Source organism: Diplotaxodon limnothrissa, linkage group LG23 (genome assembly GCF_057381915.1).
Source record: "Diplotaxodon limnothrissa isolate DT_005_m linkage group LG23, D_limnothrissa_male_GT1.1, whole genome shotgun sequence".
NCBI lineage: Eukaryota > Metazoa > Chordata > Actinopteri > Cichliformes > Cichlidae > Diplotaxodon > Diplotaxodon limnothrissa.
Genome location: NC_140617.1, coordinates 25,054,632 through 25,176,527, shown reverse-complemented (window position 1 = coordinate 25,176,527; position 121,896 = coordinate 25,054,632). Strand labels below are relative to the sequence as shown.

General features: G+C 41.6%; 4 protein-coding genes and 1 non-coding gene across 7 annotated transcripts; all 5 read right to left on the bottom strand.

The window, feature by feature from the left end:
• Positions 1-7,069: 7,069 nt before the first annotated feature.
• Positions 7,070-15,918, bottom strand: fam171b (family with sequence similarity 171 member B). The gene is made up of 8 exons (XM_085348573.1): positions 15,681-15,918; positions 14,797-15,030; positions 13,738-13,830; positions 12,440-12,598; positions 10,081-10,251; positions 9,873-9,989; positions 9,660-9,783; positions 7,070-8,390 (listed from the first exon to the last, which is right to left on the bottom strand). The coding sequence occupies exons 1-8, from the start codon at positions 15,877-15,879 to the stop codon at positions 7,070-7,072; spliced, it is 2,418 nt and encodes an 805-aa protein (XP_085204699.1). The 5' UTR covers positions 15,880-15,918.
• Positions 15,919-20,677: 4,759 nt separating this feature from the next.
• LOC146608127 (SLAIN motif-containing protein 1-like) lies at positions 20,678-37,634 on the bottom strand. 3 transcript variants are annotated; one of them, XM_085348346.1, is made up of 10 exons: positions 37,234-37,634; positions 35,608-35,750; positions 26,917-27,060; positions 26,630-26,749; positions 23,779-23,928; positions 22,956-23,339; positions 22,251-22,262; positions 21,617-21,766; positions 21,176-21,497; positions 20,678-20,753 (listed from the first exon to the last, which is right to left on the bottom strand). In XM_085348346.1, exons 1-10 carry the CDS (start codon positions 37,632-37,634, stop codon positions 20,678-20,680), a joined length of 1,902 nt encoding a protein of 633 aa, XP_085204472.1. The 3 variants fall into 3 exon arrangements, with proteins under 3 accessions (XP_085204472.1, XP_085204471.1, XP_085204470.1); XM_085348345.1 differs by lacking the exon at positions 22,251-22,262; XM_085348344.1 differs by lacking the exon at positions 22,251-22,262 and having other exon boundaries at positions 26,630-26,757; positions 26,919-27,060.
• A 1,328-nt stretch (positions 37,635-38,962) lies between these two features.
• mrps9 (mitochondrial ribosomal protein S9) lies at positions 38,963-63,568 on the bottom strand. Its single transcript, XM_085348097.1, has 11 exons — positions 63,482-63,568; positions 62,975-63,160; positions 55,919-55,981; positions 54,558-54,588; positions 54,391-54,470; positions 47,748-47,833; positions 47,582-47,657; positions 47,328-47,496; positions 41,900-42,008; positions 41,000-41,169; positions 38,963-39,286 (listed from the first exon to the last, which is right to left on the bottom strand). The coding sequence occupies exons 1-11, from the start codon at positions 63,566-63,568 to the stop codon at positions 39,195-39,197; spliced, it is 1,149 nt and encodes a 382-aa protein (XP_085204223.1). The 3' UTR covers positions 38,963-39,194.
• Positions 63,569-75,449: 11,881 nt separating this feature from the next.
• On the bottom strand, positions 75,450-75,522 carry trnar-ucu (transfer RNA arginine (anticodon UCU)). Its single transcript has one exon. It is a non-coding gene; the product is annotated as a tRNA-Arg (tRNA).
• Positions 75,523-95,575: 20,053 nt separating this feature from the next.
• On the bottom strand, positions 95,576-97,299 carry LOC146608124 (POU domain, class 3, transcription factor 3-B). Its single transcript, XM_085347540.1, has 2 exons — positions 96,073-97,299; positions 95,576-95,677 (listed from the first exon to the last, which is right to left on the bottom strand). The coding sequence occupies exons 1-2, from the start codon at positions 97,297-97,299 to the stop codon at positions 95,576-95,578; spliced, it is 1,329 nt and encodes a 442-aa protein (XP_085203666.1).
• Positions 97,300-121,896: the final 24,597 nt, after the last annotated feature.

Here is a 121,896-nt window from a genome sequence, read left to right as displayed (position 1 = left end):
GCTCCAGAGAGGCTGTTTGTGATAGTAGCACTAACCGAGTAACGAACGTAGAGACGGACGTCACGTCAGCTGTGCTTTAACCTGGGAAATAAAAACAGGCTGTATACACGTGAATTTTACTTTATTTCAAACACACAAGTGGTAACAATCGAAGAATTAAGGTGTATGTGGAAGGTGATGGTGAAAAAGAATAAAATGAATGGCTGGAGGACCAATCCTGAGGAAACAAACAAACAAGTTTTTAAATTAAAGTATCAAATTCATTTTAAAAACTATGAGCATGTTTGTCTTTCTCATAAATTCACATTTTCTCCTTGTAAGTAGATCAGTTTTTCCTCCAACTTACACTTTGTTTCTCACAAATTTCCAAATTACAATTTCTTGTCTTGTAAATTTGTAAAAACAATTTTTTTGTAAATGTATTATTTTGTCCTCATAATTTACTTTTTTTTAATGTATCATTTTTACTCATAAATTTGCATGTTATTCATAAGTTTGTCATTTTCCATTTTTGTAAATTTATCATTCTCATAAATTAACAAATTTTAACTTGCTAACCAACATTTTCTTTTTAACCAATTTAACGGGTTTTGTTTTGTTTTGTTTTTTTAATGTCATTTTCCCCCATAAAATTTTCTAAAAGCCTTTTTTCCTATGAGTGTAAATTTTTTTAGTTCATAATTTTCTCGTTGTTTCCCCACAAATTTGCCATTTCTTCTTAAACTGTGCCATGAATGACAACATATACCAAATAAGTTGATCTATTCAAATGAAATTCAGCTCGTGGTTCTCCAAAGATTTATCTCTCTGTAGTTCTGCAGTTATAATAAACATAAGACTTTTTTTGAAATTGCCACATGGGGGTTAAAAGATGGCGTCTTTGTAGCACAGGGGGTGTTAACATCTTAGACATTCCTGTCATTTAGCTGTGTTAATCCTAACGTATTTCTAGAAGGTGTAGATGACAGTGTCCCAAACGTCATACTTGTACTCATGCTGCCAAGCCTAACCCTGAATGCCAGCACAACCATCAGTCCTGACTTGTCACATAGAAATAAATCATTAATTGTAAAGAGCTTCTGTACTCATATGAGAATTTTGTGCTGCTAACAGGAAACTCCAGGGTGGGAAGGCTAAATGAGCATGACTCTTAAATCAACCTTTTTAATCTTTATCATTTCAGGGTTTTACTGTGGAAAGTCAGACTACCCAGAGAACATGAATGTGAGTTACTTTCAGACTTTTGGTCGGTCAAAGATTGTAAAAACCTTTGAAACGTTTACTCACCCATGGGCATGAATCTCATGGTATTTGGGGGCTTTTAATGATTTCTTTGAACTGTTCTTTTTTTAGTGGTGGAAAAAGTTAATGTATGTTATATAATTCTATCTATAAAAGCTTTAAAAAACAAGAACTGTGTGCACAACTTTAATTTTATACATATACACTCCCATTAATTTGTGGCTTAATGTCTCTTAGCATGTTGGACCTCAACCAGACACTTTTGGTAGCCACCAACAAGCTTCTGGAATAATCCTGGCTCAGATCTAACAGCTCTTCTTGGCAGAATAGGAAGAATTCATTTAAATTGGGTGGTTTCTTGGCACAATCTAGGCTTTTAAGCTCAGTTCAAACATTTTCAACAGGGTTGAGGTCGGAGCTTTGGGAAGGCCATTCTAGAAGCTCAGTGTTAGCCTGCTTTATCTGTTCTGTAACCAGTTTTTATGTTTTTGGGATCATTGTCATGTTGGAACACCCAACTGTGTCCAAGTTTCAACCATCTAGCTGCTAATTTGAAGTGAAGAATTTGGAGTCCTCCCCCTTCATTATTCCAACCATTTTGTATAATGTATCATTACCACTGGCAGCAAAACGGCCTCCGATTCTACCACCACCATGCTTGACAGCTGGTACAGTGTTCTCAGGTTTGAAAGCCTCACCTTTACCAGTCATGATACTTTACAGTTTGGGTCTTCTTCCAGACCTTTAAAACATGGTGATAGATCTTAATAACAGCTGTACTTGCATACAGTGAGTTAAATGGATGATCTTGGAATCTGCAGTTGGCTCCAAAAAATATTCCCAACTTGGGTAAATCAACAATTCTCTTTCTTGGATCGTCACTTGGAGTTCCTTGAACTTTCCCATTGTTCTGAGTATTGGTCAATTCAATGAGTGCTGTCAAACAATCACTTTAATGCTGCAAAGAGCAATGACGAGTTACATTAAAGATTTAAGCTGTACAATCATTCCACCATAGAAAAAGAACAGTTGAAAGAAATCATTAAAAATTAGCATCACACGGCCTTTCAGGTGAAACTTTTCTGTGTAAAGTTTTACATATTAAAATCGAACATTAACCAAACTGTTATTTCATATTCTAAATTTTCACCTTAGTCAACTTCACATGCGCACACACATTTCAGCTCCACGTGGACTGTGTGGACCCGATCCTTTGGTAGTCCAACTCCTGCCCCTTGGATGTTGTTTACAACCCCCTGACTTTTAGAACCAGTGACAGGAAGACCTCCGCAAAGTCAGACTTCACTTCGAGGTGCTATCAGGCACTTCAGTTTCTTTAAACATCAGGAGATGAATCCTTAATCAAAATCAAGTAAAAAAAAGAAAAAGAAAAAAAAGACTTGAATCTGCAAGTATGAGATTTATTTTTGCTTGCAAAGTTGTATTTTTTCTGTATTTTACAACACAGCATTAATTAAAAAGCCATAAATTCTCACTGGTATCAACTAAGTTTATTAATTTGGTGCACAAAAAAGGCAAGACTAACAGCACTACCATCATTACAGAGGTAAAAACACAAGAGGTGTCCATTGGGGAAGAATCAGACGATTCGATAGTGAGATACACAAGGGGAACACTATACATGGAAATCAATACAAATCACGTTCAAAAACAGGAAGTGGCAGTGATTGGAGTTGTTGCGCTTGTCAAGAAGTACCAGCACAACGTGTTGACATACGACTCCTCGAGTGGCCGCTGAGGCTGGGGTGTACCGTGTTTTTTAAAGCTGATGACAAGCAGGAGAAAAATATTTTCAGCTGTAAGCGTACTGAATGATCAAGTGCTCAGTTTGTTGCTACATTTAAAATTACAAAGCTCAGGCTTTTTGTACAATCCTGTGGGGGGAAAACACTCAAAATCTGTTTCATTCAATCGGTGCATATCTCCACTTCTGGATGGTAGAAAAAAACAGCACAAATGATTTAAATCACTGTCACATCGTACATAAAATCTTTACTATATACATACAAAAGAGCACACGTGAATGTACAGAATGAAATCCAAAGAGTCGTAAAATGATGGAAGACTAATTATGGTAAAAGCTTTGCTGCACTGTTCTCTTTAAAAAGTGAATTTACTTGAAAATATTGCTATTTGAACCATTGTTTTTCACACTGTATCATGGTTCAACAGTTTTAAATGTTTTATTGTGGATATTTTTACCCACTTTTAGTGGGTTTTTACCCGACCTTCAGTGGGTACCCATATTTACCCACTGAAGATTTCTTGGAAACATGGATAAACCTGCCTTGTCCTGCCAGGTAGGAAAGGCATGAAAGAGTATGGTTGGCCTTTTTGTTCAATATTTCACTAAAATACTTCTTTGTATAAATATTAAGAGCGTAAGTACTCAGATTTATGCTACCAGTTGTCCTCTGAGCTCAATGGTAGCATGCTAATATGGTCACAATAGTTAAGCTTAACATGCTAAGCGAGTATATGTATATGCCTTGTAGGGCCGCAGACCAGTCAGCACGCCCCTTATAAAATGTGTATTCCCTGACTGGTTGGTGAGTGGTTGCTGGCTGTCGTTGTGTAAAATAGTTTGCAAAACAGGGTACTGCCTCAAAAACCTTGTTGCAATTGCTTTGGTCGCTAGCAGATTACTGCGGTCGTCCACAGTTTGCATGGAATTTGTCTGCAAACACTCACCAGTCAACCAATGAGTGGTAATGAAACATGAACAAGTGTAGCACCACCTAGAACATTTGCGTTCAAAGTAAAAGCTGCTGAACCAACATATTTCAAAAGGCAACACTTTTACTGTAAAGGCAGTCTGTGCTCTATTCTTCACAGTTTTACTATCGCTTCGTGAGTAGTTGACAAGACATGAAGTGTTTGCAAACCAGGTGGAGACTTCCGTGCAAACTCTGTGCCAAATCGGCCCTCTATTTTGTTACAGCCAGCTTCACCTAGCAACAGTAACCTCCAACAACCTTTTGCTAATCTGGGAAAACACATTTTTCCATAGTGAACGGCAGTTACAAGGGGGTCACTGGTCTTAGCAATGGATTCCACAGCGACTGCCCACAACAAGCAAAAGATCCCCCAGTTCAAGACCAGGAGGAAATACCTTGTGGGTTGCATCAGGATGAGTATCCTGCCCAATCAAATGTGCAGCACTGCCCACTGTGGAAACCCTTAGTGAATAATGGGAGAGCTTAATGTAGTTTTCTTTTGGTTGGAGAATTTTTTTTTTCCTAGCAGCCTTCCAGTGCCAGGCAGTCGCCATCAGCTCTCTACGTCTTGTGTAAATGAGGCCTTAGTCATCTTATTTCAGCTAATATTTCTCATATTTGCTGGTTAGACACAAAGTACAACAGACATTATTATTAGTCTTGCAGGAACTGAACCGTTGAAAATTTGACCATGGACTGTTTAAAGGATGGACAAAGTCAAGCTAATGCAGGAGCGCCTTAAAGGTGCATTCTGATATCCAGCAGGGGGCGAGTCCTCTGACTGCAAAAAGACTTTGGGTCATATAAACCTTTACAGAAAACCGCCCACAGTTCCTAGTTGACAAGTTACAGACAAAGTTGCCAGTTTCAGAACATAGTCGTTCCAACCTCGTTTTAAAAATCTTAATACTGAGCAAGCAGTTTCTCAGTCAAATCCACACCTTACACATCATAGCTGGTTTCAAACATCACAGTGTTTGAAACCAGCTGTGATGTTTGAAACCAGCTGGGGAAAACACTCATCCACTGAAGCACTTAACAGGCCAATGGATGATGCTCTGGTGGCTAGGTCCATCTTTTATACAGTCTATGACTTTGACTTTAAGATGATGCAGCGTGGAAATTTAAGGGTCAGCAAAGTTCTTACAAATCATCCTGAGAGGAACATTAATATACATGGCTATCCATCCAACCAAATGTCAGCCTTATAGTGAACCGGAGAGAAAAATACGTTTGTGATTGAAATAACTGTGATACAGTATCAGGAAACAATGAGCCTCTGTACACATTCTAACAGTAAACCACCAACAGTTGTTGAAATGGTTTACCAACGGACCAACGAGCTCACAGACCGCTACAATGGCATTGCCTTCTGTTGAGCTGCACTATATCAGTGTAGCAAAGAAGCGCTCTCTGGACCAAAAGAGGAGAACCATTATTATAAACTGAAGCGTTCATTCAAACCCAGATTTTTTTCCCTCCCTCTAGAAAATATAAACCTATGTTGATGCCTACTGTGTGAGTATATATATATATATATATAAATAGATTTGGGCATGCAGGTACAGCTAAAAGCAGATCTCCAAGGCACCAATTGCACAATGCTGTCAAGAAATTAGTTTCAAAGGGTAATGCTGTACCCGAAAAGATGTTCAGGTATTAAGAAAAAAGTAAATCAAATCATAATTTATTGTCAAGCAACAGATTCTTTCAGTTACAGAGGACTTGCTATGCTTGTTACCATCTCCATGTTGTTATTCTTGGACTCTACTGCAGTAGCTTTGCATTATTCAAGGATCAAAATAATAAATATTCCTTATACTGAGCCCTGGAGTAGCCTATCTTAGACTATTTGTCTTCTAAATGGCTTCCACTAACAAACAGAGGATTTGAACAACAAGTGGGTGGGGCAAAGACAGCCCCACTCTCTGACATCATCCAGAGCCAACAGCAGAAAAAACTGTCTGAAAGCAAGTATTTAAAGTAGACTGAAGCCGGCACTTTTCCTTGCAGAGGTTACTTAGACATACACTGACCTCATCAATTAAAACCTAATAGGTAGCACAATAAGTCCACTTTGTCCACTGTGTGACAACAGCATATTTATAACAGTATCCCTCAAAGAAAAGTAGCAACTGTACCACTGATTGTTTCCAATAGTTAATCTAATTCTTTGGGCTCTTACGAATCCCGTTAAACAAGTCTTGACACGTTTTGTCATACAAATAAATGTGGACAACTGTAAATGGAAATAAATGGGAAAACAATTCAGTCTAAGTAATCTATGATGAATTGCTGTTAACGGTAAAATGCAAATATATTCATACGCACGGTGAAAACATTCATTTTCATGCATTCAAAAACAGATGTAGGCTAAAAACCTTAAACTTCAGACATGAACTTCAAAATGGCAGCTTTGCTTTGCTTTACAATGTACATCAAAATTTCAATCCAAAGGTTCTGGAGTCAGTCAAAAGTTGGAAAGCTGAAGCTCGTTTTCCTTTTACTTACACTCAGTTTAGTTAACAAATCCCAGAGCGTCATTTATGGTGGAATGAGGCAGTAGGATACAAAGCGAGATGCGAGTGCTGCGGACTGGGAAAGCTTCTTCGTCTTATTTAATATACAGCAGGCATTTATGGTGAGGATAAGTGCACTACACATTGACCTGTATCTGTGTCCATCCTGCAAACTCACCAGATTTTTTTTATACTAAATATCGAAACACACCACCTTTGCGTAACCCTATTTAACGATTACAGGCAGTAAGAAGGCACCCTCTATAATGCCAGAACCGGATACTGTGGGACATCGTGTTCACATGGACATCTGCTGTGAGGAATCTCGCTGGTGATCGTCAGATTTGGGAGAATGAGAGAACACGGTGCACAAACTCGTCTTAACAGCAGCTACATAACGTGACACAGATGCTGATTCATTTCTTGAGCTAGCTTATGCATTCTTTGGCAAAGTTGTACAATCACAGAACTCAACAACAACAATGCCTGTGTGAACACAAACTCATATGAATTACTTAATTTGGATTTTAACTGAAGCACTGATGGGTGGGGAAATGAGCCTGAGAAGCTTTAGCTTCTCTTGGTCAGAGGTCTGCCCTCCCGGATGTGCTTGGCGCTCCTCTTTTCCGTCTTCCCCTTCTCCCTAACCTTCCTCAGGCGCCGGGGAGGTGGTGTACCTCTTGATTCACTGTCCTCCTGAGCGCTGGATGTATCCATCCCATCACGCTCTTCAGGAATATTCGGAATGGCCCCACTGCTCCCATCTAAAATGTTCCTCAGGGACGGGTCCTCTGGTGTGCAGGTAGCAGTGGTGCCGCTCTCACTGCTGCTCAGGTCCTGCTCTTCGCCGTACCGCCCGCCACGGCTGTGGTGCGGCAGGGAAGAAGCCCTGATAGAAGGTCGGTCACGCTCCGTCTCGCGGATGCTTTGCTGAGGCTCGTTCATGTCCACCCCTGAGTCCAGGCTGGTGTCGTTGCTGCTTGGCGGGCGGTGGTGGCTCTGGAGCTCAATGATGGAGTGGCGGACCTGCGCTGCTGGCTTCCCGTCTAAGGAGACAAACCAGGCTCTGGGGTGAGACGACAAGGACTTGCCACGTGTCAGCTCCAGCAAGGTGCGCTCTGAAATCCCCTGCAACTCACTGGGCACGCCGTGCCCGGTGTTGAAGCCCTCCATGCCAGCTGCCTCATTAAGAGTCCCAGGCACAGAGACGGAGGATTCAAGGAGGTTACTGTAGCGTCCCCACACACTGTTAGGGCCTTGCCCCTGAGGGGGCGTCTCCAGAGGCTGGGTATCATCTTGGCTACTCTGCTGTGGGCTGCTCCCACCTTGTGAGTGGTGGTGAGGAATTTTGGGTAGTGTCTGGGTGTAGCTGTCTTTACTTGCAGGCTCTGAGTGAGCATCATACTCACTTCCGTTGCGGGGGAAGGTGGCGGACTTGCAGCCTGGTAGCTGCTGCTCCTGAGCACTGAAGAGCTCGGGAGCGGGAATAATGGCCACTGGCTGGTTGTAGATATGGACCAGCTTATCCTGAAAGAAGTTGTCGCAGTTGATGTTGGCCCGGTTCTGCTCCGACTTCTCCCTTAATCGAGACACCTCCTCACTGTTGATGTAGTGAGGTGGCGGCTGAGGACCCTTCATCCGATCTGGAGTGATGTTCTCATAAAGCGGTGCCGTGGCACGAGTCCCTGGATCCTCCACATAGATGTTATAGTTGGCTTTGTGCCTTGGAGTAGATGACGGTTCGCACTGGATGCTGCAGGTGGCGAGGCTGTTGTCGCCAGATCGGAACAACAAGCCCTCTTCCATGTGGGTGGAGGTGGTTTGGTCTTTCTTTACAACCGTCAATTTGGAAAAACGTGCTCTCCTCCTCCTGGGCTCTCGATAAGAACCTCTGTACATGGGAGAAGCAAAAGTTAAGCAGGACAAGCTTTGGTCTACAGGCTTTTCAGACTCACTCAAAGAACCTTTAAAGTAGGAACTGTTTCACTATTTCATTACTAACAGCCTATCAAAGCTGAACACAGAGTACCACATTTACTTGTTAAGCAGCTCTTGAGAGTTAGCATAACTCTGGCAGAAGATATTGCTAAAGTTGCAACAAGCATTGTAATCTGTCTTTTTAGGTTTTCAGTCATCCAGGTCATACTAGTCTTAAGAGCTTGGTAGAAGGTGAGGGGTCCAGTTTGTTTAGTCACTCTTAAGACTAGCATTGCAATCCTTTCTGCTAATTGTGCACCTGCACTCTTCTACTTTTATCACGTATATTTTCCCAGTTTGACTGTGCCCTTGCAGCAACTTGATTCTTTTCTTTTTCAGCCATTCTGTTGCAGATTTGCTGCTGTGCTTCAGATCATTGTCCTGCTGCATGACCCAGTTTGGACCTTGTTAAGTCTTTTATAATTGTACTTTAACATGCTGATACAGTGCTATGGTGCAGAGTTAAGATAACTGATATGGTGGAGTTGCAACAAGCATGGCAATCATTTCTCCTAGTGCTGCAGCTGCACAGTCTTCTGATCCACTTTACTGATAAAAAGCATGCATAGTTTACCATTTTTACTAAAAATGCTTGAATAATCTAGCAATTTTTTGCAGCGATATATAGGGAAGGCTAAGCTAAGGCTACAGCTAGCAGCTTTAGCCTAGCCTTCTCTGTATGAAAGGTGTCAGAACAGAAGCTAACAAAGTTCTGTTTTAATTAGAAATTTTTGAGCCCAAAAATTGTCTTTAGTTTATATAGCAAATTTATATCTGTTCCAAACAACTGTTAACTGTTTCCTTGATTACTAAAAACTGCCATATTGAGCCATATTGTTTGAGCCCTAATTTAAAGTGACATTGTAACCAGTTAGGCCAAAGAGAAATTTACTGATACTGTTAAAGGCCTGTGAAAATCTAAGCACAACCCATAGCAGAAATAACTTGAAGTAATTATTTCTGTATGGCTTTATCATTTTCTGAGATTGTTAGGAATTTTCTGTATGCAAAGTCGCAGGCAAATCTGAAGAATAAAACTGCTATGATGATTTCTTTAGAGATGCATTAGAAGGCAATCTTGAAGCTATGGATGCACTCTTAGATCACACCTTTTTAATCTGCCTCTTGTTGATCAGCATTGCATATATTGTCAATTGAAAACATTTCTAGAAGGGTTTCTTACCCACAGTGGCACAAGAGCAGGGACAGAAATCCGATCACTATGGCCAGAGTTCCACCCAGTATTCCTACCAACAGGTAGGTATGGTAAGATAGGAAATCCAAAGAGTTTGCATGTCCCAGATAATCTAAAAGGATAAATGTATAAGAAGGTGTGAAACAGGTCTAAACAAAAATAGCATTCACATGTGTTAATGAAGGTCAATGAGGTATCTACCTCTTGATGAAGGCAGAGGGGCGGCGATCCAGTAGCCCAGATGGGAAGCGGTGTAGGTCCAAACCAGCTCATTTCCAACCGTTTTAACTATTCCCAGACCATGATTCTCCCAGCCACCTTCAAACAGCAAGGAAAATAGCATGAGAGGAAATTTCTTTTAAGTCTTTTTCTTGTAATTCAGCTGCTCTGCTGCTATTTGCATTGCTACCTGTCTTCTGGTTGAAGGCCCAGGCTGGCACAGTATCAGAGGCCCTGAGGTGTGTGTGGTGGCCCAGCGGCAGACTGATCTGGATGGGTCCTCGAACCTGTATCTCCTCGCCACCGGAGTACAGCAGGACGCTGATGGCTGCCACGGCTTTCAGATCAATACTTCTGAAAACTGCAAAACAGTCCATGCCAGGAATGTAAATGGTAAAGCATATTGTTACCTCAATAAAAAAGTCATCCATCCATCTCCAAAGCCACACTTTCCAGTTCCTACTGGGGAATGCTGAAACAATCCCAGGCCAGACGAGATATATAATCTCTCCAGCAGGTTCTGGGTCTACCCCAGGATCTCCTTCTAGTTGGGTGTTCCTGGAAAACCTCCAAAGACAGGCACCCAAGAAGCATCCTAACCAGATACCCAAACCACCTAAAGTTCCTCACCCTATCCCTGAGGCTGAGCCAAACCACCCTACTGAGGAAGCTTACCTCAGCCCCTTGCACTTTGAATCACCTTGTTGTTGAATTGTGCTATACAAATAAATTTGCCTTGCCTTGCCTTGTATTCACGACTAATGTTCCCTCTAAGCTGCGCACGTGTGCAATTGCCCACTGCTGGCACGGTCTCTGCGCACAGAAAATCTGCGTTGTGCACAAAAAAAAATCTAACCTTAATTGAAATTGAAATTAAAATTTCAACAATTCTGTTTTGCAGTGTTAGTCAGTACGTGACTGGCTGCTCCAGTATGGGATTAGAACGATGCCACCTTATCCCATAGTCCAGCCAATAATGCGATTCACATTCGTATATACGCAGCTAATCAACGTCGTTGACAGGCTACGACAGCGTCCTTATGTGCCGACACCGGTGTTTTAGCTAGCGAAGCAGCGTGGCTGATGTGGAGTGAAGCCACGTTAATGACAACGTGTACAACCATTGGAGATGTGAGCAGGACTGACGGAAGAATTGACGGGAAAAGTGTTGACTTTATACCAGTTTTTAAATTGTGTTGATAGGCCACGTAAAACCAGAGTTATGATAAAAAAATATATGCAATGTTTGTTTTCTTCCTGAATACTATCGTTGTTTATATTTACTGCGGGAAGAAACGTTCTATAAGAAAAAACGCTCGAAGTACGGAAGCACTCTCCGCCTGTGAGCAAAAACAAAACCAAAAACACCCCACCTTTTCCTATTGGTCGAAAAAAGTACCATGTCGACCAATCAAAAAATGATATGGCAAGTTGTTAAGAAACGGATGGAAGTTTTAGGAGTGACGGCGGTGTTTTGAGATGTGAGAGATTTGCGACATAGCGCAAATCTTATGTCGTTAGTGTGTAGTGTAGTCAATAGTTTTGTTGTGTGTCAGAACAATGAGGCGACTGCTGAATGTTACAGGTGTTACAGGAGTGATACATCTCCTGTTGTCAGGCCTGCAGGTATCAGGCTGTTGTTCTCCTTGATGCGGACAGAAATTATTTTTGGAGTGGCACAAATAATTTGTATGGCATCAAATTTGATGCCAAACAGCTGATTATGCTGTAAATAGTTTGAAATGTTTATTTAAAAAAAAAACACCTTGGCTGCATTTTTAAAAAAATAGCTGCCAAAAAACTTCGTTGTTTGCAAAACTCAGTTACTTTTTTGAAGAAGTAACTATATAATTAATTGCGCAACATTGGTCATTATATATTGTATTTTGCAGACAGAGTTACAGGACTCTCTCCCAGACCACAGACTCATACTCATAATACAACTCAGAGCTTTATAAAATAAAAAAAAGAAGAAATTTGTGTTTTCAAAATTTGAGTTCAAGTTAGTTTTACTTCCAATAGTGTTAACATCCTACACAGGTCAATGACTACATTTTTGTTTTACATTTTCATTGTAAGTGGGCTAAAGCAGTTAATTAAAAGTAGTCTAACATAAATGTAAATGCTGTAATTTAATAAACCATGTAACTTGGATGGATTCAATGCTGGCATGACCACAGTCGTCTGCTGTTGCTCACAGTGGTCCAAGTGTCCGCTCAGGGAGTGTGTGTGTTCGCTCAGACACATGGAAAATTAGAGGGAACATTGTTCACGACCTTACTTTTTCATTCTTTACCTAGATTTCATGACCAGAGGTAAAGGTTGGGATGTAGATGGAGCAGTAGATCAAAACCTGAACCACCCTAACCCACTACTGACAAGGAGTGTGAGCTGGGTGTGTGGACCCTTCAGCACCACAGACTGGTTTCTGGGACGTGGAACATCATTTTTCAAAGGCATGATTGATCTCTTTCATTCTGTACCTCTTTAACTGGACCAAATGTCATTGTGACGTTTAAAAAATCTGATCAGGAAATGTTTTTCTTTACCTGATTTGTTGCTGATGAAGCCCGGCGTGCAGTTGGTGCAGTCCTTCGCCAGGTGGGGATGTGGTACAGTCAGGTACGCCATCACCGAAGAGATGTTGGTCTTATCCGGGATCGTGAGAATGTTCTTTGGGAACTTCACCATCGGCTGGGATGAGCTGTCTGTGAAAACAAAATGGCAGGTTATCAGTAGGAATTTGGGCACATGTGCTTTTTAAGTCGATTCAGCCTTCTGCACATTTGTTACACATCTGCAAGCCGCTTTGCAAACCACTTCCACAACAGCTCCTCCTTTTAAAGGTGTAATTGAATCTTCTCTTTACTCAAATAATCTTTACAAGTGACTTTAGTTGAACTAAAGTCACTTGTAAAGTAGCCACATACAGCTCAGTTTGGTCTGCTGTTTCAATCTATCGATTTAACTGTGAAGCAAACTAGCTAAAATGAACCCTCACTGGGTAGTTGATCTTACAGTCAGTATGTTCACTTTACTAATGAAAGTCTTTTCAATGTAAAGAAGAGGGGCCCTGCCATCTACCCACTGGGTTGCTGTACACAGTGACAGAACACAAGTACATTAAAAACTGACTAAACTAAGAGCAGCCTGTGTGCAGAAAAGCAGTTTGTTTAGTTTTCTGCAGTCTGAAATCTGGAATTTGTCTTTGCTGAAGGTTGACAGCAGTGATACCTGCAGGAGTTAGCCTTAAGCAGCTTCACTACATTCATTTTAGAGAGGGAGGCATGTGTCACAGAGTTTAAATACCTGGAGTCAACCATCCCAAAGTAACAGATGGTGAACAAGAGAGTACAGGCAGGGTGGAGCGGTTGGAGACGAGTGACAGAGGGCAGCAAGAATGGAAAGGAAAGTTAAGAATATGGTTAATGGTTTGGACACAGTGGTGCTGACAAAAAGACAGGACACTGGGAGTAACCAAGGGAGACAAAAGTAGAAATGAGTACATCAGAGGGACGGTTTACTCTGGATATATTTTTACTGCTGTGCAGTAAGGCTGATGCACCAAACCAGGAACAGCAGCGCAGTGTTTGCAAACTATCCAGAGGGCTGAATCGTACCTCTGGGCAGACCGATTCCAGCCTCTGAAGCCACATGTTTAGACACCTCTGGTTTCGTCTCAGTGTCTCTGCCAAGTGTGTCCACTTTACACTGTCAAACACACTCAAAAGCCTACTTAAAGCAGTGTAAATTGAATACTAAAAGCCTAAACACAGTGTGTGTGTGTGTGTGTGTGTGTGTGTGTGTGTGTGTGTGTGTGTGTGTGTGTGTGAGAGAAGGAACTCACCAGGTACCTTCCCGGTGATGAGCACGGAGTCTTCATACAGCCAGATGTTCCCCTGACTGTGAGGCAGCAGCAGCAACGTGACAGAGGAGAAAACTGCCAGAGAACAAAGAGAAAGATCAGGAGCCAATCACAAGTACAGAAGAACAACAACGATCTGTCAGGTTTTCATGACCTATAACATCTGCTGGTGTGTTTGTTTGTTGGTTTGGTAGCTTGTAGAGCTACAAATCCAACAGCAGAGGGCGTCCAAACATTGGAGCACAGCAGAGTTCAGCTGTCTGGCTCAGCACCACAAAAGGGAGGCGTCTCTGCTAATGCAACTGTTCCCCCCACCCTTCCTGCATTTTCTCCTCCATAACACCTGCTCCCCACTTCCCTTTGAATCACCACCTGCTCCCTTGCCCCTTCTCCACACTAAGGCCAGCAGAATAAAAACATCCCCACCACCCCCCTGCTCTGGCAGGACAAAGACACTTTGCTGAGACAAGCATAGGTCTCATGCCGGCCTGAGGCAGACACCTCGACTCCAAGAGCGATCGATGAGGCGAGCACAGGACGCCACGCTCAGTTACACTCGACTGGGAACATAAATCGCCTCATCGTGGACAAACCTCAGAGACAAGTTGTGTGTTGTCGCTGACACTTCATTAATCTATAATGACAATGAATAATGGAGGCGAGTGTGTTTGTGTGTGTCTGAGTGTGTGGGAACTGTGCTAGCAATACTGTAAGCTCCACAGTCTTGTTTTTGGGTTTTTTACGTCACCTTTTAAAAGATTATTTACTGGTTTGGTCATTTTTAGGTTGGCAGTGAGCCCACTTTCTGAATTCTGTCTCTAAAGCACTTTAGACCAATAACAATACTCACCAATACCAGTACCGATATACCAGTATTGGTATTGGTAATATCTGCCCTGTATTTACTTGGTAATTGAAAATTAAAATTATTTAATAAAATTCAGTGGGCTACATACTGAACTTTGAGGATAGAAATAAAGTATTGATCCAGTACTGATATCAGTAATTGTTTCGATCTGCCCACCTCTGCTGGTTACTCACTTGGTCTCTTATTGGTGCTCCAGGGGAGCAGGCTGGGCACGTAGCCTCCCATGCTGCCCAGCAGGGTCAGACCGAGGCCCGGGCTGTACGGCACCCAGAGCAGAACCTCCCCCATCTCCCCGGTCTGGGCAGAAGTCCTCAAGGTGTGGTTGACGTAGACGTCCACCGAAGCCCCCGACAGGGGCTGGCGGGTCACCAGATCTCTCACCAGGACCTTCAGGGCAAACTGAGGCTCTGCAAAGAAGATGCCAGAGGAAAAAGAGGAGATCTGGGTTGCACGTGTCCCTCCTGCGTGCTCCGTAACCTTTCTCTCGCCATGAAAAAGTGATGAGGCGAGCACTTCTGCGGGGAGGGTGGAAAAATACATCCAGGAACCGAACGACAGCACAGAAGAGATGCAGTCTGACTTTTAAATACGAGCTTCCAGATAAATGCACTGTTTGCTGTTATTGACGGACACACACACACAGCCTCAGCTGTCCTTTGTGTGTTCACTAGGGACAGGATGTAAACACAGACTTTACTTACTGTATCAGCAGAGCAGCACAGGATTACCACACTCCCCTCCCTCCCTGTCTCCCATTAAGACATCACCTGCTCAGGCCAAAAAGATAAAAGCCTAATCCTCCACACCTCCATATTCCTCCTATTAATCCTATTACACTGGACTGTCTGATTCCAGTCCAGCAGTGTATCAGTGCGCTCCTGATTTCCTAATTTATTGCAGAAAGCCCCCTTTATTAACGCACCTGCACCATCAGTCATGCCCCACTGTTTCCTCTGCAGCTGATTTCCATTTTCAGTAACAATGACATCCCCCTCCTCCATCCTCCACCCCCCTCCATCCTCCAGCAAACACCCCCTTCCTCTTTGTTTATGTTTACCTGCTGATAGAGCCGAGAGGGTGGCGGCTCGGCTCGAGGCGGCGGTGTAGGTGCCGGACGGGTCTCCGGCCCCGGCCGTGAGGCCGCCGCCCTCCTCCAGTGCCGCTGCTGCCCTCGCCACCCCATCCAGGCAGGAGATCAGCAGCAGCGACGGCAAGAAGAGGAGCAGCGGCGGTGGGTGGCGTTCAGCGGCGGGCATGGCGAGAGGGGGAGCAGGCTCAAAGACATAACGGACCGCGAGGAATCGAGCTCTGGAGCGGGGAGCGCGATCACCGAGGCCTCGTCCCTCCCTCCCTCCGTCTGTGTGTCTGTCAGGGTTCCTGTGATGCTGGTGCCGAAAGAAGGAGGAGGCACCCCGCGGAGAGGAGATGCACTGGTGCTGAGGCTGGGCGTGTGGGGCCGAAGATCGTCTATATAAACCGCGATGTCTCACTCTGTTAGAGGAATGCGTGCGGTAATCGAGATTAAGCAAAATGAGGGCGTGTATCAGTAAACATACCCGGAGCAGAAGCACTGCCGCTGTTTTCTAACGTTTCATGGATGTTACTGTTTGACAAGAGCAGGGGTGCCCAATCCCAGTCCTCGAGAGCTACCGTCCTGCAGCTTTTAGACGCAGCTTTTTAGACGCTGACACACCTGAATCAACTGAATGGCTTGTTATCAGGCCTTTGCCAAACTTGATGGCATGCTGAAGAGGTAATCAAACCATTTGATTCAGCTGTGTTGGAGTAGGGATGCATCTAAAAGCTGCAGGATAGTAGATCTCGAGGACTGGGATTGGGCACCCCTGGACAAGAGTCTCTGCTGTCCGCGGGAAAAGTGTCAGAGTGAGCGCTCCTCTCTCTGCGTCATCTCTGATGAGACCCAACATGCTGTTACATCATCGGGGTCTGCGCGGCCCTCTGTCGGTAAACTGGGGACTCAACACTTCGGATCATACAGGGAATTCTTTATACTTTGCTATGTACATCTTTAAATAAATCACGTTTTTAAACATACATGTAAATACAGTAAATAAGGCAAACTCTCTTAGGCAGCTTTCTTGTCATGTCTTTAAGTAGTCTTCAGGAATAGTTCTCCAGGCTTCTTGAAGGACATTCAAAGCTCTTCTTTGGGTGTTTCTACCTTTAGATGATTTTCATAATTTTCATACCTCAGCCTTTTCTCTCCGTTTCCCTTCCTTAAGAATGGCTTGTTGACAGCCACTGAGACCATTTCTGATGAGGAACAATAGATGATCAGCTGAAGGTCCAGATGAATCTATCAGGTCCTGTGTCAGATTCTTTACTCTTTCTATAAGGACATGACTTGTGTTCTTTTTTGTATTTTTCATAGATTCAAAGAAATTGGAACAAATGATGTGTTTTTGTTACAGGCTGCTTAAAAAAGTGCCTAAAGATGTGTAGAAACAACACTGGCTCATCCCGTGACTTAGGAGCCTTTTTATGCTTGAGTGATAAGTGGCATAACAAAAACAACTGAAAATGAGTGAAAAAGCAGCAAATGCACAAATAAACACAGTAAAAGATCTTCAGAAAGCTGGAGAACTACTGCTCAAGAGCACTTTGAAAACTGACCAGAAAGTTGAACTCCTTGAAAGCAAAATATAAAGAAATGAGGGGCGGCTGATGAAATCAAAAGTTGAATTCAAATATAAGTGAAAATCTGAACCTGTGAAAACCTGGGTGATGAATTTCCATGACTTTCTTGAAATATCATCAACAGTTCAATAATTTCTGTATTTCTCTTGTTATATTTGGGTCGTTTTTTTTTGTGCTTTTTTGCTTTTTAAATAAATTAAAGGCTGTTGCCTGTTTTTAATTCAAGTGTTTGCCGTGTTCCTTAGTGTTGGTAAGTCCTTCAACTGGGTGTAAGATCATAAAAATTATTATAGGAGTGAACCCACTGTCAGTATCACCCTGCACTGTAGTGGTCTTGATTCATTACTCCATGGCATCAGCCTCAGAAATCTGATGAGAAGCTCTCTCTGAAAGCTTGTCAGACTTTTCCTCAGAATGATGGGTTTCAAAAATGTAGGAGACACCTCAAAAATTCTAAACTTGTTAGATCCTTCCATCCAAAGTGAGACTTTTAAATAAACCCAGAGGTTAAGAGTTATTTTGCTGCCATACCTTCAATTTTTTTTTCTTTCAAAGTTTTAGACTCTGAATCTTTGAGAAAACCCGAACCTTCTAAAAACATTGGGCGCTTTTTTAATGCTCTCCTTTGGGGTTTATGGTCAGCGCTGAAGTGTTTCAGGATCTTTATGGACTGGGTTTAGTGTATTTCTTTGAAAAAAAAAGTCAGTGAACACAGGTGATCCTTTTAAATCATATCAAAATACAGAGAATTATTTAAGTAATTGTTCTGGTGACTTCTGTTGATCACACTGCTGCCCTGTTACAAGATAACTGCCCTCTAGTGGTCACTATCAGGAACTACAACTCTGCATGTACATGATCATTTAAAAAACTTCAGGCTTTATATGCAAATACTGACATCAACAGTGAAACTGAGTGGAGCCTATCGCTGCTGACCCAAAGTCTGACTAATTAATGATAATTCTACAAGCTGTAACGGACGTACTCTCTCTGGTTATTTTATTAGGTACACCTACTACTGTGTGTGTGTTTAAGTGATGCTCAGCTCAGTCCAAAGAAAATGTCCTCTAGATCATTACACCACCAGCAGCTTGAAGCAGTCTGGCCATTATCTGACATCAACAGGGATCTGCTGCTCACTGGACATTTTCTCTTTTTCAGACCAGTCTCTTCAAACTCTAGAGACAGCAGATCCAGCAGATCTTCACGCAGACAAACAACCATGTCACATTCAAAGTCACTAAAACTAAAATGAGAAAACAGTCAGGTGTCACAATAAGATGCCCCACAAATTATTTGTGTCAGTAAAAGATTTTACTGACACAAAATCCACCACAAGACAGAGGAGAACACCACAGGGATAAACCCTGCAGGCCTGACAGCAGGTGTATCACTGCTCCTGTTTTCCACCTGGACAGTGCAATCTGCCTTTGTGACAGTCATTAGCACCCTCACTAACACACAAAACAACGACTACATAACACACTAAATGTCACAAATCTCTCATCTCTCGCTCTCTCTACCTTTCTCTCCAATTCGCTCGCTCCGTCTCGCTGCTGTCACTCTCAAACCTTCCCCTCTTCCTAAACAACCAAATCCCACATGCTGCCTTTTTTTTTTTCCTCTTCAAAGTTGGTTGACAGGGTACATTTTTCCACCAACAGGAAAGAGTTGGCTTTTTTTTGTCTTTACAGTTTTCGGACTGTCCTTAGAAAATGCTTTCTTCTTCTTTTTTCATTTCTTCTTTCTAGTATATAGAAAAAGGCATCGCTTATATATATTTTTTCATATCTCTGGACTTAGTGGCCTTTAATGAAAATTTCAAAACTGGTGTATACTTTGAAGTCCAAACTTTCAACACGAGCTGAAATAGAGACTCAGCGTGGCTGCAGCTTGTTTTTATGTCAGCTTAAATCAGTCATGTGATTTGGAGGTGCGCACACAGAGGGTTAATAACACTCACCTTCATTCCATTTCCAGACTGTAACAACCAAGCACCTGTGTGAAATCTTAAATGCCCATTGTGCTCTGGCACAATCATAGGCATCGGTTGCTACTGAAAACAAGAAATAACACCATGAGCTGAACCTGTTAATGGTGGTGGTGTGAAGCAGTGGGCAGCCACCAATGCAGCGCCCGGGGAGCAGCGTGTAGGGACGGTACCTTACTCAGGGGTACCTCAATGTAGCCGTTCAGTGGAGTCAAACCCCCGCCGGGGCCATTAAAATATTATACCACTAGGTGGCAGCGTTGACCATTTCCACAATTTAAGTGATGCTGAAGAAGTCTGCTCCACTTTGTTACAGTGTTTCACTCATGCAAACATAAAAACAGCTTTAATTTAGAATATTTTATTAAAATGCTCACTCATTCGGTCTATCACAGTAACAAAAGTGTCAGGGTTTTGTGAAATGTGCCGTGGTCAAATATTACAAACAGACGGTGCTACATTAGGCTGCGTGTTAACTGTGAAACATCCCCAGAACGTTTTACTAACAGCCGTTTACTCACTTTAAATCCATAAAATCAAATACAGATATATTAAAAAAAGAAGTGCAAGTGTTAGTAAACAGAACAAAAAAGAAACAAAGTTGAGAGATTTTATACAAAAGTGCAACAAGAACCGTTTCCTCTTATCGGTCAGACAGTTTTAAAGTGTTAATATGCACAAAACTTGTGTAAACATTCAGATATTTTGGTCAAGCGTCACGTTTAAAATCAAATATCGGATCAATTAATATATATGTATGCACACTTAATAGTTAGATTTGTACACGAATACGTCATTTATTACGTTTATTGTAAAAACTGGAGTAATTGTACCCAAATGCACAGGGACTGATTAAACTTTAGCAGCATTGTGGGCGCTCGTTGCCACAGGGAAAAATCTCCTGATTAGTCAAAATTATTTATTTATTCAAAATAAATGTGATATAAACAAACACACACAGCATCACGAGGCTCATTAAAAAAACCCAAACAAACTGGCAGCCCTCTTCAGCGGGTTAGTATTACTGGTACCCATCAGCCAGCGGTTTATTGCACAAGAGCAGCAGGGAACAGCGCCCCCTTGGCACAGACCACACTCGTCGATTGTGAAGCAGTCAGTGAATTCAAGGGCTGACGTGCAAACGCAGATTAAGAAAACCCGACTTCCCCGAAGAAATTCTGCATAGACTCTGAGAGATCGGTTCACAAAGACCCTCGGCCGACCTTTCTATGCAGGATCTCAGATTTAAGGTCATCAACAGTCACTTTTTTTGGTCAGAAACCTTTCAGCATCTCCACGGGCAAAAAACAAAAAAACAAAAAAACCCTTGATGCTGAAGTGCAGCGAGTCGCCCCAACCAGCGGGGTGTTGCTGCCACTACTGCGCCGCCGCAAACGTCACGTCCATCAGTAGCAGCCGTCTCGCCAGGTGCTGTCGCGGAGGGCACTGAAGGTGGACAAGCTCTTTGGAGGAGTCAGTAAACTGAGGGAACAGGAGGACGACTAAAGTCAGAGGACAGACAAAGACATGATGTTCCACAACAGGTAAATCTAACAGACATTCGCTGGAGCCACATGTCTCAGGAACCCCACCAGTGCGGTGTGGATGACGAGTAACACTCGGTGCTTTGCCTCATTTCAAACTTTTAGTGTGAGTCCAAATGAATCTAATACCATGTGCTCCAGGGAGAGTGCAGCAACATCAGTGTTTGATGAGAGTTGTTGCTTCAAATGAACAAATTACACAGTACTCTTTATTTTTAAAAAGTAATCCATTATTTTACACATTTACTGACTATAGTCCAATGAGGTAGGTTTGTGTTACTTCAGATTGCGCAAGCAAACACACACACACACACACACACACACACACACACACACACACACCTTCTTTTTAAAGTTTACCTTCGTGCTGGTTGGGCCACCTTGCTGCGGGGGGTGGAGCTTGTGGTACCAACAAAGGAGGCAGGGCGGGGCAGGCTGCTGCGTGCAGTGTTTGAGGTGGTGGGTGTCCCTGCAGGTTTACTAAGCAAAGGGATCCCGCTGTTGGCCCCACCCCCCCCACTGCTGTTCAGATTAAGAGACTGGAGACTGATGGAGGTGGGCATGGAGGCGGAGCCCTTGATAGTGGGACTGACGTAGGCAGTGGCCTTCAGAGGTGGCCGTGACAATGAGGTGAAGTTCCCGACACTCTGGACTCTGTTTTGGAGTTGGCCTGGAGAGGGGACTGAAGACGAGAGGAGACAAACTGAAGTTAGTAAACTTACTTGGCTGGCGGCGCCTTCAAGGCGAATGAATTTTTGGGTGAGCTGTCCCTTTAATTAGAGAAGACAAGCAGCATCTTACTGGAGGACTGCAGTCGAGCCAGTCCGCTGGACGAATCAAAGCTCTGGCTGTTACGAAGCAAAGAAGGGGAAGCACTGGGATTGGCTGGTATGGGCACACTGGGCATGCTGGGAGCTCTGACAAGGTTAGGCATGCTTCTCCGCAGCTTATCTAACACAGACAAAAACAGCCAACAGATTTAAGGCGTCCAGAGCTGCGCCAGGCCAGATTAATAAAGTTATCTGCAGAGTCTGCAAACAGAGAAGCTTCCAAACAAAAACACAGAGACAAATAGAAACCTTCAGATGCTGAACTATTTTTAAAGATGCCTCAAAGCAGCCTCTGATCTTCTTTATACTGCTAACAGTTTCCAGCCCCCCACAGTCAGATATACACTCCTAACTTGTAATCCCATCAAACTCTCGGAGTCTCCGCCTCAAAATGGAAACACATGCCAGCCCGAGAGCTTTAAGAGCAGTTGTACAAGAGGATTAGAAAGAGTTTATGAAGCAGGTAGAGCGTCAGCGAGGTCAGGACCGAGACACCGTCACAGTGTTAAAGGGGCGAGGTTCACAATTAGAAGAAAAAAATAATCAAATTAATGTTCAGAGATGATGTATGAGGTTAGATATACTGAACCATGTTATTGACTTACTCTCATATTCGGCTGGAGGCCATGATGAAGTTTTCCCCCCAAAACAACATGTCCAACGTCATACACGTACACAGCAATACACACAAATATCACACGCACAAAACATAAACACAGAGATAATTTATATTAGTACTCTTCAAAGCATTAATAGGTGCTGATTCTATCAAAAGATCATCAGTAGTTTTAATCCATGTCTGCTGATGGATGGAAATACCTTCTAGTGCCAGATTCTTAAAATCAGGCTTTGGTTCATCCTCATTAAAGGACTACACTCTGAGATTAAAGGTACAGTCAGGCTTTCAGCTTATTTAATAGACAAAAGAAAAGAAAAGAAAAGAAAAAGAGGTGATATACTCATAAATTTGGAGTAGCGTGTGTGTGTGTGTGTGTGTGTGTGAGAGAGATTTGTACATGTATATTCTCATAGACATTCATTTTTGATATTGTTATAAGCTAATGTTAGGCTCGAGTGTCCTTAAAAGTCACTTACAATTTGATTACATTCTCACAACGTATTAGAGTTTAAGTGTCTGAGATCAAAAGTGTTAGATCCACTTTCATGAAAGTTTCACTAACACCAGCTATTATTCTGGTCTCTCAGGAAGCAGAAGACCAGAAGAATGAGCTGAAAGGGAATCTGTTCCTTGATAATTCCGCACAACAGCCTTGTTTCTTTATTTAGATCGAGTTTCCCCTTTTCCTCACCTGAACCTGGTCTGAAGCACTGTTGCTCGGCTGCGCAGGTGCTGCCCACTCCCAGCCCCAGCCCAAGACCCTGAGACTGGGCTTGGAGCGCAGGTTGAACGGCGAACCCAGCGGAAGGGTACGGGGGGGTGGAGGGGGTGGAAGGAGGGGTGCACAGGGAACTGGTGCTTCTTCGCCAGTCTCGGATGCTGGAGAAAGTGTGGGAGTGGGGCAGGCGGGTGAGGCGTGGCTGTGGTGGCGGCAGGAGACCGTAGTCTTCGTCGTCCTCCTCGTCTTCCTCCTCCAGGTCGGGACCGGCGCTGAGCTGGCTGAGCTGGAAGGTCAAGCTCTGGCTGCGGCGGTTGGCCAGGACGGATGAGGTGCTGGCGAGGTCCTGCCTTAGACCTGGGGGAGCGAGATATGAGGACCAGCGTGCAAAACACCCACCACACACGCACACGCACACGCACACACACAGTCATCACCTCCTGGGGTTAATGAAGCTGAAGTAGCGATGGGCTCTGAGATCTGGTGCCATATGTTAAATTATTAGGACGGGGGGGGGGGGGGGGGGGGGGGGGACAGTAGGGATAGACAGACGGACAGCAGGAGAAGTGAGTTGGCTCAAATGACACAGATAACCATAAAAAAGTGACCAAACAGCCAGAATGATTTCTACTGTCCTGAAATCATTTCAGAAACATCTCTCTCTGTATAAAGATTCAGATTTATAGTGCATTTTAAGCACTCTGGCAGGCGGAGCAAACAACTAACCAACAGTCTACAACTCAAATCAAAAATCAGGAAGTGCAGTCAGGGTGCAGACGGAGGTCCTGCTACTTACTCTCCTCCTGCAGCCGGGCCATAACCTGGACATCAGTGAGGTCCTGCAGCTTGTATCCCAGAGCAATGGAGTCATCCTCTGCCTCAGATGCTCCCAGGTCGCTGTCCATGGACGACTGCGGGCTGAGGGTGGAGCGCCGCAGGCTGCGACCTTCAAGTAAAAACAAGACCCAAGAAGTCAGACTTTCCTCTCCGATGTCTCACTTCATGCTGCACAGTTAAACAAATGAGGCAGGACTGCTCCGATGAGAGAAGTACCCTTCACTCTTCAGAGTGTCCTCCACATAAAGATGAGGGGTCCGGACTAATGGAGGGCGATGCTCGGCTCACAGAATTAGAGCCCATTAGGCAGCAGTGAGGCAGAAATATTAAGCCCGAGGTTACAAAAACCTCTTCACAGTTAACGATCTGCCTGATATCTGCTCCCTGCGACTGCTCTATAAAGTAATCCCTTCCATCAGTGCCATTATTCTAATTACTTTAGTCTTATTTGACTCACACAGGCCAGGATTTCTGCACCTTTACGAGCTTCTTTAACGCGGGCCGTCTCTGAATCTTTGAAATTAACTCCTACCAATCAAGAAAGGAACATTAAAAATGTCTGTGGGTTGTGCTGAGTGACACAGGTTTCTCTGGATAGACAAGTGAGACTTTTGAGATCAGCACAAATGACATTTCCTTCACTTCCACTTTGGGCACAAGCTCAGGTAGGTCAACGGTCAGCTTCTTCAGGTAAAACAAATCCCATAATAGGTTTTTTTTCCCTCCTTCAGGTCGATGAGTTTGTCATATTTTCTTGTGTGAAGTAATTTGTAACATGCCTTCAGGGAAGCACTCTATAAATAAAGCCTCATTAAAACTATCGCAGTGAAGTTTTAGAATATTGTTGCTGTGCAGTTTAGATCAGAGGTGCTTTTAATAAAAGGCCAGGGCTAAGTGGTTGTTCCTTCAGTGGGTAGAGTACACACCAAACGGGCTGCACCACCTACAGGAGCTGTTTGGTCATAGAAATGAGGCCATGAAGCTCCTGTCACACAGCTTTAGTGCTGATGTTAATGCCAGAGGAGGTTTGGAGCTCCGCGGTTACAAGTCAGCAATCAGTTCCCCGATCTGCAACTTTATGTGGTTCTGCTGTGGTTTCTAAAAGCTTCCTCTTAGCAATACCAAAACTTACAGCTGATGGTGGAATTTCTCCATGAAACTGTACAATGAGGAGAACACACCTGTTGAGAATAAGACACATTTCTGTTCTAAGGCCTTTAAAATTATTTTTCAGACTCATCTACTTTTAAACAGTCGTTCACACCGATCACAAAATTTCGTAGGAGGAATTTTTTGGCATTCATTTTTTGAATCAATCTCGATTTTTGAGACTTTTCACATGCGAATAAACAGATATGATCAATCGGATCACTGCATTTGTGGTCGTAGCTCCAAAACGTGCACCGGTACCAACTACACAATGAGATGGAAACAGCAGACGTTGCTCCGGGGTTAATCGGCTCTCTCAAATCGTTTCCCCAACATCTAGACCCAACTCTCCCAACAACAGTTCAAAATGCCTCACTGACATCCTGAAACAAGTACTAAAGCAGCTGTGATACAACTTCAGCTCCCGGATCAAACCATTAAAGTGTCCCTGCTGTCGCCTGCTCATGAGAACCGGATGAACCCACAATCTCAGTTTCTTCCTTTTCTTGTTTAGAAACATCAGGACCAGCTCAATCTCACTTCACCATGACTCATGCAATGCAGAGCTTTTGGTGCATTTAAACGTTATGAGACACTTGCATATGAAAAATTGGGAATTTCGCATCGTTTTTCTAAATGCTTTCAGTGTGTAAAAGCCTTCACACATTCTTGGAGCCGTTTTAGATTTATAGTGTACATATTATGTATTAATACAATCTGTGCTACTCTCTTACACATCAGTCTTTTCATTTCCCTTGTTTTCACTGTTTATGTAAAACTGCTGCAGTCTCACAATATAAGGTTCTCACTACGCAACTGTGGCACTTTATCCATCTTGATTATTTGTTGTTGACTATTTTTATTCCTTATCCTGCTGCTGTAATATTAATAATTTCCCTTGTGGGACCAATAAAGCATCTAACTATCACATTTAGTGCTTCAGCTGCCATAGTGTGTTTAACCTTTTCATATTTTTCCAGTATTGTAGCTTTATCCAAGCTTTCATCGGTAAGACGCTGCCAATCGTGCCTCTTTCTTGAAAGCGTGCTTATAGATAAATGAACAAACCCTGGGTTGACTGAGCCCAGCACAGAGCCCATTTGACAGCCCCGAACACATTGGTGGCACAGAGGAGGGCAGGGAGGTTCCCGTTTAGGAGAGCACGAGAAAAAGGCTCATTAAAGCCAGTGTCATGGAAATAAGCTTTGGGCAAACACCCACCACCACTACTTAGACCCCCCAGCAGTTATTTCTGAGCTACATTGCTCAGGATGTGAGCTCGCTCCCTTCAGGGCTGAGCAGTTTTATTCCCTGCAGCTTCGCCCTCTCCTGTGTCTGGAACGTCGTTTTTTCCATTGCTAATAATGCATTTGAATCCACTTTGCCTTCAAACAGGATTCACGTGCAGCAGTGAAATGTAGTCTTATAACGAGCAACAAGCAGGGCAGAGGAAAAAAAAAAAAGGCTGCGATGAAAATATATTCTTCAATTTCAACTTCCTACAGGAGGGAATGTTTGGAATAATGTATAAAAAGCTTGAGCATGACCCAGTTTTTTCCTCCCCCGGCACATTCGTATTCTGGTTACAATACGTATTAAATTTTTAATGTTTGTAAGGAATCAACATGTTCTTTTAAGAAGAGCAGCAAAGGAAGGCTTACTTCGGGTGAGCGGGTGAGGGAGGAAGGTGGGAGTCCTCTCAGCTACGGGGGAGAGCTCCTTCCCGATGGGACTGAGAGTCCGATGGAGGAGAGGGTGGAGCGGGGAGGAGAGGGAAGGAACTGAGGCACAGAGGGAGGGGAAGCCAGTTTTGGGAGAAAAAGATGTGACAGACAGCTGATTCATGAGTGAAAGTTGCACTGATGTTCAATTCTGGACAGTACTCGAGGAAATTTAAGTCCCAGGCCAGCTGATTATGATGCTTTGAAAAAAGATAAAACATTGGTACCGTGTCTTTCAGACGGCTGAGGAGTGGAGCAGGGCTTGGTTGGAGGGGAAGCACTGATAGGAGACACTCCAGCAACTCGACTCAGAGGAGGACCGGGAGAGGAGGAAGGAGAGGGGCTGGACAGGGAGCTACGCCACCTGGAGACTGAAGGAGGGAGAAAACAAGCACAGAGTTAGCATATGTTTAATACAAACTGTTACGTTTCCCTGTCAGACATGACACACCAACTAAAAGCTGTGGGCGGATAAAGAAACAAAAGAAAGTCCCACCCACACACACACACACACACACACACACACCCACACACACACAGGACAGTGTGTTTATAAGATTTCTGCTCTTTTCAGCATAATTATTGGAATTTGTGAATATTCAGGAGTGCACAACAGAGCAAGTGTGCTTATCTAGAAGTCTAAGGGGAAAGTGGCCCAACTGCTCACTTTATTTACTTAGTAAATTTACATTTATAATCTTAAACATTGGTTTCAAGTCTAATTTAATACAAGATCAGGTTTACTTTATAAATGTTAGTCCAATATAGAGAAATTAATGATAAAAAGCAGAGTATTTAGTAGTGGATACTCTGGTAATAATGACTTAAGGAGTGACTACCTCTTGATAAACAAGCCACCTCCATGTGAGTACATTGACCCATCTAACAAAAACTACCCCCCCCCCCACCCCAAAAAGAAAAAAAATTATATTTTTATTTATTATACTTTTATATAAACTATGGTTTCACATTAAGTGTGCATTATCCCAAAGGATGAAGTAGTTTTTAGTACATGCACCATTCATGCTTTCAGTGCAGGGGTGTCAAGTCAAACATCTGGTCCAGGGGACAGAACTGGGCCACCAAACTGACCCAGTGGACAGCTTTAGAAAATGTGACACTTGGAAAGTAGAAGGATACTTGCACAAAATATTGTACTTGTCAAAAGTACAATATGTCAAAAGACTTCACCCAAGGAATGGCATACCACACCAAAGTAGGTAGAAATGTAGGCGTTCTTTACCATTAGTATTCCAACACCCAACTTTGGAGACAAAGTTAGAGAGGCAAGGCTGGAATTTATTGGACAAAGGGTGTTAAATATGGAAGAAGGGAAAGAGTTTTCATGCTATGAGGGAAACAACTGGCAGGTAGACATGTTTATCGATGAGGCAATGCTGTAACTTCATTGGTCCAGCGCACATAAAATCAAATTGGGCTGGATGGTGCCCACAATGTAAAATTAGTCTGACACCACTGATCAGTGGAAGTTACTGAGCTGACACACTCATTTATTTAAATAAAAACATTCCCATATTACATGAATGATGGGAAGATCAAACATGTTGCTAGACTGTTCAGGACCATGTAGCAAAGGCCAATACTGAGAATATGCAGCAGCTTGTTAGAATTAATACACATTAACATTTGATTTCACTCACTTCCGTCGATAGTTCATATTTTGGTTCTGTCTCTATATAAAAGTGAAGTTCCATCATACAGCTCCAACTGCCCAATAATATTTTAGTAAAAATCTTTTGGAGAATCTCTTTGACTAATTTCAGATAAACACATTTGCTTTTATTTGCAGTGCAAATTTTACATCAATCTTGTATAAAATGAAAAAGATTTCCTAACATACAAAAACATTTTTATTTTGAACAGATCATATTTCATTAATATAGGGATATACACATCCGTTATTTGGAACAGATATCTGAACTTTTCTGCCAATAAGTGCTGATTTAATCATTTTTGCCAGTGTTAGCTGCCGTAAGCCTCTTTTAGCCGGCGTTAACCTCCGTTAGCGAAACCTTGAGGGTAGCTCTAGCATTGTTAGACTTACCACACATCTGTCAGACTATGATGTGAGAATGAAGTCAGACTCTTTGTCAGATAAAAAGTTTTCAGGTCACTTGACCTTATCATTAGCTGGTGACTCTTTGAGACACTTTTTCGCTGCTTTTGCAAATAAGGAACTCTTCTCAGATGACAGTACTTTATCATATCTCAACTCTGAAGCTGCAGAAATGAATTAAAATTTGTCTATGACTTCTCTTCTCGTATGTGGCTGGTCTCTAGCTACATACATAAAACAAGACTGAACAGTGTGTTCAAGGTGGCGGGCCAATATGACAAACCTGCACCTACGTATTTTTAACAGATTAATTCTAAGTTTGAGAACACAGTTTGTCGGAATACATAATTATGCACTTATAAATATATATTTATGAGCATAATATTATTGTTTTTCTGTTAAAAACGACTGACTGTAACATTTTAAGCTCAGAGTCAGGTAGACGTAGAAACTAGAAGGACATCACTGAGAAGCTTTTATTTCACTTACAGTAACGACTTGTTGCCAACTCGATTAATGTCCTTTTACTCCACCTGTGCCTCGATAGCGCTACATCAATGAGTGCAGGAGTGGGAATAAAGGACAAACTAGAGTGTAAATGAGCCGTAGTCCTCATTTCCTCACAATGAATTGGTACTTCACACCAGCAAGCATCCAAAATGAAACATGTTAACATTTTTGGGTGTAATGTCTCTTTAAATGCCATCAGTGAATATTCTATGGGACTTAAAAAAAAGGGAAAAAAAAAATCACCATCAGTTCGACTCTTTTGTTCTTTACAGCTCAAAATCAGAGATAAAAAGACAATAACCACACAAAGCCAGACATCACAGACGTCTTTGTGCACGAGGGCAGCGCCGTGCAGCCGCTACCTCACCAGCGGTGTCTGTCACCGACTGTTCTATTCAGCAGCTCAGCGCCGAGGACAAAGCAGGATTCAACACAACAGAGACGCTCACACAATGCAGCTGTACCTGGTGCTGTGCGCCTCTCACACAAATACTATTCATAGAAAGAAGAAACATGACAGCTTTGACACACACACACACACACTTTTGGAATCAGAGGTGAATAAAAGAAAATACTGCTTGTATTATTTAAAAGGTGTGCGAGTAAGGCTGGTGTCTGCACAGAGATGCGAGGGAAATCTTTCTCTCCTTTACCTGTCAATGTGAATATAAAAGCATTTAGCTACGAACCTTTCATGTACACCGTTGCTATGGCAACAGCTCTTCATTTCATCACGGCAAACCTCGGGTGGGGGAGAGAGAGCTAGTGGGCCAAGTTGGTGGGAGGATTCCTCTGCAGAGGATGGTTAGTGTGTCGAGTGGAGGTTTAACTGCTTCTGATGCAACAAGGTGCACAGCCGAGGCAACTTCAGAGGATGCAGCCGAGTCAGGGAGTCGAACTCTGTGACCCAAATACTGAGACTGCAACGGAGGCTAGTTTAAAGCACATGGAAGGTTAGCATGTGATCAGCAATGCAGAGGTGACACTCCAGCACAGTGATCACAGCAGCTGCAATATTCCTTAAGATTTGTTTGTCAGCACTCGCACTCAGCCCATCTAAAACAAGCCTGAGTTACCGTAGAAATGTGTCTAACTGGCAACATGGCTCTCAGGAAGTAACTTGCTACAAACCAAGTGTGGCCGAAAAGATATGCTGTAATGAAATTCACAAGTATCGAGTTCTGGCTGCTACACCAAGACTTGAACAGAGTAGCTTTGCATGAGTCACAGTTCAAAATAATCCTCATTTTATCTGATTCTAGGCCTTCAGATCATCCTCTCTGAAACAAGACAAGAGGTTAGCTCTTCCTCGCACAAGATTAAAAGCAGGTGGCTTCTGTGCCTGAGATGACCAATTCATGATGTTTCCTACTGATGTCATCATAAAGATGAGGAAAATGAAGAAAATCTAACAGAGGGAGGGGCTATTTGATCTTGATTAAACCACAATTTGTTCTGTTAGATGCTCAGAATAACCCAAAGTTCAAAGTGACATCTGGTTTCCGACCGGTTGTATTCCTGTATCAAAGCCACGCTGCCGAGCACCATGTCATTTTACAGTTAAATTGTCATCCTGCAGCAACTACGTCAGTATTTGTGGAGGACTTCCTGCTTCAGATTTGTGAGTTGGGCTGGTCTCTGAATTCAAGTCGTGAATGTGAATTTCCATGCATTCAGATTTGTAATTTTTGCCAGTTTAGTGCAATTAATCACTGTATAGCAACAATGAGGTCAAGTTGTCATGCAGTTCCCAACCCTTATCGACCTCTTGTTGTTGTTTTATGGCCGTCTTGACACGCCAATGTTGCTTTGAAGACGGCAGCTGACTACGAGTGGTTTCAGACATGGTCCCCGTCTTCAAAATGACCATTTCAAAAGGCAACACGATCACAAGTTCAGTGCAGTAGCACAGTAGCAACAACTTTGTCTCCCACGACCGGTTTCCTTTGTGTGACTGTAGCATCAGGATATGTCAGACTTTGAATGTGAAGTCGTAGCTTACTTGATTGTGCGTTATAGTCATATCAAACATGGCCACCTAGAGACTGGCACCATAAATTCAGCAGGAAAAGTGCTTAGCAACCAGACAGCTGGGCCCTCTTTTGCAACCATGTGTTGATCCTGGCTGGTCACTAGAAAGAAAACAGATTCAAGGCACTTTTCAATAGCACCAAACATGAGCACCAATTATTTGCCTTGGCAAACCTAAACTTTGACTTAATGATGGCATGATACCATTAGAGACTTGCTGAAACTGCATAAGGAGGCGGGGGATGCTTTTGCACAAAGAACAGGCATACATGCAGGCTTTAAATCTTGCCTCCTTTCTTTATTAATTGATTTAATCAAAAACATTACTGTCACAGTGAATTTTTGGATTGCGTTGGTGAATCTCCACTCTGCGCATCTAACAAGATTAAATTCAATGTTGCTCTTTCTGCAAGCTTTGCGGTTACAGTGTGAAGATTAGCCTTTCTACACCAACAGCCGGCCCTTGATGGAAGCAAAATTGCAGTGTAAGTGAAGTATTTCTTTGACTTTAACACTGCACATAATTACTTGATTCCTAAGTATGTGGAGGCTGAGCGGGATCGTATGCAGACGAGCGCGCCCACGCAGGTGAGTGGAGCTCCATCTCGCCTCATTAAAGGCTGCGGGCGTTAAGCTGCCTGTTCAGCTGAGGCCGTGGGAGCTGTCGCCTCCACTCACACTTCACAAGCAGCCCCATCTTACACACACACACACACACACACACACACACACACACACACACACACACACACACACACAAAACTACAAAGAGACCCATCGATTTGATGAGGACTCTGATAAGCACACGGACATCAGGACTGATGATCCTGATCTGCTTTTTCCAGGTCACCTGTCGATAAACTCCAAACACGAAATCCATTTTTACAGACCCATGAGGTAACCATGACAACACTAAGCCAAGCGGCGGCCTCACCACTGCCATCGATCCACTGGTCTGCTCCTTGCTTTAACCTGCTGGTATATTTACACCAACTTCCTGTTTTACTTGCTCAGATCTTTTCCGGTTGCTCAGTATCGCTAAGCGACGGCTGTAATTATGACAGACATGCAGGTCAGCTGACCTGGGCCTGATCTGCCTAAGAAGTGCCGACGGACTGCTGAGCCCTGCAGTGCATGGATGAAGGTGAGCCGACCTCAGACTGATCACCGTGACCACAGAGTACTTAGGAAGCATTACTGAGGTGACTGCTTATCTTACTGGCTTTAAAAAGTGGATCATTTAAAAAGAGCGCTAGTGACTGTGCTGCCAGCTGTTTCCATTCATCTCCAGACCTGCTGAGATTTCACCTCTCACAGGAAATGTCTCCTGCTTCTTAAGCTGATTAAACAAATGCAGTGTCACGTTACACTTGTGCTCTAGCACATTACTGCTGCGTCTTTGCATATCAGTCCAAACACCTCCCGTCTGACCATCACAGGTTTATCTGAACAACTTTGAGGGGTGAGATACATTTTTTTAAACAGGATTTAGGTAAAAATGTCATGCCCCTGCCTTCATATTGGTAAAAAAGGGGATCACCATGATAAATTCTGGAAAACACTTTAGTGCACCAACCTTCGTTTCTTTATATATTGCTTACAAAGAGCCAGACGTTGTCATTTTCTAAAGAGTCACCAGTTCTAGAGGTTTTCTAAAGTGTTTCTTTGGACAATAGCTGCTTTTTCACACATTTTCAGTCCAGTCCTTCAGACAACAACATTTCTTTTCTTGAATCTATGAAAAATATCTGGAACTTCAGTGGATCGTTTGAGACCATTTCTGATGAGACTTCAGTGAACAAACATCTCAGTGCATTCCTATTTTATTGTACTTTTACCTTAGAGTACTTTATTTTTCTATTGTCCCTTATTTTTGTGTTCAATGTAAAGCACTTTTGTCACCTATAGTTGTTTAGTATTTGCTATACAAATAAAGTTGAAATTTCGTTGTCCAAACTCTGTTTCTGCCTTAAATACTGTATTTACATGTTTCAATATAATCACTGCACCCATTTCTTATTTTACTAGCAAGATAAACAAATGAGTGGTAGCTCTTTTCTTGCTAATGGCTCCTCCAAAATAAATGGCACAGAGAAAATAGCTACACAAATATCAACAACTTTTGTGGGGCCGTTAGTTCGACTTTAATGCATGCAATGTTGGACTGAGCAAACTGTTCCGTCCACAAACAGTAAACCACCACTGAGAACACAACTTCTCTCATACACGATCCAAGACATGAAGATCAAGAAACAAGCTGCTCAAGCTGAGTAAGTTGAGAAGCCAAACAAGCAGCTGTCAATCTTGATTTTCAACAGGTAACAAAAGCAGAGATGAACAAGCTCATATTTTCTGCCTGTACTGGTTCATACGGCACAATCACCAAAACAGAGTGTGACGTTTTTCCTTCTCCTCCACCCCACGCAGTTTGCTGGCAGCTTTGTGCTAATTTCAAACAGGCAACTAAAACAAAGACCTTCTGTATGCATTTCATTTTAAAGAGATATTGGAGCAGACGAAGTTTGGCGTCATATTGTCAGAGCAATCGCACAGGTGACGTTTTGACATAAAAGGAACCTAATTAATAACCTTCTAAATACAATAGCACAAAATTTCTTGTAACACAACACCGCTCAATACAAACTCAGAAAATGGCCACAAGAGCAGGAAGAACAGTTTCAGCTGGAAAAACTAAAAATTAACATTGTAAAATAATACTAACAACAAAAACAACAAATTAATAAAAATAAATGGAGTGCAATTACACTTTTCTTATGCTGACATGCCGAGGCCCCAGCTGCCCACAGATGTGCTGACGTATCTAAAGTAAAGAGTCTTTACTTATTCATTACTGAATGAATTATTACACATTGCTCAAGTAAATGAGAAGCTGGGCTGTTTTTTTTTTTTTTAAGGGAGGGCTTTTCTATTAATTTCTATGTCTGCATTTGTATTCTTAGTACAGCTTTGCATGATTCACAGTATCAAAATAATCCTCTTATCTCATTATGTCCTTAAAGCTAGCTTTCTTCTGGTTGGATGGTTCTCACAAACAGAAGCTTTTGACAGCGAGTGGGTGGGGCTTGTACCTGCTCAGTATTATCATACTGGTGTGAAAAAATAAATGATTCAAATGTGTCTGCATGTCATTTTGAAACTCATGCTCAAACGCTGACACAGTTTTAAGGAATTCATCCACACTGAACAAAAACCAGTGTTGACAAATTAATCTGCTGAACCCAGGGACTCATCTCATCAGTAATACACTATACTGCCAAAAGTATTCACTCATCCATACAAACTATTGAATTCAAGTGTTCCAATCACTTTAGTGGTCACAGGTGTATAAAAATCAAGCAGCTAGCCTGCTTGTACAAGCAAGCTCCATAAAGACAGAGGAGAGAATTTGGTGTAGAAGAACTTGACTGGCCTGCACAGAGTCCTGACCTCAACTCGACAGAACACCTTTGGGATTAATTCGATTGCAATCTGTGAACCAGGCCTTCATCCGACTGTACTTCTGGAAGAATGTTCAAAAATTCCCATAAACGCTCCTGAACCTCAGTTGAAGCTGTTGTGTCTGCAAAGGGCTGACATCATATCAAACCCTAAGAATGGGAGGTCACTTAAGTTCAGATGTGTGTGAAGGCAGATGAGTGAATACTTTTTGCAGTGTAGTGTATTTGTGCTCAACACATTTCTTTCTAACAAGCCAGCAGCTGTGCTGTGTGCAAGATCTGTACGAACTAACACCAACACTTCCTCCTGGCCAGCATTTGTGTTGTGAGAGACAGTAGGGGCGTGTGAGGTAGCGAGCGCTCTTGTTTTTGGCAAGACACTAAAAGCTGTGTACATCAGTTTTAAAATAGCCTGGAGGCGAGCGGCACCCTGCAAACTAATCCGCTGCCTCAGCCTTTGGTTTTAGCGTGCACTGAACAACAGAACTGCGGGGACTTCAAGCTCTGAAATGCTCCCAAGATAAAGATGCATTTTATTAAGAGAAACCGTCTTGAGAAACACCCACAGGCTGAACTCCAAGTTAATGAGGAAGAAACTCCCACTCTTCACTCATCTACTCAGAGAAATATCAGACTTGATCATCTTTCTTGCAGCAGTAGCTACAGCAGTGCTCCCAGCAGCAACTTAATCATGTGGCTTGTGTCCTCTTTTGCACCATTGACCTGCACAGCCAGGTGTGTGCAAGCCAACCTCCCTTGGGGGGGGGGGGGGGGGGGGGGGGGGGGGCAGTCAGAGTCGTTTTCTCTACACACAAATTACAAACAAACCAGTTGACTCGCACCTTGCTCTAGCCGGAGGGACAGCGACCTTCTGGCGGCCTCCACCTCCGATTTGGGGCTGTCCAGAGCCTGCCGGCACCACTGCAGCGGTGTGAGGGCGTCGCTTGTGGTCTCCGACCTGCGGTCCTTTGATGACACATATAACCTGGAAAGAGAAGCAAGAGTGAACTAGACTTCTACAACTTCTATGAGCTCTGATAGGAGACTCTGGCCAATCCCAGATCTTTCCAAACATGATCAGGGGAGCAGTTTAAGAGACTACAAAGAGCTGGACAGTGTGTACACTGTGGTGGGGACAAATCTGGGAAAGCCAAACTCAAAGGTCAACAAAGACTTACTCTGTAGTAAGGTGCTTGAATGCTCATTCATTCTGAAAGCCAACTGGAGCTTTACTTATTTAGCCTATAAACCAAGTAGTCCATCCTAATGTTTCAGGGCGTAGAGATGATGTTACTGCCCAACAAACAGTTCAAAACCAAAGAGTGTGTTTGTGTAACTCTGAGAAAAGCGGTAAAAGCTCACATTTGAGATGGCAAAACAAGAAAACACAAATTACTGCCACTGTTTTGCCCAAGTTTGTGCTTGAAAGACATCTAAAACCAGTACTTAACAATGCCCACATGAGAATTTCCTCCTTTTCTGTCATAAGAAGCTGTGGTCAGGCATTTACATACACAGGCCTGTTAACTTGTTACCCATCATGATCGATTACACCTGGTAGTGTCTCTTTGCGACTATTAAAATATATAGACAAATATTACTCTTAATGCCATCTTCCTCTTTTAAAACTTCTCCTGTTTCATGTCAACATCCTCCTCACTACATATCTAGCCTTAATCACGTGCCTATTCTTTTAACTCAACTCTTAGCTGTTGAATACAGATAACCAACTCAATCTGGATAATTCAGTGCTGTGACATACATATATAATCTCTCAGCACACAGTCCCTGACAGATCGCACTCCAGACTCCATCGTTCCTTTTGCGCCACCAACTCGTTTCCTCCTGAGTCAGAGAAATCTGTCTCCCACTCAGTTTGAAGGTGGTGTCAAGCCTTTTTAGAAGCAAGGAAGAGGCTCAAACAGAGTGGATCAGATTATTCTGACAGCCCGGATGCTGCTGCTCTGTGGGCAACATGGAAGAAGTTGAATTATAGATTAAAACCCCGGCTGACATCAGGTGAGAGTGTGACCTGAAGGGGACTGAGTGCACACCCACACATGGAGATCTGTTATATTCATATCTATCTATCTATCTATCGCTACAAGTGAAAAAAATGACCACTTGTATTAGTTAAATGCAGCCCTGGGTCACTTCCTGTTTATGAGTTTGCACAACACCTCACAAGCTGTGACAAAAATCAGCAAAAAATTTCACTTCCTTAATTTGATTTAGTCCTCTCTGCAGCCACTCCACAGCAAAACACAAGAAGTGTTTCCCTGAAGCTTTAAAGGCAAGTGGCAGCACATAAGTAGGGCCTGATTAACTTCAAGGTGTGTGTGGCTTTGTTGGGGCACTGCAGAGGGCTGGAGCAGCTGAAAACAAAGCTTTAAAATCCCACATTTCAGTTAGAAATCACATACTACATGACTGAGCAACATATGGTTGGAAATGCAGTGTGCACTTACCAGGTTTCATCAGACTCCTCTGAGCAGCTCAGGGAATTCAAATCCAGAAGTTCCAGCTCGTCCAGAACCGACGGCTCGGATGCATCCTCCTCCTCCTCCTCCTCGTCGTCCTCCTCCCTCGCAGCAGCAGCCGCTCCATCCCTGCCGCTGTGCGGGTGGAAATAGTCGAAAGGCTCCTCGGGGGCGGAGAACGAGCCCAAGGACGAGTGGCACAGCAGGGTGGGCAGCGGGCTGGGGAGGCAGTATCCGCCGGCGCCGGCTCGGGTGCGCAGCTGCTCGTTCTGCCGCTCCAGTTTGCGCACCAGCTCCTGCAGCTTCTTCACCTCCAGCTCGGCGTTCAGGGTGTTGCTGTTGCAGTCCACCTCCGTCATGATCGCGGGGTTCAGCACGGCCGCCTCCATTGGAGCAAAGAAAAGCACACGAAAAGACCACAATACCAGCCGCCTTCACCTCTACCTCCACCTTAAACCACAAATGGAGGACAGGTAGGGCCAAGCTGCTGCTGCTGCGCCCTCAGACTGCTTTCTGTATTCGGCAGCGGTAGTAATCTGTCTAGTACGCCTGTCTGGACGTTCACCCAATGGGAGACTACATAACTCCCCCCCTCCCTCCGACACATTTACACACGTACCCCTCCCTCTGTTCCTCTCCCGGCACTGATTACAGGTAGATGGTGCACCTGTCAGTCTAAAATGTGGGCTAAGGTCCAACACACCTAACCGTAAACATATGACATTTATTTTTTTCATGCTGTAACACATTTCTATATTCTGCTTCACTCAATGCAAACACACTGCCTCAGTTAATATTTACTTATAAGCTTTTAACTAATTAATGATGTTATTTTATAATGAGATGAAGTTATAATTAGCAACAGACGGTCACACATGGCAGGCATTTGTGAAACTTTGGCGACATCTAGTGGTTGAAGTGAGGGATATATCAAATTAAATATATATTATTTCATAACAGAAATAAAACAGAAAAAAAGCCTACGTTCGTCCGGTTCTGCCTTTGACCTTTATCGGCAATATGTCGATAAAGCAATATGTTTTTTCACTCTAGAGACTAAACTATTGATAAACTATCGAATTCGTCAATTTATTTATTAATAAAAAAAAACGTTACTTAGTAGAAATCACCACAGTCACCCCAAGCGAATTTGTATTTCACCGTTATTAGCATACACTCCCGAAAACACCCGGATGCTCCGAATCCACGAAGGCAGTGCCCGAGCGTTAGTGTTGCACTGTGGGTAATGTAGGCCATGGATTTTGACAAAATAAAACGTAAAACGCGGAATAAAATCATATCTGGTTCTACTGCAGGTTGTTGGCAGCATATTTTATTTGATTAATTTGATTAGTAGATTTGTTTATATAAAAACTTTTTTTAAACACATCACCACAGTTGACTTGATTCAATCTAAAAAAAATTCTTAGTTTTGCTTCAAAAACTGCACAGTTTGCCGTAAAATCGTTACTCCTGCCTTTAAAAAAAACAAAAATTAGCCTCGAGTCTTTAACATTTACTATAAAATAATCTCACACTATGGTGAACATAGGTACCTAACCTACTACCTAAGAAGGTATTTGAAAAAAAAAAAAAAAAAAAAAAGGAAAATTGTTTAAATTGTATTAAAAAAAAAACAAAAAAAAAAACAAGCCAAAATATCACAACCTTTATTTATATTTTATAGAAAATCTTTAATTTATTAATTGATGTACAGATAAACAGTCCAAACTATGAATTTCTTATAACATGTCTCCATCTGGTGGCTGAAGGAGCTCCCTGCAGCAGGTGCATCATGAAAACCATGTGAGAAAGCATAGCACTTGGCACCAAGAGCTTAAAGAGGACAGAGTGGCATCGCCTCTGGAGAGAAAATAAAGCAGTTTCACTGATGTCAGAAATCAGTTTGAATGTTTCATATCCAAGCTCAGGTGGAACTGATCCGCCCCTCAGCGCTTCTTCCAGGTGAATTTCCGTCGTGCTCCCTCCTGTCCAGGCTTCTTCCTCTCCCTCACTCTTGGGTCGGGGGTCAGCAGACCAGCTGTGGAAAAAAAAAATGAAAAGAATGAAATATAACTGAACACAGGCGCAGATGAGTAAATTTTTATGTATCTATTAGTTCATTAGTACATGCATGTCATAACACAAGTAGTCCTTATGAGACTGGAGAGTGACATAAATATTTATGGTAGGGAAGATCACGGTAACGTTTAAGTAACAAAAAACACAGCAGCAAACAACCAGCTGTCACGGAGCTTTGTGGTCTCAGGAAAACCAGAGGTGATAAAAACTACACAATAAATTCAAGACTAAATAACTTTACTTTATTATAGTTGGCTAATAAAAAAGGTTAGCTGAGAAAAGAAAAGAAAAGAAAAAAGAAAGAAAACTCTGGAGAAAATACTGTGCTTTGTTCTGTTCTCCGTCAACATGATCCTACACTGCTTCAATAATGAGGTCCGACTCATGACTGATAGTGTTCCACTGTATGTTTTTCTATACAACTCTGATTTTACTGCACTACCAGTGTGTTTGGGATCATTGTCATGCTGAAAAATGTTATCAATCAGATGCTTCCTTGCATGATAGATTCAAAACCTGATGGCACTTTTCTGCGTTATTGTCACAATTACTTAATGTCAGCAGATTAGACATGTGACCCTCCCGTTCCTGGTGACAACGAGCCGGCTAAACAACAACAGCTGATTATAAGCTAACATTATGCTAGTTAATGTTAGGCTCGTGCCTCCTGAAAATCCCAAGTTCCTTGTGACAAACTCTCATACAGTATGAAAATTTATTAACTAAGTGTCTGAATGCAGCAATTCAGTGAAACTTTATTCTCAGTGAAACTAGCATCAGCTAACAGAGGCTAACAACGGCAAAATACAGCTGTGCTTAGTAACAGGAAATTTTCTAGAGTTGCTTTGCTGTCTGAGAACTCTTGCTACAGATGAACGGTGACTTGAGTGACTCGGGGTAACTATCTCTGTTTTTTATTGCTAAGTGTTGATATTATTCAAATATGTTCATTTACAGTTTACAAAATGTGTTTGTTTGTCTTCCCTTTTTACACAAACAGCAGTAGAAACATGCCGACCGGGTGTGGCCTTTATGGGGTACAGTCTAAATTTAATATTGTTGATCTCTCCTTGCTGACTAAAACATGGCAGCTGCCATAGCTAAGGCGGTGCACTTAATTGGGAGGGGTAAAGCCTAGGTTATCCTCAGGTTTGCAAACAGACTGCTGCAGACCCGACGGCCAAGCAGTCATTCCTGTTATGCTGCTTTAAAGTCAGTGTGTAATGTAAATTCTCTATGGAGAAGTCTACACGGTAACAAAAACCAAACAGGACCTTTGCACTAACCATCCGACGACAAACTTTACGTGACTGGGACCCAAGTAGACCCCCAGACTTCCCGAATCCATGCTTAGGAAAACAGAACCCAGTAAAGGTAATATGTAATCTACTGACAGAGATTTTAGACCCTCTACCTTAAAGAACATGCTTTTCAGATACGGTTTATTTAGGCTTTACATGTCTTGTCCAGTTCTTCAAATATTTTAAGGACACACTGCAAACCACGCTTAGATATGTCCATCCAACCAAAGATTTTTAAAACCAGCTGCACAAGCTGGTGAATGAGCACTCTTTTAATCCCAAGTTGTAAAAGTATATCAGTGGTAGTAGTTTTCAGACAGGATGCTGCCGTAGGAGATACAAACAAAACAAAACAAAGCAAAACTACCCACCTTGTCTCATCGCCTCCCCATCTCCCTCAGACAGGAAGCTGAGCAGCGCACGGGAAATGGCGAGTCTCAGGGCCCCCGCCTGGCTCGACCTGCCGCCACCGCTCACCTTACACTCCAAGTTGAAGCGGCCCAGCACGCCCATGAACTGCAACGGGAACATCAGCTGCTCTCTGAGAGGTATTTTTATAAAAAAAAAAAAAGAAGAAGAAGAGAAAATGACCAAGAGATAATAAGGTGAAAGAATGAAATGTGGCTGAATGGGCAGACCAGGAGTGTGCACTATTTAACAGATAGCGGTATCAACGGCGGAGGCTTAGCTAATTTAATGTCTGGTTGGGTGACTTTTCAGACAAGCGTAGAGGATCCCGGCGCTGTGAAATGCCTTCTTTTACAATCTCACCACCACATATAACAGAGAAACTTCTGACTCAGCAGGAAGAGGATAAGAGTGTGTGTGTGTGTGTGTGAGTGAGAAAAAGAAAGTGTCTGTGTTCTGGATGGCGTCTTAGGCTGAATGGCCCATAGCTGCTGACAAAGTCAATTGTCACCTCTCTGCTCCAATTACAGCCCCGTCCTCACACTGCGTGACAACACCAGCTCTGGACATTCTCTCTCACACTCACACTCACACACACACACACACACACACAATCACTCAACTGTGTAATTAACTTACTACAAGGAGATAAATAAAAAACGAGGCGATGCTGTGAAGAGTGAAAAAGCTGCTTTTTAATTTATTTATTTTTTTTTGGAGAGGTAGGGGTGGAGGGTGGAGAGTAAAACCCATCGCGTCTTGCATTTTAAGGAAAACGGTATCTGTGAATGAAGCAGTGCAGAGGCTGTGAGGTGGAAAGGCTTATTTGCTCAGAGTGGAAACCTTCGTGCTGCTCTCCTCACCTGTCCTGCAGCACGGGGAAGTATTGGAGGTAGTCCTGGCCGTTGACGGTAATGTGTCCTGAGCCGCAGTCCCGCAGGATCACTGATGAGTCTGATGTCTTCCTCCGACCTGAGAATGACAATGAAACACAGTCTGGTTTTTTACTTCAGACACGAGTGTCATGTTTGCAAGTTTACTACAAAGGTTACCTTTTTTAACCTTCCAAATCATCCCAGAAATGACTGGGAATGGAGGAAGTTACCTGGTCTCGCACACTGAAAAAAATGCAATAGGGTGGTTGTTGAATCTGCATAGAATTACTTCATATATCCAGCATGACTAATTTAAATTTCACATCTAAACATATTTTTGTCTTTTAATTTTCACATATTCTTTAAGAATATTCATTCTTTTAGAACAAATCATGTTGAAAAGAAACAAGTTAGTCGTGTTTTATCCTCAAGCTCCGCCCCCTGGAAAGGAAAAATCGGCTGCACTGTCCGCCATTTTTGTCTCTCGCTTTGGAAAATCTACTACCATCTGGAGTTTTACACTTGAAGGTAAATAGGATTTTAAAGCTAACACACCAGTGAGAAAGAGTGTAGACCCTTTATATATGTGGACTTTTACTGGGGTGTTGTTATTTTACAGGTATGTGGGCTGTTTATCGAAAACCATGAAAGGCCAATGTTAGGCTCCAGTTAGCTAATGGTAACCGAAATTATGCGATAAGCAAATTAGTAATTAACATATATAATGTGAGTTAATATTGTTTGTATATTCTTTCAGTCTAAATTAACAGACTATTACAAACTTGCATCGGTGTCTGTAGTAAGTGGTGGTACCTGCAGTGTCTTAACCATTAAACAAGCTAATGTAGGGCCGGGATATGACTAGTTTGTTGAAACATGTCTGCTGCTAATGTGACTGCTCACACACGGTAACATTACCAGCACATAGCCACAGCCGCTATAAACATGCTGAAAGGTCAATCTAGCTTCTGTAGTCAGCAGCTGGAAGACTCAACACAGACCCAAGATTCAGTGTAACGGTTATCTAAATGTTGTGTGTCCTGTTTGTAAGCCCAGAAAAAGAAATTAAATAAAATGACGACCTTGAGCTTCAAGCTAATGTAAGCGTAATGCTATAGCATAAAGCGACTAATGCAATGATGACGTTGTTAAATTAGTAAAAATACAGTAAATATATCCAACATGAATCAGTTATATTTTTGGTCTAAACATAATTAAGTCTCACGCCTTTCACTTGTTTTAGAAGGATGTTCAGTCTTTTAAAACCAGTCATATCAAAATAACAGAAAATAGTTGTGTTTTCTGTTGAAACTCCACCCCCCCCAGGGCGTGTTCTGCGAGGGAAAATTCACTGTGGCGGTCCGCCATTTTTTGTCGTTGCTTCGTTTACGTTTGGTGCTGAGCTTTACTTTGTCGAGGTAAACTGAAAACTACATGTTTGAGAGGAAACGAAGAGAACATCCATTATATGGGGAAGTTTTTCTCATGAATTCCTGTTGAGCAACATAGCGGAAAAAACAAGTCATTCCTTAAGTTAACTAACGATAATGCTAGCTTAAGCTGCAGGACAATATTATGTGCATTAGCTTTTTTTCAGTGTGTGCCCAGTCACATTCGCTTGTTTTTTCTCAGTGAATACAGACTAACAAACTCGTGTCCATTTAGTTAACTGGTTGTACCTAAAATGTTTTAGTTAAACAGTTAAATAAGCTAGTTTGCCATGGGGTGGGCTCTGTTGGGGGGGTGAAGATTTGCATATGTTATCTCACATTCTGTAAGGTAAATTTTCTGGAAAGGTCAAATTAACTAATTTAACTAAGTATTAATGAAAGACCTTGATGTGTATATGACAATAATAGATGTAGTTTCTGGGTCATTTGGCAGAACTGCAAAATGGCCAGAAGGAGGCAACTGCTGTGATTGCAAACAGGCTTTGGGTGGTATGGAAGTAAGGGCAACTATGGAACTGCTCAGCAACATGGGACCCATAGCTAATAAATAGTAACATGACAAAAAATAACAACTTTGTGTGGATGTAACCTTGTGAGATTTGAGATTTTGACAGCATTTTTATGTGACAACTTGTCTTTTTAGATAAATGCAGAGTTTAAGCGCATTACCACCATGCCACTGCAGTCCAGATTACTCTCGCAGATAGATGTGCTATCTGACAAACTCATAAAGGTCTTCAAAAGGCGAGGAGGACAAATAGGAAGAAGACTGCAGAACATTCTGGAGCCCACGGCCCAGGTAAGAAAAAAATAATTTGTGTATACACTTTAGGGAAAATAATAATTTTAACAAAATGCTGCTTGTCACTCTATGCCAGGAGTATGTTGAAAATCACCTGGGATTTTCACAATTTACCATGGGTGCGTTTTTTGTTTTTGTTTTTTCTTTTACCTGCATCAGAACGATGTGTGGAGTTCATAGTTGAACACCTCTCTATGCTCTGACAGTATTCTGCTTCTTTGCATGGAGATTTCACTTCATGCATTACCTTTTTAAGCATTCTGAGGACTCAAATCACATGCTGTAATGAATCCATTTTTGTTCACCTAATGTGTTAATGTTAACATTTTTTGGAATAGTGACACAGATTAAAATAAGATTTGGTATAATGTTCTTTGACCAGTGTTCTGTTTAATTAAATTTTGGAATTCTGCATTTTCTAGGCCACAGATGAAGCCATTATCCAACGATCTAATAAGGAAACAACCATGGGAATTTACATCATAAAGTCAAGAGATGCCAATGGCAGCCCTGAGGACATCGGGATAGTCCTTGAAGGCCAGAGAGTCTGGCAGGATTTGGATAACTATACCCTAGCAGCTGCAATGCTGTTTGGACTAATGTACACTTTGAACCTCACCTACCCACTGGAAAAGTATACCTTCGAGGTATTATAGAAACTGGTTATGGAGCTCAAAAGGAACAGCCTTTCAAAGAAGACCCAGGTTCTCAGGACCAGACTGTACGATTGAACAGTTTTCCAGTTATGATGTGGGAACAACATGTTTACCTCTTCGAATATGTACCATCCTTTCTTTTAAGCCAGCACTGGTAAAGTTGCAGTACATAGTGAAACTTATTTTTCTGGCACTTTTCAACTTGGGGCCTTTATTACTGCAGTTTTCACTTTTCAAGCCATGGTTTTTTTTTTTTTTTTAAATTCAAACTTTGAATGTCCATTTTTCTCAATGGAAATGGCGCCTTGCACCAATTTCACCAATTTGCAATTTTTTTCCCAAGGTGCACCACTACAAACAGATTGCATCGTGTAGTATTAGTGATTGTGATGTTTAGTGATAGAAGCAAGCCAATACTAATCAGTTTAGGTCTCTTGGTTGTGTGCCTGTGGGTTATAATGTTATTTTAAGTCTCTTCTTTGTGTCATTTTAATAATTACACCCCTGTTGCCATATTACCTTACCTTATGGTTCTTACATTTAAAAAACTATTTTTTACATAAGTGCGATGTCACAAGGCCCCACAATGTTGAATTCAGGTTCCAGCAGATAACTTTGAGGAATGTTGTGGAATGTTTTTCAAGAGATGCATTGTACAAATATGACTCATGTATATTTTGGAAGCCTGAATTGAAAGTCCATTTTTACAACTGTGTAGTATTTTCAAAAATACAGGTCATTGTTCAAAAATGTTTTGCTTATTTCTTTGATTGAGAGAAAGTGTACAGTACATACAGTAAGATCAGCCTTAATTTAGTTTTATTTATTGAACACTCATATATTAGATTATATATTATATATTAGAAATTTGTTATAAAATAAAATAAGCTTACCATAAAATAATCTTGTCAATATAACACATAGTCCAATACAATTAACACAAAAAGTTCATGTCTGATAAACAAGTGGTTTCTATAAATATTTGACCGGAATGAAAAACATAACAACAACATAAAAAAGTCATGTTCGTGTTACCAGAAAAATGTGTGCAGGTATAACATAAAAAACTAAGGTTAACCAAACATAACTTAATTTCGTGCAACCGCTTACAATAATTTTTTTATGTTTATCCCACTGATTATTTTTTTCAGTGCATGTAGCAAGAAAACAAAACACTTTGTTTAGGCGAGGGAGGCATGAAGCATGATAATTCAGCAGAAATTACCCTCATTGATGGGCTCAATCAGACATTAGAAGGAATTGATACCCAGGAGGTGTCAGACTGATGATTATTTGATGTAGACACTTACAGTGGTCTCTCTCCTGACCTGCTCCGTACATACTGAAGATGTTTTGAACCAAACAATTCCATCAGACCCATTTTCACTGATTTCTAGTCCAATTCTTGTGTAATATGGGATGCCTCAGCCCTATCTCCCCGTTTCCCTTCCTTAAGAATGGCAGTAGATGATGAGCTGAAGGTCCAGATGCATCTCTCAAGTTCTGTGTCAGGTCTTTGCTGGATTATTTTCTGATTCTTAATACTCATCAACTCGACATGATACATTTCATCTACTAATAGTTTTTTAGACCAGAAACTTCTTTTGTCCTCCAATTGTTCAGTGTCCTTGATTTTTTTAAGAACACCCTGCACACCATGCTGAGATATGCCAAGTTTTTAGCTAACAGCTGTTTGAGAATCCCCTTTTTGGTGTAATGATACTATTTAATCTTAAACTGTGTTATCTTTGGAATTTTTCAGAGATTAAACAAAAGAAAAGGGTACAAATTGTGTGTTTTTGTGACAGGCTGCTAATAAAAAAAAGTGCCTAAAGATACAATTTAACAACACTGGTTCATCCCTTTAGCTAGAGCTTTTTTTAATGTTTGAATGAATCTTCAGAGAGCCTGGAGAACTAATGCTTAAGAGCACTTAAAAAACACTAGTCTGGCTCTTTGGAAGCAAAATATAAAGAACTGAGGAGGGGCTCAAGACCTTTGCTCAGCACAATAAAATCATGCTGGTTTTTTTTTTGTTTTTTTTTAATTTCCCCCAAATACTCTGAATTCCACAAAAACTGTGCAATGAAATTATTTGCATTTGTTTTTAAGCCTGGCTAAATCTGCTCACACTGTCACATTATCAGAGTTTTAGCCAAGACAGAAATACCAAAAACTGAATCTCCACAGACTGCCACAGATTAACGTGTTTACGTCTTGCTACAAAAACAGTTTTGGTCTTGCTAATTTATCCATTTGTGATGGCTGTGCCTGGTCAACTGGCTCCACTATGACAAGAAAACAACAGGTGGTGAGGGTGGCCATTATTTCTATACAGAATATGCATGTACAGATCCCAAAAAGCCACATTAAAAGGGACATACCAGGGTGAAATCAACCAAACGTGCCTTAAACTGAGAGGTTCCTTTTCTGTGTTAAACAGTTTTTTTGGTCAATTTTCAAAACTTCTGAGACTTCTGAGAAACACATCGCTGTTGTGAACCTACCCTCCGCGGTGCTGAAGGCCACACCATTTTCATCCTTCTCCAGCAGTGGCACCAATTGCTTCAAGGACTGAGCCTCCAGCAGCCGACGGTATCGCTGAACGAACTCCTCCTCCGTGCTGCTGTACGGCATGCAAAGCATGTGCTCCATTAGCTTGATAAAACGGTCGTACTGAAGACAAATGCACAAAAATGCAAATCAAACTCTTGGACACAAAAGAGGTGCAAAATAGGACGACAAAAAGCATAAAACCTACATCATGAGTAGAGATGGTCTCCACTAGTAACAGTTCCAGCTCCTCCTTTGTCAGCCACCGGCTTGGGCCGAGAGAGCTAATGGAAACAGGAAGAGATGCGAAATAAAAAAACAAATTGCCAAAACCGCTTTAAAGACTTTTGATTGTGGACTCTTCCTCCTCTTACATCAGCTGGGCATCCTGGGAGAAAAGTCCTTTGGCCCTCAGACGGTCTTGGTGCTTCTCGATTTTCAGGATTTTGCCATAAAGATCCTAAAACAACAAAAGCTTTCCTCAGTCTTATAGAAAAATCTTACTGAACACAAATCAGGGTTGAAAACGGGATTTTAAGGGGAACATCTTTCTCCATTGCCCATCCTGGCCCTCCACAGTCAGATTTAAGCCCTACATCAACACTGACATGGGGCCTAAAAATCCAACCAAAGCTCTCGAGAACGAGAAAAAGTTCAGCCGTATTCTAACCAGAAGAGGAGAAACAGTTTTCATTCCATTTCTATTTTACCCATTTCATAGACTGAACAACTAATGAGTGATGGAAATGGAGTGATCTGCCCAAAAGCCCTTTCTTCTGTTTAGGAAGTAACTTTCATTCCCAGGAAGTCTTTTCCCCTCCTTCAGGCAGCTGTTTTTCTTCCTTCTGTTAAAGTCTAAAGCGCCAAAAGGATTATGAAAATAACCACAGCACTTGTCTGACTCTCTTCTCTGTGGCCACAGAGGAACGGTTAAACCTTGCTGATTGGCTGCATCCGCACAGCACCTTCTGGCAGGGCAGCGCAGGGGTGTACGAGGGTTGATTTGTGCTTTAGAAAGAAATCATTGTGACATGATCATAAAGCACTGATTCACTGCTCTTTATTTTGCTAACAGCTTTTACACCTACATCGCCCGCTGCTGATTTTTGGCACAATCTTGCTCATTTAACTCATTGAAAGCATGAAAGTCAAAGTCTGAATGTTCTGTGTACAGTTACTGATCATTTCTGCACAATAAAAGATGGATGAGGTACAGATTTCTTTGTCAACATCTTGTTTAATTAAACCTAAACGTCACAAGTGACGCCCTGAAGCTTCATCCTTCTTTTTGACTCTATGCTTATGAAATAAACCTCATGCTCTACTAAATAAGTCTTCAAACAAGAGACTGAGACCATAGCTTTATCAGTAAAGAGTTTACTGAGGCCATAATTGGAGGCTCATTTTCACATGGATTTCTACACAGACTACTTCCTGTGACCAGAGTTGCAAGTTTAAGACACCTCAGCGTCAAACTGAATCATTGTTAAGTGACTTTAGACATGTGCCAGATGGGCTGGTCTGAGTATTTCAGAAACTGCTGATCTGTTAGGATTGTCCCACACAACCTTCTCCAGGGTTTACAAAAAAAATAGTTTGAAAAAGAGAAAATGTCCCGGTGACATCAGAGGTCAGCTGAAAATGATGGTTTCCATGTGATAGGAAGGCAACAGTAACTCAAGAAACTACTCGTTACAACCAATGTGTGCAGAAGAGCATCTCAACAGCAGCAGAAGACCACACAGGACCACGCCTGTCAGCTAACAACAGGAAACTGAGGCTATAATTCACACAGGCTCACCAAAACTGGACAATAGACGTTTTGCAGATCTGAATCAGGATTTCTTCTGCAAGTTTCAGTTGGTAGGGTCAGAATTTGGTACAAACAACATGAAAGCATGGATCCATCCTGCCTTATATCAATAGTTCAGGTTGCTGCTGGTGTAATGGTTTGGAGGATATTTTCTTTATACACCTCTCTGCATTTAATCATTAGTCATTATTAATCTCTTCCACAGTGTGTCTCTTGTCCTGTCTTACTCTCGTCACCCCTACTGGTCGCAGCAGATGGCCGCGTCTCCCCAAGCCTGGTTCTGCTGGAAGTTTCTCTTCTGTTAGGAGTTTTTCCTTCCCACAGTCGCCAGGTTCTTGCTCATATTGGGGCCATTTAATTGTTGGGTTTTTCCTCTCCAAAGAAGCTGTAACTAATGAATTGACCAGTGAGCGTAGAGTTAAAGACCCAGACAGTTCAAGACTTTAGTGTAAAAGATGCTAATTTCTTTGCAGCCTTGTTGAGAAACTGAAAATAAAGAACTTCATATCAGCCTTTAGTGGAAAAAAAACTAAAAATAATGAGAATAAAAGCAGATTACAACTAAACACTTTTAAAGGATAAAAACTCTTTTCTATTTTTCTACTAATTTTCTATTAGTTTTCTTTACAGTTTAATTTCAGTCAGTTTGTAATGTCATGATGCATTTGCTCATGTATTGTGTAGTAAAATTGACCTCGGCAACTGTGCTGCACAACTGAAGCAGAGCTGGAAGGAGCAAAAAAAATCTGGAGTTAAATACCCGACACTAGAGTTTCGCTGAGCGGCGGATCAATGCCGCGCTGGGGGTAACCTGGGGAGAATGTGTCATGGCGACGGACACAGACAGAAAGGCAGACAGACGGTAGGGTAAGATCGGGGGAAGAGAAGGAGGAGAGGGTGGGCATGCTGGTCACGTCCCCGAGGCAGTCCCCACCCCCACCCCACCTTAGCCACACAGCGCCTGGGTGAGAACTCATTTCCCCGTCAATTATTCACCAGATGTTTGTTTAATTCCTTCTTGATAGAGTGTGCCTAATCCGCTGCCACTCTGACCAGCGACAGAGGGGTACGGGAGGAGGAGAGAAAAAGAAAATCAAGCAAACATCAAGGAAAAACCAATTTTCTTTACAAAAAGAAAAAAAAAATACAGTAATAGAAAAATCAGAAAAAAAAGAAGGCGAGAGGAGAAGGCAGCTTGAGTTACACGTGTGCAAACACTGGCTCCTACAATGGCGAGGAATAATTCGCATGGATTGGCGGGATGAAAGGAGGTGGCGGCGGAGTAGTGGGCCAGTATCTGGATACATTTAAGTTGAGGCTGTTACAGAGACAGACAGTCAATAAAGGCTCTTCAAATGCACGTTCAGAGCTCCGGCTACGTGAGAACGAGGCATTAACTACCAGCATTTATTCGGTCTTCGTGTGGAAAAGGAAGGCGAGTTCTCGGGCCTCCCTGGAGTTGTGGCCATAAAGGGTTCAGCGGAGCAGCGAGCAGGTTAATGTGCCACGCCGGCTGAGAGGAGAGCAGCCGAGCACGAAGGCTGCTTCTTTACACGCCACTGCCCCCTCCTGGCAACGCTCCCGGGGCTTGTGAGACAGCGAGACGATGGGTAAAGGGCAAAGGATGGGAAGGACGGGAAAGACAGACATGTCTGACATACCTATTTAAACCCACAGCAGGGGGTGCAGATTACAGCTGCAGGGCAAAACGATGTGTGTGTGTGTGGGGACAAATATTCACATATCATCCCCCTCTTCTCTCTCTCCTTCTCTGTGTTGCAGATACAATCAGACAGAAGAACAAGCGTGAACGGTGTGCCTGCTCATCTGCCCCACTCATCCTCCTCTTCATCGCCCAGCCCTGCTTCCCTCCAAATCCCCGAGGAGGAGGTCTTCCCCGTAGCGGGACAAAGCCTGACAACCAGACACCTTTGATGGGACTCAAATCCTGGACATAAAAAAATAAAACTACACCGTTTATTCCAATCAAAAGGGTTTTAAAATTCTGTTGTGTTTGTATCTTTGTCTCAAACGGCTGTTTTGCTATTACACAGGCCAAACACATCATTTGATCTATTTTTAATACAAATGATCTCGGCACTGCAGGACAAAAATGCCCTGAAATTATTTTTCTTAGTGGAGTCTGGATATACTGCTGATGTGCGTTTACTTTCTGTTGTAGTAGTTTTTAAATTTTCCCTCTTTTGTGGTCTCAACACCAGTGTACGGTTCATCTTCACTTTAAGAGGCTTGAAATGTTTGTATATTTCATTTCTGGAGTCACCGTGTTCACATGATTTTCAGAAAACTTGACCTCTGACCTTGACTTCAAATTTAAATATTGGTCTGACTATTGGTGACCACTGATATTCGAACTCTCTGAGATTTGCAGTAGATGAACCTAAGACAGGAAGACAGGTCCTGTTTGGTATGTTTAGTAAGCACCCAGAGAGCAGGTCTGGGTGCTTAGGCTAAGCCGATCCCAAAGCCACCCTCAAACATCACATGTACACAGACACAGACAGAAGAGGATGAGGGGAATGAGAATCAGTATGTATGTAAGTGCTAATTGGTGCCCCCTGAAAGCCTGAACTGAGCAGTTTCTGTCATATTTCAGGCCTGCTCAAAGAACAAAATGCCCGGGTGCATCAGAAGTTAGTGAGGGTGGTGTCTGCTTACGGAGTACGGAGCTACCCTTGGAAAAACTCAACCTATTCTAATGGTGTGAAAACCAAATCTTTATTGAGATATAATGAGGTGTCAAAACTCCTCATTAAGGGTGCAGGGAGGTCACCAAATGTTGTGTTTACGGGGGAAAGAGTTACGATTAAGGATCTGAAAGCCAGCACTGGGGTGCCAAGATTGGAGCCTCGACTGCCTTCTGTTTACACGGACAGACTGACTGAACAACACAATGTTAAAGGTCAGTGAGCCAGCCTGTGACTGTGTATGTGCTTATTTAAAGAAAAGTTGCTAAAATGATATAAAAAGTTGCAAAACCCAGTGGCAAATTTGTTAAGTTTGCAACAACGAGGCAAACTAACGCACAATGTCAAGTTGAAGAGGTGAGATGATAAACATCTCCACATGAAGAAAATAGAGTCTGTAATTAGCTTAAACAATAAACCTCTGCAGGTGGGCTTGTGTCTGATTATATAACTGCGACATCAGGTAAGGAAATCACCCCAGACTTGAATTAAAGATAATGGCTGTCTGTGCTGTGATTTCAGCTGTATTTAAATGTAAAATAATCACCGAGGGGGAAAGTTAGATGCAACAAAAGCTCTAGTACTTTTATTCTGTCACACGGTGCACAGCCTGAGAGCAACAGAAGCAGGAATGTCCGTGTTCTTAGCAAGTCCCATTCCTGATAACTAAGACTGGAGGAAAATGACATGTGATGCTCACTGCTTAGATTAAAAGCTGAAGATGTACAAAACTATTATCGAAATGACAATATTGACCAATGAATACCTACACAACAGACGGATATTCAGGTACAACACACCCCCCCAAAAAACAAAGCAAAAAACAACCAAACCCAAAACTGTCACAGTGTTGTGAATTCCTTTGTGCTAAAAGTCTTCACAAGTCTTCAAGAGCCCTAACAAAAATAAAATCCTCCATTAGTTTTGTTTGCTGAGATTTGGGGGCTGGGTGATTAGGTATTCCACAGGGATCCATTCTTGGACCTCTTTTATTTATTCTTTACACAATATTATCTCTGTCATCCGCAATTTTTTATGCAGAAGACACCATTTCATATGCCACCGTCTCTTCCCTTGATCTGACCATTGCAAATCTGCAGCTGGCTTCTGATAAATTTTAGAAATCTGCTATTGCACATAAACTTGTTTTAAACAGTGACAAAACTAAATGCGTGATATTAACAAGATTTACAAGGTCCCCTAAAAGTATCCGGGAACTACCCTTCATATTCAAATGCTTTATAGTCATAAAATCCAAATGGTTGACTGATATAAATCCTCGGGCTGGATGAATTTAAAAAATCATTTAAAAAAAAAAATCATCCAGAAAAGTTTTTTCTGTGTTCATTTTGAAAACATATCTCAGTCTATGTCAAAAAGCAAAACATTAAGGACAGTCAAGAGTGTACAAAACCAACAGGTAATGATGCAACCCTCACCGTGAAGAAATGTTTGCCAATCAAAAGCCCACAAACAATAACAGAGCGCACAATTTTTTGAAAATCTGCACCCTGGCCGGAGTTTTTCCAAAGCTCAATTTTCAGTGATCCAAAATGCCATTTATGTGTGGACGTAGACTGGGAAGCTACATCCAGATTTTCAGTTTTAACGCGCTGGTTTCAGTTCCACACAAAAGAAAAACTAACCAATCAAGTCATAAATAACAGTTTGCGAATAACATGACGTGGCATCTGGTGTAGTGTAACAGCTTTACTTCCTTGGTGGAAGAAGTTGTCTGATGGCAGCTGAAGCAGGGAAATAAATATAATATATATACTATAAATACTTAAGTTCATAGTGTTTTCCAACAACTACATCAGCTGACAAGAACTGCATTTAAATGTGAGCTATGAAACTACATCTCTTAGTGACATGCAGCCTATATTACAAAAACAACCTTTTGCTGCAGTTTGAAAACCAGCTAAAAAAATTACATTCATGCAGGGCTATAAAAAATATCTTCAGCTACAAGAAGAACAGGAAGTCGTGCAGCAGATTGTGGGTTAGTCCTGACCTCAGACTGTAAGTACAGAAACAGACTCAAGGATATGCCATAAAAACATAAATAAAAACTACTGTTGGTACTATGTTTTGTAAATTCATGGTACACAGATAAACCTTCGGTATGACAGATGAAAGATGACCTCAAAAGGTTCAACATGAATCCAAACAGGTGAAAATAAGCCTCCATCTCTGCAGCAGGTTCCCCCCTGAGATTCGCATGTTAAGCTGGACTACCTCTGACCTCCTGCTCGCCTCACCTCCCTCTATTCTCCCACCTCTTCCCTCACACCGCTGCGTGGAAAAGAGGATCTGACTTCGCTGCTCCTCCAGGGAACGGCACCATCTTCTTTCAACTCACTCTGTCTGAATAGGATATGACCCGAGGGTGCGGGAAGCAGGGAGGGAGCAGGTGAGGAAGAGCTGGGGATTTGAGGGGGATGAAGGTTTAACTGACAGCGCTGCTCGCTGCTCCAGCTGTACTGCCGTACTCACATGCATGAGGGAGTAGTAGGACTGCTTGCCAGTGTAAAACAGGAAGTGAAAGGGCCGCCCGTCTGCTCCCCACTGGACAGCTTTATGGAGAGGAAAATGAATCAGCTCTGGAAACCCTCAGTTAAAAAAAATGAATAAAAAATGCATTCAGGAGCAGATTTACATACCTCTTTGCTTGGGAAAGATTTCATCAGGATGCTGGAAATAAAAACAGATTTGTTTCAGTAAAAAAAAAAACCCAAATAAATAAAATCAAACAACTGGTGATGTGTAGAGCTTTAAAAGCCACCACTCCTGAGCTCTACTCAGGAACCATCTTTTGCTTCTGTTTACCCCTCAAACTCACTGATGTACCAGACAAGTACCTGTGCTTGTGATGTTTATATTTATACTGGTGACCACAGTGAACAAGACAATTTACCAACCTACCTGAGGTCAAACTGAAAAGATCAAGGACATTTCATCATAAAAGCACCAGAACTGATGCGTTCCATCAAAATGCTGCTTGTGTTTCCACTGTAGACCCACCAACATTAGAGAAATTACTCAGCACTAAGCTTCTTTTGTTTGTTTTTTACATCCCTTTCAATCTTTAAAAAAAGGACAAAAACCAAAAAAAAAAACAGGTAAATTGAACAGACCATCTTTAAACTAAATTTGTTTCATTTGTTCTTTTCTATTTTAATATTTCAACTACATATTTCCTTTAAGAAAAGGGCAAAAAGAAAAATTGGGACAATATGAAACAACAGTGCTGGCGTCTACAAAAACTGGTTTTGAAGAAAGTGGAGCCCTGTCCCAGTTCAGATTTTATTTTTGTTTTTCTTTTTATTGTGCCCACCATGGAACGTGTCCTCCTGAGAAGTTCTTGTCCAAGATCATAGATGGTAAAGAAAATCAGACGTATCTGTGTCCACTGGTTGATCATCTACATCGTCGTCCTCCACAGAAACTGGCTCATCCATATTAATGTTTTGTGTCCAGATATGATGAACCACAGCTTGGCTTATTGTAAATCTGCTTATTTTTGCATGCTACAAACTGGAGATGTGTACTGTGAAAGCTAGCGACTAAACCGAGTTGGTCTGCACATGCCTTACATGTCTGTACCTTTTCATGTGGACGTTTAGATTGGAGCAGTGGGGATAAAGGGGGCTGTTTGTTCAGGGAAAGAGACAAACAGGTAAAGAGGGAAACCCCTAACTTCTCTCTGACAGTGTTAGTGACCTCACAGTATGTTTATGATTTCAGTTTTGGCACTGATTATTGTTTTATAGTCTCATATTATAAATGGGTTGAAACCGACCCAAACAACACAAAGATGAGAATTTTCACCAGAGCATTTTATCATTTTGTAAAATTCAATTTTTGTCTTTTGTTTTGTTTAAACAGAGATTCCTGACAATGTGAAAAAGCCTTGAAGCAATAGTCTAATTTAAAAGGTGTTGCCACGACAGGTTAATGGAAGTAAATAGGGGAAAAAAGAGAAACGCTTAACCAACAAGTAAATTAAACCGTGCAGTCTTACCTTCATGAGCGGCCGAGCTGTCTTCTCAAACAGGCCGGAGGGAAAAAGGTACGTGATGCTTCTCTGTGGGCGAAAGACAGAGAAACAAACAAACAAATACATAAATAAATAAATAAAAGGAGATGGCAGTTTGAGAGATGATGGCACATTATGACAACGCTGACATGTCCACACAACAGAGGTCACACCAACAAAGTGACAGAGTAAGAGGTGCAAGCTGCTTGCGGGTTCAAGGAAAGGCGAGCAAGGTGTGTGTGTGTGTGTGTGTGTGTGTGTGTGTGTGTGTGTAGTTAGAGGAGAAAACAAGCATGAAAAGGCACAAGTTTAGGCTTTGTTGACAGCGAACAGAGGACACTGTGGATGTCTAACAGTTCACTCCGAGTTCATCCTCTGCTGTGTGTGTTATTAGCAGGGCTACAGATGGCATTGGAAATGTGTGTGTGAGGGAAGAAAGGCCCCTCATCAAGACAGCCTGCTCTTCTCTCCCTCTTCATCCCACCATCTCTGCACTCTTCCTCCTGTCCTGCTCTCTCTGTCGGTTCAATTAGCGAGGCAGCAGGTGCTGCGGGGAGAGAGCAGGTTGCTGCCTTTAAGGTTGTCAAAACGACGGAAAAGTAGGAAGAAAAAAGGGGGCCGGTCGAGGGAAATGTCTGCGCTAAAGCTGTGAGAGGCAGGAAGAGGAAGACAAGTGAGGAGAAGTTAAAGGGTAGGAAAAAAAAATAAAAGGAGGAGGAAAAGGGAAAGACGAGGAACAGATGAAGACGCACCTGTGTGTCCCCAGAGAGTTGACAGAGATGTGGAAGAGCTCCCCGAGGGGGGAAAGACGGAGTGACAGAGGGGAAAAGACGACTTAGCAGAGCCACAGCGCACAAAGATATTTTTTTTTACTTCATGGTGAAATAGGAAGCTGCAACAGGACAGACAGTAGTGGAGGAAAAGATCAAAGACGAAGATGAACAGAGTTATTTTAAACCTACAAAACCACGAGTGAAGATTCAAAACTTCACAAATTCACTGCACGATTCAATATCTGTGAGATTTTTTAACATTTTGTAATATTTCGAGTATTGCAATAATATATACCGTATTTCACGACCATAAGGCGCACTGTCAATGAACGGTCTGTTTTCATTCACAATGCGCACCGGATTACAAGGCGCATTAAGTGAAACAAAACAGTCAGATACGTCACACTTTAGTCAACCTTTTCTTCTTGCTTCCTCCACCTCTGTGCCATTGATTCACCAATGCTGAATTCTCTCACAGCTGCTCTATTCCCATGTTGTTGCAGTATATTAATGACTAACCTCATATTGTGGATGGATTATCTCAGTTGTTCTCCTGACTGAAGTTTGGTCTGTTTACAGCATCCTGCCATGCGATTGCATTTGGTGAGGTCTCCCGTTGACTTTTATTGAGTGGAAAAAGGTTAGCATTCGTCCTCCAGCTTGACTGTGTTTATGTTATGCTAACGTAGCTGTGTCGCTAGCGATGGCGTAGCACATCATTATATACCAGCTAGCCCAACTTCAGCAACCCTAAAAAAGTCACTGCTGTTCAGTTTTCTGTCTTCATTTATGTTGGAAGTGATGGCAGAGCTGTAAGTTTGAATTCTTTCAGATATCTCTCAGTCAGAACATGCTATATCATGTTTAGGTAGAAGCTAGCGAGCTAACTTCCTGCTAACTTCTAACTCTGTTGAATTTCATAAATTCTGTTTTCATGGATGTTAAACTTAATTGTTACACCTGGTAAAGCAGCAACGGGACCTGAAGAGGACGGTTTTTTGACCCAGATTACTCTGCCAGGCTCCTGACTACAATAGCCATAATGCTCCAACAATCCATCAAGCAGTGCGGCTTCATAGCTTACCAAAGTCGTACTAAAACATTTCTGACTGATTTTTGAGCGCTGTGTACCACATAAAATCAGTTCGAGGTCAGCAAGCACAACCAGAATTCATACTTAAGGCGCACCGGATTATAAAGGGCACCGTCGATTTTGAGAAAATTAAAGGATTTTAAGTGCGCCTTATAGTGCGGAAAGTAAGGTACTGCAAATAATGTTCTCAAAGTTAGACTTTGCCAGTATCTGTTTATCCAATAAGATAAAGTTGTCTCACTTCAGTTATTGAGATTGTCAAACAATTCAACACTTGCTGAAACCTGCCGTAAAAGTTGCCATAACAGCCGACTTGACAACTGAATGGAGTCAAGTTGTCCGTTACATGAAACCAGTTTCTAATAATACAGCAATTAATTGTGATAAAAAAAATACAAAGACAGAAATTCATATTTAACTATTATATTTGCACTCAGCAGCCTTCCAGTTCTGGGAGGGTCCTGTGCTGGATTCCCCCCCAATGCAGCCAGTTTAATATAGGTTTACTCGACTAACACTATCACAGCTGCATGAGATGCCACAAATGTACTCAAATGTATAATTTTTTCAAAAATCATTTTAGCTAAATAAGACAAATTTTTTCAAGTTCCAGCTTCTAAAGACTAAAGACCAGAGACTGTATATAAAAGATGGAATCCTACTGCCTATGGTAGACCCAATTTCCCTTTATTTTTTCAAATATAGTTTGTACAGTAGCAGATAATCTCTAACTGGTACATACTTTTATTTTTGTTTTTCAGTTCTTACCGGTAACAGCTTGTAGGTACACTACTGCCGCCTTTTGGTTGTAGCAGTGTGTTACATCTTAGCAGGAACCAGTTAAAAACAAGCAAACTATGAGCTTCAAGATCATAAATAGCTACATGGACAATTTATATATAATTTAATGACTGAATATTCAAAAATTGTGATCATCGCTAACAAGAACGCGACCAAAACTAAAGCACAAACTTCATGAATGTTTTTTTTTAATGGCAGTTAAGCTTTATCTGTATTCATATGTATGAGTTATACAGTTGCTATGAAGGGAGAAGCTAGCCTAGTTGGAAATTTTAACATGATGTGGGGATTGACCCACTATCGGAAGCAGCCTCGTGGCCATTAGAGGAACTGCAGTTAGTGACACTTTTTTCAGCCTCCTTATTACCTCTAAAATCAGAAATCATCTTTTATTCGCCTTTGTTTAACCTGATAATGTTCTAAGCACTTTATAAACAGTTCCCTAAAAATGTTTCATTTATTTATGATTAATCTATTAAATATTGTCTAACTGTTTCAGTGCTCGTTTACTTGCAAGTAAATTTGGCTCAAAAAGTCACCAGAGTCCCAGAAAAGAGAAAAAAACCCAAATAAATAAAAAAAAATCTGAGATTTTTTGGGCCTTTCTGGGTCTGCGCTCTGTATTAATTCCTCCTCCTGGCTGCAAACATCCTTTTGATTTTCCCCGGGTCTTTATCACCGTCACACCTGAAGAGTCTGGACTCCAAACTGGAGCGCAGGGATTTCTCAGGTGCCCCACTATGCACCTCTGCAGTCCTCCCAAATTTTCCTCTTTCCCTCCACGCATCCAAGTCCAGGCTGCTGGCCGTCGCTTCGGCTTTCACAGCCTGGCGCAAACAGCTCACTTCATTATTTGTGAGGGGCACTGGGGACTGGACGAGGGACGGGTGGGAAATCGAGCTAAATGGTTAGAGCAGTGAGGGCTAATGTATTGCCAAAAAAAAGAAAAATCACAAACAAGCTTTGGGTGCATTTAAGGGCGTTGCTAATAGCAATGATGCAGTGGATTAGACAGACGCGGCCACACCTGCCTGCTGCACGTGGAGCCAAACGACGCTAATGATGCTGACAAAGAGTGGAGGCTTTAAACGCATCAAACTTCTGCCTGCAATGCCAGATAGGATGGTGTGAGGGGGAACGACATACCAAAGATGGCCTACGGTGGATTCAAAGCCACCATGCTACAGTAGGAATCTACACTGCCGCACAAACTCAGCATTTCAGAGATTTACAGCTCACTGTTCACTGCTAAAGACTCCAAAATTTATTGTTTTTAATTTACAGAAATGTTCCTAAAAAGGAAATTCAAACAAACAGGAGTCAACCACAGTTTGTTTGGGACTTTTTTTAGTGGCGTATTAATCCACATTTAGTGGCTTTCTGAGCATTTGACTGAGATGTGATATAAATATGTCATCTGCTCAGTGGATCTGGAGGTTTTAATGTCTAGAGAGGTGGGAAAAAATAAACAGACTCCACAATTTAATATAGTGAACGTCAGCAAATGCCATACGTACAGTCCCTTAAACTCAATCGCTTCATTAGCTGGGATCACATATCCAAATGGGATTAGACACTTTTTAGTGAAAGAAAATGTCAGATGGACGGTAAGCAAAGATCTGGGTCTAAGACTGCAGTTTTGCCCAAAACGAGATGGCATTACGCTCATTTAAAACTGGGTGTAAAAAGGTTAAAAGACTGGCTGTTGAAGATGGCAGCAGGAAACACAGAGCACGAGGAGACATCAGCAGGTGTGTAGTTCAGCAGTAAGTGTGGCTGCAGGGTGGTTGTTGTAATCTTAGATGTGAGGATTAGCCTTTTGTCTAGGGTAGGGCTGCCACGATTAGTCGACTAGTCACGACTACGTTGACTATCAAAATCTGAGACAACTAATTTAATAGTCGACGCGTCGTTTGAAGTAGGGCTGGGCTATATCATACCGTTCACGGTAATACTGGTGTAATTTTGGGCAACGATAGGAAAATGAAATATTGCGATAGAATATGGGTAAAACGTGCATGCGCAGTGCCTTTGTTTACATACACACATGGCGGCGACGCAGAATGAAAAGAGCGAAAGTGGATCGTTGAATGAAACGGATGAACCAGAATTGGTTTGTAAAAATGCTGCAACTTCAGTGGTGTGGAACTGGTTTAGCTTTTGTCCGTCAGATACACAACAAAGCACTATTTTTGATAGCGCATGCTAGCGGGCCGTCGTTATTACCGTGTTGTTTGGAAACTACGGTACACTTAAAATCAATCCTTTGATTTTTCTGAAAATCGACAGTGCCCCTTATAATCCCGTGTGCCTTATGTATGAATTCTGGTTGTGTTTACTTCCCTCGAAACGATTTTATGTCGTACACGGCGCTCGAAAATCTGTCAAATGTTTCAGTACGACTTTGCTAAGCTACAAAACCGCACCGCTTGATGGATTGTCGGAGCATTACGGCTATCGTAGGCAGGCGCCTAATATTACCGTATTGTGTGTGTATAACCTCTTTTTAAATTTTGTGGATATTAAACATGGTTATGCTGAGGATATGTCGGCCAGTTTCCACTGGAAATGCCTTTTGGTTAAACTGTCAGCAAGGAATTTGCACCGTTACATTTTTATATAACTTTAATGCACATAAAAAAACAGCTGCTTGTTTAAGTGAAAATACATTGATGGGGTTTTTTGCACTAATGAAGTTGTGGAGTTGTGAAGTATTTTGTCTAGTGTCAATTATATCGTCAGTTATATCGTTATCGCAAATTTTCAAATGTATATCGTGATAAATATTTTTGGTTATATCGCCCTGCTCTAGTTTGAAGCTTTGTAAGAAAGATGCAGGAATAAGTAGTAGGATTTAATTGTGTAATAACGGACTGAAACAGAAGATGGCAGCACTGCATGTACAAGGATGCCAGCTGCCGTTAAACCCCAAAGAAGAAGAAGCAGTGTCCGGTATTGTAGCTGTGTCCAAATTCAGGGCCGCATCCTCCTGAGGCCGCATTTGTAGGCCGATTACGTCCAAATTCGAAGACTCCTCCAAATGCAGCCGAAAAATGCGCCCTCCTTTTCCCCAGATTTGAAGGATGGGTCGAGTGTATCCTTCGTGGCCCAGCTATCCCAGAATTCATAGCGCGGCCTTGCTCAGTTTCCAACAATGGCGGCAGCTAGCTAGTTTTAATATTACTCTTATTATTCTTTCTGGGTCACAAAATAAACGTTTAATATATTTTCAGGCGAGAATGTAGCTGTGTAAACTTCAAATATCTGCTCAGTTTATCAGGACACCACATATTTTCAAAAGCGTTCTGACGTTTTCAGAGACGTCTGTTACCCACTAGCTTGATAGCTAGCCGGGGTTCAAGGCTCACTAGAGCTGCGAAAAACCTCCCAGCAAATCGTTTTCAAACCCACCGCCGTCTTTCACTACTCAGGTTAAACATGATATATAAGTCACTTAGATAACTTAAAAATGTTATTGTTTGATTTTTTTCAGTTTTTTGTTTTGTTCCTGAGTAAATCAGTTTGTCTGAGATTAAAGTTATAGTTTTTACACAGCTGAATAAACGTCAAACAGACAACTGATCATCAGAAGTGTGAGATGGTCGAGAATATACTCCGGTGTCCTGTTATATTTTAGATAGCAAGGAGCAGACGGCTGAGTTTATTAAACTCCACCGAGACAATCTGCAAATTTCTATAAAAGCTTAATAAACTATCATCTGCTCTTTATTTTTAGTTAGCACATACCTTAAACACTTCAAGCTTTAAGCTAATGATAGTTATATAAGAGCAGACACATGCTGATGCAATAAGCTGTACGTTTTACTTCCAATGGATGCATGATCTGATTAGTCGACTAATCGCAAAAATAATCCGTGACTAGTCGACTATCAAAATAATTGTTTGTGGCAGCCCTAGTCTAGGGTCACCTGCGTTTCCCAGTAGCAGGAGAAAAGACAAGAAAGGAGAGTGCTGGGGCAGATTTCAGATACTACACAAACATCACTTTCACACTCCAAGCCAGATGAGATCACTCACTCACGCCAGCTTTCTGTTGATTTGCAGTTATATTTCTATATTTTCTTTTCGCAAGTGCCAAAATTAAGTGACCCCTGCCCAGGCCAGCTCCTGACCTACATCAATTGCAGATACCTTTGCAAACACCACTGTCAAGTACTCAAGACTCACTAAAGAAGTGCTGAAAATCCCCAACTATGTCATGTACAGTTCAAAGCTTAAAATGGTGCAAAAAAAATCACATGAAAACCTCGCCGTTCTCGTCTTTTTATCCTTTATTTCCCACATAAAGCATCCTGCCTATGTGTGATGCTTTAGAAGCTGCTGCCAAATTCTTTCTAATTAAAGCGAACTTACATCGATGTCCTCCTGGGTGAAGTTCTCGGGATCTTCTCCCATCATGTTGGCCAGGTGGCGTTTCCCGATTTCGTACTCCTCCACCTGCTTTTGGATGTACTCCAGGGTGAACTTCTCCGGTCCAGCGGCCGCCAGGTTCTTCCTGCACAGGGCAGAGCTCACACATACCTGCCTGCTCAGCAGCACCTGGGGACGGGGGGAAAAGAGCCATTATTGTCAGACAAATATCCAGGGCAGCTCGATAACACAGCCGAATTACAGTTAAGAGCTCAGTAAACTGACATAAAGCACCTCAACGACTGTGGCACATTCATGAAACTACAGACGTGGTGACAGGTTCTTAATTTAAATATCCGTCAGCGGAGATTTGGCTAACAAACCCTGCTAGAAGCCGCTAACTCAAGGACGAGGCAGTTTCGTCCTTTATTTAAACATATTCGCGTGCGTTAAAGGTGAAATAACGCGTTAAAATGTCACACGCTACGTTAATTCTACCTGTTGGCTTACCTGCGTGGCGACTGTGTTTATACTCGAGCTGCATGTCATACATTTCCCCAGAAACGAGCCCACGGTCCGCACACAGGACGCCGCCATCTTTGCTGACAGCGGTGACGTCCGAGGCGGAAGTTGTCTACGTCAGAAACACGTGCGGTAATCCGTAAAAATAAAATAAAATAAACTCTGTCCGCTTAATAAAACAACAACAACAACGTTATTAGAAGTGTAAATTCTAAAATCAGGAGTTTGTTTTAGTTTCTTTGCAGCCCTTTTCTGTTTAAAACAATGTCCTGATTTATGTATGTAGATGAATGTTGCTGGTGTCTTTACAGTTTACAATTTTAGAAGAATTACCCCTGAAAATATGGCATAATATACATCCCACCAAGAATTAGATGCTGATAGTATGAGTGAGGCATAAGTAATTTTAGCAAAGGGAATAAAGTGTAGACCTCAAAACTGTGCCAAACAAATAAGAAATTTAGGTCAGTAGTTTGTATTTCAGGCTGTAAAATTGACATTATTTGAAGATGATTATCAGCTGTTTGTGTATATATGTATAAAAAGGGTGGTCTTTATTCTTCAAGCTCGGGTCCTCTACCAGAGGCCTGGGAGCTTGAGGGTCCTGTGCTTTATCTTTGCCGTTCCTAAGACTGCGCTCTTCTGGACAGAGATCTCGGATGTTGTTCCTGGGATCTGCTGGAGCCACTCACCCAGTTTTGAGGTCACTGCATTGAGTGCTTCGATTACCCCTGGGACCACTGTAACTTCACCCTCAACATCTTCTCGAGCTCTTCTCTGAGCCCTTGTTTTTCTCCAGCTTCTCGTGTTCCTTCTTCCTGATGTTGCTGTCACTTGGTATAGCTACTATCTATCACTGTGGCCGTCTTCCTCTGCTGCTCCACCACTACTATGTCTGGTTAGTTAGCCATCATCAGTTTGTCTGTCTGTATCTGGAAGACCAGTAGGATCTTAGCATGGTAATTCTTCACCACCCTGAGGGGGCATATCACATTTTTAACTCTGGATTTTCATGCCATACTCAGGACAGACATTCCTCTCTGCTATCAGTCCAGCTCGATGTACTCTGATGTACTCAAGGATGTTTGTTGTCTCATCCTAGACAGTGGTTCTGACACTCACTAGCCACTGGGCTTCTTCCTTCTGCTTAGAGTACAGTCTCATGTTACTGGAGCTTTTCCCCCATCTATCTATCTATCTATCTATCTATCTATCTATCTATCTATCTATCTATCTATCTATCTATCTATCTATCTATCTATCTATCTATCTATCTATCTATCTATCTATCTATCTATCTATCTATCTATCTATCTATCTATCTATCTATCTATCTATCTATCTTTACAGAGTTTCTTGGAGATAAAGATATGGTAGATGAGGTTGTTGTTACCAGTAATGTTGATGAAATATTTTAATCATAGATTGGTAAACCTTTCCTTTGCAGTTCCTTAATTATTAATTAATATGCAATGATGATCCCTCCCACTCTGTGTGGTTGATTCTCCTTCTTCCTCATCTGTGTAGGAAACAGGTAGCGTATTAGAGGCGGGGCCTAAGAGAAAACAAATCTGTTACCATTGGGCTAATTGTTTAAAATGGGCCTGCAGCATGTGTTTTTTTTCTTGTAAACATTTAGCTGCTCTATATTTCTATTTAGCTTAAACTGCATTATCTGTGTGGTCTCCTAGTTTTGTCTTTAGTAGGATACAGCAAGGTAAAAATAGGTGCGCAGATAATTACAAAGAAAATACAGGTCAAATACTAAGAAAACCTCGGCATCAACTCAACCTTGTTGTTGTGACTCTTTTAGGTTGGTTCATTCAGTGTACTTCCTCAGAAAGTGTCCAACAATTCTTAGAAACACCTTTCCTATTACTTATTAGTTCGTGTTATGATTATCCAAGTTTATGTTGGTAGCAGCTCAAGTTTAACTGTGCACACACAGAAAATATTTCCCTGTTTTATATATCATTTTCATGGCTGTACCCCAACTTTAAAGGATTTATTTCATTAACACGAATATGAAAACAACATCTGGTAAGAAAAAAAATACATCTTCTTGCAGGTGTTTTTACAATTTACTCTTTCACTAAGCTAGAACTTTACTGAAAAAAAGGTCCTGTGTTTGTGCCTGTGGCACCATGGTACCACGTTCTTACCGCACACTTTGTTTTTGTACCAGATAAATCTTGACATGTGTGTTGGTGAAGTAAAAGAAAAAGCTTTTTAAAGCATAACAAAAAGCAAAAGAAGAGCATGAACAGGATAATCCAAGCTGCATGACAGCAAAACCACAGAGCTGCATAATCTGCCCGAAATGACAAACGAGGCGAATTAAAAAAGAAAAAAAAGAAGAAGAAAGGGGAAAAAAGGGTACATTCCAGTGAGAGCAGAACATTTTAAAACAATTATAAAGGCCACTTCTACTACACCACTTTCTAAACTCTCTCTTGAGCAGCGGTCCGTATCCTAAAAAGTCACACCTCACTGAAAGCTCGTGTTTTGCAGGGCGAGCATGCCAGCCACATGGTGCAGCTACAAGTCTGCAGGGATCTGGCACTCTGGAGCGATCCCTGCTGATTTTTTTTTTTTTTTTTGGGGGGGGGGGGGGGGGGGGGGGTGTTATAAATTAACAGCAGCCACTGACACAACCTTAAACTCTAAACTTGTTTGTGCACAGGTTAAAAAATGACAAACTTGGCTCCACCTCTTTTAGCACAATGAAAATTTGTTTCTATATTTAAACTTAATGGATCAGAGTTTGACGCCATGTATCTGCCGCTGGTATTGTTTTTTGGATCCAGGTCACACGTCTATCGGGCGACCTCCATGACCCCCGCAGAGCCAGTGGATGTTGCACGCGTTGCTCAACTCCATGTGAGCGCCATGTGCCAAATGGAGAGCTGTGCTGTCAGCATCATGCAACAGGATTTAAAACGGCAGATCCGCATGAGTTATCAGAAATAACACAATAATGATTAAAAGAAAAAAGCTCAGCCAGAGCTTGCCAAACGTGCTGGCACGGCTACATGTAAAGCAGATTGTTTTGCATATGCGGTGCAGCCGGAGCAGAGATGGATTAACACAACATTATGTGACGCACAAGTTTGTAGATGAACTTCATACGTTGAGATGAAAACAAAGTTTCCCACAGGGAGTGCTGGCTGATGGTTTTCATGCATCACATACAGCAGCGTGTGGTGAATCACAGCTTTCTGCTGTGACTGCTGAGCAGCAGGTGGTCTTAGTTTTCATTTGAAATGATTGCACTTTATATCTGGTCCTTTACTGAGTTTGCTCTTCTACAGTCCACCCCATGATTCAGTAGCTCGTAGAACCACCTTGAGCAGAAATAACGAGCAGTAATGGTTTTCTGTATGACTTTATCAGTCTCCCACATTGTTGCGGAGGAGTTTTGTCCCACTGTTCTTTACAACATTGTTTCAGTTCACTGAGGTTTATTCACAGCTCTCTTAAGGTCCCACCACAGCATTTCAGTCAGGTTGAGGTCTGGACTTCAACCGGACCTTTGCAAAGACTCCTGTTTAGGTCAAGCTTCATCTGTCAGACAGATGGCCTCACATTGACTCTACAATACTTTGGTATATGAAAGAGTTAATGCTCAACTCAATGACTGCAAGGTGTCCAGGTCCTGTGACTGCAAAACAAGTCTTGTAGTTTATTCAGATGCAACTTTGCAAACCTAAGATGTGTTGCTACAACGATGGGGACTTTGATGGTTTGGCCATGTGTGCCGAATGAACAGAAACCGGATACTGTCAAAGCTCCTATGGCGCGAAAGACCAGCTCAAGGAAAGGTGCAACGCTCCCTGAAAAAAGTGGAGAAACCACATCGCCGAAAATATGGAGAAAATGTGATTGACCATCGAGGAAGCCTGCACCATAACCACTGATTACAAATAGAAGAAAATCACAAAGAAGTCCTGAACCCATTGTGACCACAGCAGCTTATTTACTCCAAGGACACACTCCTGTTCCTACTGCCAAGTGATGGAAAAAAGCAGAAGAAGAGAGAAGCTGTTCCAAGTCAAACTTATTCAGTCTTTTTCCAATTGTACTGTCATGAATTTTGATTTTAACGTGCTAACTGAGGCCTGTAGAGTTGCACATGTAGCTCTTGGGTATTTTCTCAGTTTCTCTGAGTATTGCACAATCTGACCTTGGAGTGAATTTGCTGGGATGCCCACTCCTGGGAAGATTGGCAACTGTCTTGAATTTTTTCCAAAGGTGAATAAATCTCTCTCACTTCAGAATGATGGACTTTAAATTGTGTGGAAATGTCCGGTTGTTTTTCTAACATCATTGCTGATATCTTTCCTCCTTGGTATTAACTGACACCTGAATGCTCCAAACCACAAACTTCCCAAACCTCTGCTATTAAAGAGGTGCTCACACTTGACTATCAATTAATCAAGTGTATTTGATTAGTTGGTTGCTACTTAGCCTCTTAATCCCTGGTGGAAGCGGTGAGGGTGGACTGCATCAGTCCTGTGAAAAGCCTTTTTTTCACATGATTGTATGTGCAAATACTTACTCTCAATTTCTGTAACCTGGCTTGTTTTTGACTTCTTCTCATCCTATATCAGTGCTGATGTAGGGTTACTGTCTGAGTGGCAACACCCATAGGAGAATACTGCAGTGGATACCCGCACCTTAATGGTGAACATAAATAGAAGTGGCTGTATGATGACGTTACCAGTGGATATACTGGAGTCTTCATGCGGCACAGCAAGCAATCTCAGTGCCATTCCATATCATACCTTGATGCCTCTGCAGACTGTTTTGCAACCCACCTCCACCTAGCTCCTCTGCATGCCATTTCTAACTTAATCAATTAGATATCTGTTATCCATTGATGCCCGTACCCTTTATTCCTTGTTGTATTTTCAAATCTGAAATGCAACATTTCTAATTAAGCTTTACTTTATTGTAGCCAGATAATCCCATTTGTTGTTGTCCAAAGAAAATCCCAAAGAGGAAGAGTTCGGGCAAGACAATAGAAGCCGGTGTCTCGGTTCATGTAAACACTTTGGAGGTAGCACTACAGTACAATGTATGAAAACCCTTCATTATCCTACATATTTATCATCAAAAATGAGACAAAATGCTTCCTTTTCTAATCACACCTGCAGTAATTTTGGTCCTGTCTCCTCTGTGTGTTTGTGTTTGTGTGTTTTCAGTACAGTAATATGCTGTGTTTACAGATCAATGCTGTGTGTCTTCACTTAGATTACTTTGATAGAGTTGGAACAGGAACACGGGGAGATTAATCAAAGTGAAGGGGCACCGACTCCCGGCCCGTGCCAGTCGATATGGCCGCATGGTTAATTTGCCCCGAGGAGGGCTGTCGTCAGGCAGATGATAAACAGTGTTTGCCCCATTTTTTCGCCACGAGCGTGCTCCTGCTCACCAAGAAAAATAGTTTCGACCTGTGGTCTCTAATTCACAGTGGGGCGTGAGAGGTGGGACATTAATCATCCTTCTGTTGTGGCCTGCCTTTGACAAGCGAGCCACCGTGGGTGGATTGGGTGGAGATATTCGTTTGGTGAGCTCACAGTGGACTCAGGTAAACCATGCAATGGGCTGAAATGTGCAGAAAGTAGAGAATGTATCTGTTTCACTTTGTTAATAATAATAATTAAAAAAAAAAACATTAACAGTTGGTGTGAAAACAGCAAATCCGCCCTGAAACTAAAGTAAAAGGATTTAATTTAGGGAACGTTATGGGCTTCAGTTGTCATGCATGGCAACTCAGTGCCAGGCATTAGAGTGCTGGCTGTCTTCCAGCTCCTCCATATGGACAAAAGGGATTCCAGCACCGTCTTGAAAAGGAAATGCCACAATAGGCGACACTGACCTCCTCTCAATTTGCCCGATCCCCCAGATTGAGTGACATCCTTCTAATTGTAGAGCCAAAACAGCGATGGAGCAAGAAATAATGGAGGATATCACACTGTGGAGCTTTACCAAGTCCGCCCCCCTCCTTCTTTCCTAAGGATGGAGTGCTGGAGAATCGAGGGCTTATAATACCAGCGAGTTGAGGCTTTGCTCCAGTCATCATTTCCATGCTGCTTTACGCTGATTCCCTAATATCCTTAGCGCCTTGCGTAGGGATAAGCCCATCGTGCCGAAACATGGCTGTCATGCCTATAAACCATTCACGGCTCTAAAGAATCCATTATGGCTGCTCCACAAACACGGGGACTCAAAGGGCCACTTTGCTCAAGCTCATTTATTCTTTTAAGGGGTATTTATTTACCCCTAGCGCTGCTGGTGGAGGGGGATCTCCAGTACACCACAATACATCACAGCAAGCTGTATTTAAGTGTAAGTGGTCATTTACACCATGAGTCACACATATTACACTTAATGTACTGAGCCCATAATGCACACGCTGATCCTGCGATGCACAGACTGTGGGATAAACACATGTTATGATGTGTATGTACTGGCAATGGGCAAAAAGAGGAAATGGGCAGATCATTTATTTCAAATGCAGCTCACTCGGGGGGTGGGGGGTGTCAACATTTGTGGTTATTGTCGCAAAATTTAGACTTACAAGCCAAAACTCAGAGAAAGTACTTTAATAAAATATAAATATACATTTAAATCTATTTCATTTACATTTTTATTACTTAATTAAAATGTAAAAGGTTTAAATATAAAAATAAAATTGAGGAAATATCATGAAAACTTGAGATATTAACCCTTTTAATTTTGGGAAGTGTAAAAAGTGACTTTCCTTTGCGCTCAGAAAATGAACAAAATGTATTTAACTTAATTTTTAATTTGATTACATAGATTACATAGAAATTTTTGTGTAATCATGTTACATATGTGGAAGAGTTATTGTAATTTAGTAGTTTATTTTTATTTCATTTTGAGTTTTTGTATTTAATTCAGTTTAGCTGCGTTTAGTTTCCAGAGTGGATATTCTTATTTTTACCTTAGTTTTTATTGTTTTCAAATATTTAGATTTCATTAGTTTCATTAGCTTCGTCTTTTTAATTATTATCTTAATTATAGTGTGAAGGGCCTGTCTCAGAGGCAGGGTTTGAGAAAATCAGTACAGGTAGTAAAATAAAAACACAGAAGTTCTTGAACATCATTAACTCAAGTTTGTAGAGTGATCCAAAATCTCAATAAACACGCCTGCGTCAAAAGGCCAAAATGAACAAAAACTAAAATTAAAGATATTTTATCTCTGTTTTTTGTTCAAAATGTTTTTTCACATCTATTTTCAGTTTAGTTTTAGTTAAAAGAAAAAAACGTTCATGCTGTAAAACGTTAAATGTAATGGAAACTGGTCAAAATGAGATTAACTTTACTGGTAGGCATCCAGTGTATCCCAAGCATATTTTCCTTAAAAACCATTTTTTTAAACAAATAAACCTTTGATTTTATTCAATTAAGATGCATTTGACTCAAAATGACTGCTTCGTGTTCACGAGGGCAAAGAATAATTTTTTAAGGCAGCGCTGATGTTAGTCTGATTCTGCAAGTGGCATCGTAGCTGTGCAAAACTCAACACTTTTAGCATTAACTTTCACTGAACCACCAAAAGGAACAAGAAGCACTCTGAGAGTGCAAACCTACACCAAGGCAGCTATATACATATATGTATAGTAAGTTTGTAGTAAAAACAAGTCAAAAATGTAGGCTCTTGTTATTTGCCCTATTGAACCCCTTTTAATATACTTTATATTAAAACACATAATATTTTTTATTTATGTGGGTAAATTTCAAGTTTATTTTGTTTAAAGTTTCAAATTGTTATTCAGTTCAGTTTAATTTCATTTATACAGCACCAAATCACAAGAACAGCCGCCTTAAGCTGCTTTATACTGTAAGGTAAAGACCCTTCAATAACAGAGAGATGACTGCTTACCAGTAAGCACTTTGGTGACAGTGGGAAGGAAAAACACCTTTTTAACAGGAAGAAACCTCCAGCAGATCGTCAGCAACATAACAAAGTCAAAAATAAAGTAATGTGATATTTAGAAGCCTTATATATTATACTATATGTCTGTATGCTGTCAATACAAACAATGGCAGAGTTAAACAGATCTTTATGACATTATTATCACTTTCACCTTCAGATCAATATATTGAGCTTGAAGCAAAGGTCAGAGGTCGAATACCTTCTGTATGTGGGTAATAAAAAACCACACTCAGGCTTTTAAGCTCAAGTTTTAAGGCCTTTTGTCTTTTTTTTTTCGAATTTGCAGGTCACAGAAAATTTTTATCGCTATAAAATTTTATATTTTACTTGTTTGCAATCTAAACTTCTAAACAGCTTACCCCAAAGCTGCACTGCTGTGTGGTTTCACCACATCCGGCACAGCTGTCTACATTACTTTTTCAGCACATGTTGCTTCGTTTTGTGTTTTTTTTATATATCAAACAGGTTTCGAACAGTCACCAGATCTCAGTCCAACAGCACACCTTTGGGATGAGGTGGAACAGGAGATTATAATCGTGGATGTGCAGCGGACAAATCAGCAGCAACTGTGTGATGCAGTCATATCAACAAAATATATATATATATTTTTGCCTGTCCCATTTGGTTCTTTAGCCGTCAGAATTAAAGGAGACCCAATGGATTTACTTTGCCAAATGTTTCATCACGGCCTTGCCGTATTGGTCCATTTGATCGACCTTTGTTGTTATTATTTATTTTATTTCCGGTTGTTACAGACGGGACAGACATGACTGAGGGATAGGAAAGGGAGAAAGAAAGATGAAGGAAAAGAAAAACAGAAGGGAAGAGGGACAGTGAGAAAGGGCACTTAAAAAGAGAAAGAAGAGAAAAAAAATCTCCTGGATCACCTGTTGAGAGAAAAAGAAGAGAAAACAAGCAAAAAAACAAAACAAAAAACGGAGCAAAATACTAAACACAACATCAATCTAGCTAAGTGTAAACAGCAGTAAATGCTAAATATTGAATGTTGTTGTGTAGTAAGCAGGACCGACAGCGCACAATGTGCTTGGAAATAGCAGCCAATAAAGGTGTAGTTTATGTCTATGAACAGTGAACACCTGTGTGGATCAGTGCGCTTGTATTCAAAAGGTTTCCCCATGTAACGGTCTGCTAGAGGATGTAGAGAGCCATAGCCCCGTCCCCATGAAGCAGGCATGGAGGAGATCCAGGCTCCAGACATCCAGAGGCCCCAGAGTGTGAGAGCCCAAGGAGGACCACTGGAGGGGCATCCGTGCCTCCTTCCTGGGATGAGCTGAGGAGAGCCCCAGATGAGGGGTCACCCAGTAGCCCCGGAGCAGAAGCCAGAGGGGGCTGCACTGGCATGCCCGCCGGCTCTGCCGGCAGCCAGCTGTGCCAGAGTGAACCGAGCCGCAGGCCCAGAGACCAGAGGCCCGACGGCCCCCTAAGAGGCCTGACTGAACATCAGGTGCCAGGCCCCGCCAAGTAGCCACCAGGAGTGAGCTGGTACATACCTGAGTGCCCAGCCCTGGACACCAAGAACCACCAACGCACCGACCCCTGAGGGCATCAGTTACCGGCAGGGAGTGTGGTGAGGGGAGATAGGCCTCCATACTTTGGAGGGCCTGGGAGTTCCCAGAGAGGTGGAGTCTAAGGCCTGACCTGGCATATAGACACAGACAAACAGGCACACACAGACACAAACATGCATTCCCACCCTCATGCACACATATACAAATACTTAACACTCACCCAACGTAGGGATAGACATACATCGACATGTACACACAATCACACACCCCAAACATACTCTGTACCCCGGGTCCAGGTACCCTCACTGTCTACATTACTGCAAAACTGAAATTATTAATGACTTTCTGTGGAACCAGCGTGCCAGATTGATCCCTTTGGCCCACGTGTTTGACACCCCCGGGCTAACGTGTGCATAACCTTAAACCCTTAACGCCAAAACTAACATACAAATGTGGTTCAGTTCCTCATGTTTAATAAAGTGTAGATTTGAGGGGGAAAACGGGAGCAGAAATATTAGTTTTCATAGATTTCTTTAATGCACAATCTTATTCATCAGCTTCAAAGTTTTTCCTGCTCTCTTCTGAGCAGAAGCTCTGATATTGGGACATTTGAAACCCAAATAAACTGTGAGATGCTGTTTTTCTTAGTTTAGAGGGGTTTGTTTCTAGTTTGCAAATTTTAAGGAAATGATGCCTGTGCTTCTTTTTTTTTTGTCTGTATGCCTCAGATACATAGTTGAGATGAGTATCATTCCTATAAAGCAATCATCCCAACCACAGATATGTGTGACACGTGTTGAGCGTGCAGAAAGTCTTGAATATGAGCACAAATCCCACTGAAACACATCTGAGCCCCGTCCTGATAAATCTGTTGTAAACATCAAAGCATGTTACTTCCTCAAACAGGCTCGGTATCAGGCAGCGCTGCCAAATACTTACGGGACTCTCAAGTGAAGTGTGGAGCCAAGCGAACATCCATGGCCATGAGAGACACTCATATTTGTGTTTGTGTCAATTCAACAGGGATACCTTTAAACGAGAAGAGCTGAGAATAATTCCTAGAACTCATTGTGTTATTTTTCAGCACATGTTGCTTCGTTTTGTGTTTTTTTTATATATCAAACAGGTTTCGAACAGTCACCAGATCTCAGTCAAACAGCACACCTTTGGGATGAGGTGGAACAGGAGATTATAATCGTGGATGTGCAGCGGACAAATCAGCAGCAACTGTGTGATGCAGTCATGTCAACAAAATATATATATATATTTTTGCCTGTCCCATTTGGTTCTTTAGCCGTCAGAATTGTTGTCTGAAGACCAACAAGGAGACCCAATGGATTTACTTTGCCAAATGGATCATCATGGCCTTGCCGTATTGGTCCATCTGAGCGACCTTTGTTGTTATTATTTATTTTATTTTATTTTCAGTTGTTACAGATGGGACAGACATGAGTGAGGGATAGGAAAGGGAGAAAGAAAGAGGAAGGAAAAGAAAAACAGAAGGGAAGAGGGACAGTGAGAAAGGGCACTTAAAAAGAGAAAGAAGAGAAAAAAAATCTCCTGGATCACCTGTTGAGAGAAAAAGAAGAGAAAACAAGCAAAAACAACCCAGAGCAATATACTAAACACAACACCATCACGTTAATCTAGCTAAGTGTAAAAAGCAGTAAATACTAAATATTGAATGTTGTTGTGCGCAGGACCAACAGCGCATGATGTGCTTGGAAATAGCAGCCAATAAAGCTGTAGTTTATGTCTATGAACAGTGAACACCCGTGTGCACACCTGTGTGGATCAGCGCGCTTGTATTCAAAAGGTTTCCCCATGTAACGGTCTGCTAGAGGATGTAGAGAGCCATAGCCCTGTCCCCATGAAGCAGGCATGGAGGAGATCCAGGCTCCAGACATCCAGAGGCCCCAGAGTGCGAGAGCCCAAGGAGGACCACCGGAGGGGCATCCGTGCCTCCCTCCTGGGAAGAGCTGAGGAGAGCCCCAGATGAGGGGTCACCCAGTAGCCCCGGAGCAGAAGCCAGAGGGAGCTGCAGTGGCATGCCCGCCGGCTCTGCCGGCAGCCAGCTGTGCCAGAGTGAACCGAGCCACAGGCCCGACGGCCTGACCGAGCAACAGGCACCAGGCCCCGCCAAGTAGTCAGCGGGAGTGAGCTGGTACATACCTGAGTGCCCAGCCCCGGACACCAAGAACCACCAACGCACCGACCCCTGAGGGCATCAGTCACTGGCAGGGAGTGTGGTGAGGGGAGATAGGCCTCCAACAAAATCTTTGAGGAATGTTTCCAGCATCTTGTTAAATCTGTGAAGATTTAAAGACATGGCCAGTGAGTGCAAAGAGGAACCATTTCTAATCCAGCTTCTGTCTAAAAGTGCTAGCAGAGGATGGTTTTGATCCATCGACCTCTGGGTTAGGGGCCCAGCACGCTTCCGCTGCGCCACTCTTCTGGAAATCACCCCAGATGGGACTCGAACCCACAATCCCTGGCTTAGAAGGCCAGTGCCTTATCCATTAGGCCACTGGGGCCACACACAGTGACCTTGAAGTGCTGCATATTGTTTAGCATACAGCTGGTTCATTGTGAACAACAGAATGGAGAAAATGCTTATTCAGCTCCTGAGCAGAGCTCTGAGCTTCACTTTGTTTGGTCGGTGTTTCTGTTGTTTGTGGAGACTCATGAAACCACATAAGGACCAGAGAGTAACTACGATCTGGATCACTGGGTCTAGTTACATTAAACATTAAGTCTTTATGAGTCTTGGAAGCATCTTTCTGAATTTATACCACAAACAAGTAAGAAAGCTCTGAAGGCAAAAGGTGATTCAGCCCTTTACTATCAAGGTGCACCTAATAAAGTGTCCAGTGAGTGTATTTTCCTATCTCTAGTCCATTTATATTCCTGTCTTTTGTGTCCTTACTCCCAGTTGGCTTACTTCATTTCCCATTTACACCACTATCATTCCAGTCTATTCCAGTTTCTCCATGCCCATTTCTATTTCAAATCCCACTACTGTTCCTATTCCCATTTCCAGCTCCTCTATCAATTTCTTTTTCCATTCTCAGGCCCGTCTTCCTAGCACTTGGTTATTAATAAAGTCATACTGTTTAAAATGAGTAATTGTATAATATTAAAGAAAATGAACAACATTTCCACCCCTGCAGCATTTAAAAACTGTTACTTTAACCAATAGTCAATACACACAGAGACTAAAACACAGAGTGTACTATGTAGTGTCAGGCTAACACCCACAGTGTGGGGTAAAGCAAGTTATATGCTATGGTTCAGAGCTCTGACAGGAATTACTTATCGTTCTTCTTACACACACACACACACACACACACACACACACACACACACACACACACACACTGATTCAGAGATTATCAACGAGTATGGCCATTGAGTGGAAATTAATTTGCCACTGGTAATGGATAGAGACATTTTGCTGAGATGCGTAAAAACAGCTGAACTGCCAGCGATTACCTGCTGGAATCAGCCTTCATCAATATCAGGATAATTACAAAGCACTTCTGGCAGTGCGTGAAATGAATGGAGCGTGCAACAGATTGGGCGGTGGCCATAGATGTCTGCAGATATTAGGCCTCCTCCTCAGAGTGGCTCCACAAGGGGTTGAAAGCTACCTGAACAGACTGGAGCTGCTGCTGCACCAGCAGCTTCAGGAGGCGGGTAAATCGGAAGAGAACTGAGTGTAAGAGAAAAGCACGTTCGGGAGTAGACTGAAGAAGAGAGAAGAATTAGAATGAAATAAGTAATACACACCATAAATGTATATATACTTATATGAAAAAGACTGTCGAGAGTCCTGTGAAACACTAAGTCCACCCCATGATTCAGTAGCTTGCAGAACCACCTTCAGCAGCATGGTTTTGTGCATTATGACCAGACATGTCCACTTTGGTCTCGTCTGTCCAAAGGACATTGTTCCAGAAGTCTTGTGATTTGTTTAGATGTTACTTTGCAAACCTAAGCTGTGCTGCAGTGCTCATTTTAGAGAGAAGAAGCCTTTTCTTGGAAACACTTCTAAACAAGTAATATGTGTTCAGTGTTTTTCTAATTGTGCTGTCATGAACTTTAGCATTTAACGCGCTAACTGAGGCCTGTTCTTTTTATAAAACTCTACTCATATTTTATAGAGACATGTGTGTGTGGAGTTTGCCAGATGTGAGATGCTGAAATTCAAACCCACAGAAAAATGGTCTAAGACTGAAAGTTATTTCTTGAAACTGCAAACGCGAGTTGTCAAAATAAGGGCTTGGTAATCCTTCCACAGCTTTTGACCCTATCAAATCTGCTTTTTTGAGCAGAAATGCCAGAAAAAATTTTCATCTTTAAGCACTTAAAAGTAGAGGTAGAACAGGGTTGATTTCCGCGCTTTTTAACCTTTGCATGAATTGCTGATCATTGAAACATTTTTAAATATCCATTAATTCATTAAATCAAAGTTTAAGGTGTGTAAACATCCTTTTGCTCAATGGGTTTCAGTAAAAACAGTTATCTTAAAAAAATAATGTAAAACTTTTTATTTTCTCAGATAGAATAGAGCTATCACTAAGTTTAGAAATGAACACCACCTAATGGCTCTTATAAGGAGTTCGCTCCTATTAAAAGGTATTTAATTATGAGATGAGCTCCTTTGAGATCAACGATAAATAACATCGATGTGTAGCAAATGAGCACATCTTTAGTGGTCTTGTTTCTGATTCTAGGCGGTAATAATTAACTGTCTACACCCTGAGAGACTTAATGCTTTTATTCTCCTCAAGCGTTCAGAAGCAAACGTCTTCAGATTAGGGCCAAACAGCAGCATTTTACAGTGTCTATGGCTACGTTCACACTGCAGGTCTTAATGCTCAATTCCGATTTTTTGATCAAATCTGATTTTTTTGTCTGCTTGTTCACACTACAAATAAAATGTGACAGCAAACGCGCTCCAGTGTGAACCCTCAAAGTGTCCCGCAGGCGCAAAAGAAGACGTCACACACAACGCGCTCTGTTTAGACCCAGACCAAACAGTATTGTTTGACTGATGGCTCTTAATATAAAGATTTGTTTCGGACTTTACGTTTCCCAATTTTGCTTTAAGTTATAAAGTTATTTTGTTATTTACAAATGGCCTAATAATGATCCTTATTGCTGTTTTAGAGAGGAGCGGTGCTTCAAATGATAGTTGAAGATTTCTGTCAGAATCTGCAGATTGTACAGTACAAATAAAATGTTCACGTTGTCTTCCTAACAGTTTCACTGGATGGCCAGGAAGCGTTCACGATGTCTTCTCTGGCACTGATAATTGGCGTCTGTCTTGTGTCAGTGACGTAAAAGACAGATTTAATGCGACATGACCGTTCAAACAGCAGTCGCTTTCTAAAACATCGGATATGTATCGGATTCAGTACCACATACGAAAGTGACCCAGATCGGATTTGAAAATATCGGATTTGTGCCGTTCACACTGTAATAACATGATCGGATATGGGTTGCATAGGGTCAAAAAAGTCGGATTTGATGCGCTTTCGCCTGCAGTGTGAATGTAGCCTATGCTTCTCAAACTCTATGTGGTATCCCCCATTTCAGAAGCCAGAGGCAGAACTGGCTACACACCAGTGCCATGATGGTGGAAATATGGGTGGGCCCACAGCTGGAGTCGATGATGTTCAAATTCAGTCAAAAATGATTTCTTTGCACCGACATGACCCCAGTTTCTACAAAGCAACACTGTCTGACGTTCGAGCCTCGCTGGAAGACAAAGATCGGTAAGGCGGTTTGAGTTGGTCGGCAAGGAGGGAGATGGAGGGGTGTCAAGGGTGACAATCTTTGTCTTTCCCAGACTTCACTTCCATTTCTCACATGGAACCACTTTGCGTGCCCCCCTCTCCTCTTGGCCTCTCCTTTCTGTCCTCTCAGACAGCAAGCAGGAGGCAGTATTCGGTTACCTCTCCAGCTGAAGGGTTACTTCAGTCCATCGCTGGGATGAAAAGATGACTATTTTTCCTGCCCTTCTCCAATCCAACTGTTTTTTAAGGTGAGAGGCTCAGGGAGGAAGGAAACTATTAGACGAGGGGTGAAGCAGGGCCTAGAGACGCAGCTACCAGCCTCCTTAGCCCTAGCCTGGTGGGAAGGAAGAGGATCTGGATCTAGAAACCCGAGATCTCTCATAACGTCTGGGAATGACCTAAGTATAACTTCCGCTGCCCCTCCGCCATCCTCATCCTCATCCTGTTGTATCCTATAACGGTTTCCTCCAAAGGCTTGCATGCACAAGTGTGTGAAAGCATGAGAACACAGGGGTCGTACCACATATAAGATCATGAACGAAAGAACGAGGTGGTGTCTTTGACCTTTTCAAAGTTATGCTTTGGCTAGGCACACCTCTTCAGGCTTCCAAAGACTGATCAAAACCAGGCCTCCGGTCGGGAGCAGATTTGCATATTTGGGAGAATTTTTCAAATGCCGGGTCTGATCAGAAGAGTCGAGGGGAAATTCCAGCTTTAGCAGTAATGTTTTCACTTTGCTTCATCTGGACGGACGCTTTGTGCGAGTCCCACATCAATCACCGCCTTACTGTCAGAGAGAGGGAGAGCTTTGGGTGGAAAATAAGGCAAAGAAAATGGAGGCCGTGTAGCTTCGTCTGCAATGTGTTCCTTACAAGGGTATCTTCTCTCTGTGCTTCTTTAAAACAGTAACAGTGGCGTAAACAGGCATCATCTCCCCCCTGCATGGCGTCCCAGTGGATGTGTTAAACCTCCCCAGCTGACAAATTGTCAGAGTGACTCGACTGAAGAGCTGATTGCTAGGTTAATATCTGCCATTGATCTCTTCATTGATCATTTGTCCCTTGCTAATGACTGTGACTGGACTGATTTTAAATAATACGTCTCGCTTGTAACCCGACATCAGAGGAGGAGGGATAAGGATCGGAGTATGACCGTTTCTCGGGGAAGGAAACCGCTGCGAAAAATCAGCTTGAAAGGCCAGAGGAAATTGAGACAATATTAAAAAGAAAAGGTTCAATCTGTAAGCTCTTTTTCCCTGCTGATCAGAAGGGCTGCGGACTACCGCTGGGCTCCTTAACATCTGGTCGGGCAATTTACCCCGCTCTGACGACTGGAAAGGTTAAACCACTAAAATCTAATATTTGCCTGGAGGGGGTCAAGGCACTGCAATTACAAGGTACAATCGGCAGGGCTAATCAGCTAGTAGCGCGTACCAGGGGCTCGGCTGGGCAAATAAGCCCTGATCAGAAGCGCCTTGCTCTGCCTCTCCTGTTTACTTATTAAACCCTGTTCTCATGTTCAAGGGCCCCACTGCAGCCTCTGGCCCCACACACCCCAAGGCACAGGGGAGTAAATTTAGCTTTTTAAATGGGACCGCACCACTTGGCGAGAAAGCAGCCCCCCGTGTTAATCAGTATCTGTGGCCTTTGTTGCGAAATGATCTCACATTACTTTTCTCCAATCTGGCAGGCATTAACACCTTGGGAAGGAATGGGATAGGTAGGGATTTGTACCCTGAGGAGGAGCTGCAGACAGATGTGTGTGTGTGTGTGCAAGGACACCGATGAAGGCCCATGTCTCAGAAGGATGTGTGTTGTTCCACAGTGCTGTTTACATGATTGCTCTTTGACACACATTTCCTAATTGACTGAGTATCAAGTGCAGGATTAGTGTATAATATATCAGAACTGTCTGGTGCACACAACACTTTTGAACAAGGCTCGGGGAACAATTACTGGTAATTAAATATGTGCCAGTTACTGGAAAAGATAATTATGTCCTTGGTGTATAACACCAATTAATTACTTTTATTTCAGCGAGCAAAGCTTTTAAACGGCAGCGGAAGCCATTCGAATGGCGTTCGAGTGCAGGCAACCTCCGTGTTTGCTAATTGCTAAAGTCGTGTTGCGACGCGCCAGAGGTAGAGCGCATGTAAAGTCTTTAAATCGGGTTTTTCACTTTTCTCCTGCAAGCTCATGTCGACTGGAAGGACGGAGAGGATGCAGACATCGTGGTGGTTGTGAAACTGCCATGAAAAATTGACAGTAGCACTCTGGCATTAGCTGCAAACAAGCTCTGCCAAAGCTACACTATACATATATATTTTTACCTCTCTCCTCTCCCTCGTTAGGCATTAAACACTGACATAATGAAAAAGAGACTTCTCGAGGGAGGGCAGAGCTCAGCTCTCTCTTGCTAAGAGGATTGGTCAGATTGGATATAGAGCCTGTGTGGAATCGCAGGTGCTCTGCATATCCTCACACCTTCTTCTTCAACGACACCTCTCCACGCCGAGATAGGAGCGTTAGATTAGCCGTAAACCTCTCCTTCCCCAAAACTAACAGCTTTGAATTCAAGCATGTGTACGCCGCTCTTCTTCACATATCAAAGCGGGGCTTCGGGAGAGGTGAAAACCTATGGATTAGCAATGATCTCAGTTTGGGCGTCCGCCTTTTAATGTCTAACTTGGAAAAACCTGTGGCCGATCATTAGTAATCTATTAAATCCACGGCCTAGAAATGGTTACACTGCGAGCTCCTCTGAGCTCCTCTGGCTGATGCTACTTTTCCAACCGCCCCCCCATCGCCCCTCACTTTGGTTAATGAGATACAGAGTCAGATGGGCCAGGCGTGCTCTCTCTCTCTCTCTCTCTCTCTCTTTCTTTCTTCCTCGCTCTCTTTGGTCCCGCTGCACACACTACTGTAATTTTTATCTGTCAGCTTGAGTCCTGCACCAACAGCTTAATCCTCAAATAATCATTCAGTCAGGAGTGTGTGGCCCTGTAAATATTGTTGTGTGGATACAGGAGTACAACAAAATATGTGCTCTATCCAGCATGTGGGCATGTGCAGAGGAGTGTTTCTGAGTCTGTGAAGATACTGTTAATGGTAGTACAGGGTGGGCCATTTATATGGATACACCGTAATAACATGGGAATGGTTGGTGATATTAAAGTCCTGTTTGTGGCACATTAGTATATGTGAGGGGGCAAACTCCTCAAGATGGGTGGTGACCATGGTGGCCATTTAGAAGTCGGCCATCTTGGATACAACTTTTGTTTTTTCAATAGGAAGAGGGCCATGTGACACATCAAACCTATTGGTAATGTCACAAGAAAAACAATGGTGTGCTTGGTTTCAACGTAACTTTATTCTTTCATGAGTTATTTACAAGTTTCTCTTTGTTCACAGCCATTGACATGTCGAAGAGGTTAACACATGAGGAGCGGATCGAAATTGTGTTGATATCTGGTGAAAGCAGTAACCGGGTCATTGCAGCAGATTTCAATGCAAGACACCCTACGAGACCACCCATCTCCCATGGTACAGTTAGCAAACTGCTTCCTAAGTTTTGTGAAACTGGTTCAGTGTTGGATTTGCCAAAATGTCGACGCAAGAAAACTGTCACTAATGAAGAAACATCAGTGGCTGTCCTAGCTTCATTCAACAAGAGCCCACAGCGTAGAACTCGCCGCATGTCACTGGAGAGTGGCATTAGTTGAACATCCCTTCGGCGGATATTAGCTACTCACAAATGGCACCCTTACAAACTCCAGCTACTGCAGCATCTCAACGAGGATGACCCAGATCGGCGCACAGAATTTGTAGAATGGGCAAAACAAAGATTGGCAAACTTTTATGTGAATGGTGAAGTTAACAAACAAAACCACCGCTATTGGTCTGACACTAACCCTTGGATGGATCCCTCCAAGACTGTTGGAACAACAAAAGTGATGGTTTGGTGTGGTATATGGGGTACAACGATAGTGGGTCCATTCTTCATCAATGGAAACCTCAAGGCCACTGGATATGTGAAATTGCTACATGATGATGTGTTTCCCTCTTTATGCACTGAAGCTGGCACGTTCCCTGAGTTTTTCCAGCAAGATGGTGCACCACCACATTATGGGTGCCAGGTCCGAGCATTCCTAGATGAACAGTTTCCTGGAAAGTGGATTGGTCATCGTGGGCCAGTTGAATGGCCCCCAAGGTCTCCTGATCTGACACCCTTAGACTTTTATCTTTGGGGTCATCTGAAGGCAATTGTCTATGGTGTGAAGATACGAGATGTGCAGCACCTGAAACTACGGATACTGGATGCCTGTGCTGGCATTTCTCCTGCAGTGTTGCTATCAGTGTGTGAAGAGTGGGAGAAGAGGGTTGCATTGACAATCCAACACAATGGACAGCACATTGAACACATTTTATAAGTGGTCAGAAACTTGTAAATAACTCATGAAAGAATAAAGTTACGTTAAAACCAAGCACACCATTGTTTTTCTTGTGACATTACCAATAAGTTTGATGTGTCACATGGCCCTCTTCCTATTGAAAAAACAAAAGTTGTATCCAAGATGGCCGACTTTTAAATGGCCACCATGGTCACCACCCATCTTGAGGAGTTTGCCCCCTCACATATACTAATGTGCCACAAACAGGACTTTAATATCACCAACCATTCCCATTTTATTACGGTGTATCCATATAAATGGCCCACCCTGTATATGTGAGTTTGTAGTATGTCACTGTTCCCTACAGGGTAAAGACTGTGACACAGGTGCTTCATACAAATGAAACAATACTTGGATTTGTGTTGTGACGTATCAATAATTGATTCAAACAGTTCTGTCGGTCAAATACGGTGCCTCTAAAGTCCAAAACACAGCAACGTTAGGTCAAAGACAACAACACAAAAACTCAAATTCAATTCAATATTATTTATATAGTGCCAAATCACAACAACAGCTGCTTCAAGGTCCTTTAGCTTGTAAGGTAAAGACCCAATAATCATATGACCCCTATGAGCAAGTGCTTTGGTGACAGTGGGAAGGAAAAACTCCCTTTTAACAGGAAGAAACCTCCAGCAGAGGTGGACTCAGGGTGGGGCGGCCATCTGTCATGACTGGTTGGGGGTGATGGGAAAAAGACAGGCCAAAGACATGCTGTGGAAGAGGACCAGAGACTATCTATAACTAATAATTAAATGCAGAGTGGTGTGTAAGCACACAGTGAGTGAAATAAAATGTAACATTTGACAATTTATGGCCACTTGTGCATTGAGTTGTGAGATTAATGCTTTACATCATCAAACACTACATGTTTTTGTCTACATATCAAAGCTATCTTGAAATTGAACCATCAACTCAATGTTCAGGCACGCTAACAACTGCATATTTAACCAGTCTCAGTACTCTCACTTTACTTTGTTACAATAGGCACTGTAAGCAGAGCATACCTACTATACTGAAATCATTTAAATGACTTGCAGTTGTATATCTAACAGCCTCATAAATCCTTTCTAACTGTATGAATGGAACAGAATGTGCTTTTATCTGTGTAACCATAGAGGATATAACTCATGATGATGGTTTAATTTTTCAAAACCAGTTGTGCAAATAAGTCCAGAACACAATAGTTGTGTCACCCGACATGTCTGTGTGAATTTCTAAGACAAACATGCTGGAATCTGTCAGGTAATCTAGTACATTTTATGGTTATGAGTTGTTTTTTGACAATGGTTAGGGTTTGTGTTGAGGTACCTGTCAGACTAAATATGTGTACCTGCTAACCAATTTTGCAGTTTTAAAGAGCCTTGTGGAAAGATTAGCAACTAATCTATCAACCTAGAAGCTAAAATAGACTCCATTTTGTTAGACTCTATTGGGCCAAAACAGGAAGTGTTAACCTAGGATACTTTTGATATTGGGGGGAAAAATAGAGCTCCAGAGGAAACTTGGGAAAGCACAGAGTGAACATAAAAAATTCACCCAGAAGGTCTGGCATATAGATCTAGGGTTTAAATTCAGGACCCTCTTGCAGTGAATGAACTGTGCTAAAGTATTAGCAAATGGTAGAAGTGCAGCATTAAGACTTATCTAAAAGCAATAAATATAGCTAGCTAAAAGTAACAAATAAAAAAATCTAAAATATGTATCTAATACATAATAATATTATGTATTATTTAGCTACATAATATTTAGCTATTATGTAGCTAAATATTTAAAATATGTGACTAATATGTTATTAAATACCAAATATTTATCTAATGTGTAGCTAAATTTAAAAGAAATGGCAGAGAAAGAAAGCTACATTAGCTGTAATAATTAACCTAGCTAAGTATTTATATATAAAACGTAACTAATATATTATGCAATGGCAAAACTTTTGACATTGTAGAACTCGACTTAAGTAAGTTAAATATTCTTCTATTGGAGTCATAGTAGAAACATTCAGGGTTTGGGGGTTGCCTCCAAAAATGAGTAAGAATGAAGGTTTATCAAACTAATCTAAAGACTGGAATATGATAGGTGGGGTCAGTGAAGGGATACTGGAGCTTGTTGGAGATCTAACTTGCTAACATATACCCATGTGAATACATATCTGTATGTATCATACTGTAAACGATGGTGTCTATATCTTCCCAGAGGTGTTTGCATTAACTGGGACAAGACAATATCCTGCAAAGGTTTCATTTAGAGATATAAAGTAAGTGCCCATGAGGCAAACTGCACCTACAGCATTAGGATGGTGTGTGAGGGAGTGTGTGTGTGTTGGCTCTCTGGAGAGGCCCAGCGTGTGTCACGGCGGGCTCTGCTCCCCCTGGATCTAAGCAGTATTGACAAACCCATCAGAACTGGTGATGCATCTGGCTCCCTGCTCGCTCCCCTCCGCCCTTCCCTCCTGCCCTCAGTGGCGCTGTGGGGCTGCGCTGACATGCTGTCACCTTGGTAACTGCTGCCAGAGCGAACGGGCCTGCTGGGATGGCTGACCCGAGCTGGCGGCTGGCCGGCGAGCTGCAGCAGGAGATGTCACCGACGCACCCCTGAGGACCAACCGACCCCTGTCTCTGTCCCCTAGCCATCGATCTGTCTGGCTTGTAGATCCGTCACCGCTCCGTGATGCTCCCTGGGATAGGACACTGGTAAAATCTAATGTGCAGGCCTATGGTGAGAAACATTATTGTACACTTATGTTCACATTTTTACATGTAGACACACTGAAACGGTCCCAAAGAGCTAAACCACATTCTGATCTTGGATATCCTGACACCAAATCCAAAATGTCCCCAGAATTACCTCCTCAAAGCCCAAACTACAAAAACATCTGCCTCCAAATCCATGTCTATTTGAGAGAAGCCGTCCCCATGTGATGTTTGTCTGCTTGTAAGCAGAAAGTGTTTGGCGCGTCTTTGGAGAATCACTTCTTTTTCTCTGCTTTTTGAGGTTACCAAGTCATAACTTGGCACCTTCTGAATCCCCCTCTCTGTACTGTTGTTTTTTCAGAGCCAACATAAATAGAAGTTGTTGGCAGCCGGCTGTCAGTAGGCGTCCACAAAAGCTGTGAGTGCTTCAAAATGTTGACCAGCTTTTTGACACAAGATTTTAGAAGTAAGCAAGCTCTTGCTGAGAGTCATAGGTCAGGCTGGGTTCACTAACTTTATGAATAGATGAAACACATGCCATGAGTATCTCAAAAGGTCCCTGCAAGAATATTATTCTGTTTTAAACTTTGCTCCACTTTGTGTTAAATTTAGAGACTTTATGCAACTCTTTGAAACACTAAGACACTTTAAAAGTAGGAATATTAATGATAATGCAAATGATAGGCTGGATCTGAAGAAGTAAGATTACCGGTTATAAAGATGATAAGGGTGAGAAAATAGAAGCCAAAGGGAATGTATACAAGATTCAAATAGATCAGCTGCACCACTGATAAAAGTGATCAATGCCTGAAACACTTATACAAATGTTAACTAAATTTAACAGTTGATATAAAATAGCTAGCCAAAATTGCGACTGTTTTGCAAAAAGTACAGCTCAAAGTCAAATTATTAATCAGTAACTAAAAATATTGAAATAAATAAACAAACTTGTTATAGAGCAGCTAACTTAAATTAATTAAGTATAGCTTCCAGGAGAAATATTATCCAGTAGCATAGCTCGACAAATTATTAGCAGATCATTAGCTAAATATAATGGGAAAAAAGTAGCTAGCTAAAATTATTTATAAAAACCCACAGCTATATGAATTTGCTAAATAATTAGTATTTAATTTGCTACCACTCTGAGTTAAGAGTTGAACTAGCTTGATAAAAGTGGTAAAACACTTTTAGCATGAAAGCTTAAAGTATGGATAGAATATAATATTATTACGTTATTTTGCCCAAAATATAGCTAACTGTTCAATTTTAAGCTAACACTATGAACTGAGTCAAACTAGCCAGATAAAACTATTGATAAGCATGTATTGACAAGTTTTGATATGCACTGATGAGCATAGACAGCTAAAAGTGTGTTTATAATATATATATGAATTGATTTGCCAAAGAAATATGGCTAATAGTAACAGCTAAACATAACATAAGTATGGCTAAATAACTAAATTTGTTAGCTAACCATAGAAACAAGATGTTAGCTACAAAATTAAAATTGAATAGTGGATAAATGGATAAAATACTAAATCAGGTACAGAAAGTTATAAGTTAAGTAACTATAGGGTAACTGGAAATAAGCTAAAAGTAGCCTAGACACACTTTAAAATTAGTCTAATTAAACTCACTGAAACATTAAAGGCATGGAAGAGGATTTTTGAGCCCCTGACAACATTTTTTTCATCTGAGGGGGGATCAGTTAGATTAACAAAAAAAACAAAAACAAAACAAAACAAAACAAAAAAAACCACTGAAAAAATCAATACATTAAGTGAGTAAGTACTCAGATTACTGCATGGAATCAAAAATAAGTGTTCAAGAAAGCCATTTCCTCCATTTTCACCAAACCTAAATAAAACTAAAAACTAACAGTGAACTAGATGCTTCTTCACAGAAGAGAACCAACACATTAATGATAACAGATCAGTGGTGTAGCCTTAGCAGGAACAACAACAACACCACAAAGCAGCTTTTCCAAACGCATGTGCACAGACTGAAAAGCCAGTCTCAACCTCGCATCACCCGAATCTACAGCAGGAGAAAATGTGAAAGATCACTAACTAGCTTCCTGGTTCCCATGGCTACAAATAAAGCCCGGTTGGCTGTCTTTTATGTGGGATCATGAGCACGGGTGTAGCATGTGTTTAACCGAGGATGCTGCAAAACAAGATCTCAATCCCCCCCCTCCCAAAACTGCATCACAACTGAAAAAAGCTGAACAGATGCCAACAGGAAACCCTTTGAGGTGGTGATAAAATTTTCAAAATAAGCATGAAAACAGCTACTATTTTTGGGAGATGCAAAATGTGTGTAATTTGCAAAAAAATATTATATTTATCATATTTACCATCAAATGGTTTTTTTTAGAGCCACCGATAATACCCAAGTGCTGTAGTATAAATAAAGCCAAAAATATTAAGTAATATTCAGTAATGTTATTAATATTATTAAGTAATGTTTTTTTTTATTTAACCTTTATTTATACAGGTTAGACTGAGACTGTCTCAATTACAAGAGAGACCTGTTTCAGACAAACATATTAAAATTACAACAATTAAAAACGAGAAAGATAAAACAGCCAAAGCTGCCTAATGTTTAAAGAATCATATCAAGACCAGGAACAAGTTCCCAGTGATGACATGGTTACATCTATAGCTGAATCTGCAAGAAACAGATTTCCTCTCAAAGCATCCAGAACGTTCTCAACTTGTTTGCTTTGATTGCTCAAGAAGAAGGCATTAACTTGGATGGCATAAACACTTGGAGACCGTACTCGTCTGGACAGCTACAAAGTGTACAAAAGTGTTGCAAAGGAGATTAGACAATCAATGAACCAACAGGAGATACCAAAGAGCTCTTTAGCTTCTTATTTAAGTGATGAAAAGCTGAAAATGTAGAGATTTTGACAGGTCGGTCTGATAAACACACATCACATACTCCATCGGTGCTCAGTGATTGTAATGCTTAAATAATGATAATAAAAAAAGCAATAAGAAGTTCAGCTTTAATTAATAAATAATGGATAGCATTGTATTTTTTATTTTTTTAAATAAATGCTCATTAAACCCATTTCCCGTATCTGCATGGCTAACTTTCCAGCCTGAAGTCCACAAAATGACACAAAGTGACTTAAAACCTTTGCAGACCTGCACACAATCTCGAGCTAAACGAAAATGTCAGGTTTATTAATTAACTCTGATTAAGGATGTTGTTGATTCTGCTGGAGATAATGACAAGGGGAGCTGGAAAAATCAAACGGGGAGTCAGCTCGAGCGTCCACTGGGTGGCGCTGTAAGGTCAGGGAAACCGGAGAGGAGAAGCTGTGGTTATAAGAAAAGAAAAAAAGAAAAGAGGATGGAGGGACGGGGGGGAGGTGGGGTGTGTGGAGAAGATGTCTGGATTAGATTAGGCTTTGATTGTGGAAAAATACTCATGAAAACGTGAAGGAGTTGTTGTTTAAGTCACTTTAATGCGGGTAAATATGGAGGGAACTGACAGGTGAGCTGGATTTATTCAAGCTTTTTTCCTTTTTTTTTTTTTTTTTTTTAGTGTAAAAGAGATCCACGTTTGTGTTTGATGAGCTTAAAGGCGGATGAAGAGGGGTTAGAAGTCTAGTTTCACTTTCTGGGCTTCTTCTGTATTTGTCTATATAACTTTTCCCTCTCAGTGAGGCGTTTCAGGGACACAAAGTGAGCCACACACAACACGCAGAGACTAAAATTACGCGCACACACACGTATGAACACCTGATTTCATTTGATATATTGTATATGTTGTATATTATATAATATGATATAATAATTAATGAGGGGTGTGTGGGGTCTGTAGTCTGCGCACTGACCCGCAACAGAAAAAACAAACGGGACTACTTTTCGTCTAAAAACTTCCTTTGGAAAATACAACTTATTGCAATAGTGTGTGTGTGTGTGTGTGTGTGTGTGTGTGTGTGTGTGTGTGTGTGTGTGTGTGTGACTTAAAACAAACAAACAAAAAAAGGAATTTCGCTGCTACTAAACTTTCCTGTAAGTGTGTTTATTTACCGCCTTCATAATAAGAAATTTAAATTCCCGTGACGCACTTATGAGAATTATGTGCTTATTACATGATTATTACAAACAATTACAATGATACTAATAATAATTTAAAAAAACACTTTAGCGGTATTTTAAACCCGAAGCACATCAGTGTAAAGGCGAGAAACACTTACAGGGATGTGGAGGAGCGTTTGAGGTGAATTTATTTTGAAAATCTCGTGTCTAAATAATCAATAATCATTTTGTTTTTTTTTAATGGAGCATTTTGTATCTGAACTGCTAATCAAAGCTCTCGTGTTGCTGAGTTAAAGTTAAAGATTTAAAAAGAGGAAGAGGAGTAGAAAACCCCCACAAACATTAGACTTCAGCGCGCAGGCTTTCTGCGCTTTTGAAATGCACGCAGGCAGATGAGGTGCTGAAGCACATTACCTCTGTGAGAGCTGAGCTGCCTTCAGACTCCATTCACCCCACCCTCCTCCTCCTCCACCTATCCATCCTGCCTGCTCACAAAACCATGACCTTCACAATTTATAGAGAGGAAACCCCCGAGAGTCACGTCATATTTTAAAACATCCTCCTCTCCTTCTTCTTCTCCTTCTTCTTCTTCTCTCCCTGCTGCCACAATAGAGTCTTGATAAGCTGTATTTACACGGAGGCCTGTTATGATCTACTGCTTTTGTTTGACTCTGATAGATATTCTGATGTCGAGAGAAGAGGAGGGAAAAAAAGTCTCCCGTAAATGTCTAGCATGCCACTTTCTTTTTATATTTACATACAAATATGCAAATACTGATGATAATAATAATAACAATATTATTAATAATAATGGGGTAAGAATAACGATGACTAGTAAAAGAATAACTAAAATAGTTGCGTCAACCTTAGTTATAGTGCGTTTGAAAAAAATCTGTACAATTGCTGTAAAATGAATTCAAAACAAACAAAAATAAATTACGAATAAATGAAATTATAAACAAAACTATTTACTTAATTACTAATAAATAATTCAGAATAAATTACAAATAACTCACAAATAAAACTAGATTTATGATAATAAAATATACTATTATTATTAGTTTGCGGAATGTATATTAAATTGTAAATATAGTAAAATAAAAATTTTAAAAAATGGGGAATTATCTTCACACAAAAATTGAAACTGACCCTGTAGCAGCTCCCACAATTTCTCGTAAAATTTCCACGATGACAGCCCGACAACCGGGACACGAGTGGGGTGAAATAAAGCGCCATGGTGGCTGGAAATCCTACCCACTGTTAATGACGATCAGAAGTCAGAAGACGGGGATAGGTTTTTCTGAACGTCTCTCTCTCCCTCTCCCTCTCTTCTGCAGCACACATAAATCCATGTAGACGTGGAAGCGGAAGGCTCCCTGCGGAGAGCAGCTCTGAATAATCCATATTCATGCGCCCGACACGTGGAGTAAATATGAACGTGGTGGTTTTTGGGGTGGGTGTGTGGTTGGGTGGGTGGGTGGGTGGGTGGAGGGTTTGAAGGGAGAATCCAGTTGTGCGTATGCACATTTTCACCAGGTCAGAGGGCGAGACCGGCACCCACCTGCCCCATAGGTGTGCTTTCAGAGAAAGTGGAGCCAAGAAAGTGAGGAAGTTGTGCGGGGCCTTGTTAAAAGTAGAAACCCTGTGCGTGGTAAATGCGCTCAAAACCTCTGAAACAGGGTGGGTATAAATATGATTTCAGAGGTGCGTATTATTAATTTAAAAACAGTAAAAACGTTATGAAAAACAAACCCAAACACCTGTAAGTCTGGGTGGATGTATTCAAGCGTGAACGTCGCAGTCAAATAGACACACGTGTATTTATTTTTATTCAAACAGAAGCATTTACTGAAATATGAATCTCATTAAGTAACTGTTTTTTTTTTTTATTAGATTTCTTGCGCTCAAGCAGACTTTGCGTGTATGTGTGTGTGTCGGCGGCTGATTGAAGGCCCATGAAATATTTATCATCAAAAGTTTGGATTTATAGGAAAAATCTGGAGTCCCTCCACCCGCCCTCCACCCTGCTGAAGCCTGGTTTTAAAGAGCGCATAGCTGTGACAACGAGCGGCTTTAATTAGCGCGGACGGGCGAGGCGAGCCTGTCGGGCCAACGTCGTCCCCAGAATCAATAGCGGGGAAAGCGAAGCGCTCCCAGCTCCCGGGGCCTACCAGTGCGCGCACGCACACCTACATGCATGCACACCCGCGTGCTACTGCTGCCAACACGGCTATGAAAACCCATGAAAAAGGCAAAGCTGTTGGAGAATAGGCGGATCAAAACCCATTATGAGATTTGAAACTCTTTTTTTCCCCTCCTGTGTGTGTTTCTTGTGTCGCCCTTTGGTTAAAAATGTCTCTCTAGATTGGGATATTTGTGCAAGAGCAAACTGTTGGATGCTCTCAAAGCTATTTTTCTTCTTCTTCCTCTTCTTTGTGTGTGTCTGTGTCTTTTTTTTGGTTGGAATCCATAAACGCAATGTAAACGCACAAGTGTGGGATTTGTTGCAGAGGAACCTCGATTGCTCCTGCCTGTGCTGAAGGTCTTATCTCGGCGAGTCACGTGACTTTCTCTTTGGGGTTTTTTTTTTTTATGCAGAGGAGCACAGGAACTGCATGCATAATGAGCGCGTGCAATAGGTAGGCCAAACTAGAACCTCGCGGTATTTTATTTTTATTTTATTTTAATGTTTACTGTCTCATAAGCACGCCCACATATTTATTTATTTATTTGTAATTTAAACACAATTAAACAAGCAGCCCGGCACCTTTTAAAATATTTTAATTAATTATATATTTTTTTAAAAGGCAAAAATGCACGAGAGAGGGTGTAAAGTTTTTTTTTTGTTTGTTTTGTTTTTGCTGGCTTCACGTGCAGCAGCGTGCCTCCTCTGCTGCCACTTTTACTAATGGAGACAAAGAAAAATGATGCCCACTTCTCTCTATATCATTGAATTCAGTTGCTAAGCAACTAGTATAGGGAAATCATCCGCGAAATTCAAAATCCTGCAGCGCGAGGACACGTTTGGTGAGTTTTTGCTGAATAGGCGAGCAAGACAACTCCAGAAAAAAAAGTGAAATAAACAAAATATCTATATATTTTGTATATTTTCAGTACAAATTAAAAAAAAAAGTTTGAAAGACAGGGACACGTTTTCATGGTGATAAAATTTGCATGATAACAACAACAATAATAAAAATAATTTAGATTTACTACAGGAAGATAAACATTACAAGATGCTTTTTTTGGTCTGCGCAGGCGCTATTAGTGATATTGTTTGGCTGGTATATTTCCCTGTCAGACTGCACCGTGCTGAGCTGTGGACACACTCGGTGCTTAAAAACCTCAGTGACCCACTGCCCCGGATCCTAAAACAACATGTCAGCCTCACCGGGTTTATGGAGCCCGTGGACCCAAACACACCTGCACAGCGAGGGGCAGAGGAGAGCCAGGCAGCCGGCTTATAAAGTCTAACTTAAGGAAATCATTGTGCGGATTAGCCTCTCGTAATGTTGAGCAGAATTAAAGCAGGAGGATGAAAAAAAATCCCCAAACATGATGCTGAGTGTGTTTATCTGGACTGCGAGCTTAAATATTACATAACACACAACCCCAGAACATCAGGAGGCTCCACACAGCAGCGACACTAACCCACAGCGCCCTACTGTACCTGTATTACACACACACACACACACACACACACACACACACACACACACACACACACACACACACACACACACACACACATATATGTATATATATATGTGTGTGTGTGAATATACAAAACAGCAGAATTACTGTAAAACCACAGTCGTTTGTTTTAAAACTACACAATAGAGACACTCGTTTTAATCCTATTTCCTTATTTCTGTTTTAAATATAAGTAGGAACCATTTCCCAGCCTGAAGGCTAACTTTCCTGCTTTTTGCGCAGGCCCTGAAGAGGCAGCAGATGTAAACAAACAGCCAGACGAGCACATGCACTGTGCAGGCCTGCAGCTGACCACGATGTTCCACTCACACACACACAGTTAAGGCATGATGACGATGATGAGAACACTACTGCACCTTTACCCCATCATCACGCACTCTTACTACATCAACAAATCCCGGCGCTGTTTTTTTTTTTTTAAATAAATGAATCCCGCGTTTTATTATTATTCTGCAGCTGTGCACGCAAATAACAGCATCTGGATTATTTTTGAGCTTTTGTGTTAAATACATGAGTAAATAAAAGTGGAAAACACAACATGACTGCGTTTCATTCTAACAAATTTATTGTGTCTCAATCAGCTCGTACGGAACCACTACTGAAATTAAATTACAATCAAACTGATCACATCAAAATATACCCTTATTACCTAACAACGGTCAGCTTATGGTGATTTGTGCTCCTTTAGAAAACAAAATTAAACAAATAAGGGCAAATTTTTTTATATATATGTAAATATATATACATATATATTTACACATATTTTTTAAAAAAAAAACAATAAAAACAAGAGAGGGGAAAGCATCTTACACAAGTTCCTTGAGGAGGAGGAAGGGGTGGGGAGGGTGGGGGGCAAGAAAAATAAATTACCGTGTTGAAAGTATTCCCAATAAAATATTAAAACAAGTCATTTTTGGATGAAAAATATAAAGTAAATAACTCAGATCAGTATCTGATCTAGTGATCTATATTGCCGCCTTTACAGTTTTTTTTCATTTTCTTTTCTTTTTGTTTATTAAAACCTACCAAAGAATACTGCTTACAAAGGGCAGCATTAATAGGATATCCACAGCACCCACTCAGTCACACTTGGCAACAGAATTTTTTTTCTTTTTTTGTCCTTTTTCTCTCAAAGAAGTGCAGCTGGAGTCTTTTGCAAATGTCTCTATTTGTTGATGAGGGGGGAAAAAATATATATATATGTGTTTTTATATGAAGAAGAAAAAATCCACTCGTGGTGTCCATTAAATAATAATAATAATAATATTAATAATAATAATAATAATAATAGGTAGAATCGAAGAAGCTCCCACGTGAAGGATTTTGTATTTTTTTTTCAGGTCAGTCCTGGTCCTGCTCGTCTTTTCTTTCTCGTGAGGGGCCTCAAAGATGGCAAACAAAAAAGGGAAGGAGAAGAAAAAAAAATATCCCTAATTCTCCATAAGTGAAACCATGCAGTCCACCTCAAAAAGAAGCTGCAAATGATAAAGGAAGCCTCGTGGATGTCACTCTTCTTCACACAGTTGCAGTTTTTACCCCCCCTCCTGTCTCTCTTGTTATTGTTGGGCATGGAGAAGTAGAAAGGGGCGGTTCAGTCCCATTTCTGAATATACAAAAAAATAATTAAAATGTAAAAGCCCCAAAAAGAAAAAAAGAGCGTCCTTTGTTGTTTCTTCAGTCAAACACAGGAAAATGAGAAATGAGGGGTGATATTTTTTAATTTGTCCTTTTTTGTTTTATGGGGATTTGGAGGGACAGAGAATTTTCTTTTTCTTTCGTTCTTTTTTTTTAAACGGAATCATCATCGTCATAATCATAGTAATAATAATGATAATAATAATAAAAAATACTTGGGTTTCCTCTTGGTTGTTGTCTCAATGCGCCAAAATTACCTGGTGGAATGAACTTGTGGTTGTCACCCTCTGGTCGCTCGCTTCACTTGCATCATCTTTTAAGTAATCTACTAAAAAATGCCCCTGAAAGAAAAAAGCAGAAGGAACCTTTTAGGTAAAGACATTTCTTTAAGGGCCTGGAAGAAGAGAGGGGGGAGGACACAAAAAGAAAAAAAGAAGGGAAGGGGTGAAGGTTTTTTGTTTCTGGTGAAAAATAGATAACACATTTTTGTTTTTTTGTATTTTTCTTGTTTTTGTTTTGCAGTCTCATTCATATTCCCTCACAATCACAGTATCAAAAAAATGTTTTTTGCTGTCTTTTTTCTGTTTTTTTGTCTATCTTGGCGATAGTCTGTATGGTGTTGCTTTTATGTCCTAAACAGTTTTAATTTGATATAAAATATTCTGCTGTGCTGTTTCTATGTTTCACTGAACATTCGTTTGCAGTCCATGGAGGGGGGCGGTGTTTCTGCACTCACATTGCCGACCTGAGAGTACACATCCTCCGGCGTCTGCGCCACTCCCGGGGGCGTCATCCGTTTTTCCTTCTGTCTCCTATTGCAAAACCACACTCTAACCACCTCCTTCTCCAGCTGCAAGTTGTCCGCCAGGCTGCTGATCTCCTGGGCCGAGGGCTTGGGGCATTTTAGAAAGTGGCTCTCCAGAGCCCCCTTGACGCTCACCTCGATGGACGTGCGCTTCTTTCGCTTCCTCCCCTGCGCCGCGATCTTGTCGATGCTGGTAGGGCTGCCCGTGGAAGAGTCGGCCTCCTCGAGCCACTTGTTCAACAAAGGCTTCAGCTTGCACATGTTCTTGAAGCTGAGCTGCAGAGCCTCGAACCTGCAAATGGTGGTCTGCGAGAAGACGTTCCCATACAGGGTGCCCAGAGCCAGGCCCACGTCTGCTTGCGTGAAGCCCAGCTTGATCCGCCGCTGCTTGAACTGCTTGGCGAACTGCTCCAGGTCGTCCGAGGTCGGCGTGTCGTCGTCCGAGTGCGGGTCGTGGCTGTTGACACCTCCGCCTCCTCCGCCTCCGTGGTGCTGGTGGTGCGGATGCTGGTGGTGATGGTGATGGTGGTGGCTGCCGTGGTCCAGGTCCGGGGTGTTCCCCCTCACCAGCCCTGGGTGCACCAGGCTCTGTCCGCCCGGGCTCAGCATGCCGTTGACAGTGAAGCCTCCGGGCTGGGAGTAGATGAGCGACTGCTGCTGCTGCTGGCCCCCGGAGATGGAGTTGATGTGAGCCGCCGTGGTGCTGCCCCAGCTCCCGGCGTGAGTCTGATGGGGAGCTAGGTGGGGGGGCCTGTGGTGTAGAGCCGTGCCCGTGTGCAGGTCGTCTCTGCCGGATCCTTTCACGTCCTGCTGCTGCGGGCTGCCCGTCATCCCGACCGGGCTCGACGACCAGGGGGACCCGGCTTCCGCCGCGGCCACAGCGGCCGCCGCAGCGGCCGCGGCGGCGTGCGGGAGGGACGTCACCCACTGGTGGGCATGGCTCAGCATGTGCCCCCCGTTGCTCGCTGCCATGGCGCCCTGCATAAAGTCACTCTGAACCATCTTGACCGTGGGGTCCCCCCTGTAGCCCCCAGACCCGGAGGTAACCGCAGCGCTGCCCGGCTGCATGCCACCACCTCCGGAGTCAGAGTGCACGATGGAGCCGGACGATAAGATGCTATTGGTGGGGAGATAAGGATTGGAAGCCGCGGTGGCCATTCCGTCAGCCCCTTATGAATATGTTTGTGGATAACCCCCCTCCCTTTCTCTCTTTCTCTTTCTTCCCCCTTTTTTCTTCTTCTTTTTTTCTAAAACCGTCACTTCTCTCGAGCAGGCAAATCGTATCTCATGAATTATTCAAACTTTTAAAAGTACGGAGAGGGTTTTTTTTCTCTTTGGCAAACACCATCGGAAAAATAAAATAAAAATCCTGGAGTAGAAAAAAAAGTGGATAAAATCCTCTCGTATTTACAACATTCTACTGCAGGGATTAAAACATCCACGTCTTTCAGAAGCCCTTTTTCAAACCATGTGCTGTCCGGCTCGAAAGTTTCTGGCTGGGGTGAGACTGCGAACATTAAAAATTCAAATAAGAAAAACGGCACGCGCTTGTCCCGAAGCAAACTTTCGGTGGCCGCAGAAAACAAACAAAACACACGAAGAAGAAGGAAAAAAAAAAAAAAAAGAACAGCCTCGCAAATTCTCCACAGCGTACAAAGTCCCGGTTTATGTCCCCGTGTAGATGTGGAAACCATGAGCGGAGTGTCCTCAGTTCTTTTGTAATTCAGTCGCTGAGATTTCTCCCCTCGCTTTCTTCTTTTTCTCCTCTCTTGTTTCCCGGCGCTGTGGCCGTGCTCGAGCCCGTCTCTTTGTTCTGTTTTGATGTGTATAAACCTGCCAAACCGCAAACTCCCGTTCAAGTACAATCCAGTGGAACAGTGCGCGGCGCTGCTCGCGAGCCTCTTCTCTCATTCGCTTGTTCTCTCACTCTCTCTCCCCCTGCCTCTCTCTCTCTATATCTCTCTCTCTCTCTTCCAGACAGCCCCGCCCCCCTCCAACACCCCCCAAGTCCTCTACCCTCCCCACCTCCCAGCCAGAGGACGCGGTGTTTTACCCCCGTGCGTCCGCATTGATTGGTTACCCGGGGCGTGATTGGCAGATTTTTTTTTTTTTGCCAGCCTTGCTCCGGGCGCACGAGCCCTCCTTCCGGCTGTTCCGATTGGCTGATTTTTAATTGCAGTCCAAACAAAACCTGGGGTACAACTTGGTAGTAAATAGTGGTGAGATGCTAGTACACAAACGGGATGAGGAGCGCGGGGGAAATAAAGTTTGGATAAACTGACATTTAAACCATAATCAAGATAAACGCTCTCTGGTGTCTTCCACGTGTGTCTTTACAGACAAATATGCACGTTTTAGTGGATAAGAAGATTAGTTTTGGGGAGTCACTCCTCTCTGGGACAGAAGTGTACAAAAAAGGGCTTTACAGTCTCAGGATTGTGGGGTTTGTCTAAATCCACCTGCTGAAGAGAGCAAACAAAGAAGCAAAAAACAGGCTCAGGTGAGACTGCCATCCTGTATCTTACATCCAGTTAACAGATGTGGGCGATTGATACAAATATCAATAATAATGATATAAACACTGGTATCGATATCAGATTGAAACTAGCACAATAGGGTTGATATTTTGTATTTATCCTCCAAGTTCAGTATGTAGCCTGCTGAAGAGTGTTAGTTCTAGTTTTTTTTTTTTTTTTTGGGGGGGGTGGAAATGACAAAAAAAACCAACCCAACTCAGACGTACACTATAAAAGATGTCTGAACCATTTTTTGTCTCCCAACTTTTGTGTGCTTAAAATAGTCGTTTTTGTGGATATCCTGTGGCTATTTTGTTGACTCCACTGACATACAGGGTGAGTTTCACTTATTTCTCTAAAGAGGTATGTGCCACCCTACCTTGACCCCCCCCCCACCCTCCACACACACACACACACTTGCTGGCCCCCATGTAAAATTTTCTAGCTCTGCCACTGCACGAAAAGCTTAACTACTTATTGTAGAAAGTTAACAGTTAAAAGAAAAATCTCAGTGATTTTGTGGTCATTAATATATGTTCAAAATTTGCAAATTGATGATGACTCGTGTCATAAATAAAGACACACTGCTCTCACCTACGTGCGGGTTAAAAATATCGGTATTGATCGGTATTGATATTGAGTCACTTTTAAAACACCTGGGGGTGAGGCAAGAAAAGTGGTGACCAAAACAAGGGCGAGCTGAGCAGCCCTTTACGGAGACATGGCCTGCACCGTCACTCAAGATGACCACATGACCCCCCCCCCCCCCCCCGAGATGAATGGGGCCCTTTGTGAGAGGACATCCCCCCCACCCCTCCCTCTATTTCCCCCCTCTCCCTGCGTGCTTATATACGCATGCATGGGTGGTAATAAGCCACAGATATATAGCTCCCACTGCACCCACTGGCTGGGTTTGGGCCTGTAAGCAGGTGAATTTCAGGCAGATTAGCGGCGCATGTCCCGCCTTAGCCCCCAACATCGCCTCATAAGCTCCCCAAATCAAAGATGACGCAAAGATTTTTATTGCAAATGGGATTTAACAGCAAATATAAGGCGGTCGAGTAGCTGTGTACTCCATGCCAGTGAACCACCACCACCACCACCACCGCCCCCATTCCGCCCTTCTTCTTCTTCTTCTCCTCCTCCTCATCCCCAGCAGATTTAATTTGGACTGGGCTCAAAAATCGAGGGAGCCGCGTGGATTTGTTTACATTGAATGGGCAGGCTAGGGCCCAGAGCCGTGGGGGCCCCCTCCATTCATTAATATACAGTGAGGATTTCTGTCTAAATTACTGCTGCTCAGTCCACACCGCCGCAGCTTTGAAAGGGCGTCTCAGGCGGCCAGCGGCACAAACGTGACAGCACATATGCAGAGAAGACAAGACCGGAAAAAGAACAGAAGAAGAAGAAATATGTAACATACATAAAAGAGGAGTCAGGGAAAGAAAACAAACCCACTCCTCTCTGATATGTGATGTGTTTATTATTTATTTGCTTACTACAAAAAAAGGTCCCCCAAGTTCCCCTGCTGCGGATTGGGGGTGGGTGGGGTGGGGTAGTGGGGGGTGGTGGGGTTCATTTATTGTGTATGAAAAAAAAGAAGGAAAGAAAGAAAGGAAAAAAAGGGGGGGGAGAGGAAAAAAAAATCATCCCCAAGTACAACAAGAGACGAACAGTTAGTGCTGATTTTCATTTGCATAAATTTTCATACATTTTGGTGAAAATAATAGCGGAGCCGAGCACAGCTCCTGCTCAGTCGAGGCAGAGGGAAGAAAATCTCAGGGAGCACCGAGTCGTAGGAAAAAGACACACAGATAACCGTTTCCAGGCTGCACGCGAGCAACGGTGAAGCTTATTTATTACCCCCCACCTCACACACACAACACCACCCAACACACACTCACACACACCGACACCGACCATCACCGGCACCAGCTCCACTTTTCTCGGACACGAGGTAAGTCAACAATCATCGATAACCTTTGCTTATTTATTTATTTGTTTGTTTATTTTTTGTGCACGAGGGATGTTTTGGAGTTTATCGCCTTCTTGTTCTTGTTCTTCTCGCTCGTGGCTTGCTCTCTTTCCCCCACCTCCACCACCACCTTGTCTGTCCTTTAAACGACATTTCAGCCTGCACTCGTATCATCATCATCATCATCATCATCATCTTCTTCTTCTTCTTCTTCTTCTTCTTCTTCTTCTTCGTCTTCTTGTTTTTGGTTTCCTCTCTCCTGAATGCGTAAAAATCAATATGCTCGCGCAGTTTGCGCCCCAGCCATCCCGTCTCTTTCTTTCCTTTCTTTTTCTCTTTTTTATTATTATTTTTTTAAATTAAATATATATATAAATATCGGGCAGATGCTGTGCTGCTTTGTAGCGAATGTCCACCGGAGAAAAGTGCAATCAATCACATTTTTAAGCAGGGAGAGAGAGAGAGAGAGAGAGTGGAAACCCCTCAGTGGAATCCTCCAGAGAGTTCGCGTAGGCAAGTGCAGTATGAAAATGGGTTTTAATACGAATCGATCTTCCACTGCTGTGGAGTTTGTTTAAAGTTTAGGAGAGAGGAGAGAAAAGGGCTTAAAAATAGCGCGGATTTGAATGTGGATGACTTCAGATTTTGTCGTGTGTGTTTTGGTTTTTGGAGATCTTCCAGTGAGCGTCAAGAAAAGTTTTCTTTCTTTCTTTCTTTTCTTTTCTTTTTTTAAAATAAAGGCAAAGAGAGGAGTGGGCACAGGGAATAAGTTTGTGTTATATTTTACAGTCGAAGTTGATTTGAGGAGCTGCTGAGTGTGACTTTTTTTTTCTTTTCTTTTTCTCACGGATTAAAAAACCTCTTTCCCTTCATTGATTCAGGGGGCAGAGCATTTCTGAGCCCAGCGCTTGGTAGCCATGGTGAGCCCAATAAAAGAGGGGGAACACTGGTCGCATTAAGCTGTATGTTTGTGCACTGGAGTCGAGATGAAAAGGGGCTCGGTGTGTCCCGGGCCAGCAGCACCGGTGCTGCCCGCTCCAAGCGGGAGGAGAGGGGCAAACAAACCCGCTTGATTTGTCTGTTATTCCTTTTTAATTATCGCCTTCTAACGATGTTTTCTCATTTATGACTCATCTCAGATATGCGCAGAAGTTAACTTAAAATTAATTAGAACAAAAATCAACACCAGATTCTTGACTCTTCATGATTTTTATTAATGTAAATAATTTTTGTAATTTATTAAATAAATTCTCGTGTATTTGAGCTGCATTAAAGGCCTCTCCACCTCTCGGCGCTCCGGTCGGTGCTGAGGTGGAGGAAACGGTTTGCAAGTCGTTGTTGGCCTCATTGATTGAGAATGATGAAGCTGCCGCCAGGTGTCGCGCTCACTCATGGTGCAGCTTACACTGCAACCCCCCTCCAAAAAAAACCTGCCTCTTTAATATTTGTGGGCTTTATTTGAATTATTTAAGAGTTTATTTCATTGAATCACAAACCTAGTTAGCTGATTTTAACCCCCCCGCCCCCCCTAAAAAAAAAAAAGAAAAAAAAAGAAAATTGTAATTCTGCAAGAAAAAAATGGACCCTTTTACCCTCACCTTGCTGTGTGCCAGTGCATTTTTTCAGCTCTCCCCCTTCTGTTTTTTAAAGTATGAGTGACTGAATGGCATGAAATGGGCTTTACGTACATGTATACTTTCTTGCAATGCGTAGGTGCGTTCCCACTTTATGGCATGAATCGATGGCTGAACGGGGAAGATTGGCAATTAAGATATCGCCCGCCCACGGCAGGAAAAGTGACTGATTTCTGTGGGTCACTGCAACAAAGATGTGGTGCTCATTTTTGAAAAACAGGGGCAAACACACCATATTATATATATAATGAAATGAAACATATATATATATATATATATATATATTTCTAAATATGTCTTAGACCTCCGCGTAAAACTTGAGCTTTCTAAGGAATGCTGTCTGTATCGATCCGGGACGGGAGCTTATCAGCGAGAGCGCAGTCCTGCACGGTTCATATGCATAGTGGTTCAGCCGCCATCTGCAGCCGCCTGAGCCATGAGTCAGAGCCATATGAAGCAGACGAGGACGCGGGGACATTAATAATTATTAGCAAAGTCAAAGGCTCTTTCTTGCAATTCCTCCCTCCCCGTATTGCTCTACCGGCCATTTAGTATCCAGTCTTCATCATCCCCCTCTTCACCACAAGCAGCAGCAGCAGCAGCAGCAGCAAAAGCACTGGATGTTATCACTCTGCGTTATGCACCCGTTCTGACAGTGATGGTTATTGGTAGCAGGAAGCCAAGTTGCACAGATCGCCAGGAGCAACATTTTAAAGTTGATTTAATTCAGAGTATACTTGCTGCACCTGCACTACACAACAAAAAACACTAAATAAGTGTCACTCTGTCCCCCTAGAAACCCCTCACATATCCAGAGGTGGAGCCATTCAAATATCGTTAGTATCGATACCAACGTTGGTATTGGCATCAGATCATAGCAGCGTCATAGGGTTCAGATTTTGCTTTTATCACCTAAGTTCAGTATGTAGCCCGCTGAATTGTGTTAAATACATAATTATTTTGGAAATGTAAAAATCACAGTGACTTAGTAGTCATTGAAATGTGTTCAGAATTTAAAAATCATGACACATTGCTCTCCTCTAAATAAGCTGCCTTTATAGGTAAAAGATATCGGTATTGGTATCGGCAATACTGTCCCTGTATTTACTTCGTATCAGGTTGATGTCAGAATTTGCAGTATCGCCGAGTTTGGTCACTCTGGCTCTACTTTCTGCATCCGCCGGTTTATTGGGGAGGCACTCCACCACTACAAGTTCCAACATTCAGATTATATTGATGCATTTCCCGCCATTTTAATTATGCTGCCATAAGTTGCCTATGGGCACCCATAATTTATCCCCCACTAATCCCCACGCGACATACGTTGAGTGCGTCCCACGTCGGGGGCCAAACGTTGATTTAAAGCCGAATCCAACTTGGAGCACTTAAATGATAATGTAGCTCCTGTACCGCTAATTAAATGGGCCACACTGAGTCTAAGCATTAAACATGCCTTCAATTTCAGACATGAATGGGATTTTTTTTCCTCCACACACACATACTTTAGCCATTCAAATGAGACAGAGGCTCTTTATTAATCTATTATTAAAGGCCACCGTAGAGTTATATTGCACTACACGGGGCTGGTAATTGCCCTGTATTAGTCGGTGAAAGCACTATAGGCCTACAGCTTGCAAATAGGCCAACGCGGAGGTAAAGATTATATGTTTAGTGTTATCGCAGGACTCACTCAGTAGTGATGCTTGGTGCTCATTTCAAACAAGAGTCCTGGCTCAGGCGTTGCATCAGCAGGGCCGGGTATTGATTTCAGATTGGAAATCAGCAGGGATGTTATAATTTGGTGAAAAATAGAGATGGCTGTGCTTCTTTTTTTTAAAGAGAGGATATAAATATATATATAAGTAATTCTTTCTGTGTTTTTGACAATGAATTAAAAAAATCACTTTCAATTAGGCAAAAAATAACTAAGTTTTAAGTTGAGCAAGAGCAACAGATTGTAATTAAAAGGATTTAATTTAAAAACAAAGGTCAAAAGTTGCACTGAGGCTGAGCGCATATGGAATAAGGTGAAGGCGGGCACATGTAGGAGGAAATAAAAGAGAGAGGAGGTGAGTGAGGGGTAAAGGTGCGTGTGTGCTCCAGCTTTGTCCCAGTCTATCCCCACCCCTCACTGGGTGCCACACAGTCATCCATCCCCCTCTCCCTTTCCTGCACCACACATACAGATGTAAAGCACATCAGCATGGACACACACACACACACACACACACACACACACACACACACACACACACACACACACACACACACACACACACTCCACCTCCAGCAGCAACAGCATCAAAACAAACCCAGTTTTATTGTGTATGCAAATCAGTTTACGGACACGCTGCTATTTTTCTGTTCTATTAGCCTGTATTACACATGCTAATCAAGACTGATATTCTGTTATTAAGCCGAGTAATTAATAAATAAACCAAATCCGCTGCAAATCAACTCTACAGACTCATACTTTGGCTCAGCGGCCTGGTTTGCAGCCGCTCTGCATGTCATTCCTGCTTTTTTTTTTTTTTACGTTCCTTGTCTTCTTCTACTCCCTTTTTTGTTGTTGTTTTGTTTTTGTTTGTTAAACAGTGGCGGTCCCCGAGGATAGAAGAGGGGGGCTCGTGGCACCTCCCTGCCCAGGATTACATTAATCAAAGTATTTATTTCCCTCGGGGAGAGAGGCGCAAATCACTCCAAATCCCAGTAAAATTGGATAACAGAAGAATGGGCGCACCTAGGGTAACCCGCTCTGCCACTTTTTTGTGTGTGTGTGTTTGTCTTTGAGTGTTCATTTCAGCAACTTAATGGATCTAGTTCTAACTTTTTTTTTGTGGAACAGCGTGGGGAAGAGCAGGGTTGCGTGGAGGAGGAGGATGAGGGGTGGGGGGTGCACAAAGCTAGAGGTATTGGGGTCTTTGAGAAGACAAACAACATAATTGGATGGAAGCAGGCACTCAGGTAAAGAATAAAAACAACACTAACCACATCCCTGATAGGACTCACTCTGGATATAGAGCTGTACAAATAATAGCCATTCTCTTGATTCCCTGTCGAGGCTACAATAGGCATGCCTGGGTCCGAGCCAGCGGCGGGGAAAAAAACAGATCTTCCATCTGTGATAGACGCGTTCTACCTCCAGCGCTAAAGCTGCCTGCTTTCTCCATGCTAAGTCTGGTCAATCCACTGCAAAACCCGCCAAATTCCCGATCCCGTCCTTGCGCTATTTGCTCAGTAATTACGTCTGATGTTTGGGTATAGCCCGATGACTAATAAATCAGCAAATGTTTACAGCCAAGCTGCTGCTGATAAGGCAATAAATACAGCGCCCAATATGGTGCCTATTACAGGTAATGCAAATAAAATAATAGGGCTGTAATTTTTCCTTATGTGTTGCTGTGGCAGTGGCGCTGGCGCTGCCTCGTCTTTGATATTCATGAGGGAAATGGGGAGGAAATGTCGTCTCTTGGTCTTTATGGGAGCCACAGCGTAGTGCAAATCCAATGCTGTTGCCTTCATCCCAATCAGGGGATAAATAATGGCCTTGTTGTGTCACAGTGGAGCCTCTCGAATGCGTGCAAACACATTTCTGTGTTTGTAGACACATGCTCGCACACACACACATACTGTTGCTGCCATGCATGCTGTGTTGGTTGTGGGTATCAAGGGTAGTCCCCCCCCCACACACACACATCCCCAGGCAGGGCTCTTGCTCAGACCCAGGCCTCTCAGGGTGATCATGTGTATATGTGAACCAGCATTTTGTGGGTATTGTATTTTGCAGAGCAGAGAAAGCTGCACATTTTGGTTTCTTTTCCACCCCGTGTATACGCATGCGCACATGTGAGTTTGTGCCTGGGTGCAGGTTTGACGCACATGTGCAGACAGACAGCGCAAACCTGCATCTGTCTGATGATGCATGATGCTTAGTAAATGAGCAGAAAATCTACAGCTCTAATGGGACCAGCACAGGTTGGATGGAGGGGAAGGTAAGGAATGTGTAATCGGAGTGGTGGAAATGCTAAAATGAGTGTGCACAAGGCTGTTAATGCAGGCTGAACGCCAGAGTTGACTTTGTTGTAGCCCTTGGACCTGGACACCATGTGCTGCTTGAATATATATATATGACATTTGGCTTAAAAACAAACGAAAAAACTGTTATCAACGTTTTAGCAATCAGGGGACAAAATTTATAGCTCTTATACTCTTTCTTGTCTTAAAAAAAAGACTCATCAGAGGGTTAAATCTGTTTATAAACAAATATTTTTCAGACAGTTCTCAGTTTATCGTTCAGATTGTTTGAACTTTAAACATGAGCAACAGTCTTCATTTCTGAGAATAATGGCTCTAACGTTCATACTGCAAGTTGGTGATCTTTACTCTCTTGCACTGTTTTAATAATCTAAGGATTCTTTTTCCTGAACGGTCCTGGACTTGTATTTAAACATGCTCCACTGTGTTCATTTTTGTAAAATTTATCGACAAAAACAAGATTTTGTTTTTAATACTGCACATTGATGTACGCTCTGATTGGACTTGTGAAAATATAAAGAAATTTGGCCACATTACAGATGATGTATGAGAGTCATTCAATTCCTACAACAAGCGATACTCCTTTTTATTGGGAACTATCAAGTATGTGTCCGAATTTTAAAAAAATGTGACGGTAAAGACAAACTTCCTCCACTTACCAAGGATAACTATATTAGAAAGGTAGTTAAATGACACTAGCTGGTCATGGTGATGATTTCAAAGCATAATCTAACTAGCATGTCTTGTAAAATGGCTTGTGGTCTTGTGACATCTCTAATAGTCAAAAACTGAAACCTGTAAAAATCCAACAATGGCTCCTTTTAACCAAAACATGACAATAGTTTCAATAATTTAGCCATGTGAAGTTTCAGGCTACATTTCCACAGGACTTCATTCATTATATGAAACTGGAAGTCTATTGGAAAATGCGAATAAAAAAGCTAGTTGAGAAGTTGGCAGTGGCGCACCAAGGACAACATGATAAGAGTAACCCAGACCCTCTAACCAACTTTATTAGTGTCAAATCATTCCTAAAGTTAACCCTCTCAGGCTCAAATTAAACTTTTTGTTGCTAATGCACAACCAAGTCCTGCAGTGGTACTTCTGAGTAAAAAAAACCTCATAAAATATGTATGTGGGGTAATCAGGTTGTTAGTTTTTAACTGTTGCAAATCGGCAACGCCTGCCTCAAGAGGGTTAATACAGTTTGTCTCCTTGCATTATGATTTTACAGCTCTGGTCTAGGGAGCTAAGCTCTGATTAGTTTTAAAAGTGTGGTCACTGATTACCATATTGAAGTGAAATTATTGGTAGCAATGGCTTCCTGGAAGAGCATACTAAAACTAAATGCACTGCTGCATAGGCTCTTAAAAGCCTTCTATTTGTCCCTTATTTGTCCTCAGCACAACACTTTGAACCTCCCCTGTTTTTGTAAAACAAAGGTTCTGCTTAAATCATACACAAACTGTATAAACATGTATGAGTGACTGAATGTGGCTAGCTACCTCCAGTTTCAAGGCGTTTACAATAATGATCAGTGACTTCCAACTTCAGAATGGGGCCTTGCTGTTGAGGGTTGGCGACTGTTGTTGATGATATGTGCTATTCAAACGCAAGCTTGTGTGGTCACATTCAACAGCCGGGAAGTCTTGATTCATGCGGGCATTATGCACGCTGGACGCTTATGGCACCTCTCTCCGTTGCTGTGCAGTCGGGCCCATTTGTTTGGAAATGGGTTTACATACATCTTCTTCTCGATGGCTCTCCCTCTTCCCCTCCCTCAGCTTACAGCTCTTGTACACACACATTGGGTGAAGTGGAAGTCACAAACGTGCAGCCATATGAACCATAACAGGGTGTTTAGGTGGTGTAGTTCACTCTCTTTTGGCCATGCTGAAGGTGTTTAGCTATTGTAGGTGGCTTTGTTTAAGAAAGTCTTATTATGCTTTTACATGAAGGATCAGGCATTTACAGCAATGATACCTAGAGTTGGAGATATTTTCATTTTGTAGGGTTTTTTTCCCCCAAGTGTATAACCATTCTAAAGTATATAACAATTTATTAACCCTACATATTTGGAAGCATTAGGCTTAAGAGTATATATTCAGAAGTTGTAAGGTTTTATGTTTTAGAGCTTTAGCTCTAGCTCTTGCCCCCATGGATGATCAGCTTTATCATTTAGCTCTGGCCCAAAAGATAAAATTAATGCTAGCAAAGTTAGCATTACAACGTGGCAACAATCAGGATTTTACTGTTAGACATCGAATTTTTTACTGACATAATTTCTAAAATATGTTATTTTCTCAAATCATAGTGCTAGAAAATGCATCTTTATGCTAAATGTAAACCAGCTCTTGCTTGAAGTTTCAGTATAAGTGTTAAATGGTAGCTAACTGAGTCTCAATCAAACCACACAGTCTATAGAAAAAGTTGAAAAAAAGTAGAGCTGGAAAGCTGAAAGAAAACAATAAAAAGAAAGTAAAAATAGATGCAGCAAAATGTGTCAAATGAAGCGACATGTTATCTGTCGTTGCTGCTCTACAGTGAACAGTAGTACCAGTAACAACTAGATGGAGATAATTAGGAAGAGAGCGATTTAAGGGTTCAGGTAAAATGAATGAATATTCTAACCTGATTAAAAACTGTTCTAATATCTGTAATTAAATAAAAAAGAAATGTATACATGATATGTGCATGTATAATATATGTATATATATATATATATATATATATATATATATATATATATATATATATATATATATATATTTTTTTTTTTTTTTTTGAGCGATCATGGTGGGTTGCCTGGACCAAAAATATGGACCCGACTATTTGTCCCAGTCCAGCCCTGCTCACAGTCCACTGTCTTGGTGGTTGGTGAGTTCATAGATTGACTTCTGCACCTTGAGAAAATGTCTTTCCTGCTTTCCCTCTCCAATCTAACACAGATATTTTTGCACTTCTGTAACTGTGGCTACATTTCTCTATGAGTGTCCCATATGTGAATGGTCGTAATTAAGCGTACCGAGTCATGATGTGGTTTAGAGGAACTTGTTTATCCTTAAATTTGTTGTGTAGTCTGTAACGGTGGTAGAGTGTATAGTCTTATTAATCATATAGGATCGACTCTCTTAGCACTCTTTAAAATGTAAATTTAATGGATATTTCAGGGCATTTTAGTTAAAATCCTCTGTTTTGTGAGTGCTAGTGCATATAAGTGACAATAGGTATTCACTATCTCCTGTTTTTCTTCTTTATTTTCATTGTATTCTTTTTAGATACATGATTTGAGCCAAATGAACCCTCTCCCTGTTAAAGTTGGTTACCCATCCAGCCGATGAACTCAGGCTTTCATAGAGTTCACTGAAGGATTTGTACATATTAAGCAGCCTCCTGATTGGGTTGTTCGACAGAATTTCTCCCCGACCTTTTAACTCCTTAATGCAACAGTCTCGAGGAGAGACGCCAGACGTGATTTCTGGAAGTGTTACAACTGCAAAAGCCTCAATAGGAGTATGATTGGCCACACTTAGACGCATACTCTCTCTTTCGCTGCTCCACGGAGCTGCTGCTAGCTTCACCCCTTTCACTTTTCCTCCCTCCCTTCTTTGTCCATAGCCCGGAGTGAGCGTTCAAGCCAGCAGCACCACAAAAGCGGCTTTGAGGAGATTGCACGCTGGCCGCCGACCCCTCTGAGCTCACACCCATCACACATTACTCACCAGCAGGCCTTAGTGCGGGCTGCAAACCAGGCTGGGAAATACTGCATGTCACTGAACTGGAGAGAAAGGAGGTTATACTCGGTTTTATCCCGCTAGAGTCTTTAGTCTGTTTTCATTTCAGAGCTTGTTTTTTAATTTAGCTTACCTTGAGTGGGGATCTTTAGGCTGTATAAATGACGAGTAATTAGAGGAGAATTAAACAATGCAGCACAGAGCAAAGCACAATAGAACTTTGTTGCTCAACCACATTGGAAAATTGCCTCAGCATGGACTGTCAAGTCAAATATCCCTCTCAGCTCTTGGCTTTTGGTCGTGCACTGTCAGTTTGTCGTTCCAGGAAGTGATGTCGGCTGCGTGTGAACATGTGTATTGAATATGAGACTCTCTATTTGCTGTGCAGCAGACTTTTTTTCCCCTTTACCCCCCAAAAGAAAAAATGAATAACAGAATAGCATGGTTTGCTTTTAGCCAAGCAGAAACAAGTTAGATCTGTTGTTCGGGGAGTTTCAGCTCTGATTATAAATAGTTTTCACACAGACTGAAAGGTAGTGTTAACTTCAGCGTGTCAAGTGTCATCAATTTAGGTCAAAAACCACCTTTTTCACAACATATGGCATCACATGTGCTCATATTACTATATATTGCCACTGAAGATGTCTTCACTGTCAAAACAGAAGAAATGACAAAGCTTGAGGTTTTCCTGCTTCTTTGTCTGAGCTTCAGGTAAAGCAAAGTGTCATGTGAAATGAAAGTACATCTGCATCTCTCGAGACTGAAACCTTCATGTTGTAGGTGTGAGGTGGACGCTAGATGTAGGCTGATCGATGCAAGTATCGATACTGATGCTGGTATCGGTATTAGATCGATACTGGAGCGATTACTGGGAAGTTAAGAACATAGCCAACTGAATTGTGAAAAATTCATTTTGACACACTGCTCTCCCATACGTAACCTGCCTTAATAGGATCAAAGTATCGGTATCAGTATTGGTCTCAGCAGTATTGGACCTGTATTTACTTGGTATCAGATTGCTAGTGGAACACATCGCCCTGCATTTAGATTTCCCGCTGTGGGTGATGTATATGTCGTAAACCTCTCTCGAACTCCACTTTAACCTATATTCATCCAACCTGTGTGCCCTCCTCCGCCTCCAGCGACACCTCTGAACAACACTGTTACGTAACGCCGCTCAGAGTCTTCAATGCAGATAAAACTGCACCCACAGGAGCCCGTGTCACACTTCAGATCCATCCTCTCATTTCTAAATGCCATTTGTATGCAAAATATTTGATTCAGTGGCTGATCCCGGCCTTTTTTTCCTTATACCCTGCAAGTACAAGCCAGTTGGACTTAAATTAAGAGAATGCCACTGACAATAAAGCAGCTTTGGTGAGAACCAGGGGAAAGTGTATTCATCTCTGCTTCATTTCCATCTTTCATGGCTCGCAGTTCTGCTGCATCTCTGTGCTGCACTTTCCAGAAACAACCTGCCAATCAAACTGCGTAGGTGGCACTGTTTTGTTCTTTTACATACATTTTATTTTCTGTTGAGCTCCTTAGCCACATCGAGATGCCCAGTAGTTCTTTAAAATCAAACATGTTTCCGGGAAAGAGCTGACAACACAAAGTATGGAGTGGTGTTTGTAAACTTATATTATAGACCAGGCAGCACAAGCGAGTCACGTTTGCATAGATTAAACTAGAAATAGAAAACACAGGAAGATGCCACAGAGTGCCACTTCAGGCCTTAAAATTGACACGAGAGGAGCTTTTGGTGTGTTTAGAAGAGCCAGAACTGGGAAAAAAAAATCAAAAAAATCGTACATTATCCAGTGGATACATTTCCAGAAACATCCCCACATAAGACTGAAAAGAAGAAGTACACAAAATAATCTCAAAGTTAGTGGGAATGAAGAAAGATCCCAACTGATTCTGGAAGGACTGATGGTGCCCACCCCACAGCGTGAGCACCTTCAGATATTTATTTATTACTGAAAGTCAACTGAAGTCCAGATTAAAAGCTTGCTTCTGCAACTGAAATGTGTTTTTTTTTGCCACTTATCAGTCAAAATCTTGGGTTATTATCTAACAATTTGACTTAATGACTCAAAATTTCACATTACTACCTCAAATTCTTTAATTAGTTTCTCCAAAGTTCTGAAGTTGAGTTAGCGAGTTGAAATTTTGAGATAATAACCCCAGATTTTGACTTTTGGATGGCAAAAATTGTTCTTTTTTTCAGTGGTGGAAAATTTTTTTGGAGATCCTTTGTTTTTTTCTGATGGTGTGGGGCGTCAACTGTTTTCTGTTTGCCAGAAAAAAAGTTTAAGAATCACAGAATTAGCTCAACAATGAATCTTTTCTAACGGACTGCTTACTTCTAAGAAGCCTTTTCTTTAATTTTTTAAGGAGAAGAGGCGTCTCCTGTTAGACTTTAGAGCAGTTTACTTTTATTCTTGGGGACAAGAATGTTTACCTTGAGCTAGATGTTTACTGGGTGGCACTGTGTGATGTGCAGACTGTGTTTATAATATTGACAGGGTGGCTGTCAAATACCCATCTTCATATTTCTTGTTCGTCATTGTGCCTGAATGTTTGAAGCATTATTTAGTTTGTGTTTTTGATGTAAAAAAGAAGCCGATGGTGCACAAATTTATCTAAACAGGTACGGCCGAGTAGCCTAAAAGTAATTCAGTAATTGTTATCTGAATAGAAGTAAATAGGCAACAGCATGCAATGAGGTACGACAGTATTTTTCAGGGTTTTGATTATAAAGCACTTTGTGACTTTATGTCTGTGAAAGTGGTTTTATCAATTAACTTTATTTACTTTTTTACTTTTGAAGGGTAAGTTTATTGATGGAGTAAAGTTTTTAAACGATAAAATAAAAATAAAAATAAATACATTTCTTAAAAACAAAGATGAAATTCAGCCTGGATGGAGTGTTTTTTAAACGTTCACCTGAAAGGACAGACAGACAAAAAAAATATTTACATATGTGAGATCAAAAAACAAGCCGATGATTTACTAACTGATGTACTGATTTCTAAAAGCATTTTGAATTTGCTAAAATTATTATTTTTGAGTTACAAAGAGCTGTTTTCTGTAAAAGTCTGCATTTTTGGATTCATCTTCTACTTACATATGTTTAAATGTCAGGCAGGCTGAAGGTTAAAGACCTGAATTCATAGCACTGGGAAGAAGAAGAGTACAGAAAGACAAAGTATCCACAAATGCTACAACACATACCTTCCTTCCCCTTGATATGAAGTATCCCCACATTAAATCAGTTTACACTGTAATATCTAATTACGTCTGTATCTTCTTGTATTACAAAGCAAAAGTTGAGCAGTATATCTGTACAAATAGACACTCAACATCAGGTGCTAACAATCAAGCGTTTCCCGGCACTGACCAATCAGAGGAGAGCAGCTCAGGTCACAGTCCTTTTTATGAAAAACTTTAAAATTTAATAAATAAAGTTGTATTTAAATCTAAACAGGTAACTTAAATTTAAAGAAAAAAAATGTAGGAGCACATTTTTAAAACCCCCACAACCTCACTAAAAGACGTCAGATAAATACAGAGAAAAAGACTCAAAGAATGTGCTGAATATGAGATATTGGAAAACTGTACAGTGAGCCGCACAAAAGATGAGATAGAATAAAATTATTAAAGATTATATGGAAGAAATTCAGTCTTTTAGTCCTTAGCAATATTTTATTTTCAATGTTTTCTGTGTAAAATCAACTAAAAAGTAACCATATTATGGTTAAAAAACACAAACTGAAAACCAAAACTTATTGTTAAAAACAAACAGACATTGTAGCGAACTAAAATAAAAGCTAGACTTTAATGTGAAAGGAACAAAAATAAAACAATACAGGTTTTGATGTATTTCTTTGTTGAGTCTCAGATGTTTGAATTAAAGTTCATCCGCCTTCACAAAGTGTTGATTGTTTTAATTTCTTAAGTTTTTCCCCTGATAAAAATTGCCAATAGGATAAAAAATGAAAAAGTAGACTAAAACTAATGATTTGTGAACAATAGAACTTATGTCATTTGCTTTTCTGCTTCACAAGAGACCTACAGTGTATTGTACAATATATTTTTTATATTTACATGTTTGAAATAAAACATTTAATCACTAAAAGGAGAAAACCTGATCTGAAAGTTAAGCTGAACTGAAAAAAGAAAAAAAAAAGTTAAACTAATTAAAAATAAAACAAATGAAACTATTTATTCAATAAATTCATATCTGATACATAATTAAATGTCGGTACCACACTGTAAAAAAACACTCAGTTGCATTCACATGTCAAATGATGTCAAAAAGTTCTCAAAATACAGCACACACAGTGAATAAATGTCCCCTGTAAGTGTTAGATTATTTTATATTATATAATCTAATAATTATTATCCATGTATCAGTGTGTAAGCAGCATTTCTACCTTGCTGAAAATGACCTTTTGGGGGGTTTAGCTCTTAAGAGAGGATCATATTCTAAAACTACTTTATTACTTAGGTAACTCAAATTAATATATGTTAAAAAACACAGAGTAAAATCATAATATTTGAAATTTAGTGAAGAATTGGTGTAAAGTAGCACAAAATCAAAAAGCTGAAGTACAATGAAACAGCTCTTCTTAGCTCATTTCACTGCATTTTTTCTGTTGTCTTCAGTATTAATTGATTTAATAAATTTCTTTGCATTTATGTATTTATTTTTTTACAGTGTGTCCATCTGATTCTAATGTCTGCTTTCTTCTTTGTCTCTTTCAGGAGTGCCACACTCCCCTGGTGCACACACACATTCATATATACTCAAACACACACACCAAACTTTGGTCACCCCTCCTTGCCCCCCTGTCCCCCCCCCCCCCCCCTTCATCCTCACCCCTGATGCAACACCTCTGGAGGTAAGGGTTGCATGTGTGTGTGTGTGTGTGTGTGTGTGTGTGCTTGCACTGTCTCTCTCTCTCTCTCCCCCCAGCGAAAGCGGACACGTCGTCTCCCCAGCTTCCGTTTTCCTCTGCACGCCTGCTGCTGGAGTATTCACGCTTCAGGCTGTTTTCTTTGAGAGAGGGAGAGAGGAAGACAGAGTATAAAAATATGCAAATGCTATTGTTGAAGCGCAGAATGAAGGAGGGTGGGGGTGCTCCTTTTACACCTCCTCACCTCCCCTGTCGCCACTGCTGCCACTGCTGCTGCCACCGTCACCACTTCCACCTCCGTCCATCCATCTATCCATGTAGAGTGAGGGAGAGAGGGGACATTCAGGTGGCACAGCAGGGGCAGGTTATTAAAAATATACTTAAAGGCCACCATTATCTCTATCAGTTCAGGCTTTTCCCCCCAAAATCCAGCGGTAGACCGACGGATATATCAGAGAAAGAAGGAAGGAAATGTGCAGCTATTTAGATAATGAACTACAAAAGAAGTACATATGTAAACCCCCCAACACAAGGAGGGAGGGGCAGGGACTTCACATTACACTGTATATAATATATGCATATGACTAAACAGAAGCAGCAATAGGCGTACACATAAATCTCAGTCAAACTGAAGCGATGGAGGGCTACAAGCTGTGGCCTAATTGCAGGGCTGTGCACACCACCCACACAGGTGTTTTCACTGTGTGGAAGTTAAAGGTGTTTAAAGGGTCATTACGGCGTTTACTGCAGTAACTGCAGCGACTGCAGCAAATGACGGTTGCAAGTTTGCAAGTGGAGGAAGGGCTTCTGCTCAGAACATCCCTGCCTGAATCATTTACTGTTTTGCTGATGATTTGCTATATTATCCACTGTTTAGCACATTATAAATAATACTTATGGAGCTTGGCTGTATTTGTACTATTAGCATGGATGCATACCGAGACTGCAGTTCCTCCAATGGACACTCGAGGCTGGATCTGAACATGAGACTCCCAAGTTAAAATTTTCATCTTTATATTAGGTTTAAACATGCTGCTAATAATGCATATCTTTAGCTAATATAAATGCCATTTGTGGCAGTTAACTAACTTTTCATTCTCTTTAGTGTGTGATATAACAAAAATAAAAGATCTCTGACAGGCACGGGTTTGTACGCCAAGCATCAGTGGCAAAAAGTTCCCCTAATGGCCACTTGAGGCTGGCTCTAAACGTGAGTCAACCCCCATAGACTCCCACGTTAAACAGCCAAACTTTACATTAGAAATAAACATGTTTACAGCCCAGTCCAATTAATAGTTTTGCTCTTTATGCTGATTTAGCTCTGTACAGGAGGTGACCTTTAATTGAAGTTATAATAAGGCCTATTTATTGAGGGTTTATTGAGGGTGTGGCCACTTTGACTGACAGGGTGGGAGCAGAATGAGCCACTAGGAGTCACCCAGCAGGTTTTTTGACCATGAAAACATTTTAAAGTAACATTACGACAAATAATGTCTCAATTCCCAGTTAACTGTACTAATAGACTGTTTAAGAAGTCTGTGCCCTAGTTTTGGATGCACCTGACCTAGCACTCGTCCCACTTTAGACATAATGCTGAAATCAAACCTCCAATTGAATTGGTGACATTATAATGGCTTAATATGACGCGCAGGTTGGAGAAGATGCTTAGTTGTCTTTTTTCCACGATAAAGGTGGAGAAGAATGAACACAACGCTTTTCTAGCCCACTAATAGAAAAGCAGAGGCTAAAGCAGACATGGAAGCACACACACCCAACCAGAGAGACTGAGAGGCAGTACGAGTGTAGCCCTGTGAAAGTGGGAAGCCCATTTGTAAAGCCCTCACGCTCTCAGGAAGACTTTTTGAAGTGATTATGAAGACAGTTCAGATCAAAGGATTTGACAAGTCTGAGTGCGCGCCAAATACGAGGCCGGGTAATCACGCTGAAGCCCCTCCATACAAGATGGCAGTGGTCCCCCCAGCTGCTTTGCAAATGTAATGCGACACTTGCGGATAAACAGATTATGAAGAAATGGAGGGGTTGGGGGCGGGGGCGAAGGGGACCGAAAAGAAAAAAAAAATGACTTCACAACTTGTAGAAATTAGAGGAGGGGAAATAGTTTATTTAATGAACTCTGGGGATGGGCAGTGTCAAAGAAATGATGATTAATTCTGGAGCGCTGATACAGGTCTAAACGATATAATTTGGGAATATTAGCGGGAACATTAGATGATGAGGCAGTATTTCTCGTGCTAGTATCTCAGATTCGAGGCTCCAGAGACTGTTTTTTTTCTCTCCTTCCTTTCTCTTTCCCTTCACTAGTTATTATAGATTAATCCATAATCCTCACCACCTAAAGACATTTTTGTCAGTAAAGCTCAGGGATAGAGCCGGTAGATTTTTTATTTTTTGGGGGGGAATATATCTCTGCTCCTGCTCATTTCCCCTCAGCATGATGTCACATTGTCACATCTACTGAAAATACTCCATCGCCAGCTCCTCTCAGATATACCGTTTCATTTCGGTAGAGCTAAGGTGGGACTTATCAGTTTATGTAACCGGAAATTTTCTACATCATGTACACGATTCCCATTTATTCAACATCATGTCAAGTTGAATGTGATGTTCGGCGCTCACAGTAAGACAGAAACGCTCATAATGTGTTGATATGAATCATTTTTTTCCTGCTTTTTTTTCTTCTCTTCTTTTATGAATGAGCTCAAGTAGCAAAGTATTGTAAGCTGTGCAGCCGTGCTGTAATGTCAGATAATGCACTTTTCACTGTACAAGAAGGGATTTTTGTGCCTGTTCTTCATGCAGTGTTTTAATTCCAAACTCCATTGAAAAAACAATCGATTTTATTGCTGATTTGTTCTCTGTGTCTGTGCAGCATTTCAAAGCTGTGGAGCAGAGCCGGATAAAGTGATAGCTATCTTGAGTGCAGAAAGTACTACAAAGCAATTTGATGTATAACAATGTCGTCACAGTGAAAACATGCGTCTTCAAATGTGGGTTATTAACCATTAAAGAAAAAAAAGAAACACTGGAAAAATGCTTATTTTCTTAGCTCACAAAAATCTGTATTTGCAATGTCTCTTTGCTTTAATCTGTGCAATAAAAACAGATCAACAGAAGGTGTGCTCTCTGCCTGTTTTGTCCTACAAGTATCTTAGGCATTAGTCAGCTTTTAGGTTAAAAACAAAGCTCTTTACTTTCATTGGACAGGACGATTAAAGCGCCCTGAAGAGCCTCACTCATCACCGAGTGTCCATTTGTCCAGTCAGAAGAGGGTGTGCTTCTTTCTTTCTTTTTTCTCTGTATATATGTGTGTGTGTGTGTGTTCTGAATGACCCTTGTGGTGGGATAAACGTCTCTTTGAGAGTGCAGGGACAGATGGACAGACAGAGGGACTCAGCGACAGACACAGAGGACTGAGGCTCCAGTGTAGGCGCTGCCACGTGGCCTGAATCCCCTTTCATCTCCACAACTCGTCCATTTCCTGCCCCTTCACTCTAAACAAACATACAAAACCGTGATGCTGCACGCAGTGACGGATAGATGGATGGGTTTGAGGAAAGGGCTGGTGATTTGAGGTGTCACAGGGAACAATGCCAGCTACGTTCAAACACCTCCTGGTTTTATTTAGATATAAATATTTTTGGTTTTGGTTTATTTGCAAATAAAAAAAAAATGCCAAAAAGCTGACAAGAGCATAGAGAGAGAGACAGAGGCAGAAATACAAAAAGAAACCCCATGGAGCTGATAAAAATATCTCGCCCCAAAAGAGAAAAGAGGGAAAAAGAAACAAGTTCACCAGCAGAGACACAGGTGAATTTTTCACAGAAGCAAAAAAAGAGAAAAAAAAAGCCCAATGCAGTATTTTGAAGTCTGTTTCTGCAAATAGAAGAGGCTAAGCGCCATTAGTAATCACTACAGTCTGACACAAACGATTACAATTGAAACAAATTAAGTCTCTTTAACATAAGCACTCTAAATGTAGCCTGTTAAAAGTTAATTCATATAAAAGTCATCACATAACCCAGTGATTCCCAAACTGGGTAAAACTACTGGTGGTAGGGTACTTCTGCAGTTTCCACGTGGAAGGATTAGCTGTCTAATCTGAATAAAGGAACAAATAAATAAAAACATAATTACATAAAGAAAAAAATAAATATTTATGTTTGCTTTGAGCAGAAAAAACACAAAGACTGAAAGAAAAAATATGAAATATTTGTGGTATTTGAATTAATAGTATAGATAAAGGTAACCCGTTTAAATGAATTATTATTAGCTAACATTATTGTGAAATGTTCAAAATGAAATGACAGTAAATACAAACAGCTAAAATAGTTCAACAGCTGAATTGAATGGTTAACAATAATGTATAAAAACTCAGAAATGAGTAATTAATAGATACCAGTAAACAGCTGAAAATGATTCTCTAACAGTATAAATATGCATAATTTGCTGTTGCCAATAATACACAATAAACAACCCAAAAAGCTATTTGATCAAACTAAGTTTTGACTTGCAGCTGAAATTGCTAGCTTAAGGCATGAATAAACAGTTGGAAATTGTATGAACAAACAAATGAAATGATTAGTTTCACATATTAGATAAACGACTGAAATAGTGGGATAAAATTAATAATAGAAACCTGGAAATTATTAGATTAAGGTACAGATAAACAGCTGGAAACTGTTATCTAACTGTGCAGATATGCTAATTTAGCAGTTTGCTAAAAAAGCTAGCTAAAGTTAAGAGGAAAATGTTAGAAATTATTAAGTAAAAGTAAGCTAGGACTTGCAGTAAAATTGCTATTGAATACATAGTTGGAAATTATATGGATAAATCAAATTGTGCTGTTGAAACAGTTGCCTAAGGTTATCAAGAAAAATTAAGCTGAAGGTATGGATACGCTATTGTAAACTATTGTAGGTCAAACTACAGTTAGGCAAATTCAACCACTAGCTAAAAATAAAAGATTAACTGAAAAACTAACTAACTAAAAGTAAAAAAAAAAGTTAGCAAATAGCTAAAACTCTTGGGCTTTCATATTGCTCAAAAGTTATCTAGGTCATAAGGGAAAAATGTCTACTCATTGCTTGAGATGAACTCAAGTAAAGTAAAGTAAATCTCCTTGTAGTTGTTTTGGTAGTATTCAGATTGTCGCCTGTAGTTTGCATAGAAGACACTGATTTATCTGCAAACACCTGCTACCTACAGAGTGGCAAAAGCGAACTTTGAGGACAACATTCTCTGTTCAAGACACGCTTTGGTAAATTTTAAATAAATTGTGAGAGCATGCAGAAAAATTTGCAAATCAGCATCTTTCATGTAAAGCAGAGGCGACTACGGCAATCTGCTGTCATGATCAAAAGGATCACGAGGAAGTTTTTGCCAGCAAGTCAGGGAATTTTCTTCCCTTGCGACCGGTGGCTGTCAGATAGTCACTGAGTGCTCTCATTAACTTAACAGGGTTGCACATCTGAAATGACTGACAAGTTATTGTCATGTGACTGAAAAATCTCAACAGATAAACTTGCAACAGATAAAACTGCAATTTAAACACTTAAAAATGGTGTGGATAAAGACAAGTATTAGGTAATCACAATGAGTAAACAGTTGAAAAAGCTAGCTAAACCGGCAATTTTGCCAAAATTATCAGTCAAAATGACGCTAACCCTAACTAACTTTAGCTTTAGCTAAATGTATCAAATAATTAATAAAAGTGGTTACTAAAAGTAATGAGTAGTTTTTAAATATAGTATTAATTAAAAGCAGCAGATCAGTGGATGAAATAGTAATGCAGTGGTTGAGATACTACCATGCTAACATAACTGATATGTAACTGAGTGAGCTAAAAGTAGTCCTGATCCAGTTTCAAGTTAGCTGAGAGGTGTTGTTAATAAAGCTGTTCTTGGGACAGTGACTATGGTACTAACATGTCCTCCAGTATACTCACAGAAGTGGTGGACCTGCAGCACAGCTGCAACTTCCTCTTCCCACTGGCTCAATGTGTCAGCAAGAGATGTCAATGTGATTGGTCAGTACTGAGGGCAGACGGCTATTGATTGGGTGGTCATTAGGAGAAAACGGCCCGGCGGGAGTATCAGGCCTGACACCGTTAACACCCAACTCCGCCGTGTCGACCGCTCTTTAACGAACGGCCATCAACTGACTGGGACCCGGGCCATTGACCCGCGGGCTTCCTGCAATCCCTTACTGCCAGACTGGAGTGTGAGTAAAGGGCTGTGGTGTGTGGTAGTATCGATCCCTTGATGAGACACTGAGGCCGTGGAGGGAAACTGTATCGGAGACAAGTTTACAATCAGAGTGAGAGTGATTTTTAGTTATCGGAGTGGAGCCTAGCAACATGAAAAAAGGACACAATCCAAGAAAATTAGGAAACTGGGAATATTACTGCTACTGATACTCTGACTCTGTTAGTACATATATAGATTTAAGTACTTGTACTAACTGCAAACAGTTTGACCTGTTTTTCCCTCTGAATAAATGAAGAAAGAGCAAAAAATTTTCTCACACAAGGAAAAACAGGAGAAATGCACTTTAGTTGATCATATCATGTCTAATAAACAGCAGTAAAGTTTAAGATGAATACGTGAAAAGTTTACCGTCTGTGTATTCATGATTACATTTGCCACATTCATTTTGGGATAAAAGCACTCAGTAACTGTAAGCATTAAAATCTAAGCTTTAAAAGTGTAATGCTTAACTGTGTCAAACCAGAGCAAATACTGGGTTAACAGTAGATGGTGCTCGAGATAAGAAACCCTCATTTGTGCTCAGAATAACCGTACTTTTAGATTTTAGATTGGCCTGATATTAAGAATACAAATTTTGGAACTATTATCAAGCACAACCATAATCGTAACCAAGCGTCGCAGAGACGGAAAGCCCTACCCGAGGTTAAGTAGA

Bases quoted from the DNA above. Each gene is read 5' to 3' on its own strand.
- fam171b (XM_085348573.1), bottom strand. From the start codon at position 15,879: ATGCCCGCCGCTGAACGCCACCCACCGCCGCTGCTCCTCTTCTTGCCG. The intron at 10,252-12,439 runs GTAAAGAAAAAC...ACTGTTTTGCAG, and splicing joins CTTCATCAGCAACAAATCAG to TTTTCAGAAGTATTGATCTG. The intron at 8,391-9,659 runs GTAAGAAACCCT...TCCCATGTACAG, and splicing joins CTGCTCTTGTGCCACTGTGG to AGGTTCTTATCGAGAGCCCA.
- LOC146608127 (XM_085348346.1), bottom strand. From the start codon at position 37,634: ATGGAGGCGGCCGTGCTGAACCCCGCGATCATGACGGAGGTGGACTGC. The intron at 35,751-37,233 runs GTAAGTGCACAC...TTCTCTTTCCAG, and splicing joins GAGGAGTCTGATGAAACCTG to GTTATATGTGTCATCAAAGG. The intron at 23,929-26,629 runs GTAAGCCTTCCT...TTTTACTTGAAG, and splicing joins CCCTCACCCGCTCACCCGAA to GTCGCAGCCTGCGGCGCTCC.
- mrps9 (XM_085348097.1), bottom strand. From the start codon at position 63,568: ATGGCGGCGTCCTGTGTGCGGACCGTGGGCTCGTTTCTGGGGAAATGT. The intron at 47,834-54,390 runs GTGAGTACGGCA...TTGTTGTTTTAG, and splicing joins CCTACTACTCCCTCATGCAT to GATCTTTATGGCAAAATCCT. The intron at 42,009-47,327 runs GTAGGTTCACAA...TGTCATTCTCAG, and splicing joins GGCCTTCAGCACCGCGGAGG to GTCGGAGGAAGACATCAGAC.
- LOC146608124 (XM_085347540.1), bottom strand. From the start codon at position 97,299: ATGGCCACCGCGGCTTCCAATCCTTATCTCCCCACCAATAGCATCTTA. The intron at 95,678-96,072 runs GTGAGTGCAGAA...TTTTTCTTTCAG, and splicing joins TGTACTCTCAGGTCGGCAAT to GGGCATTTTTTAGTAGATTA.